General features: G+C 39.5%; 8 protein-coding genes and 1 pseudogene across 17 annotated transcripts; 3 read left to right on the top strand and 6 right to left on the bottom strand.

Annotated features, from left to right (window-relative positions):
- Positions 1-32,237: 32,237 nt before the first annotated feature.
- LOC122037958 (ribonuclease E/G-like protein, chloroplastic) lies at positions 32,238-56,263 on the top strand. 6 transcript variants are annotated; one of them, XM_042597456.1, is made up of 14 exons: positions 32,238-32,551; positions 33,301-33,434; positions 47,914-48,098; positions 48,931-49,195; positions 49,279-50,324; positions 51,373-51,690; positions 51,795-51,836; positions 52,097-52,221; positions 52,898-53,045; positions 53,281-53,353; positions 53,849-53,961; positions 54,411-54,530; positions 55,499-55,654; positions 55,955-56,263. In XM_042597456.1, the coding sequence occupies exons 1-14, from the start codon at positions 32,451-32,453 to the stop codon at positions 56,132-56,134; spliced, it is 3,006 nt and encodes a 1,001-aa protein (XP_042453390.1). In that variant the 5' UTR covers positions 32,238-32,450; the 3' UTR covers positions 56,135-56,263. The 6 variants fall into 6 exon arrangements, with proteins under 6 accessions (XP_042453390.1, XP_042453393.1, XP_042453392.1 ...); XM_042597459.1 differs by having other exon boundaries at positions 33,334-33,434; positions 46,846-48,098; XM_042597458.1 differs by having other exon boundaries at positions 33,334-33,434.
- Positions 56,264-57,013: 750 nt separating this feature from the next.
- LOC122037960 (transcription initiation factor IIA subunit 2) lies at positions 57,014-63,875 on the bottom strand. Of its 2 annotated transcripts, none has more exons than XM_042597464.1 (4): positions 63,658-63,875; positions 60,666-60,802; positions 60,533-60,583; positions 57,014-57,403 (listed from the first exon to the last, which is right to left on the bottom strand). In XM_042597464.1, exons 2-4 carry the CDS (start codon positions 60,792-60,794, stop codon positions 57,263-57,265), a joined length of 321 nt encoding a protein of 106 aa, XP_042453398.1. In that variant the 5' UTR covers positions 60,795-60,802; positions 63,658-63,875; the 3' UTR covers positions 57,014-57,262. The 2 variants fall into 2 exon arrangements, with proteins under 2 accessions (XP_042453398.1, XP_042453397.1); XM_042597463.1 differs by having other exon boundaries at positions 60,666-60,797; positions 63,658-63,870.
- Positions 63,876-67,370: 3,495 nt separating this feature from the next.
- Positions 67,371-68,612, bottom strand: LOC122037961 (probable E3 ubiquitin-protein ligase RHC2A). The gene has a single exon (XM_042597465.1). The coding sequence runs from the start codon at positions 68,532-68,534 to the stop codon at positions 67,776-67,778; it is 759 nt and encodes a 252-aa protein (XP_042453399.1). The 5' UTR covers positions 68,535-68,612; the 3' UTR covers positions 67,371-67,775.
- Positions 68,613-69,080: 468 nt separating this feature from the next.
- Positions 69,081-69,920, bottom strand: LOC122037964 (protein SUPPRESSOR OF PHYTOCHROME B 5-like). Its single transcript, XM_042597469.1, has one exon. The coding sequence runs from the start codon at positions 69,559-69,561 to the stop codon at positions 69,187-69,189; it is 375 nt and encodes a 124-aa protein (XP_042453403.1). The 5' UTR covers positions 69,562-69,920; the 3' UTR covers positions 69,081-69,186.
- Positions 69,921-70,168: 248 nt separating this feature from the next.
- On the bottom strand, positions 70,169-77,911 carry LOC122037962 (protein FLX-like 2). Of its 3 annotated transcripts, XM_042597466.1 has the most exons (7): positions 77,757-77,906; positions 77,166-77,263; positions 75,991-76,553; positions 74,288-74,864; positions 74,051-74,208; positions 73,864-73,961; positions 70,169-70,935 (listed from the first exon to the last, which is right to left on the bottom strand). In XM_042597466.1, the coding sequence occupies exons 3-7, from the start codon at positions 76,445-76,447 to the stop codon at positions 70,609-70,611; spliced, it is 1,617 nt and encodes a 538-aa protein (XP_042453400.1). In that variant the 5' UTR covers positions 76,448-76,553; positions 77,166-77,263; positions 77,757-77,906; the 3' UTR covers positions 70,169-70,608. The 3 variants fall into 3 exon arrangements, with proteins under 3 accessions (XP_042453400.1, XP_042453401.1, XP_042453402.1); XM_042597467.1 differs by lacking the exon at positions 77,166-77,263 and having other exon boundaries at positions 77,757-77,911; XM_042597468.1 differs by lacking the exons at positions 77,166-77,263; positions 77,757-77,906 and having other exon boundaries at positions 74,288-74,850.
- On the top strand, positions 73,325-73,432 carry LOC122039292 (annotated as a pseudogene).
- Positions 77,912-83,897: 5,986 nt separating the features above from the next.
- Positions 83,898-88,513, bottom strand: LOC122037965 (CBL-interacting protein kinase 1-like). The gene is made up of 14 exons (XM_042597470.1): positions 88,220-88,513; positions 88,057-88,119; positions 86,923-86,994; positions 86,675-86,782; positions 86,498-86,578; positions 86,326-86,379; positions 86,092-86,217; positions 85,802-86,011; positions 85,617-85,721; positions 85,375-85,491; positions 85,199-85,261; positions 84,884-84,958; positions 84,607-84,743; positions 83,898-84,155 (listed from the first exon to the last, which is right to left on the bottom strand). The coding sequence occupies exons 1-13, from the start codon at positions 88,388-88,390 to the stop codon at positions 84,627-84,629; spliced, it is 1,362 nt and encodes a 453-aa protein (XP_042453404.1). The 5' UTR covers positions 88,391-88,513; the 3' UTR covers positions 83,898-84,155; positions 84,607-84,626.
- Positions 88,514-100,703: 12,190 nt separating this feature from the next.
- Positions 100,704-102,165, bottom strand: LOC122011108 (NAC domain-containing protein 43-like). Its single transcript, XM_042567541.1, has 3 exons — positions 101,916-102,165; positions 101,542-101,819; positions 100,704-101,472 (listed from the first exon to the last, which is right to left on the bottom strand). The coding sequence occupies exons 1-3, from the start codon at positions 102,088-102,090 to the stop codon at positions 100,819-100,821; spliced, it is 1,107 nt and encodes a 368-aa protein (XP_042423475.1). The 5' UTR covers positions 102,091-102,165; the 3' UTR covers positions 100,704-100,818.
- Positions 102,166-102,906: 741 nt separating this feature from the next.
- Positions 102,907-105,436, top strand: LOC122037966 (protein IQ-DOMAIN 17-like). 2 transcript variants are annotated; one of them, XM_042597471.1, is made up of 5 exons: positions 102,907-103,262; positions 103,357-103,624; positions 103,708-103,944; positions 104,024-104,164; positions 104,246-105,436. In XM_042597471.1, the coding sequence occupies exons 1-5, from the start codon at positions 103,039-103,041 to the stop codon at positions 104,951-104,953; spliced, it is 1,578 nt and encodes a 525-aa protein (XP_042453405.1). In that variant the 5' UTR covers positions 102,907-103,038; the 3' UTR covers positions 104,954-105,436. The 2 variants fall into 2 exon arrangements, with proteins under 2 accessions (XP_042453405.1, XP_042453406.1); XM_042597472.1 differs by having other exon boundaries at positions 102,926-103,262; positions 103,352-103,624.
- The last annotated feature ends 38,743 nt before the right edge of the window (positions 105,437-144,179 follow it).

Below are 144,179 nucleotides of genomic sequence, written 5' to 3' on the forward strand. Positions count from 1 at the left end.
AAACAATTTTCATGAACGAGTTTGCAAAATTAAAGCAATTTTTAAAACAATTTTCAAGAATGAGTTTGCAAAATTAAAGTAATTTTTAAAATAATTTCCAAAAATAAGTTTTACAAAATTCAAGCAATTTTTAAAATAATTTTCAAAAATAAGTTTGCAAAATTAAAGCAAGTTTCAAAACAAAAAATAAGTTTTACAAAATTAAAGCAATTTTGCTAAAGTATTTTTAAGGGAATGAAAAATACTTTTCAAAAATAATTTTACAAAAATATTTTCAAAGAAGAGAAAATAATAAGTATGAAAATAATTTGAATTAATCCTCCCCGTGAACCTGACATTAAAAAAAATCTTCAATTGTCTAACCATTAGTTACTTACTAACTATCAGAATATAGTAGTTTTTATTTGGTTAGTTAAGTTAAGTTAATTGTATTCAGTTAGTGTTTGACTAAACTGAAATACTTAACCTGATTACTATTTATTTGGTATTTTAACACCCAAACTTATGTTGATGCACTGGTATAGACATCTTAAGTCTAGGCAATCTGTCTATGCATCTCACCCCTTTCTAAGTTTAGCAATATACAAACAAGGTAGTCCTAGTGTGTTGGTGAGATGTTCAAGTTCTAGACCTATAGGAGCATGCTTTCTAAGGGTTTGATCTAGACTAAGGCTGAAATTAATTTTTAAAAATCTAGAAATAGGGAAGTTTAAAAAATAAAATAAAATAAATTACCCTAGAATTTTAAAAAAAAAATTGAAAATAATTTTAAAAGTAAGAGTTCTAGTCTATTAAGTATAATATGACAAGTCAATATCTGAAGTGAAAATAAGTCAATATACAAGGACAACGATAAAGACAAAAATGCACGAAGATGAGGGTGGTCCGGAACCCAAAGATCGTAACATCTCTATCAACTCAGCATGACGAGTCTGGTCATCCTCTTGAGAGTTGGATATGTCCCGTCGAAGATTGGAGACATCCTGCCGTATATCTCGTCCAAGATCAGAAATCTCCTGCCGCATGTCCCACCAAAAAATAGAGACCTCCTGTCAGAGACCAGTCATAGCTGTCTCAAGGCCGGTAACTCGGTCGGCTAGGGTGCAAGGGGTGGGACGTGGTGCTCGAGTTGGAGGCTGTGCTGGAACAGGGTGATCACCAAAAAGCACATCCATGAACTCATCTACCCCTGCCTCCTCCCCCTCAGCATCTGGCTCGTCATCCAAGTTAGGTTGGGGTTGGACCCCCCCCCTCCGCCAGGACAAAATACCCTCATCATCTATATGAATGCCTCCTAAAGAAAAGTTCCTAGACCCTACCATGTCAAACTTAGTCAGGGATTTGACATCGCCTCTAGTGACATCAATCTCTAAAGATGCAAGGTATGCGGTCAAGATGTGGCAGTAGGGCATATGAACCCATCTGCTCGTGATGAGTCCAGCTGAGTAAATAATGACATAAAAAATATGTAGACTAATATCTATATCTAGTCTATGACATAGGACATATAGTAAGAATGAGTGAAAAGGACACATCATCGCGACGTCGCGAGTGGTCAGTGGCAAAATGCAAGAGACCAAGACCCTATAAAGGGCATAGTCTTGAACTCTAAGGGAGACTGACCTAAATAGGATAATTGTGGGTACTGGCTCTTCCAAAAAAAAAAAAACAAGTAAATCGTATCAAGTGTAATGTGTGAGTAGGGATCACTAAATGGTGGATCCCTAGGGGGATAGCACTGAAAAGTGCATGCAAAAGGACGTAAATCTAGAAAGGTATGAATGACAGCGGGGGATAGCATAATATCAATATCAGCTATCCTAGTTGTGTATACAAGGTCATCTACTCTAACTAGGTTGTTGTACAGTTCAGTACATAAACCTATGTTGACTGAACTAGTACAATAAACCAGATGATGCAATCTGTAGTAGTCAATGACCTCTATAGCAGGAATGCATGAACGTATAAAAAACTGTCTATCTAAACACCTAGTCCAGATAGGTATGTAGATAGTACTAGCAAACCTAATCCTAAGTTTCTAGGGTTCGTACTAGTAGTAGAGGACCCAACACCAAATCTAGAACATTTCCTAATTTATCAAAGAAAAACTACACTAAGCATAAAATATTAAAATAAAACAATTTAGAAACTTGGGAAAAGAAGGAATTTTATCGAGGCATCGTTAATGAAGATAATAGAAATGACGACCTCGGTTGTTTCGTAGTGGCGTAATAACTAAAGGAGAAAGTAAAATTTTAAATTTGATCCCTCTTGAGTTAAAGCCTGGTGAGAGCCTTTGCAAGAGTGGAAAGGAGAGGTACAAGGAATTGGGGGCGCCCTTGTCCCCTCTAATATAGGGTGGTCCAGGTGCCCGAATCACCTCCCGACACCTGGAGCAGGGTGCCGAGGCGGGGCGCCCGGAAGTGCAATACTAGGGGTGCCTGCCCCTAGTTTCTGACTTTTTTTAAAAATAAATTTTTAAGTAAATTTAAAATAATTTTTAAAGTTAAAATAATTTTAAGTATTTTTTAAGATAAAATATTTTTTTAAAGTTAAAATAATTTTTTAAGTTAAAATAATTTTTTAAGTTAAAACAATTTTTTAATTTAAAATAATTTTTAAAATGATTTTTAAGTTAAAACGATTTTTAAGTTAAAACGATTTTTAAGTTAAAATAATTTTTAAAATGATTTTTCGAGCTAAAATAAATTTTTAAGTTAAAATAATTTTTTAAGTCAAAATAATTTTTTAAGTTAAAATAATTTTTAAGTTAAAATAATTTTTTAAGTTAAAATATTTTTTTTAAGTTCAAATAATTTTTAAAATAATTTTTTAACTTAAAATAATTGTTAAAATAATTTTTTAAGTTAAAATAATTTTTAAAATAATTTTTTTAAGTTAAAATAATTTTTTAATTTAAATAAATTTTAAAATAATTTTTTAAGTTAAAATCATTTTTTTAAATTAAAATAATTTTTAAGTTAAAATAATTTTAAAAATATTTTTTATATTAAAATAATTGTTAAGTGAAAATAATTTTAAAAGTAATTTAAGATTGAATTTTAAGTTTATTATAATTTAATTTGGTTTAATTTAATTTAATTTAATTTAATTTAATTTTAGTTCTTAGTCATCTCACCCGATCTAAATTTTCAATTAGAGAATCCTATAATTTTTGTGAGATAAAGTTAAGTTCAATTTCAATGTTTGGTTTAATTTTGTGTTAGATTTAGGTTTACCTTTAGGCTTAACAAACAGTCATTCTTTGGATAAACTTCTGGGCTATGGTGAGTCACCTGGACATCATTAGAGTAACCATGCCTTTGAGGTTTTCCAAATAGTCCTATCCACTAAACTTAGTACAAAACCTTGGTCTAACTAGTTAGGATCCGTAAGGGGTAGCTTCAGTTAGTTCCACTCAGCCAAATGCACCAGGTCGAAGCCATATCTTCCTAGACATGCATAGACTGAGCTTCCCTAACCAACTATCATCCAAAACTTCACCAGTACCGTAGGTTAAATTAAACTTAGTTCCTTTTTAAACTAATCCTAATTACCCTGCCAGGTAGGTTATTTTTGGAGGTGCCAACTAACTTGAAGCCTCCCCCTGAATTATGGATCTTGATTTATGTTTTAGTTTTGGGTTTATGTCGATTACTTTTATAATTATAATATACTTGATTATAATCTCGATTTAAGTTAGTTTTATGGTTATTTCTATTATTTGATTTTGGTTTAGTTGATTTAATTTTATAGTTAGGATTCTGAATTGAGTTATTTGTTTTTACATAATATACTTTATTTTTAGGTATATAGTATTGATTAATTCCTACTTGCATGGTTAGATACGCTTTCGGAATCCAAGATTTGGTTTATTTTTTATTTTGAGATATAAGTGAAATAAACGTTTTATTTGTTGAGCTAGACTTGTATCCAAGTCTAGATTTGTTATATACTCCTTTTTGATTATTTAATATCAGGTCTAAATTTTTAGATCTAGTTGTGAACTTTTCTAATAACCCTTTAAGTTTGTTAATTTCAATTTTTAGTGTTGAATTTTCCTCCTCAAGCTTTACGACTTGATTTGGATTTGATTTTTCAATTTGTTCCTTGAGTTGTTAGTTTTCCTCAAGGAGAAATTTATGTTGATTTTCTTATTCAGTTAATTTTCTATTTAAACATGCAATTACTTTAAAAAAACATTTTGATTAAATTAAAATTTACCTCCTCAGAACCTTCGAAAATGAGTACAGACTCGTGGCTCGATTCAGGTTTGGACCCGTCTTTCGATTCGTCCTCCGATTTTGATTCGCGGGCCATCAACGCAAGATAGCTCCAGTGCTTCTGCTCTTCAGCTTCTAATTCCTCTGAAAATAACTCGTCCCACGTTGTTTTGAGTGTCTTCTTCTTAGTTGTCTTGGTTTTGTTGTTCTTCAGCTTCGGACACTCGTTCTTGTAGTGACCTTTCTTGTTGCATCCGAAGCAGGTCACATTCTTTGGTTCGGTAGTGGAGTTGATCTTCTATAGGTCTTTTCTGTTGAAGTTCTTCTTTCTCCTGGTGAACATTTTTCTTACCAAGTTCACCAGGTGTTCTTCGTCTTCTTAGTCTTGGTCTGACTCACCTTCATATTCAGGAATGATTCTTGACTTTTCCTTGGAGGGACTTGCAAAAAGGGTAACACCTTTCTCGGTTCTGGCGTTAGTTTACTCGTGTAGCTCAAGTTCACAGAACAGTTCATCTAATTTTAACTTTGAAAGATTCTTTGAAATCTTATAGGCATCCACGATGCATGCCCCACAATGCATTTCCAGGAAATGCATTTAGGGCATACCTTATTAAATCACGGTTCTCCATTTGATGGCCGATGGTATGAAACCCGTTGAAGATGTCTTTGATCCTCGCGTGGAGTTGACTCGCAGATTCACCTTCCTGCATCTTAATGTTGAATAATTTATTTAGAAGGAGATCTCGTTTGGTTACCTTAGCGTGGCTCGTTCCCTCGTGCAGTTCGATGAGCTTGTCCCACAGTTCTTTCGGATTTTCATGTGGGCCCACTCGATTCAGCTCCTCCTTTGTTAGCCCGCATTGTAGAGTGTTGAGCGCCTTGAAGTCGATTTGGGCTTTCTTCTTCATTTCTGGATTCCAATGTTCCGGGTCCATTGGGTTTCCGGAGTTGTTGACAGGCGCCTTGTAGCCTCTCGTAACGCTAAACCACTGGTCGAAGTCGGTCTTCAAGTATACTTCCATTTATTTCTTCCAGTATGGGAAGTCGTCGCCACTGAATAGGGGAGGTCAGACAATGTTGTAACCCTCGGTATAGGCCATGAATCCTACACACAAAGAGAGAAAAAGAGAGAGAGTCTCAAGACTTGGTCTTGGATTAGTAGTGTGGGAGAAAGAAAAATATTACGATTGAAATGATGTTGCACCGATTCAGTTTAATTTGTTACGAAGAAAATGTTTCCAAAAAGGTAATAATACCAGTTTGGATTATATCGAAAAACCTTAAACTAGTTTGGATTATATATAAAAACCTTAAAGCAAAAAAAAAAAAAACTTTCACCCCTTGCCTGATTGGTGGTTGCACAGAATCAGAGTGGTGTCTGCTCTGATATCACTTGTTAGATCATATAATTCACTTGAAGGAGGGGGGGGGGGGGGCGGGGGATAAATAGCGATCGAAAAATTCATAACAAAGTCAAGTTGAGTACGCAGCGGAAATACGAAAGACACAATGCTAACACAACCAATTTTATTGGGTTCGGAGCCTTTGTCGACTCCTACTCCAAGGCCCGCATGTGAGAGTGCTTTCGGTGGGCAATCACTAATAGTTTATAAAAATAATTACAGAATAAGTACAGGAACTATGAAAAGAATACTGACAACAATTGAAAAGAAAATTGAGCCGCGGGTTGTCGGAGTGACTTCGCAGCGTCGCAGGAATAGAGCGCAACAGAGCAGTCATAGAGGAAGTTGTTATTAGTAGCTCTAGAGGAAGGCTCCTTTTATAGGAGTGCTTCGGGTGCCCGGATCCCTTCCGGGTGTCTGGACCGTGACGTCGGCCCGACCAATCATGCGCTCCATATTTACGACGAGATAGACTTTTACCTTCCGGGCGTCTGGACCAATTCCGGGGGCCCGGACCACCATTTTCCAGAAACTCATTTTCCTGCAAGAAAATATTAGTCTGAGGCAAAATAAAAATTATACTACTCTGCAAAACAAAGTGTTAGCACAATTATAGTAAAAAGGGTAGTAATTAGATTCTCTCTCACCGAGACCAGAATCTAGTCACGATCTCAACTTAGATTCCCGAAATGGTTCTAAGTTGGATTGACGCCTACTGTTCCCTCGAACAGGGAACACATTCTCACCAAGTCACTCTTCTTCAGTGACTTACCTTAACTTACCTGCCAGACATCCGGTCAGCCCGTCGACCTGTCTGGACTTCGTGCCAACTATCCGATCTTCGTGCTAGATATCCGGTCAGCCCTTCACCTATTTGGACTTCGCACCAGCTATTTGGTCGACCCATTGACCTAGCTGGTTTCTTCTGCACACTCAGTCAAAGTGTTAGATCATAACAAACATAATTTAACATTCTTTGCCATTCATCAAAACTTGAGTTAGACCGTTAGTGCTAACCGCACCAACAGAATATAAATAAAACTAATCTAATAAATTTAACTAATAATATAAACAAAGAAAAATATAAGGGTAAAATCAAAATCAAATCAAAATCAAATTTAGCAAATTTAAAATTAATAATTAATAAAAAGTTAAACATTAAAGATAAAAACTTTTAAAGAAATATAATTCAAATAATTTAACCAATTCAAAATTAAAAATTAATAAAAACTTAAGCATTAAAAATAATCTCTTATAGAAAGATAATCCAATTAACTTAATAAAATTAAAAGAAAATTTAAATATTAAGTACACTCCTTTAAAGAAGGCCAATTTAACCAATTAGTAAATTCAACCTTAATTAAAACTTACTTAAATTAAACTTAACAGATTAAAAAATGGGTTTGTAAAGCTTGTCTAACCAAGCAAATAGAACCAAACCAAATCGATATAAATCTAAAACTTAAACATAAATTCAATAATTCAGGGGATGCTTCAAATTAGTTGACACATTCAAAATAATAGTTTACCCGGTAGGGTAATTAGGATTAGATTAAAAAGGGTCAAAAGTTTAACTTGACAAATAACACTGGAAAATTTGGATGATAGTAGGTTAGGAAAGTTCTGTTTATGCAGATCTAATAAGATATAGCTTCTACCTGGTGTATTTGGCTTAGTGGAACTAACTGAAGCTATCTCTTACCAATTCTAGCTGGTTAGACCAAAGTTTTGTTATTAAGTTCAGTGGATATGACTATTTAGAAAATTTTGAATGCGTAATTACTCTAATAATATCTAGGTGACTCACCATAACTTAAAAGTTTATTCAAAGAATGCTTGTTTATTGAACTCAAAATTAAAACCTAAATCTAACACATGTAAAATATCGAAAAGGATGAATAACCATAAGGGAATTTTCAAAAAATTTTAGGAATTTTTAGAAATTTTTCGGAGATCGTATGACGAGTTTTAGGGGGATGAATTTATAAGCTTGAGGAAAAGCCTGTTTAGGATACCCAAAAATGGGAGTTGATTGAGAAAATAACGTAATCTTTAATTGAAAAGACCTGAGTTTATAAAGTTGTCGTGCCCGTGCCCTAGCCATCCTCACCGCCCAATCCCCCTCCTCTCCCTTCTCCCCTCTCACGACGCCGAGCCACCACCGCCCTCTTCCCCGATCTCTTCGTCTCCCCCAACCCAACGTGCCGCCTCGCGACGCTTCTTCTCCCACGCATACAAAACTGGGCACACAAGTCCGAGCCCTCTCCTCTCCCGATCTATCACCTGTGTCGTAGCACCACCTTCTCCTCTTCTCACCACCATCCAATGACATCGAACCACCACCGCCCTTGCTGACGCTAGAAATTGAAGTTAGCCGGCCATCAGCTACCCGAGCCCTTGTCGCTTGTGCCCTAGCCACCCTCTGCCCTAGTTTGGATTCACCTTTCTCTCAATCGATCCACCGCCGACAATTGAATCTGTGTGCCTTCTCCACCTCCGGCCTCTCCCATAGTGCATCGACGGGTGTGCCACCACCAAATTTCGACGACATCGACATCATTCAACCATCGTAGGCTAAGCATCCACCATTTCTAGCGATCAACCGAGTCAATCGCGGCAGGTCTACTCCTTTAGGCACGTTTACCCCTCTAATTATGTTGTGTCAGCAGATCAAGCAAGCGTCGCCTTCTTGCCACTCCATTGTCGAAGAGGGGCTGGCTGCATAGGGTAAGCTTTGATTCCAAGCTCCAGGATTTATAAGGATCGGATGCTAAGGTTGGCTATGTTTTAGGGTTCTCGTGTGGAGATTAGCGACTCCACCTTGTTACAGCCACTGGATCCGGCAACAACCTCCTCTAGTAGTGGGTAAGTATAGATTTAGGTGAGTTTTGGGTTGCTTTATGCTTGTAGTAAATCCTAATCGGAAGGTGAAATAGTTAGGGTTGCTTAATTTATTGGATTATGGTTTATCGATTTATGTATGAGTTGGTTTCTCTAGTTGGATTAATTCATAAGGATAATTAAGGATTATTTTGATTAGGGTTTTTCCTAACTAGTTTTTGGGATTTTATTTAGCTATTTAATTCATAAAAAAACTTAGGTAAATAAAATACTTTGATGCGGAACTCTGTTGAGACGGTATCACGACATGGGATTTATCTGATACGATCTTCTTTTGAGACGGGTACATTTGACTTATCTCTTTTGATATTGTCATTCTGATATGTGTAATAGGTTATAGCTAGTAATAATGATTATGTTTATATTTGCTTGGTATGTCATTATCTGATACCCGTAGTATGTCCATATTGTTATCTGTTATGTATTTATGTTTATGTCTCTTGATTCTTACCATGTGTACTTATGTTCACAGAAGTAGTGACATACAATACATTACCGGGTATAGGCCTAGCTAATAGATATAAGCGGCATGTGTACCTAGATTTATTATCTGACATGTGTACCTAGACTTATGACCTAACATGTATACCTAGATCCTTGTTATGGACTCAGTTTTCCTTTTGGTACATATTATATGGAGATTGATATTTTCAGGAGTTATATGCTTTAGTGTCATGCACCATTTTGCATGTTTGCATGTTGAGTAATTGTCGACTCCTTTATAGTTAAGCACATCACGAGTTACATGATTTGTACACACAACCACTCATGTATTAGTGGTGCATCAGGCAGGGTGTATGCAGTTTACTCTGTCAGGGCTCTGCTAGTCCGCTCATGGGTAGTGTGACTGCAGCGTGGTAGTGGGCAGGGATCCCTCCTCTTGACTATGACGCAGGGAGATGAGAGCTTAGGCTCCCCCACTATGTTTGGGGTAGGAGGATAGGTGTACTTTGACAGCATCTTGTCCACTCGGTCACTCAAGAGTAGTGATGATAGAGTGCACAGTTGTCATAGCACTACCCACTCGACCTCACCATTGCGTGTGAGGTGGCTGACTGACGTTAGGGGTGACCATGTCATTTGCATCATATGCATGGATTGCATTTATTTCTTGTGATTGCTGCATTTTGGATGCTACATTTTGGTGGTTGCATATGATTGACATGCATATAGGAGACATGAGGTATTTGGTCTGACAACCCTTGTATCCGGATAGGAGGTGCTGGTGAGTACAACTTCTTCTATTGTTCAGTTTTGCATTTCCTGTTATTATTTAGAAAACTGTACTGCATGATTATTGCTGATAGCTATATCTTACTATGCATGTCTGCTCGATACCCGCTGAGTTCTTAAACTCACTCCGTTGATTATTTTCTATTTCAGGTTGAAGCTGTCAAGAGATTTCAGTTGCTAGTCCCCACTCTATGTCGATATGGTTTTCTATTTCCGGACTTTGGCTCCTTGTTATGTGAACTAGACTTGTGATGTGTGTTTCTTGCACTCGTGGATCTTATATCGAGATTTTGGTATGCTGCCCATGTTTTTCGATGCGATGGTTTTCTGTTGTGGGTTGTGTTTTTCTCGCTGTAGTGGAGTAGGTTTGATATATATATATATATATATATATATATATATATATATATATATATATATATATATATATATAATTGCGTGAAATGTTTATTTAAATTATTGCTTATGTTCCGGTCTTGTTGGCTGAGGATTGAGAGGCCTTGAGGGTTATGTATTTATAGATTCAGATTGTCACCAGTACAGGGGAGATGCTACCGGATTTTTCTCTGGTAGAGACTTCTCTGGGCGTGACAACACAAGTTAAACTAAACCCTAAATTTTAATATAACTCATCTCACAGAATCATAGGATTCCTTTATCTTAAAACTTAAACCGAGTGAGATGAATAAGAATTAAATAAAATAAAATAAATACCAATATTAATTCAATTAAATCCTAAAATTAAAATTGAATTAAACATATGTTAATTAACGTATTACATATAAATTATTTTAAAATTTTATTTAAAAATCTTTTAAAAAATTACTTTAAAAATCTTCTAAAAATTATCTTAAAAATCTTTTAAAAAATTATTTTAAAATCTTTTAAAAATTATTTAAAAAATCCTTTTAAATCTTAAAAAAACTTAGAAACTTAACTTTAAACTAACTTTAATTAAGAACTTAGATCGACATTATTTGATTTTAAACTTAGTTAATCCTAACTTAAGGTAAATCTAATCAAAACTTAAAGATGAAGCAAATAAAAAAATAAATTATAACTAATGCTTTCATTAATCAATTAGCTCAATTAATTAATACGAAATTTAAGTTGTTTTAATGTAACGACCACCCTTCTTACTACTACTACTACCACTCTCTAAGAGTGACCGTTACTTATCTACAAACTCTACTTAACCGGTTTATTAAAAATCTCTAGGAAAACCCCACCGAAAAATTTCGACAGAGTCTCCCCTGTACCGGTGACCATTTTCCATAATATAAGCATAATATACTCAGCCACAGGCGGCTGGAAATATATTTCAATCAACCACGCAGTTTAATAAAAGATGAAAACTAATCACAACCACACAGTTTAATAATTCAAATCATGCAGGTAATGAAAAACCGAAAACATAACTTCTTACTACATCCTTTTCTTATCAACTTAATAAGAAATCAAACTAATCACATTCTTAAACTAAATGAATTCCTTAGCTAAGTCCCAAGGACCTCCATAGTCCACATATCACACACTCCTCTTGCATCTCCTTGTCGCCTTCCTTCACTGTACCTTTTCTTTCCCTTTATCTGCAGTAGGAGGAAATGCAAACTATAAGCATAAAGCTTAGTGAGCGCTATCTACTCACAAAAACTCGATATGCATGTATATAAATAAAAACATGCTAAAACTGAATGCTAACATATAAAACTACTCATGCTCATATATAGCAAAGGAATCATACTAACTGAAATACTAAACATGTATAGCTAATCATGCTCATAAGAATAAAACTATAACTGCATGCTGAAAGCAAATAAAGCTAAACATGCTGAATAATCTAATAGCAAGAAACAAATAAAACTACTACTGAATGCTTCAAACAACAAGAAACTAAACTTGCTGACTCTAAGTATAAATGGAGCTTATTCAATTTGTTTCAAAACTTATACTTTAATACTTCAAAATAATAATAAACTTCTTCTTGGGCCCGACATTGTACCAATTTGCGCGCATCCTTAGTAAGAGTCGAGGTAGCTAATCCCGAAACTACTAAGGTTCTTCTAGGCGATCTTGTGCCTAGGGGCGATCTAGGAGCCCACCCAATGGACCTTGTGTCCTGGACCTTGTGTCCGGTACATGCCTTTAAAAGTAAAATACTTTCTTTTTAACTATAATTTCCTTATACTTGTTATTCCTTTAGCTCTTCTAATATAAAATGCCTTGGCATTTCTTCAAGCACCTTGCGTGCTGCAAATCCTCAATTGCTGGAATTTAGGATCAGGTTCAAGACTTTAGTCTTCTTTTACTCATAATTGCTCATAAACCAAAATAACTGCTAAAGATGCAGCTATATTACTAGAATTAATGCTAATCCTGCTCACCGTATCAACGAAAAAAGGGAAATAAATCATCTTAAACCTGCTGTGAAAGTAAAGCTAAGCATGCAATTTAAGAAATGCTTAGAAATGCTATAGAAGATCAAACTGTGAAATATCCCAACTAAGCAAGTAGTAATGAGGACTTAAGCATGCTGTGAAAGTAAAACAAATTCAACTACCAGCATGCAATGGAATCTAGAAAATATGCTCATGTATATCTAATAATAAAGCACTAAAATTTGCATACTATGAACATATCATCTGAATAATCTAGGGTATTTCCTGGAATACTAGTTTTCAATTAAGCACATGGTTATGATTAGAATCTGGAAACAATTCTGTTCTCTGCTTGACAAGCTAGTAAGGAAATCCAAGCAAACTGAAATGCTAAATATAAGGGCTGTTAATGTTCATTAAAACAACAAGAAAAAAATCAAAACTAAGATGTTGCCCAAGATCTAAACAGTAGGCTTAAGATGAGGGCTATTCATGCACGGCAGTAACTAAAAGGTACTGGAACTGCACACTTTGGCTTGAGGCAATTGGCTATAACTGTTATCAGCCCTATACAAAATTGTTCTTGCTTGCAAATATGAAGTTAAAGAAAAAGTTGTTCTAAACTCTAAACATGCTTCAACAGATTAGCAACAGAGCAAGCAAAATCTTAAATCTATTCCAAGATCTCTAACATCATGTTTCTCTACAACCAAAAATCCGAAAACCATGAAAACAAATCGAAGCTCGGAACCAACGAATCTAGGGCTGTTCCTGCTCAGCGAGAAAACAGAGAAGAAAAGCGAAATCGCGGAACAACTCCTACTGCAGGTGAGTAGCAACTCACCTCACTGTTCTTGGACTTACAACCGAAAGGAAGAAGAAAAGCTCTAGGGTTTCGGTCAACTCAAGTCTTCCGGCTCCTCTTCGTCCGCCTACGTGTGCTCCTCGTCGAGAGATGCTCGGATCCAAGAAGAGCTTGTGAAATCTCCCTCCGGCGGCCGCCAAAGAGCAGCCTTAGGTCTCCTGCCGTTTTTTCGCCCGAGAGCCGCCGCACGCAGAAAAGAGGAGAAGGGAAAAATATTTCGGGAGAAAAGAAATAACCTAATCCCTCTTATAACCTAATCTTTCTGTTTCAATTATAACTTAACTATATTTCTCTCCCTATAAGGTTAACAAAACCGTGTAGCTCAGCTGGTTGGGCCGGTTTTGCTTGGGTCAGTCCGACCCGTGGTCGTGGGTTCGAACCTCGCCTTCAACGTTTTTTTTTTTTCAAACTTCTTTCTTTTTGTAACCCTACTAAACGACCTCCGAAAATTATGTAAAAATACTCTAAAAATTTCTAAAAATCTCTAGAATATTTTAAAAGTATTTCCAAATATTTTTTTGGACTTTTAGAACTTGAAATAGGGTAGGGTAAATTGGGTCGTTACATTTAATTAAATAAATATTAAATTATTGAATTGAATTTAGTAAAAGTTAATCAATAAACTATTAATAAAGATTAACTATTATTGAGTTAGTAATAATTTAGTTCTTAAATTAATCCAAGGTTAAAAATTAATTATATATATATACAAGTTCTTGAAATAGTATGTTTTTTTAATATTCCCAACACTAATTCCCCTAAACACTTAGGTAGAACTTCTCATAGCTAACAAAGACAATCAGAAAGTGTTAGAATAAGGAAGGACCTTGACCATATGTTGCACATGTTAATATACTCAAATCCTAGTGCTAAATTAAGGGGGAGTGTTAACTTAAGAGGAGTTTTAACTTAAAGGGGAATGCTAAATTAAAGGGAGGATATTTGGAAACTCCTTTCAAAAGAGTTCTATTTCAAATTTTTTTTAAAAGTACTTTGAAAATTTGTCTTAAAAAGTTATTTCTTTAAAAGTACTTTGAAAATTTCTTAGAAAAGTACTTTAAAATTACTTTGAAATTTTTAGAATTTTTTTCTTTATTACTTTGCAAATATTTACTATTCTCAAAAGATTTCTTAGAAATTTTTATAAAAGTTTACTCAAAAATTTTTAAAAAATATTACTCAGACTATTTTTTTTTTAAATTACCTCGAAAAATGTTTTACAAAACTTACCTCATCTGAAAAGTTTGTTTTCAAAACTGTATTTGAAATTTATATTGAAAATTACTTTAAAAATTTCTTTGGAAGTTTCCTTGAAAATGTTCTGTAAAAATATTTTAGAAATTATTTAAAAAAATAGTTTTAAATTATTTTGAAAAGTTATTCTGTTTAAAAATTACTTTTGAAATGTTTGAAAAAAATACTTTTGAAATGTTTGAAAAAATACTTGTAAAATTCTTATAAAAATTATCCTTGCAAAATATTTTTTAAAAAAAGTTAAACATTTCAAAATATTTTTCCTTGTAATTTATTTCCCAATATTTGTTTTGCAAAATCAGTATTGTATAAATTGTGCTTGAAACATTTAATCCTCCCTCAAGTGAACCTGAGGTTTTACCTTTGTTAAGTTTTTGAAAACATTACTTGCAATTTTTTTAGTAGTTGGTTTTCAAAAACTTGTTTTCAAATATTATTTGAAATACTTGACATAATTATTTGAAAACTTGCAAAGTACTTTATGCTTAACCTTTATTATTTATGTTTCGTGTATTAATTTTTTTTATGTATGCCAAAGGGGAGGATAATGGGTTAGATTAGAAAAATCAATGTTAACTCACTTTATTCAAATATTCAAATAAATTTTAATGTTTGCTTAATTGCACTTATTTTTTCTAACTTTAACTCAGGTTGTCATTACATAAAAAATGAAGAAATTGTTGGTACAGGTTGCACTAATAATATGATTTTGATATATGACAAATAAGTTAAAATTAGATGTGGTATTTGTCTAATATTTTTACCAAGTGTGCAGGAGTCGATTGGTCTGAAGGACCTGACACCAACCTGAAATCTAGTTAAATCTATTGAACCTAATAGTTGGTGCAAAGTCCAGATAGGTCTACGAGACCCGATATCTGGAGGGAAATCTGATTGGGTCCACGGGACCTGACAACCGGGCAAATTCTGATTGGATTTGCGGACCTGACAACTGGCAGGAAGACCTGGTGGGTCAAAGGCAAGTCAAATGATTACAGTTGGTAAGTGGAGGTAAGCAACTGGAGAAGAGATCCAGTGAGGAGGCGTTCCCCATTGAGGGAACTGTAGGCGTCGATCCAGTTTCGGCCCATTTGGGAAACCTAAGTTGAGACCTTGACTAGATCTTGGTTTTGAGGAGATAGGATCTAATTACTATTACTATTTTATTATGTTGTGCTAACTCTATTTTACAGGGTAAATATATTTTCTATTACCTGGACTAACCTTTTTGCAAGGAAGAAGCTGCTAAAGAAACGGAGAGTCTGGGTGCCCAGAGTTCAGGCCCCTGGAGCTGATTCGAGCGCCCGGACCAATCTTGCTTGGGCGGATGCTGTGGACACCCGGGCGATCCAGGCGCCCGAACCCGAAATCTCATCCAGAAGCTGATGTGAAGCGCGTCGACTGACCGGGCCACGTGGTCCAAGTGCCCGGAGAGGTTCCAGGTGTCCGGAATGGACCTATATAAAGGCCTTCGACCAAGAGTGTAAAATATCGTAACCAAATAATAATAAAATAATAAAGTTTTATGGACGAATAACATTAAGGGAATTTTTAGAAATTTTTTGGGAATTTTTCGGAGTTCGTATGACGTATGTTAAGGGGGTGCATTTATAGGTTTGGGAAAAAGCCGGTTTGGGATACCAAATATGGGGGTTGATTGAGCAAATAAAACCTAAGTTCAATTAAAAACTTAGGTTTTTTTATTTTCATTTTTTTTTCTTCTCCTTTTTCCTCTTCCCTCACCAAACCCTAAGCCTCCTGATTCCTCTCCTCTTCTCCCCTCTCACTGCGACGTCGAGCTATCGTCGAACCCATTCTCTTCCTCTCATCCGCTCGAGCGTTGCCAACTCCTCCCTCGCGACACCGACCGACCGCCTCCTTTTCCTCCCCAACCGACGTGTCGTCGCCGTTGCCACTCATGAAGCCTCTCCTTCTCCCCTCATGTACAAAACTGTCGGCCAAGGGAAGCTTCGAGTCCTCCCTTTCCTCTTCCTCACGAGGTAGCCCTAATCTCCACCGAAGCATCGTGTTCCCTTTCCTTCCTCTGCTTGCACCCTACTTTGATCTAGCCGTCATCACCTCCTTCACATCTCTACCGAAGGATGCCGCTATCCCAGATCGACAATCAAGCGTGAGCGACTGCCCGCAACCATCAGCGCACCACCGTTCTGTTATTTCGGCCATCGCAGTGTGCGACCAGATGGGGGCAGATGTTTTGTGGCCACCACAGATGGCCTACAACCACAGTGGTAGGATTTGTTGCCAGCAGCTGGTATCCCTAGCTTCGACCATAATATCCAGCAGTAACTATCGTTGGTCGTCTGACCGTCGGGACTAAGTATCTACCAAGAGCAATCTGCCGACACACTTGGGGTAAGTCTGTTGAATTGAGTTTGAAGTGGATTAGTTGATTTGAATTAAGCTACAGATTAGGTTATGGATTGATAAGAGGTCATGGATTGAGTTAAACCTAACGGAATTAATGAAATTAATGTATGGATTCTTAATCAGATTGGGGTTAAGTTAGTTAATTGGTTCATGATGGATTTAGCTTACTAGTTCATATTTTGACCTAATTATATCATGCTCTATGTGATTTATAGGACGTTGATTTGAGACGAATGTCTTGTCGTGGGAGTTGTATTGGCATGATCTACATATCAAAGGCGGGTATTTCTTTACTTATCTTTTATGATATTGTCATTTTGATATGTATAGTAATTTATAGCTAGTGACAATGATCATGCTTAGATTTTCCCTTGGTATGTCACTATTTGATACCCATTGTATGTTTTGTTTGTTGCCTGTTATGTATCCCTGTTTATATTTTTTGATTATTACCATGTGTACCTTAGTTCTTAGAGGAAGTGACATACTAGGCTTCATTGAGTATAGGACTAATTCTTGGGTTTTATTATCCGGCATGTGTACTTAGATCTGTGATACCTAGATCATAGTATGATTTATTTTCCTATTTGGTACATATTATGTGGAGGTGATTATGGTTAGGATTTACATGCTTAGTGTCATGCACCATTTTGTATGATTGCATGTTGTGTGATTGTCAGCTCCATTATTGTTGAGCACATCATCAGTTACATGATCTACCCACACAACCACTCATGGGTTAGTGGTATATCAGGCAGGATATGTGGCAGTTTGCTCTGTCAGTGCTCCGTTGATCCACTCATGGGTAGCGTGACGTAGCGTGATAGCACGTCAGGAATCCCTCCTCTGAACTAACTCAGGGAGATGAGAGCATTGCGCTCCCCCACTATGTTTGAGGTAGGATGATAGGTGTACTCTGACAACATCCTATCCACTTGGTCACTCAGGAGCAGTGATGGCAGAGTGCACAGTTTGTCATAGCCCTACCCACTCGATCTCACCATTGCGTGTGAGATGGCTGACTGGCGTGACACATGTCATTTTGCATCATATTACATGATTGCATTTATTGCTTGTGATTATTGTATATTGGTTGTTGTATTTTGGTGTTTGCATATGATTGACATGTATACAGGATACATGATATATTTGGTCTGACGATTGTATGTTCTGGATAGGAGACCTTAGTGAGTACAGTTTCTTCAGCCTTTTCCGTCTGCATTTCCTACTTTGTTCAGGAAATTGTACTGCATGATTATTTCTGTTACTTATATCTCACTAGGCAAGTCAGCTTGATATCCGCTGAGTTCTTTGAACTCACACCGTTGAGCTATTTCCATTTCAGGTAGCAGGTAGATTTTTGGAGTCACTTGGAGTATCATGTCTGTCGGTTCCCACGTCACATCCAAACACCTGTTTCTGGTTTTCATTTGTACTTTAATTGGTCTATGTTTTTGGTTTACTTAGCAATGTAAATTTAGGTTTTGGTTCCGGAGTGTTTTGATGTGGTGTTTTGTATTGGTTGTGGTGTTGTGTAAGTCTAGCCGGCTAGTAGTCTTGTTTTGGTTTGTAATGATTTTCTATCATTTCCACTGTGTTTTTGGTATTTTGATCTAGCCGAGTGGGATGAATATAAACTGCGTGGTTGTGTATATATTCCAGCCATGTGTGGCTGATGTATATTTTTATATGTATAAATGTTTCAAATTGTCATGTGTACAAGGGAGATGTTGTCGGATTTTTCCTTTGGTTGGGACTCCCCCGGGACATGACAAAGAGCTTCAGAATATCAATGATTACGACTTTCATATTCAAGTGCTACTCTAAAAAGGCTCCGATAACACTGAAAGACTATTCCAAAGTTCGTGGAACGAGAGACTATATTTTGTTTCCTTTCTATTAGTCGATAACTTTATTATTTCTAGTTCTTGTACTCAACATTTGTAACACTTTTTGTGAACTAATAGTGATTGCCCAACAAAAGCACTCGACGAGTGCAGACCTTGAAATATGATTCGTCAAAAGCTCCGAACTAAGTAAAACTTGGCATTGTTAGAAAAGTATTTTAAAATTACTTTGAAAATTTTAGAATTTTTTTCTTTATTACTTTGTAAATATTTAATATTCTCAAAAGATTTCTTAGAAATTTTTATAAAAATTTATTCAAAATTTTTTTAAAAATTACTCAGAATATTTTTTTAAAAAAAAATTACCTTGAAAAATGTTTTACAAAACTTACATCATCTGGAAAGTTTGTTTTCAGAACTGTATTCGAAATTTATATTGAAAATTTACTTTTAAAACTTCTTTGAAAGTTTCCTTGAAAATATTCTATAAAAATATTTTAGAAATTATTTTAAAAAATAGTTTTAAAATATTTTGAAAAATTATTCTGTTTAAAAATTACTTTTGAAAAATTACTTGTAAAATTCTCGTAAAAATTATCCTTGCAAAATATATATATATATTTTAAAAAAGTTAAACATTTCATAATATTTTTCCTGGTAATTTATTTTCCAATATTTTTTTTTGCAAAATCAGTATTGTATAAATTGTGTTTGAAACATTTAATCCTCCCTCAAATGAACCTGAGGTTTTACCTTTGTTAAGTTTTTGAAAATATTACTTGCAATTTTTTTAGTAGTTGGTTTTCAAAAACTTGTTTTCAAATATTATTTGAAGTACTTGGCATAATTTTTTGAAAACTTGCAAAGTACTTTATGCTTAACCTTTATTATTTATGTTTCATGTATTTTTTTTTTTTTTATGTATGCCAGGAGGATAGTGGATTAGGTTAGAAAAATCAATGCTAACTCACTTTATTCAAATAAATTTTAATTTTTGCTTAATTGCACTTATTTTTTCTAACTTTAACCTAGGTTGTCATTACATAAAAAAGGAAGAGATTGTTGGTGCAGGTTGCACTAATAATATGATTTTGATATATGACAAATAGGTTAAAGTTAGATGTGGTATTTGTCTAATATTTTTTACCAAGTGTGCAGGAGTTGACTGGTCTGAAGGACCTAACACCAAGCTGAAATCTAGCTAGGTCTACTGAACCTAATAGCTGGTGCGAAGTCGAGATAGGTCTGCGGGACTCGATATCTGGCGAAAAGTCCGGTTGGGTCCACGGGACCTGACAACCGGCCAAATTTCGATTAGATTTGCGGACCTGACAATTGGCGGGAAGACCTAGTGGGTCAAAGTCAAGCGATTACAGTTGGTAAGTAAAGGTAAGCAACTAGAGGAGAGATCCAATGAGGAGACGTTCCTCGTTGAGGGAACTGTAGGCGTCAATCCATTTGGGAAACTTAAGTTGAGATCTTGACTAGATCCTGGTTTCGAGGAGATATGATCTAATTACTACTACTATTTTATTATGTTGTGCTAATTCTATTTTACAGGGTAAATATATTTTCTATTACATGTACTAACCATTTTGCAAGGAAGAAGCTACTAAAGAAATGGAGAGTCCGGGTGCCTAGAGTTCAAGCCCTTGGAGTTGATCCGAGCACCCGGACCAGACTTGCCTTGGCAAGTGCTGTGGGCACCTGTGCGATCTAGGTGCCCGGACCCAAAATCTCATCCAGAAGCTGATGTGGAGCATGTCGACTGGCTGAGCCACGTGGTCCAGGTACCCGGAGGAGTTCCAAGCGCCCAGAATGAGCCTATATAAAGGCCTTCGACCAAGAGCTTCAGAATATCAATGATTACGACTTTCATATTCAAGTGTTGCTCCGAAAAGACTTCGACAACACTGAAAGGCTATTTCGAAGTTCGCGGAATGAGAGACTGCATTTTGTTTCTTTTCTATTTGTCGGTAACTTTATTATTTCCAATTCTTGTACTCAACGCTTATAACACTTTTTGTGAACTAATAGTGATTGCCTACCGAAAACACTCGACAAGTGCGGACCTTGGAGTAGGAGTCATCGAAGGCTCCGAACCAAGTAAAACTTGGCCTTGTTAGCATTGTCTTTTATTCATCCGTTGCGTACCTATTTTTAGTCACAATTTTCACCAATTGCTATTCACCCCCCCCTCGTAGCGTCTTTTCGATTCTACAAGTAGCAATAGTCTAGTCCGAGAGTAGGTTTGCTTATAACCCAATTGAACTGCACGGGAGTCTGAAATATAAACGCGAGGGTAGAGTCACTTATAACCTGGCAGAACGACTCGAGAGCTTGGGACATGTTACGAGAGCATGCTCACTTATAACCTGCTCGAATGACTCAGAAGTTTGGAATATGAATGCGAGAACAAGTTCACTTAAAACTCGACTGAAAGGCTTGATAGTCTGGAATATGGCGCGAGAGCATGCTCCCTTATAACCTAGTTAAACGGTTTGGTAGTCTAGAATATGGCGCGAGAGCATGTCCGCTTATAATCTAGTCAAATGGCTCGGGAGTCTGGGACATGGCGTGAGAGCATGCTCGCTTATAACTCGGTTGAATAGTTCAGGAGTATGGAATATAAATGCGAGAGCATGCTCGCTTATAACCCAGCCAAATGACTCGAGAGTTTGGAATATGGCACGAGAGCATGCTCACTTATAATCCGGCCGAATGACTCTGGAGTCTGGGATATGGCGTGAGAGCATCCTCGCTTATAAACTGGTCAAACAACTCAGGAGTCCGAGACATGGCTTGAGAGCATGCTCGCTTATATGCGGCCGAATGACTCAGGAATCTAACCCGCTCGAATGGCTCAAGAGTCTAGAACATAGCGCGAGAGCTTGCTCTCTTATAACCCAGTCAAACGGCTCAGGAGTCTAGAATATGGCATGAGAACATGTTCGCTTATAACTCGGTCGAACATCTTAGGAGTTTGTAATATAAATGTGAGATCATGCTCACTTATAACCTATATGAATGGCTCGGGAGTTTGGGATATGGCACGAGAGCATACTCACTTATAACCCGATCGAACGACTTGGGAGCCTGGAATGTGTCGCCATAACATGCTTGCTTATAACCAGACCGAATGGCTCAGGAGTTTGGGATATGGTGCGAGGGCAAGCTCGCTTATAATCCGATAGAATGGGTCGGGAGTCTTGGACATGACATAAGAGTATACTCGCTTATAACCAAGTTGAACTGCTAGGGAGTTTGAAATATGGCATGAGAGTATGTTTACTTATAACTCAACCGAATAGCTTGGGAGTCTAGGACATGGCGCGAGGGCTGACTTGCTTATAACCCAGTTGAATTGCTCGAGAGTTTGGGACATGGCGCGAGAACATGATCACTTATAACCTGGCTGAATGGCTCAAGTGTTTGAAATATAAATGCAAGAGCATGCTCATTTATAATCCAGTCAAACGGCTCGGGAGTCAAAAATATGGCATGAGAGCATGCTCGTTTATAACCCGGTTGAATGGCTTGGGAGTCTAGAATATAAATGCGAGAGCAAACTGGCTTATAACCCGACTGAATGATTTGGAAGTCTGGAATATGACGCGCGAGCATGCTCACTTATAACTTGGTCGAACAGCTCAGGAGTCTGGAATATGGTGCGAGAGCATGCTCACTTATAATCCGGTCGAACGACTCAGGAGTCTGGGACATGGTGCAAGGGCAGACTCACTTATAACCTAATCAAACAGCTTGGGAGTCTGAGACATGTCGCGAGAGCATGCTCACTTATAATGACCTTAATACCTTAGATATACTCTAATCCGAGAACGATGATGATAGCTCGACCCCGAAGGAGCGAGGTGGAGTCTTGATGTCAGTGGAAGCAGAACCTATAGCAATATGAGAGAGCAGAGCCCATAGTACCCCTGATCGGGGAACTAATCCCCTAGTGTTTGATCGGTGAGCTGTAGTAGATCCTGCTGATCAGTTGAGGATATATAATATAAATACTAACCTACTGATCGACTAAGGATTCGACTTAATCCCTCGACTTTTGAATACCCATGAAGTGTGGATCAATATAATATAATAAGAATCCAACACTTGTGATGCCAAGTATTTGGAGAATATCTCATCCGGATGAAGACCCGTAAGCTTTGAGCGCCCCGATCAACCGAGAATGATGTCTAAGAAATTTCATTTTTCATTCTGTACTATGACACAATGCGTTCACCGAAATCCTCTGAGATCATAGCGATGACAAGGAATTTTTCGATGTCGTCCATCTTCACCTTCCAGATCAGGTGAACTTCTCACATATGGAGTCAAATTTGATCATGTCTGAAAACTGTGAAGACGGAACAGCTGGAATGATGTCGCTGGAATGTTGACCGAACCATTATGACCCGGAGGGAGAAAGGGGAGTCAGCTGCCATCTGGGTTGACTAAATCGTTATAAGTGTTGGAACCCCAAGGTTATTTGGGTATAATCAACAAGTTAAGTTAGGTTCTGTTTGTATTTAACCTTGTGTCTAAGTGTGCAGGAGCTTAGGAGCACAGGTACTCGAGCGGAAGACGCAGCTAGCGAGAAGGACGACACGCGGTGCGTCTGAGAGACGAGGCGCTGCGGAAGAGTACACCGACGGACGAGAAGGAAGCGCGCGGTGGTTCCGAGGGACGAAAGCCGGAGCGGAAGATTGCTCGGGGAGCAAGAGACGCAGCTAGCAAGAAGGTCAACGACCGAGGGACGAAGATTGCGGATGAGTATGCTGGCGGACGAGAAGGAAACACGCGGCGATTCCGAGGGACGAGAAGCTGGAGGGAAGCACGCTCGAGAAGACCGGAAGTTGGGTTCGGGTGAGCCCTTTTCCGGATGGCAGAGATCACCCAAGCGAGCGGATCCGGAGTTGAAGACCCGGACCGAGGTGAACCGAACCAGAGCAGTGGTCCCGAATGAAAAAGTCAACACGGGTTGACTTTACTGGTCCGGGGCGCCCGGAACAGTCTAGGGTGCCCGGACCAGCCCGAGGCGCCCAGGCCAGCATGTTTGACCAGAACACGTCTAATGCGTTCTGAATGTTGGAGGATAAAGTTTTATCCCTCCCAGGGCGCCCGGAACCCTTCCAGGCGCCCCGACCAAGGCTATAAATATAGCCTTGGTCCAGAAGTTTTTCAACGAACTCCAGTAATTCATTTCCAACTCTTGTGTGTTTTAGAGTTATAATTAAGCTTCTGTTTTCTGCACTTCAACGTTGTAAGAGGTTTCTCCGCCTGAAGGAGTATTCTAGTGCGCTTAACCTTCCTTGGATTAACAACCACATCGGTTGTAACCAAGTAAATCTTGTGCCTCGTCTTTTTAATGTATTATTTATCTGTTTTATTTATTTTACAAGTGTTAGCTTAAAGAGTTCAAGGAAGGGTTGTTCGTTTTTTATTTTGCAGGATATCCAACAACTCCCCTTCCATCCGGCCGCAACGGTCCTACAAGTGGTATTTGAGCCGAGGTGCTTCAGGAGGACTAACCGCCTATCGAAGCAACAAGGTGATGGCCGGAGCTAGCATCTACCCACCAACATTCGAGGGGGAGCTTGCTTCTTGGAAGCAACAAATGAAGGTATATCTTAACTCTGATGTTGGTATTTCTTTAATAATGAAATCTGGTTATGAAGCACCAAAGAAAGCAAACAGTGAAAAGCTCGAGATATACCTCTGGAACGAGAAGCAACACGACGAGTCTATGGCAAACGCTCGAGCAGAGTTTCACATTCTAAGCGCAATACCAAATGAAGATTTCGACAGAGTCGGCGAATACAAAAGCGTGAAAGAACTGTTTCAAAAGTTTTTGAAACTCTACGAAGAACAAGTCGAGGCTGAATCCAACGTCGATCCATCATCTGAAAAGTTCGAAATCGAGATAAGTGCCGCAACAGCCCCAACAAACTCAATGGTCGAATTCCATCCCGAAGCCACAAAAAGCCCATCCTAGATGAGCAACGATGAAGGGAGAGAGACTTCGAAAGAAAGCAACTCGACAGAGGGAGAATCAACTATCGAAAAGGTAAGTCAAGTATGGACTCGAACTTCTGATCAATTAGTTCAATCAATCGAAAAATTGCCTGAAGTTTTTTTCGAATCAGAAATTGAATCTTCGGAAAAAAATTTTAGATTAAGAAATTTATTATTAATAGACTCCTGCAAATTAGAATTTTTGTTGTTAAAAAATTTCTGCAAACTACAAAATATTTTTTCGAACAAATCTTGCACATTGCCAAAAGAATTTTTTATATTGTCGAAAAATTTTATCAAGTTAGAATTTATGCTATTGAAATATTTTTGTGAAGTTGAAATTCAAAAAATAATAGAAATTAACATGATACAAATTTTTGCATGCTTAATATTTGTGGCTTTAAATCTGAAAAAGTGTGATTTAAGAAGTTATGAAAAATTAAAATGGAAATTTAAAACTTTCTGATAAAAGCATTAGAACTAAAAAATAAATAAATAAAATGCATAGAAATTTTTTAAAAATTTTCTTGCATAAAGTTTTGGGCTTAGAAAGTTTTTTCTTGATGACGAAAACTTAGAAATTTTCCAAAAGTTATTTTTAAACTTAGAAATTTTCTCTGATATTTTGAGATTGCTTTTGTGAAAATTTTCTCAAAATTTTCAAAATTCTCAAAATTTTCTAAAAGTTCTTAATGACTTAAAAATTATTCTTGACTTGGAAAATTTTTTCAGAAAATCATTGAAATAAATTTTCATAATTTTTCTAAGTGTCTACCCTTAGATTTTTTTTCTTAGAACCCCATGTTTTTTATGTGATCAAAGGGGGAGAAGAAAAAGTATAAGTCTAGAGGAAGGTAGAGATTGAAATTTTAAATTTTTTTGTTAATTTTTTTTTTCTATCTTGTTGCACGTGATTTCAATATAAATTGTTTATTTTTATATCTATTTTAACCCTAACTTAACTTGGGTTGATCACATCAAAAAGGGAGAGATTGTTGGAATCCCAAGGTTGTTTTGGTGTAATCAACAAGTTAAGTTAGATCCTGTTGTATTTAACCTTGTGTCTAAGTGTGCAAGAGCTTAGGAGCACAGGTACTCAAGCGGAAGACGCAGCTAGCGAGAAGGACGGCACGCGGTGCGTCCGAGAGATAAGGCGCTGCGGAAGAGTACATCGGCGGACGAGAAGGAAGCGCGCGGTGGTTCCGAGGGACGAAAGCCGGAGCGGAAGATTGCTAGGGGAGCAAGAGACGCAGCTAGAGAGAATGTCGACGACCGAGGGATGAAGACTGCGGATGAGTACGCTGGCGGACGAGAAGGAAACACGAGGCGATTCCGAGGGACGAGAAGCCGGAGGGAAGCACGCTAGAGAATACCGGAAGTTGGGTTCAAGTGAGCCCTTTTCTGGATGACAGAGATCACCCAAGCGAGTGGATTCGGAGTTGAAGACCCGGACCGAGGTGAACCGAACCAGAGTAGTGGTCTCGGATGAAAAAGTCAACACGGGTTGACTTTACTGGTCCAAGGCGCCCGGAACAGCCCGGGGCGCCCGGAACCCCTCCGGACGCCCGGACCAGCATGTTTGACCAGAACGCATTTAATGCGTTCTGAACGTTGGGGGATAAAGTTTTATCTCCCCAGGGCGCCCGGAACCCTTCCAGGTACTCCGATCAAGGCTATAAATATAGTCTTGGTCCAGAAGCTTTTCAACGAACTCCAGTAATTCATTTCCAACGCTTGTGTGCTTTAGAGTTGTAATTGAGCTTCTGTTTTCTGCACTCTAACGTTGTAAGAGGCTTCTCCGCCTGAAGGAGTATTCTAGTGCGCTTAACTTTCCTTGGATTAACAACCACATCGGTTGTAACCAAGTAAATCTTGTGTCTCGTCTTTTTAATGTATTATTTATCTGCTTTGTTTATTTTACAAGTGCTAGCTTAAAGAGTTCGAGAAAGGGTTGTTTGTTTTTTATTGTGCAGGATATCCAACATCCCCCCTTCCAGCCGGCCGCAACGGTCCTACAATAAGGCCTCAGGTCAACACTATCTACAAACAACAACAGGATTGCCTCGGTCCCTAACACTTCGATGCTTAAGGCAGATCCTAAAAATATATAAAGAGCAAGATAAATAGTAGAGTAATAAAATGCATGAAAAATAAGCATGGGGAGCGTACCTTGGCCAGGGAGGTGCCCTCTGGCAGACCGATGAATTGGTCATAATATTGATCGAGTTGTCATGACTCAAAAGAGTAGATGAATATGAGTCGGATAATGAGCTGAATCTGGGGAGCCATGGGCCGAGGTATAACAATGGCTCATAGGTCGGATTATAATAGTGGCTCGTTGGCTAGCATGTGATAGCGGCATGTAGATCAGAATACAATATGGGCTCGAAAGCCGAAACTAATCTACGACAATGTGAAGGTCGAAAATAGCAACAACAGCTGCCAGATCGATGCCGAGAATAGCAGCAATGACCGTGAGGGCGAGGAGAGGCGCGGGGGTCATAGTGGCCAGTGACAAATATAGAAATAGAGGCGGCATCCGGTTGAGGCCGCAGTGCGGCGGCCGACTATGACGTGATGGCGACGGCTGACTATGGCGCGTATGGGTTGCCGGCGCGTGTGAGAGGAGGCAGCGCTGGAAAGGAGGAGAGCGATAGTATGAGTCGGGCGTGGTTGTTCATGGCCGGCGGCATTGGTCGGAGGCGACGAGGCTACTAGTGTGAGGGGAGCGGCTCGGATGAGAGGCAAGCAGTACGGTGTGTGTGGTTGCGGCCTAGCCCGTAGCGATGGTTGTGAGGCGGTTATGGCAGGAGGTTGTAGCGGCGTTGGCCGGAGGCGATAGCAGCGTTGGTTGGAGGTGGCTTCGAGCGGAGAGAGAGAGAGAGAGAGAGAGAGAGAGAGAGGAGAGGGGGAGACAGTGCGTGAGCTCGAAGAAAGAGAGCCCCTTGTGACGCCATGAGTGACCGGCGGTGAAGGCTAGAGAGCGGAGACGTGCCTGCAGAGCGAAGGGGCGGCATTGACGTCTGCTCCCGTAAGGCGGCGGACCATTACCCTCTCCTTGCTTCCTAATTTCCTTAGCCCCAAATGCATCTGCATCACCTGCCAATCGAGGGAGAGCACTATGGGGTAGTGGGTCAAAATGATGATGGTTGACTACACATTCCCCGTGGGTTCTCACCGAGAGAGTTTCCTTTCACCCAAATGTTTGGGCTTGCACATCAACACGTGTTGCTGGTTGATAGCATGGTCATAGTCAAGTAGTACTAGGCTAAGAAGAGATGAATTGGAGCCCTCTCTTGATTGTGATCTTTGCTCTCCTATTTATAAAGACATACTCTCAAATTTTGACAAATTATCGAATCTCGAATCTTATGGATAGGATCTACTGGGCTAAAAGGATAGCCTCGTACCATATTAGATACATTGTCAAATACATAGGAACACCTTTAAAAGTAAAAAAAAAAAAATAATCAGGCGGGTAACGTTGAGCCTGAGATGATCGATTTGGTCTCACAGAAGTTTTCCATCGACCACCAGGGTAAATCAGAAAGTGCTCACAGTGGACAGTTCAGGAGCTCAACATCCTTTAGTTGTGTGCTCCATTTGGAGAAAAAATTCCTATAAATTCGTCATAGTTGGAGCTCAAACCATGGATGTTTGGGTGACAACTTGGATGTACTGCCGTTGTACCATAGCCTCGGGGGCAGGAACATCTTTAAAAGTAGTGCGTAGTCATGATGTATCATTATTGATTCTATTTAAAAGCGATGAAGGTGATTAGCTGGTAACGTGATTATGAGTTGTTTGTCGAGCCAGAGAAGGGGTCTTGGTATTGACCATCCGATGCTCAAGTTAGTGATCGATTTTAGGATAGGAATAGTGAAAGAAACTATAGCAAAGAGTGTGTGAAATTATGTAGTGTCACGTACCTCCACCATCCTCTTTTATAATGTCATTGTTATGTCTATGAATGAATTACGAAGCCTTTTTAAAAAAGGACAATACCATAAAGTAACCCTAATACCTTTCATAAAATGAATCCACAAATCTCTGTGTTTTGATAGGCTAGAAGGTTCAAAAGTATGATTTATCTATAGAATATCCTCTGTTCTCCGTGGCAGAAAATACCAAAAGAGCATAGTAATTTGTTGGACTATGGGGTCCACGATAGACTACTTTGACCAACCAATCGAATTACTGATATAATCCGATCGACCCTTCTGAGAAATACTTGGTCAATGTTTATGAATACAGTAAGAGACTCGACTTTCACTCAGCTTCTTTATTTGAACTGCACGCAACCAGGTGCCTAGCATGTCCGATCGAACCATATGTCCGATCAATTGGAGCACTCGGTTGGGAATATTGGTACCTGGCTCCATGCTTCATCATTGATTATGAAATTAGGCGTTGAAGCCAGATGGTTAGTCGGAGGGTCCGATCGGGCGAGCCCTTGGCTTAATACTCTGTCCATGCACAAGGTTGGAACTCACGGTCCGGTCGGCCCAGAGGTCTAGTTGGGTATTCTTTTGTTCCAAATAATGTTGACCACTCTTTGACTTTGACTCTTACATCAATCGATCTCCTAGATTTTGACCCATCCAAAAGGGGCCTACCTTAGATACCGTATTAATTATCATGCAAATTAAACTGGCAAAAGTATTAGGGTAAAAATTAAAATAACACTCATTATTTGCGTTTTCATCGTAGGAACACTCTTCTCTTTAAAAAAAATAAAATAAATGGGTGTTCCTCTAAAAAGTGAGCATCCCTTGTCTCCAAAATACCTTTAGGGTACATTTGACTCAAATTATCATGTATAATCTTAGTTATGTGATTACCAAGTAATCACATGACCAAGGTTATGAGGAATAAAATATAACCAAATGTTGTTTGGTTCAACCTAGGTAGTAATGCAACAAAAACTTGTTTGTTTGAAGATTTTAATGAATAATATAGTTTAATATTTTATTATATTACCCTTTGATCTTGTTTGGAATCTGAGTCAGATGGACCACCGGGTGAGGTGGATGGAATGTTGACCGAGCCGGGTATGCTAAGATGGCTTCTGTGTTGACCAAGTCTTTAAAAGTCCTCTGGTCAATGTTACTTGCAGCTAGTGACTTGGGTTGCCCCGGTTTTTGGTACCCGATGCTCGAGACAGATCCAACGAATATACGAGTAACAGACTAATAATATAATCATGAGATAAATGAGGGGTGAGTACGGAAAACGTACCCTGGGTCAGGGGGCACCCTCGGATGGGACGTTGGTCGAGTTGTCATGACCCGGAAGAGGAGATGGATAAACCGGATGAAGAGCTGGATCTGATGAAGCGGAGCCGAATGCGTCATGGAGCTGGAAGTGGTGGCACGAAACTAGATGTGACCTCGACACGCAGGCTGGGCTAAAACATCGGCACGCATGCCAGAATAAGACATCGACACGTAGGTCGGGATAAAATATCAGCACGCAGACCGGGAAATAACAACCATAAGGAGGTTAGACACCAAGCACATAGTCCGAAATATAACCGTGTCTCAAAGAAAAGGTAGATCTGCTATCTTAGAGGCCCCCCTAGTGCCGGCCCCACGGATATGGAGGGAGATTCATGTAGGTACACAGGCCATAGGCGCATGGCGGGGTAAACCCCAGGTCGTCAGTTCCTGAGAATCAACCCCTGGCCATTACACCAGAGATACCATGCGCCCACCGTCTGCGCTACGTCCTGGGGGCATAACCGTGTCTCAAAGGCCAGAACACAACAATGACTCGATGGCCAGAACATAGCTACGATCCGAAGGCTAGATCAGTACCGAAAACACACGTCAACACAGATCAAACATCGGATCGATGTTAGACGTAAGGACAAGGGCACCTGATGGTTGGCTGGTGGCTATAAATCAAATGACGACGTGGAAAGGCCAAAGTGTGGCCGACTGCGCGTCTGACCGATGATGATGACCAGAGAAGGGCATCGCCGGAAGGTAACCACTGAAGTGTTGACCAACTCGGGAGGTAGCAACCACCAGAGAAACAAAGGAGGTGGCCCGTGCGATGGTGGTGTTCACCTGTGAGGCTAGTGAAGGCAACGAAAGAGGAGGTGAAGCAGCAGTGCCCACGTGGAGAAGGAGGCAGCTACTGCCTGCCTCGCTGGCAGTGTGATCGACGATCGATGGCCTTTCCGTAAACGGTGGCTGGCCGCGACGAAGTTATCAACACGGAGAGGGAGAGAGGACTGCCGGTGAGGGACTGCTTGCTGGGGTTGCCGTCGAGAGGAGGTGGAGGAGTTGGTGTGGTCGGTGGGAGAAGAACGAAGTGGAGGGCGCGGCTTCCTCGTGTGAGTCTGGGCAACAGCCGTAGCGTGAAAAGGAGAAGAGGCGGCTACCGGTGCCGGCTGGTGGGCTCAGGCAGCTAGGAGGGCGGCGCTAAGTCCGTCCAGTGGTGACGTCATGAGGAAGAAGAAAGTTCTCCCCTCCCCCTGCTCTTGGCGGATGCGGCGAGAGGAGGAGAAGGAGAGGAGCGGCGAGGGCGGCCCAGCGGTGGTTGTTTCGCGAGGAGGAGGAGAGGAGCGCCAACGACGGGGGAGAAGGAGAGGATTTGACGGCGGAAGCAAAAAACGAAGCTCTCCTGGTGAACAATATTTCTTCTCCCCTTAAAGCCTTAAACAGTGAAAGGATAAAATTATCCCTCCTTTTTCTCTCTAACTCCCTCTCTGCCCTTAACCTATATCCACATCACCCTTAGTTACAAACCAATATTTTTTCAATTTTTTTATCACTTTTTTATTTTAATTTTTTATTTTACGTTTTTTAAATTTTTTTATGTTTTTAAATTTTTTTATTTTTTAAAATTTTTATGTTTTAAAGTTTTTATGTATTTTTTCCTATTTTTATATATTTTTACGGGTTTTTTTTATGTTTTTCCCATTTTTTATTATTTTAAAATTTTTTTTAATGTTTTTTTTTAAATTTCGTTATGATTTTTTACATTTTTTTATTTTTAAAAATTTTTATTTTATTTTTTTTTATTTATTTTTTTCTCTACATTTTCTTTTTTATCATATTTTCTTCTTATTCAAGGATATTTTGAGTAAAAAAATTTTATTAACCCGAAATAAAAAAAAATCTCAATTTTTAGATATTTTCTGATTCCGGATTACATGTCTCTTTTGTTGACATGTCGAACATGGAATAATACTTGAGAATCATCGATTATCTAAATCAAATCAAATTTTCGTTGATAATCATAAATGAATGATTAAGATTATCAAAAATAACCCCTAATTAAATACATCCTTAGATTCAGTGAGCATCCCATAGGAGTATTTGTTTTTTTATAAGAAAAAGAGACGTATTATGCCTTTATAGTTACAAAATTAATACCTAGTTCTAAATGGTAGTACGTTTCAGTAGAATGGTGTTTAAATATAGGCAAGAAAAATTATTAATTTGTTTTTGAGCTATAAATTTAGGCACTAAAAAACTAGAAAATTAGGTCATCTAAACAAATTTATATCTCAGGCAAACACAGTTTGTATTATATTATTATAATTTTACGTATAGTCATAAAAAAAATAGGCAATATGGATAAAAATTACTAGTAAATATTATCGAACGGCCAGGATTTCTTAGAATGTAAAATATTTATGTTTTATTTTGGGTGTGTTTTTAATGTGAGAGATATTATTTATACGATTCCTTTTTATTTGTCAAAAACATGTCCCGTTAAATTTCTTATCCCCATCTCCTCCGCCTCCAGGCCTTCCCGAAGCCTCGAGCCAAGGCCTCTCCATTTCTCGCTTCTTCTAATCTCTCCCCCCAAAACTCCAGCTCCAGGAATGTTTCTCACTCTGCACCACTCGGATTACGGAGCTTCTGCTGTTGGCTTCTCTCGCTTCTCTTTCTCATCGTAACGGGTTTCCGAGGCGAGTCTCCATGGAGCTCTGCATAGCATGCCACCTATTACCTTCCGGAAGCCGCCGCGCAGTGGACTTCTTCTACCATTCGGGCTCTCCAAGAAATTTCCGGCCACCGCTGTTAGTTCTTTCATCCTTCGCTGTATTAAAAATACGTTTTTCTTGTGTGGTATTTTTGGGAGAGTTGCATTTGGATTGGGTCAGAATTGGACTTTTGTGATGTCTTATTACGCGTCTAACAGGTTATACTCGGACAACACATTCGTGCTCAATGTGCTTTCTTTCACATCTCGTGAATAATTTAGCAAACCACGTTTTTGTTGTTTAAAACAAAAGCTGCAACCTGCAAGGATGAGCATAACTCATGGTTCCCGTGAACTTCGATGCAAACCAAGTTTTAATAAGGACTTCTTGAATCTAAGTTAGCAATGGGATAAATGCGAAGATACATTCAACATTTTGATAATTGGAAAGTGTAGACTTCGATGTATTAATGAAAATATGGTTTGAGTCGTATTGCTAGTTTTTTCTATCCAAAGTTATTTGGTACTATGCTGCTGTGATTGCTAGATTGTTGCAGCCCGCGCTTAAATTAGTCCAGTATAAACGATCAGAATTTCCAGTTAACAATGTTAGGCAACCTGGTTGATGTGCACCAAGTTAGGGGGTTGAGATGAGGAGTGGATTACATGCCCCAATTGCACTTTTAATGTGAAATTTTATTACTAAGATAGTGATGTGCAAATCCAATGGTCTTTTCTTTCCACATAACGTTGTTATTTATCTATGATGAATTCTAGACATGTGAGGTTTTAGGTTAAAGTGGTCTATTTATGGATAGGTTCAGTATCTAACACAAATACTTATAGTGGCTGTGCATTTGAGACTTCCTATCTTCTCAGAATTACTTGGCGATGGATACAACAACAGAATGATCTGAAGGTCAATTTTCGTGCTTCCAATCTCTCTGCATCAACATTGATGCCCACAATAGATGATATAGGTAATAGTTTGCTGCGGAATTAAGTTATGACAAGCTTCATATTAAGATGTTTGTTTGGAACTGATTTGTATTTTTTTCTAGCTCCCTTCAAGTTCTCAGTTTTCTTAAGCTGACTGTATTTTTCTTTTTTTGTCTTTTTTGGGTCTATGATTGCCTAGGAAATTAGTTGAACAATAGTGATTTTATTATATTTCATAGTTCTGCTAAAATTTTTTATCATTGATGCTACTTTAGTTATTCCTGTTTTAAAGGTTCACTGGTGCTGCATTAATGTTGAACACATTACTTGTTGCTATTTTATATAAGGTAGTAGAACGATGCAGTGCTAGTTGCTGGATCAGAATGTTGATGTCCTTCTATTATGTTATTTGTAAAGTTTGATTTAGAAAACCATTTATCACAGTGTATTTCTTCAATACACTTGACAACAAACTGACACTATGAAAGGCTCATTTTCTCCCATGCGAGAATACTCATGCTTATCAATAGTGTCCTTATTCTTTTGCTAGCCATTTATCCATTTTCATGGCGCTAAGGTGGATGATATAAAGAATTGATTGTTGAAAAAGGAGCTTTTCTTTCCTTTGGCGCTTTTCCAAGAATTGCACAGGGATTGTAAATAATGCACCGAAATAAAATGAAGGAGAAAAATTGAAATCTACTTTTTATTACATAATAATTCAGATCTCAATACATCGTTAAATAGAAGAAAGCGTACAAGTCCAAATCTTACAAAATAAGGAAATATTCTAATCCTATAATTACCTTCCTAAATTTATTTCAATCAAATAAAATCATGACATGAAAGGGAGCCTTGGCGCAACGGTAAAGTTGTTGCTTTGTGACCAAAAGGTCACAGGTTCGAATCCTGGAAACAGCCTCTTGCAAAAAGCAGGGTAAGGCTACGTACAATGGATCCTTCCCCGGGACCCCGCATAGCGGGAGCTTCGTGCACCGGGCTGCCCAAATAAAATCATGACATATTTAATCTAATCAAATTATGTCTAATTTATCGATACTCCCCCCCAAGTTGGTGCAAAGGTGTTCATCATGCACAACTTGCTAACTTGTGTTTCAAAGAGTTGGTCAAAACATCCGCAACTTATAGCGTGGTTGGAACAAATGGAGTGTAAATTGTTTCGTCTTCCAACTTCTCTTTTATAAAGTGTTTATCAATTTCAATGTGTTCCGTTCTATCATGTCGAACAATACTGATGACTGCTTTATTATCACAGTATAGCTTCATAGGAAGGTTTATTGGTCTCTTTAGTTCATCCAAAACTCTCTTTAGCCAAAGAATCTCACATACTCCTTAAGCCATTGCTCTAAACTTAGCCTCTGCACTGTTTCTGGCTACAACACTTTGCTTCTTACTTCTCCAAGTTACCACGTTGCCCCACACAAATGTGCAAGTTGACCTTCGATTAGTAACAGAGCCTACCCAGTCTGTATCTGTACATACTTCAATGTCTCTTGTCTCATCATTTTCGAAGAAAAGTCTCTTTCCCGATGTTCCTTTTAAATACCTTAGAATTTAGTACACTGCATCTAAATGTTCTTCGTGGAGAATGCATGAATTGAACGACCATGCTCATTGTGAAAGCAATGTCTGGGTGAGAATGAGACAAGTAAATTAGTCTCCCAACAAGTCTTTGATATCTTATTGAGTTTACTGGAGTGCCATTTTTTTTATATCTCCTAGCTTTGTGTTCACTTCAATTGGAGTATTTGCTGTCCTACACCTACTCATCCCAATTTCCTTTAAGAGATCGAGAATATACTTTCTCAGAGACATCATAATATCTTTCCTTGATCTTGCTATCTCCATTCCAAGAAAGTTCCTTAGCTGACCCAAGTCTTTAATCTCAAATTCCTTGTCTAGGCTTGCTTTCAATATGCTCATCTCTTCTATATCATCTCCAGTCAAGATTATGTCATCAACATACACGATCAACACAGAGATCTTGTCTTTCTTAGATGTCTTTGTAAATAAAGTATGATCAAATTGTCCTTGGGTGTAGCCTTGACTTTTTACAAAATTTGTGAACCTCTTGAACCATGCTCCTCCATGTAGACCGCTGCTTCTAAATTACTATTTAGAAACACATTCTTTACAATCTAATTGATTTAGTGGCTAATCAAGATTTGCAGCAGCTGATAATAAGACTCGAACCGTGTTCAATTTAGCCACCGGAGAGAATGTTTCAGAACAATCTACTTCGTAGGTTTGCGTAAAGCCTTTAGCAACCAAACGAGCCTTATATCGTTCTAGAGAACCGTCTGAGTTGTACTTTGTGGTGAATTGCCACTTACATCCAACAATCGATTTACCGTGAGGTAGATCAAACTTCTCCCAAGTAGAATTCTTCTGTAGGGCTCTCATTTCCTCAAAAATTACTTCTTTCCACTCAGGTGTCTTTAGAACTTCCCGAATATTATTTGGAATACTAACACTGTGATGTTGTGAAACAAAAGCACAATAGAAAGGAGACAAATTTTTATAAGATAGAAAATTCTAAAGTGGGTGTTGTGTGCATGACCGAACTCCTTTCCTTAGGGCAATAGGAAGATCAACTTGACTTGAGGAATTTAACTCTGAAATTCCTTGGGTTCTATTGCCAGGGATCTTTGAGTAATCATTGCTAGTCATGATTTTGCCTCAGATCATATTCTTAGCTTTGTAGATGGACAATGTCTTCTTTTCTTTTAGCCCGACCTTTCCTTCTGTAAACAAGACCTTTGAACCGATTGTTACTCTTTTCTATCATGCCATTGTTTTGAAAAGGCACATGTTTAGGTTCTTCCTCGAAATAATAGGTTAAGTTCGACTCATTTAAACATTCATCTTTCCTATTATGCTCCCCTGAAGATGAGAATCGTAGTAAGATTGTCCTTTCAAAAATGTGACATCCACGGATACCAATTTTTTTTTTTTGAAATTGGATCAAAACATTTGTGTCGTCTTTGATTTGTAGGGTACCTAACAAAGATGCATTTATAAGATGTTGGATCAAGTTTAGAACGTCTTGGGTCATGATTGTGAACAAAGACAATGCTACCAAAATTTTTTAGGGAAATATATATGAAGAGCCGAGAGTTAGGGAAACAATTTTGAAAGGTTTTTATCGGAGTTTGAAAATTCAGTATCGTTATTGGTAATTTATTTATTAAATAAGTAGCTGTTAGAATCGCATCACCCTAAAGATACTTTGGAACTTTAGTATGAAAACTTAGAGCCCTTGTAACTTCGAGGATATGCTTATTTTTTCTTTCGGCCACTCCATTTTATCGAGTATGAATACAAGAACTTTGCTGAACAATTATCACTACGAAATATTTTAATCTATGTTTGAAATTGTGTTTGAGCCATCTTATAAAAATTTGTGAGCACATTTCCAACATCGGATTTATTTTTCAAAAGAAATGCCCAAGTCTTTCTAGTATGATCATTTATAAATGTGATAAACCACCGTTTTTCAGACAATGTTAGTATTCTAGAGGGACCCTAAACATCACTATGTATAAAAGACAATGGTGTTTGGCTAATTCACAAGATTCACATCTAAACAAGGACTTTTTTTTAAAAAAAATAACTTAGGTAACAATTATCTTAAATATTGAAAATTTGAATGTCCTAAACGATAATGTCATTGTTGGTGCGGGTAGCACTAACGGTCTAACCTTGGTTTTGATGAATGACAAATAGGTTAAGTTAGTTTTGTTGTTGTCTGACACTTTGATCGAGTGTGCAGGAGAAGTCCAGACAGGTCGACGGGCTGACCGGATGTCTGGCACGAACGGTCTAACCTAGGTCATTGTTGGTGCGGGTAGCACTAACGGTCTAACCTAGATTTTGATGAATGACAAATAGGTTAAGTTAGTTTTGTTGTTGTCTGACACTTTGATCGAGTGTGCAGGAGAAGTCCAGACAGGTCGACGGGCTGACCGGATGTATGGCACGAAGTCCAGCTAGGTCGACGGGCTGACCGGATAGCTGGCGAGAAGTCCAAGCGGGTCGACGGGCTGACCGGACGCTTGGCAAGAAGTCCAGCTAGGTCGATGGGCTGACTAGATAGCTGGCGAGAAGTCCAGACGGGTCGAAGGGCTGACCGGACGTCTGGCAGGTAAGTGAGGTAAGTCACTGGAGGGGAGTGACTGCGAGGACGCGTTCCCGGGAAGGGAACATTAGGCGTCGATCCGGCTTAGATCCATTTCGGATATCTAAGTCGAGATCGTGACTAGATTCCGGTCTCGGAAAGACGGAATCTAAGTCATACTATTTGTGCTAATTCATACTATTATAAAATGTGCTAACAATCTATTTTGCAGGATATATATTGCCTCGGACTAACTTTGTTTTGCAGGAAAAAGGAGTTTTCTGGAACAAGGTGGTCCGGGTGCCCGGCGGGGATCCGGGCGCCCGGAAGGGATCCGGTCGTCCGGAAAGCAAATTATATCCAGCCAAGTCGTCGCCACGTGGAGCATCTCGGTTTGAGCAGCTACGTCACATTTCAGGCGCCCGGAGCAACATATAAAAGAAGCCCCAGGAAGGAGCTTCAGAAATAGATCTGAGAACTCCTCTACTGCTGGTCCTGCTGCTCTACGTTCTTACGACGCCAACAAGCTCCGACAAAGTGCTCCTTCGGGTTTTAGTTAATTTCCTTGTCGGTATTTTTTCACTAGCATTTCCTGTACTTATTTTGTAACTATATTCGAATTGATAGTGATTGCCCAACGAAAGTGGTCAAGGACCACGGGCCTTCGAGTAGGAGTCGTCACAGGCTCCGAACGAAGTAAAAACAACTGTGTTCATTTACTTTTCCGCTGCGTATTTTAACTCAACTTTTCGAATCGATATTCACCCCCCCCCTCTATCGAACGATCACGGTCCTACAAGTGGTATCAGAGCAGGTACCACTCTGATTTGGTGCAACCACCAATCAGACTGGGGGTGAAACCTTTCCTTTGTTTTTTTTTCCTCTTAAAAATATTTTCTAATTCTAAACTGGTATATCATTTTTTTTGCAATTAAATCTAAATTGGTGCAACACCAATCTAGATTTGTCTACTATTTTTTCGTCCCGCACTACTAATCCAAGACCAAGTCTTGGGATTTTTTTTTGTCTCTTTTCTTTCGTCTGTGCGCAGGACTAAAATGTCTCAGACAGAAGGATTCAGCACAGTACGCCCTCCACTCTTCAACGGGGACGATTTTCCGTACTGGAAAAAGCGGATGGAGGTTTACCTCAAGATAGACTTCGACCAGTGGATGAGCATTACGAGACCCTACAAAATTCCAGTAGACAACTCCGGGAATTTACTGGATCCTGAAGACTGGACAGTAGACTTAAAGAAAAAGGCATCAACAGAAAATAAAGCGATCAACACTCTACATTGCGGATTAACAAGAGAAGAACTAAACAGAGTCGGTCCACACAAAAACGCTAAAGAACTGTGGGACAAATTGATCGAGCTGCACGAGGGAACGAGCGACGCCAAGGTAACAAAACGAGACCTGCTTTTAAATAAAATTTTTAATATAAAAATACAGGAAGGAGAAACGGCGAATCAGCTCCACGCGAGGATCAAGGACATCCTCAACGGGCTTCATGCGATAGGCCACCAGATGGAAAATAGAGACTTAATAAGGTACGCATTAAACGCCTTTCCACGTAATAGTTTGTGGGCATCAATAGTGGATACCTACAAAATTTCAAAAAATCTTTCTAAGTTAAAATTAGATGAGCTTTTCTGTGAATTAGAATTACATGAACAAACTAATGCTGGAGTCGAGAAAGGTATAGCTTTATTTGCAGGTTCCACCAAAGAAAAGAAAAGCAAGCCTGAATTTGAAGAAGATTCCGACCAAGACTCCGAAGACGAAGAACACCTGGTGAACTTGGTAAGAAAAATGTTCACCAGGAGAAAGAGGAGCTTCAGTATAAAGGACCTTCAAAAGATCAGCTATCCGACAGAACAAAGGAACGTCACTTGCTTCGGCTGCAATAAAAAGGGACACTACAAGAACGAATGCCCAAAACTGAAGTTCGACAAACCGAAGCCAACCAAAAAGAAGGCACTCAAAGCAACGTGGGACGACTCCTCGGACGAATCGGAGGAAGAAGAGAGCCATCTCGCACTGATGGCCCACGAAGCTGAAACAGAAGACGAGTCGGAAGATGAAGACGGGTCTGAACCCGAAACAAGCCACGAGTCCGTACTCATTTCCGAAGGCCTGAGTGAGGTATACTTTAATTTAAACAAAATTTTTTTTAGAATTATTTCCTGTTTAAACAATAAATTAATTAAAACAGAAAATGAAAACAAATCACTTCTTGAGGAAAATCAAAACCTCAAGGAACAAATCAAAAATTCAAATCCAACTCAAGATCTAACACTTGAGGAGGAGAATTTATCATTAAAAAATGAGATTAATAATTTAAAAGAAATGTTAGAAAAATTCAGAACAAGATCAAAAAATTTAGACTTAATCCTGAATAATCAAAAAGCATGTTATAATAAAACCGGACTAGGATATAAGTCGAATTCAAATAAAACCTTCAAATCATTAATAACCCAATACAAATCAACCAATCTAGCTTGGGTTCCGAAAGCGTGTCTGACCACGCAAGTAGGACTTAATCAATATTATATACCTAAAGAAAAAATACATTATATAAAATCGAATAAACCAAACCAAAATCCAAAATACAAACCTAAATCAAATTCAAAATCTAAACACTTTAAAAATCAACAAAATTATCACCAAGTTAACCATAACTATAAAAAGAATCGACACAAACCTAAAACCAAAATTTAAAATCAATGGCCAATAATTCAGGGGGAGGCTCCAGAATAGCTGGCACCTCCAAAACTAACTTACCCGACAGGGTAACCCAAAACAAATTAACCCGGCAGGGTAATTAGGATTAGAGACCAAGTTTAACTTGAATCATGGTACTGATGAAGTTAGGGAAACTTAGTCTATGCATGTCTAGAAAGATATGGCTTCGACCTGGCCAAGTGGAACTGACCGAAGCTACCCTTAAACGAATCCTAACCAGTTAGACCAAGATTTAGTACTAAGCTCCGTGGATAGGACTATTCGGAAAACCTTGAAAGGTTGGTTACTTCTAATGACGTCCATGTGACTCACCAAGCTTAGAAGTTTATCCGAAGAATGCCTGTTTGTAGAGACCAAAACTAAATCTGAATCTAATACTAGTTAAACCAAACTCTGTAATCAAACCAATTTCATCTCACAAAATCATAGGATTCCCTGATTGATAATATAGATCGAGTGAGATGAATAAGGCTTAAACATTAATTTCAAAATTTTAATTTTAAACTTAAAAATTAATTTCAAAATTTTAATTTAAAACTTAAAAATTAATTTCAAAATTTTAATTTAAAACTTAAAAATTAATTTCAAGATTTTAATTTTAAACTTAAAAATTAATTTCAAGATTTTAATTTTAAACTTAAAAATTAATTTCAAGATTTAAAATTAATTTCAAAATTTTAATTTTAAACTTAAAAATTAATTTCAAAATTTTAATTTTAAACTTAAAATTTTTTTTCAAAAAAATATTTAATTCAAAATTTTAACTTCAAAATTTTAATTTTAAAAACTTAACTTCAAACCTAATCTCCACAAAAAAAAAAAAAAAAAAAAAGGGTCAAAAACCAGGGGCGGGCGCCCCTGGTATTCCCCTCCGGGGCGCCTGGAAGGGGATTCGGGCGCCCCGCCCTAAATCAACCCCGGGCGCCCGGAAGGAATCCGGGCGCCCGGAGTCCCCTATAAATAAGGGGCAGCAGGCGCCCCCAACCCTTGCCCCACAAACTTTTGCCAAAGGTTTACTCCAAACCTTAGTGCGAGAGTATTTTAAATCAAATTTTCTTGCGGTGAAGACGCTGTTGCGATTCAACCGAGGTCGTCAGATCTATATTTGTCGATGGCTCCTCGGTAAAAATTCTTCCCCTCTCTAAAACTTTATTTTTTGTCCTCTCATTTTTTCTTAGAATATTTTCTTATATATACAGTAGGAAACGAACAAATACTGGTGCTGGACCCTCTAATGCTAGCTCTGACCCTAGGTTTCCCACAGATGAACTAAGGATTAAGTTTGAGTCAACCATTTATAAAGCCATTAGGACTACCTGCATAGATAGATCATTCTTTCTAGAGTCATGTCCCTCCGTTTTAGAGGTTATAGAACACTATAACTTAAGGAACCTTGTCGAATGTACCAGTCCAATAAACATAAGTCTGTGTGCCGAATTTTGCAATAACCTAGTGAAAGTAGACGATCTCACCTATACCACTAGGGCAGCAGGCACTGATATCACATTTTCCCCTACGACTATCCGAGAGTTTTTAGAGTTGCGTCCATCTACTTGTGCTATCCTCCCAGGGATCTACCATTCGGAGATCCCTACTCACATATTACTCTCGATACGATTTATTCGTATTTTTTTGGGGGAGAGCGAGATCCCACTGTGACACAGTTTAGGTCGGTAGAACTTCGGGTCCAGGACTACGCTCTTTATAGGGTTTTAGTCCTTTGCATTTTACCACTGACTACTCGGGACATCGCTGTGATGCGCCAATTCCATTCATTCTTACTCTATGCCCTGAGTCATAGATTAGATATTGACATCAGCCTACATATCTTCTCCACCATTATCTACTCGGCTGGATTCGTGACTGACAGACGAGTCCACATGCCATTTTGTCACATTCTGACAGCCTATATGTCCTCGTTGCACATTGATGTCACTAGAGGAGACATTGCCCATATGACCGAGTTCGATGTTATAGCAGCTCGGAACTTCTCCCTAGCTGGTGTCCAGATAGATAGGGATGACGGGACTATGTCTTGGCGGAGGGGGGCACAGCACCAGCTCGATCCAGACGCACAGGTGGACGAGTTCATGTTCGCACTATTTCCAGAGGAAGCCGCACAGGCTCCACCACCGCCCCCAGCTCGAGCACCACGTCACGCTCCCCGCACTCTAGCCGACCGTATGACCGACTAGAGAGAGCTATGGCGAGTCTCCAGCAGGAGAACTCAGATTTTCATCGGGACATTCGGCGAGAGGTTGCCGAGTTACGAGCTGCCGGGGATACCCGACACACTGAGCTGATGGCGCTTCTCCGATCCTTGGGATCTGGACCACCCCCTTCATCATCTCAGTAGATTTAGTTATGACTCACTTCTGTAGCTACACTACCTGTAAAATATTTTGGATCTATCTAGTGATATTTCAGACTTACATTGATTGTGTTCTATCTTGATAGACTAAGGATTTTTCAAAAATACTTTCAAAAATGGTTTTATCAAATTATAAGTTAAACTTGTTTGTTTTCAAAAATTTCCATTTTTAGATTTTCAAAACAGTTTTGGCCTTAGACTAGTTTTGAATCCTTAGAAAGCATGTACCCATAGGACTAGTTTTTGAGCATCTCACCAACACCTTAGGTTTACCTTGCTTGTGTTTGACAAACATAGAAAGGGGTGAGATGCATAGGCCAACTGTTTGGACTTAAGATGCTTATTTCGGTGCATCAGCATAAGTCTGGACGTTAAATACAACTCAGATATTAATCAGATTAAGTTCATCAGTCAAGTCAAAGACTGACTGCTTATAATCAACTTAATCTGACTAACCAAGTGAAAGCTACTATCTTCTGATAGTTAGTTAGTACCTAATTGATTAGACAGCTGTTTAAATTTAAGTATCAAGTTTAGGGGGAGAAATTAATTAAAATTTTGTGTGTTTGAAAAATGCCTTTGTACAGCTATTTTAAAACTGACTTATTTTTAAAACACCAGTTTACAAAAAGCTAAACTAAGTGTTTGAAAAACTTGGAAGTTGAATCCCACCTAATTTTTAAACCTGATTTAAAAAGTTGACTATTGCAAATTTAAACTTACTCAGTTTTTTAACATATGCTTGAAAATTAAACCTTCCAAATTTAGCTTTTATCAAATTAGCCTTAAAAATTCATTTTGGCAAATTTAATCTTACTTGTTTAATTTTTACTTTGTTTTGAAAAATTGAAGTTAAAAAATTTACCTTTTTGAAAAGTAAATGTTACTTAAACTTGAAAAGAAAATTTGAAAATCCTGATTTAAAAATTTTTTACACGCTTGAAAAGTTAAACTTGATTAACTTTAATTTTATACTTTTCAAAATTCAACTTGTCTCCCTCAAGTTAACTTGATTTTTTTCCTTGGATTTAAAAATTGTACTTTTATCTTTGAATTTTGAACCAAACTCAGATATTTTTTTTCAAGATTACCTGTGATTATTTTTTTTAAAAGTAACTTTACACTATGATTGTTTACCCTTGCTTATTTTTTTTGATGAATGCCAAAGGGGGAGGGTTAGGTGGTTAAGTTAGATAAACCAACTTGAAAACACTAAAACTAACTTTAAAACCGATGCACCTATTTTTTTGCGCTCTTTCTTTTTTGCGCTCTTTCACTAACTTAACCAGGTTGTCATTCCATCAAAAAGGGGGAGATTGTTGGTGCGGGTAGCACTAACGGTCTAACCTAGGTTTTGATGAATGACAAATAGGTTAAGTTAGTTTTGTTGTTGTCTGACACTTTGATCGAGTGTGCAGGAGAAGTCCAGACAGGTCGACGGGCTGACCGGATGTTTGGCACGAAGTCCAGCTAGGTCGACGGGCTGACCGGATAGCTGGCGAGAAGTCCAAGCGGGTCGACGGGCTGACCGGACGCTTGGCAAGAAGTCCAGCTAGGTCGACGGGCTGACTAGATAGCTGGCGAGAAGTCCAGACGGGTCGAAGGGCTGACCGGACGTCTGGCAGGTAAGTGAGGTAAGTCACTGGAGGGGAGTGACTGCGAGGACGCGTTCCCGGGAAGGGAACATTAGGCGTCGATCCGGCTTAGATCCATTTCGGATATCTAAGTCGAGATCGTGACTAGATTCTGGTCTCGGAAAGACGGAATCTAAGTCATACTATTTGTGCTAATTCATACTATTATAAAATGTGCTAACAATCTATTTTGCAGGATATATATTGCCTCAGACTAACTTTGTTTTGCAGGAAAAGGGAGTTTTCTGGAACAAGGTGGTCCGGGCGCCCGGATCCCTTCCGGGCGCCCGGAAAGCAAATTATATCCAGCCAAGTCGTCGCCACGTGGAGCATCTCGGTTTGAGCAGCTACGTCACATTTCAGGCGCCCGGAAGGAATCCAGGCGCCCGGAGCAACATATAAAAAAAGCCCCAGGCAGGAGCTTCAGACATCAATCATCGATCTGAGAACTCCTCTACTGCTGGTCCTGCTGCTCTACGTTCTTACGACGCCAACAAGCTCCGACAAAGTGCTCCTTCGGGTTTTAGTTAATTTCCTTGTCGGTATTTTTTCACTAGCATTTCCTGTACTTATTTTGTAACTATATTCGAATTGATAGTGATTGCCCAACGAAAGTGGTCAAGGACCACGGGCCTTCGAGTAGGAGTCGTCACAGGCTCCGAACGAAGTAAAAACAACTGTGTTCATTTACTTTTCCGCTGCATATTTCAACTCAACTTTTCGAATCGATATTCACCCCCCCTCTATCGAACGATCACGGTCCTACAGTCATAACATAATTTCACTGTCATAAGAAGCAGAAATCGAGTTGAAATAGGTCTTGAGGTCTTGTTTGATGAAGATTGATCCAGCATTGAAGATGTAGAGGTCATTGTCTTGTCATGCCAATCATCTTCTCCGAGTCTAAATCCAGGAATTCACAATGAGAGGAAAAAAAACAACACAGTTAAGATCAAAGGTAAGTTTGCTGATGGATAATAGATTATATGATAAATGAGGCACATGCAAAACATCTCTAAGGACAAGGAAAGGAGAAACAACAACAGTTCCTTTCCTTGCTATAGTAGCAAAGGATCTATCAGCAATTTTAACCTTTTTATTCCTTGCGCACCGTGTATATGTAGAGACAAATTGTGAAATATCTATCATATGGTCGGTGGCACCTGAATCTAATATCTAGGAACCATTTGAGTTTGTGCTGCCAATAGAAGCTATAGGGGATATACCTATTTGAGCAAAAGAGCAAGAAGAGTTAGAATTTCCAACAGAGTCAGATTGAAGCATTTTATACCGGTGCTCTATTTGATCCTTTGTGAAAGGGAGAGATTCAGAGGTTGATGATTGATGTCCATAATCAATACTAGTTTGAAGGGCCAAATACCAGCATTAGTAGCTTTAGAGTTGCTGCCTGACTTCTTTTTATAATTTTCTTATTTGCCATGGATTTTCCAGCATGTCTCAATAGTGTGCCACGGCTTGTGACACCTTTCACACTAGATTTTTGGCTTATCGCCTTCAAAACTAGTCCCTTTGGTGACAAGGGCAGATCTCTCACTATCTACTATCTTTGGTTCTTCAATTCCTTTCAACATCACTTGGGGTCGAGCCTCCTCTCGACGAACCTCTGAGAAAATTTCTCTAATGGCAGGCAGAGGTTTTCTCCCAAATATCTGTCCTTGAACTTCATCAAGCTCCTTATTTAAACTTGCCAAAAAGACAAATGCCTTGCTTCTCTCTACCTTCTTTTTATATCGAATACCATCATTGGTGCTTTCCCATTCCTCTTCTTCAAATAAATCTAGTTCCTGCTATACAATCATCATTTCATTGCAATAGGCAATAACATTTCGGTTTCTTTGCTGCATTCTCCACATTCGAATATTTAATTCGAGCAGTTGAGAATGATTCTCCATATCATAGTAGGTTTCACGTACAACTTCCCATACATCACGGGTTGTTGGTAAGAACATGAAAGGTTTGCCAATGATTTGGGTCCATTGGGTTAATAATCCATAGTCACCAAAGAATTTTTCGAGCGCCATTGTTTGTATTTCGGATCATTTGAAGCTGGTGGCTTTATTTCTCCATTTAAATGTTTGAGTTTCCTTTACCATCAATCACCAAGCGGATGGATTCAGCCCATCCAAGGTAATTTTTTCAATTGAATCTATGTATGGTGATTTGGAGGGAATCAGACAAGGAGATATTTGAATTTGGTCGGTTTCCTCCTTCCAAGGATGGTGCGCTATCGCCGATGGTTGATCCAGACGATTTTGAGTCTGTGCCGACCATAGCGGCTTTGAAATTTATGACCTAGAACTGGGCTCTGATACCATGTAAATAATGCACCAAAAGAAAATGAAGGAGAAAGACTAAAATCTACTTTTTATTACATAATAATTCAGATCTCAATACATCGTTAAATAGAAGAAAGCGTATAAGTTCAAATCTCACAAAATAAGGAAATATTCTAATCCTAATAATTACCTTCCTAAATTTATTTCAATCAAATAAAATCATGACATATTTAATCTAATCAAATCATGCCTAATTTATCGACAGGGATCAACTATCTAAAGAAAAAAAATTGCATCCTGCCTACACAGCATGGTGATACGAGTATTGTGGATTTGGCGGTTCGAAATGCTGCATGTCAGGGAAGTGGTGCTGGCAATAAGATGGAAGTCCTTGGACTTTTACTGTTGTGTATAAGTATCTTAGCTTGTTTTTCCTGGATAAATTGGTTTGACTCAACCAATTCAAGATACTTCTTATGTTGGCATGGTATTGGGTCTGCTCACGGCCTCTTCCCTGCCAATCTGGTTTACTAATTTCCTTCCCAATTTTTTTCTTCAGCATTTACAACATATAGTGCTTGCTTCACAGGTTGAGGCATTCATCTGTAATCCAGTGAACCATGGCCAATGGTCAACTACACTATTTCTTGATCTTGGAATTGACTCCAAGCCTTCCTGGGGTATGGTTATGATGAGTTCCATTGATTTGGAGGTGTGGGTCCCTCTAAAGATACTTCTGTCCTAGCTGCTCTATTTGAACCAGCTGCTAGCAAGAGGAAATTCGGTTTTATCGGGACTATCTTGACCAAAGCCTTGGATACTGTGTGGGAACACGGCTGAAGATTCAGAACATAGTTTCTGGTCATGCTCCAATATGCAGTTGGTGTGGCTGCAAGCTCCTGGGATGCACTTATCCTAATTTGTTCACCTTTTATTTACTGTTGGGGTGACTTTGAATTGGTGGAACCAAGTAGAAGATTGAAATTTTGAGGCTTTCTGATATTGCTACTAACTGCTTTTTATTTTTTAGTTATTCTGAGTTTTCTCCAACCGAATATACGCTCTTGTAGCTTCCTCCATGAGAAAGACTAGTTGCTTTCTTTCTCCCTGTGATGCTAGATATGTTTTTCCCTTTTCTGTACCATTTCAATATTTTTGGAATGATAATTTTGACTCAGTCATTGTTGTTCCTGAAAAATTTATTGTTTTACTTATCATTTCCCATGATACTTATATCAACTGCTTCCTTGTATGCTATTTACCGAGGGTGCATTATGACTTACGAGCGCACTGATTTCAAACTCAAGGCATTTTTATCCTATGCATGTTTCAGGTTACTCAGCCATTGCATGCAGAGGGGTGCGGAAGGTAGTATGGAATATCGAAGCTGATGTAACCAATGGATATTTGTTATTTATAACGGGCGATCCAATTTGTTTAGGCTCTTGGGAACTAGAGAGAGCTATTCACTTGTCTCGTTGCAAGGAGCATGCTAACTTATTCATCTCTGAAGTAAAGGTAACATAGTGTTTTGATAAGTGGGTTTTAATCCCCAGTTTCATTATCTTATAATATCATTCCTGAAAAATAAAATTTTCATGTATTTTATTAGGTTAATTATGATAAAACTTAATCTACGTTTTATTATCTTGTATTATTGTTCATTTTATGATTAGTAAAATTTTCATGTACTTTTTTAGGTTGATTACCACTAAACTTGATCACACGTGTGATACCTAATGATTGGATATTCATTTAGAATCTGCTAGGATTTTTGACTGTAAGGCTTGACTTCCCTCCAATGTGTTGCTTGACATCATCATTGAGATTGATTGCACTTTTACAGCGGTTATTCTAGTTATCTAATCTGTTGGTTGTTGATTAATGTATATTGAAAGATTGGAAATTTGGGTGGTATTAGTATTCTGTAATCTGCATTATTGCTTATTTGCTCCAGTCTTATTTTAACTGAATTAATGTTACCTCACATACTAACTGGTATTTTTTTATTTACTTTTATACGGTGATTCAGTTGAATTGCAGTTTTTTTTTAATTCAAGTTTATCTGTCAACAGTTCGTTGTCAAAGGCAGTGTCTTAGAAATCTTGCTTTGAAATTGTTTCGAATTTTCAGGCATCTGCATTAAAGTGTGAAACAAGTACCATAAACTGAGTATAATGCATTCACATTCCTTCATTTTCTTGTTATTCATATTTGAGTACCCCAAGCTATTATCAACACATACTTGAATTTGGTAATTGGTAATTTGGTTGTATGTATAATTTTTTTCAACAGTTGAATACAATTTAGGAACAGGTTTCTGTAAATTCTTAAGCTACTGCTGTTTCAGGTACCTTGCGGGATTCATTTCAAATACAATTATTTCATGAAAGATGAGAGAAATCCTTTGAGGGACATTATTTGGAGATCTGGGCCTGAATTCTCTTTATCCATACCTTCTCTTGGTAGTGAAAATGAAGTCATTGTGGTGAGAGATTGTTGGATGAGGAATAGAATACAGGGACTGCCAGTTCCCTCGTGGGGATCGTGGATGCTGGATTTAGAATTCCCCAACAATCAGATCAAGAATGGAAATTACAAAGTTTCATCTGCAGGTAACTTTACTTGGTTCAATAATCCATTGTTTTTGTTACCTTTCATGGCACTGAACACTTAGATACTTCCAGTGGATTCACAGGAGAGTTGGGCATAATGAGAAGTATTAATGGTGCTCGCTTGCTAGGAGAGAAATTGTCCGTTTATGATATTTCTAAAGAACAGTATAAATTTGTAGATAGGGATGCAGAAATACATGTGGTAGGTTCAGAGGAAAAGGATTCTGAAAAAGCACAACCTGTTGAGGAACCATGGCTACTTCGATCTACTTTTTTTTCTTTTACTGAGTCTGGTGAACTTGATGATACTATCAGTCTAGAAGAACAGCATAAACTAAATTTAGTGAACTTGCACGGGGCAGATAAAAGACCTGAAGATGAGTTCAATATAGTCCACATTGAAGAACCAGAATCAACTGTTATACTTATAAATTCATCTGTCTGTACCATGCAAAGAATTGCTGTCTTGGAAAATGATAAGCTCGTTGAGATATTGTTGGAACCAGTCAAGAATAATGTGCAGTGTGATAGTATATATTTAGGTGTGCTTACAAAGCTTGTTCCTCATATGGGTGGGGCATTTGTAGATATTGGTATTTCTCGGTCATCCTTTATGGATATTAAGCGGAATAGAGAACCGTTTGCTTTTCCGCCATTTTGTCGTGGTATTGAGAAAGAGCCTTATAACAAATCTAGTAAGCTTGAACTCAAAGGTAATTTTGACATCCATGGGCATGGCCAGCCTTCATATGATGAGGATGATATGACTGATTCACTATCAGAGATGAACCATCATAATGAACATGAAGTAGAAGATGAACTGGATGCATCTGATGCTATTAAGATGAACTTTGGCAACAATATAAATGAGTTAAACATTGTCGAAGCTGATTTTGATGATGAATATGCTGATGATTTCCTTCCGCTAGAAGCAGAAAGCTCAAACAACTCTAGTCTTCCACTTCTTATACAAGAAAGCTTGAAGGACGTTGATGGTGTTGATAGAGGTAACAACAAATGGGATCATGTTCGTGAAGGGACAGAAGTAATTGTCCAAGTGGTTAAAGAGGGGCTAGGCACAAAAGGTCCTGCTCTTACTGCATATCCTAGCCTAAGAAGCAGATTCTGGGTATGCATCTCAAAACAATTATGTTGCGACTAGTACTACTTTGATTTAATCAATTTTAAGAAATTATACTTTTCTAACTTGGACGTAAGGCACTCTGCTTTCTTTGGTTCTTTGCATGCTACTAAGTCAGTATGAAAATCCATTCCCCTTTCATCTTTGGCATCTCATAATTTCTGTTGCGATATTAGTAATTAATTTAAAGTTAAAACTAAAGAATATGAGTCCTGAAATCACAAATCAAGTACATGTGTTTTATAGGAGAGATTCCAACCAACTTATCAATTTTCTGCTATGGTGATTGAAGATTGATATTTAGTCCATTATAGATTTATTCAAATTATTATAGGTTCCCTAATGTTAAGTTAGATTCCTTGTGTCTAGGTGAAATTACATTTACTAAGTTCAGCAGAGAGATGGGTTTCTGCCAAAAAGTGATAAACAAATAACAATTGTATCTAGAGTTTATGAGAAACATATATATGCACAAATAAAAGAAATTTGTTGGAGTTTGTTTGCACATGTTTAAAACAATATTTAGTTACATGGGCCAGGTGAATTGAATTAGTTCACAAAATTGTGTCAGGGAAAAAACTCAGGATATGAGAGAAGATAGTTCAACAACTTCAAAATTGCCATTCAATAAAAATAAGTTCCCTAATTTCCTTGGATATTTTATTAGTTATCACTAAGATGGAAGGACAAAAACTAGACATCTCCATATATTGATCAAGATTTCTCCTTTAAAATTGAATCAAACGATGCCAGGACCAGATCAAGATTAAAGTTTGTTGTACATATTATTATTTTTTTTGTTGGCTATTTTAAGTAGGTAAGATTTCTCTGTAGGGTTCATGTATTGTAATATAATTTAATTGCTTTGGATGTTGAATGACAACTGCAGAGACTTCTTTAGGTCATTATATCTCCTTTATGCTGAATCAGTTTTCTGCAATTTCTTTTTAAATTTCATGTTATTCCAGTTGTGCATCAGTGTGCAAACCTATAGAATATTAGTATCAATATAAGAAGGATTCTGTTCCTTTTTCAGATATTAAGCACTCGGTGTGATAGAATAGGAATTTCAAAGAAGATAACTGGCGAGGAACGCAGCCGCTTAAAAGTTGTTGCAAAAACATTGCAGCCTCAAGGTTTTGGCTTGACTGTACGAACTGTTGCTGCTGGTCACTCTTTGGATGAACTGAAAAAGGACCTTGATGGATTAATTTCAACATGGAAAGGCATAGCTGAACATGCAAAATCTGCTGCATTAGCTGCTGAAGAGGGTGTAGAAGGAGCAGTTCCTGTAATGTTACACAGGGCAATGGGTCAGACTTTGTCCGTTGTGCAAGATTATTTTAATGAAAAGGTCAATCTAATTCTGTAGTTACAGTCTCTTTTGCAATTCTGTTTTTCTACTGTTGTAGTTTGTCGACTATTTAACAGTCTTGTCTACTTGGGTTTTTACTTCAGGTCAAGCGCATGGTTGTTGATTCTCCTCGAACTTATCATGAGGTAACATGTTTCTGGAAGGAAAAAAAAACTTTTGGTTTGTGAGAGTATATATTTAGACACTAGTAAATCATCTTATTTTTTCATTTGATATACATAGAACTTTATTTACTGCCCTGTTTGTAGGGATAGACTTTTATGTGGTTTAATATTCTTGCAGTTTGCAAAATTTACTGAAATTCAGAAAGTAATAGTTATGTATATGATTACAACTTTATTTTATCTTAATTTGAATTATTCTTACCAATTCTTTTGATGTTCAGGTTACTAGCTATCTCCAGGAAATCGCACCAGAACTATGTAACCGAGTTGAGTTGTATGATAAAAGAATACCCATTTTTCAAGAATACAAAATTGAAGAGGAAATCAATAGCATTCTAAGTAAAAGGTAAGTACACAATCTTTAGTATTATATATTCAAAGTTGCTTTCACTTTGCATTAGTTTCTTTGGCTCACAGATTTTCGATGAAATTAATTGAAGTTCTATTTGGCTTCCTTTGTTATCAAATCATCATGACTATGACTGGCACACATTTTGTCCTTTAATCATCTTAGGATTAGGGCATGTTTATGAAATATTCTTGCTTTACTAACAATTTCCTTTGTAATAATCGTGCAACGTCATTTGGCATAATGTGTAGCCTTACTCTTCTAGGAATATTTGCTTACTATCACTTTAAACAATAAACTCAGAAGGTACGTATGGTTTACAATTGTGTTTCTGGTTTTGTTGTTGACATTGTAGCTTTTGTGCTTTGGAACCTAGTTAAGCAAGGGCTGGAGCTTTATGTCCCTTTTATCCTGTTGCTAAGTGCTTATAGGGAGTAAATTATTTTTTCTTCATTCGCTTTGCTGTGAAATCAAAATGCCATGACATGCCAAAAGACAAAGTACTACTGGCATCTTGTTATGTTTGTATCTCAAGTGGACTTAACTCATTTTTTAGTTGAAATGTGTCTGACTTGATCTCTTTGTCATAATCTCATGCCATCTCTCTGAGCATTTCAAATTGTTTCTACAATATTTTCTGTATTCTGATGCTCATGATCTCGTTTCGTTGTAGGGTTCCCCTGTCCAATGGGGGTTACTTGGTGATTGAACAGACTGAAGCATTGGTCTCAATAGATGTTAATGGGGGGCAGTGTATGCTAGGAGAAGGAACATCTCAAGAGAAAGCTGTTCTAGATGTCAATCTTGCAGCTGTGAAACAAGTATGTTAAATTATCCAATGGACAAGTCTTCATAATGAGAATTTGTCTTTATCCCTTTAATATCCCTCCAAGGACAAAAAACAATCCTTTTATTTTTCTTATTTTGCAAATTGTAAAGTTGACATAAATATTTTGCAAAGTTGAAGTATGACAACAGATTTTAGTGGCGACCTAATTCAGGGACTTAAACAAACCATTTATGATTTGCTAAAATTAATCATTTTCTCTGTCTTAGATTGCAAGGGAGCTACGTCTGAGAGACATTGGTGGCATAATTGTGGTTGATTTTATTGATATGGTTGATGATTGTAAGTAAAATAACTTCATAGTTTCATTTTCTCCAATCTCTTATTTGTTATGAATAAATTCTCTTATCCACATAATCCAATGGAAATAAATCTCTTGGGACCATTATTTTGTCTAATCTGTATTGTTTTAATGCCTGAGAGTTGCATGTAGTAACTATCAAAGTTCAGCAAGCCAGAATCTCATCTCATTAGGTCAATGCTTGAACAGATTGGTCATATTGCTTAAAGAACACATAGGAAACAGAAATTGTATCACACAAACTATAGAAATGTTATATGACAATTTTTTGTGGTAGGGGCAGTATATAATCATCATTCTCCCATGGAAAACAGATTAAAGTTATCCTTCACTGTCGAATACCTCAAAATTTAATACCTTTTAGGTTCTTTTTTTGCTACTCAATGGCTTTCGAGATTTAGCAATGATTATTCCTATTTACTGATTTTATTAAAGAACTAATTCCATTGCCATTTTTTCCCCTTTTGCTGCTCCAGCAAATAGAAGGCTTATTTATGAAGAAATGAAGAAGGCAGTTGAAAGGGATCGATCAACGGTCAGAGTTTCTGAGCTATCTAAGCTTGGGTTGATGGAGATCACCAGGAAGAGGGTATGAATTGAGAACCAGACCTTGAAGTGTTTTTTTAGCTCTGCACTTTTTCAGTACGATTACTCCTTAAAAACATTTTGATATAATCCTTCGTTTCAGTTTACAACAAGATGGAGCCATAGAATTATAGAATGCTGAATTAAAGGGAATCATTTTGTAGTATTGAACATCACAATTAATGGGTCCGTTTATGCAAGCTAATTCTTTAGGTGCTTACTGAGTCATTGTCTATTCTGTTAAGACTCCAGATAATCATAGTGACGAATTGGACATATCAGTCTTGGATAATTAGTTTTTTTTTTTACATCCTCAGTGTCCAATCTGGATTTGCTAGCAAAAGTTAATTACATATCTTTCGTGCAACTGTAGGCTAAGTGGCTGGAATGTTTGTACTGGTGGTTCCTTGACAATATTTCCAAGGATGACAAATTTACTGACTATTTTTGCAGGTCCGTCCAAGTGTCACATTCATGATCAGTGAACCATGCATTTGCTGCCATGCCACTGGAAGAGTGGAAGCTTTGGAGACATCATTTTCAAAGATTGAACGGGAAATATGTCGCCTGCTTGTAAGTGAAACCTTCATTTGCACTTTCTTTGATACCATTATGATATTTTCTATATATATATATATATATATATATATATAGATAATTTTTTAATCTGTTATTCTGATGTTTTAGTTTTTGGTAATGTTTCCTTAGAGCTCTAATGTAATTAAAATATTCTCCATGTTTATATTTTACTCATTTTACATCTATAATTTGAATATTGTAAAAGATTTCTTAGAGTTAGTTGGTAAATCATGCTGATTTCATCTTATTAGAGCTTAAAGAATTTTAGGATGGGGAGTGAACTAAAAGATTTTTTTTTAAAATTGAGACATTAATTTAATAATATTAAATTTGGGAGCTAAGATAGTTGAGTTTAGAAATTTTAATGATGTTTCGGATAATATAATATTATTATAATTATGTAAGAGATTTTTAAATTGAAGTATAATGTTAAATAAATCTCCTATTTATATTTTACATCATGATCATCACTTGTCCATAAGAAAACTATGCACATTAAACTAGATATTAAAGTAAAATGTAGTGATGCAGCAAGATAAATATAGCAATTTGATACAGCGGAAATGTTTTTGGTCATCCAAGTCAATGAGCAAATTCATAAGTGCAACCCTAAAACTAATACACTTAGACTCCCAAGTTCCTTATACTAGAAGAATAACAACCCAGGATAGAAGAAACTTTCTTTTGATATTGCCGCTTTCCATCCTGTCTTGCATCTCTCACTTTACTGTATTTATATACTGTCCAATTGTTTATGGAGGAATCTACCATCAGATTTGTTGTTGCGATGCTTACTATTGATTTCTCTCCTGGAAAAGTAAACTATTTCTAGCTATTTATTTTGAACCTTCATCTAACTTTTAGATGTCGTTCCCCTTCTAAGAACACAACAATGGAATAGCCTGCATTTCTCAATCTCCATGTAATATGTTGATCTTTGTTCTTTATCTCCTATGTTTCAGGCTGTCTCTCATAACAAGCCAGATTCTGAAAACGTGAAGTCCTGGCCTAGATTTGTGCTAAAAGTGGATCGTCACATGTGCAACTACCTCACAACAGGAAAGCAAACAAAACTAGCAGTCTTAAGTAGTTCTCTCAAAGTTTGGATTTTGTTGAAGGTATAGTTATTATTGTTTCTGTGCTTATATTTCTAATCTGAGATCAAAACACTATTTTTCATTTTAGATTGTACTACTAAACAACTACTGAGTGCTTTTGTGATAATCCTGTCATTTAGGACCCGGTTGACACAATATTATGCAAGGAAATAAAACTTAGACATCATAAAAGATCAATGCATATGACATAAAATTATCTAGTTTGTCTTAAAAAAAAGTTAATTATATGATAAAGTTAGCTAAACTTTTCTTCTGCAAGACAAATATGTTTCTTGATTTTGTAGTATTTATTTGTTTTAGGTAGCCAGAGGATTCACCCGAGGATCATTTGAGGTGAAGCCATTTACTGATGCCATGGCAAATGAAGAGCAGCAAGTTGTTGCTCTTTCCAGATTGCGGCCTACAGAAGCTAGGGCGTATACTTCGACCACCAAGCTTACTTTGTTTCCTGTCAAGAAAGGGAAGAGTCGAGGTAAATGAAAGGGCATGTAATAAGGTTCATCTCCATCTTGTTTTTAACTATTTTTAAGTTTTGATTTATCAATCTTGTCTAGTTTTCGCGCATATGCTACCTCATTGTTCACATAATATCACAAAGAATTCTTTTGATGAGAGCTCTACAATAATTCCGCAAATGCGAATTCACTTAAAAATAGTAAGAAGAGTAAGTTTGCTCGCCAGCTTTCTATTTTTATACTTTCCCCCTCTCCCTCTTCCTCTTCTTGAAAGGAATCCTTGTGGCCGATTTTGTTTGAAAACCTTGGAGGGCATCTGCTTACATGAATAATACAACCTTTTTATAAACAGTCTATTTATGACATATCTCAATTATTTCAATTTCGATCTTGATTTTTTAAATTTTGAATTCAATTAAATAGATTAAATTGACTTAATGTTGTTGTGAGCAGTCAATTGTTACATACGACCACGTACCTCTCGATTAAGAGTAGTGTGACTGTCTAATAGCAATATGATGCATTATGACTAATAGCAATATGAAAAAGAAAATTTGATAAATTCAATAACTGATCAAATTAATAGATTTTATATTAAATCAATTTATTTGATTTTAATAATAAAATTCTATTGATTTGATTTTTTTTAATAGAAATCAATTAATTCAACTTAGATTTGTTAGGTTGGGCTTTTAACGATAGCTCATCTCTACGGGAGAAAATATGCCTTCGCTGAGGTTCGGTGACATTAGGAATATTAATACCTCACTAATAAGCCTCAGATTTCAATTAATGAAAGCTAACTGTAGAATAATTTACCAATTTGGTGCAAATTTTCTTGATTCTTCTGCCCCACAATGACAATTGGTTCGCATAGAACTATATTTTCTACCCTGGATTAAGATGCATGAAGTCTGACTTCATGTTCATTGTGACGTCCTCAAACTGAACTAAATACTAATGTTTGTTGACATTATTGTTTGAGCATAGATAATAATTCCACATAAGCATGCCATCTCATGTTGTCCAAGTTCAGATACACGAAATAAACTTTGCCAGAGACCAAGTTTGGCAGAGGGGTAGGTGTTGCAATTGACAAGCATGAGAACTTTTCCACCCAGGGAAGATCCTAGGACAAGAAAAATGTGAACTCTCACTGTGATAGCAACTTAGAGTCGCATGCTACGATCTTCACTCTCCTAGCTTGATCATTTAATTCATCACTTTTGAAAGTTGCATCTTGCAAGATGAACGTCCAAACATTATCACAGAACCTGTAGGTGTGTAGGTGACCCTGCAGAACAGACTCAAAAGAGTTCAGAGCTATCTCAATTAGCAGATTAACAATTAAAAAGGCAGGATTGAGAATCCAGATATGATAGATGCTTATTTTACTCTAAGTTTGCAGAGATTGGATGCTGAATAAAATGGAATGCATTGATAAATACCTATAAGATTACAAAATAATTTGAGGATTAAGTTCTGGGTTGGTCGCCCTAGTATAAAGTCAAGATAGCAACTTATAGAAATTGAAGCTGGAGGGAGAAATCATCAATGGTACATAAGATTAGCATACAGGTTGTATATGTAGAAAATGTGTGTGTGAGAGAGAGAGAGAGACCCATGACAGAGGTTATGGTGAACGAATCCTAGGAATTGACAAGAGCATGAAGAAACTGAAAATATTTATAGAAAGTAGGTAATCAAATCTCACAACAAAAAATGTTGCATGTAAGCACTTGCATGGCAATAATTTCAAACTATGATTGTTTAGTCTCATATGGTAAGTTGTAAGCTAATAGACGGTTTTATATACTTATCTAAGTTATCAAATATTAATTTAATGTAGCAAAAAGGTTATGCACTCATCCCAAGCACCATTACCGTTGGCCCCATGGCAAGATATATATGCAGGTAAATCAGGATACGTAGCGGTCTCCTAGGTGGATGAGACATTTTTTTCCTCACGGGGAATGAACCCCATGAGAATTGATCCCTCATCCTAATGTGACAAACTACCATCCGAGTACCAACTCCGCTATGTCTATGGGGGCATCAAATACTAACTTAAGCTTAAGCATTTGGGTGAGTGGTTGGGCTTGATAAGCAAATGGTCAATTCTCTCATCTAAGCGTGTCGTGGCAATTGGTATGAAAGCCAACCCAATCTAGACAAATAATGAGGTATTGGAAAGGTTTGTCTACATGATGGTGTGGCACCATTGGCTCACACATCCCGTCAATTAGGGAGCATTTTGGGTTGTGAGTTGTATTCTAAAACTCACATTTAGTATAAGATTGTAATCCCCAATTTATTCCCACATTCGATAAAGGAGTTTTACAAGCTTAAATGAGATTGAGATATGTACTATTAACTTGGTTTAAGCATTTTGAGCCTGTGATTGGGCTTGGTAATTAATGGGTCATTTCTCTCATTTAAGCAGAATGTGACGACGACAATGACAAAGAAAATAATTGCAAGAGAACATGTGTAACCAGTTCAGCATATAAACTAATAACGCTTTTATGAAAAATAGACAGCAAGTCAAATTTATCATGGTACCAGCACTGTAGACAACTTTGTGCTGGAATCTAGCCACTACTGGAATTCAAAAATGTCTCCGGAATTAGATTGAGTCAGTACATTGCCCACTCTAATTATGTAAAAAGCATAATCTCATCCCTTTGCCAACAGCCTGAGCTTTTAGGATAAGTTATTTGGCCAACAAAATTCGCCATAATCAGAAAACTATCTAGAAGTGATCAATAAGGGTCCATTTATTTATATTTTAGACATTAATGAACAAACTTGAACATTTTTCTTAGGCTCAGTTCATAAATAAATTAAACATGAATATTAACTAAGCTCAGCTCGCCAATTTTCAGTAGCAAAAGTGAAAATGTTTTCAATCTTGAGCAAAATTATAAAGTTCAATCGTAGCAAAAGATGATTACACTCATCCTAGGCACCCCTCAGAGTCCGTCCCAAGGTTATATGAATGGAGGAAAATCTTATCAAGTGGCTAGAGGGTGGGAGGAGTTTTTCCCCGAAGGCATGCGGCTGCTGGGATTTGATCCCTGCCCTATTGTAAAATTGTCCAGTTCAAGGTGGCAATTGATCATGACTTGCTTGATGATAAAACTAACTGGTTAACTTACATACTATTGTATCAATCAACTAGTGGTTGTCATGTAAGAATTGTATTTTTTTTTTTTTCCTTTTGTTCGTCTATTATTTTATGACACTCTAGAACTAAGTATCTTGCTTCACTAATTAAGCAAACACCTAACAAACCAGGCAATCTGGTATGCATCTTTGGCAACATGAAGTGCCAAGATTGACAATAAATCAGAATAGATATAAATGAGATTGTGATCAAAATGAAGGTTTGCCTTACGGGCCTATTGCTTAATCTGGAATGGCCAACAAAGTAGCATGCAAATAGTGAAATATATAAACAAGAATATATGCAGCAGAGAGAAGGATGAAAGAAAGTAATCTTTGCATAGCCACTACGCAGAAAATGATAAAGACGATGACAGAGTAGAGTTGGACTAGCAGACTTATGGGGGTCACAATAATACTTCTTGTTTCTTCTTCCCAATTGTGCATCAAACTTAAGAATGATACTCAACTGTCAGCTTCAGGAATTAAATTGTCAGAAAGAAAGGGATGGTTGAAACAGGATATTGATTAGGTACAGCATAGTTCATTGTAAACAAGCTAGTAAGTACATGCCAGATAGCAGTTGCCACACAAATGCACACATTAATCACAAGAACTTAAGAGCTACTTGGGCTTCTCCAGGTACATTGAAAGAGAATGTTACAATTACAGGAGCATATAACTGCATAAATTTCCAATGGACAAAGCAATAAAGAACTAGAGAACTTGCAACTTGATTTTGGACAATATTCTGTTAGAATAAAAACTATGAAAGACAGTTAAAGCTTGAGAAACAAAACGCAAGTAGCTTTTATAAGACCATCAGCTGCATCACCATCACCTATGAGGAAATATTTTTTCATAACTAACTAAACCAATTGACAAATTAGTTCATTCCATCTCTCATATTTTCAGGTTTGAAACCCAGTGGAGATGATAACCAATAACTCTGTATGGAATGTGCTGCAGTAACTAAAGCCTGTCCAAATTCCATTTCTTAATTTCTCAAAATCAGACACAAGATTTCACATATCATGCTTAAATGTGATTGATAAATCAAGCCATGCTCACATGGGAAGCTGATAATGATGGATCAAGGCACAAGTATCTTATGAAGCACCAATTTAGATCAATGTTATCTTAAAAGGTTAATTTTACAATAGCACAAAATATTAAACATATCAGAGGATTAGGGGGCTTGGCTGAAGTGAGTATTGCAAAAAATAATATGTCCAACATGTTAACAATGAGCCTTTACCTTAATAGTAACCTTGCTCTTCACTTGAGTCTCCAAAGCTTCCGTCATGGACTGGAAGGAGGTAATATCAGCACACTAGTATGATCACAGAAATTCCAGAAGTATTTTGACAACTGCTAAAAATTTAGCACACCTTATCAAACTGCATAAGAACTTGAATAGCAAGCTCTGGGCTCAAGGCTCCAGTTGAAACCATCTCATCTAGAGTTTCTGTCAAGCACATACCAATACTGGACCTTCGGTACAATTCAAATGTGGCCATAGACTATACTAAGATACCAAAATTGAGGGTTATCCAATGAAAAAAAAATCCAATGATTAATATAACAAACAACATGGTAGTGTTTGGTATTGTTTAATTATTTATAGTGGGAAGGGAGAAAACACTTTTTTTACACATTAGACAATTGCCAAAATCATTATTCCACTAAATTTGCCCCTGCTAGAAAGTTAACACCCTAAATAATCTTATTAGATGAACCAAGATAGTGACATTAAATATTGATTGGTGGCAGAAGTACTAAACACGAAAAGATGTGGTTATTAGGTATTGTATTGTTTACTTTGCCAATGTAAGGCATATACATAAGTCAATTAATCCAGCATATCAACTAGGATATATTTGTTCTATAATGATCTTCAATGCACCTTTAGCAATATGCAGACTTAGAAGTTCTTGATACAAAAGAGTGAACAATAAAAAAAAACATTGTGAATAACTATCTGATCATATCTTATATCCAATATTAACGACATATGCTTAATCTAATATGTGTAATTACAATACAGAAGCACTTCTTAGGAGATGACACTTGGAAATATTCTTGCAACAAAATGAAGAAAAAAAAATACAAGTGACGGTTTAAAAAAAAAAATTGAGCTATCAAGGCCATTTTTCATTTCTATGGGAAAAGCAATCGGCTTCACCACAAAATTGTGCAAACTCCAATGACAGATTATAAACCAAATGACAGTCAAAATTAAAACTAAATCATAAACAACAACAATCCCAACAATTTGGACAGCAGTCAACCTATCATCTTTTAATTAAATGAACTTCCAATTATAGAATATGCAAATCTATAAATTTAATCCACAAACTAAATGGTCTCTCTTAACTAACATTTACTATGAGGATAATCAAACTAAAGAAAGTACCAAAAGCATATAATGACCTGAAAGATTAAAAATTTAAAGAATCCCTCTTAACATGATTTCCTTCTAGGCCCAAGTATTTAACTATAAAGGGTACCCAATCATCGAGAACATGTTCATGTTAGATATGTTAAAAATCTAGAAATTAATGTGAAAACATACATAACATGTGATAGATAACAGTTTCCTAAATTTCCAACAGAAAGCAATGGTCCAAATAAAATAAAATAAAATAAAATAAAAAACAGTCCGGTTCACTAAGTTTCCGAAAATGCATGGTCCAAGGAAGGGTCTACAGAGCCTTACCAGTATAGCAAGAAATTGTTTCTGTAACTCAAACCCATGACCTTCAGGTTGCACGGCAACAACTTTATCGTTGCGCCAAGGCTCCCCTTCATAAAGCAATCGGTCCAAATAAACTTAATATATTTTAAACTTATATTTTCAAGCACAAACAAATCCAATTGACTCACAAGTACAATATCTTTGGGATGAAACAGATGTCCATTCCGTTTGCCATTTAAGCCACATGTTTTTAGTTTTCTCATTCTCACTGTCACTCCCTGATGGAATAATGAGTGACTAGCAAGTGCATTAGACCTTTAGTTTGCCTGACTTTCAGGAAGCTACCTATCAGAGCAATGACCTGTCTTTCTACTCCCACATGCCAAAAATGGAAAATCATGCCCAACTATTCCTCCTACTTACAGATCTGTAAAAGAAAATGACTCACACTGAACTACATGGAAATACATTCGATCAATACATGTGATTCATGGTGATTAAATATAATTGCAAGAAAAGAACCCCTAAATCCTAATTATCATGAAATAATTCAATAGATCACTTTGTTTCCTAGTTTCTTCAGCGCTTCCACCTTCAACAACTAGATGTTTCCTAGACCAAAGCTTCTGCAAATGTGGCATTTATGGACTCATAACATCACTCCCTCCTTAAAAAAGTACTTGTCCTCAAGTACAGAATAGGGGTTGGATTTTGGCTTGAGACTGGCCTAATGATGACGAGGGTGGTCTAGGCTTTTACAACATGCGCTTTCTCTCATTTGGTAGCTTTCCTCTTTTTAGTTTGGGTTAATGACCTGTGTTTTCTAGACGAAAAGGACGAGCGCATTATGATACAGCAAGATGCATTTTTGAGTATACAACTATAACTTACATTTAGTAACATCGTGTCATTAATGCAATAAAACTATTAAAGTGAAGAGTTGCCACATCTATAAACTATGAAGTTAAAGCAGAAAAACTACACCAAAATGGAAATTCACTATAAATCTAAAGCAATGAAAATACAGTTCTGCAAGCAGCATATTTATCATGGGAAGAAATGCAAGTAATATTTTTTTGTCCGTTTAAAAAATAAATTTCATTGCCTCAACAGGAGGATAACAAGTTAGGCTCGTGATAGATCAAGAAAACAATAACAGAGACCTGAAGAAAATAAGCAGCAGTCTTCCAATAGCTACTACCCGTGCTTTACAAATAAGTCAAAATGACACTTTTTAATTCTTAGGTTTACTATCTACCGACCTTCGAGATTCTAATTTAAATCACAGAAAATCTCCCGGAACGTTAAGCTATTAGGAAGAGAAAAAGAAAGCATTCAACATAAGTCTTTCCAATAGGAAAAGTGGGGGGGGGAGGGGGAGAGGAAACAAAAGACACCTCCTTTCAGGCTGAAAAGAAACCTTAATTACTATCTAACAAGTCGAATAACAAATAAAACCAATTAGCCACGATGCAGAGATAAAACAAAAAATGAAATCAAGACAGAATTATCTATTTTTCAAGTCGACAAAAAGCCGACCGATGCCTAAACCTAAATCCAAGACCAAAACAAGATAACGTAAGAGCCCAATAGGGGATTTCGGACCCAAACGAAATTCTACTCTAAACGGTGAGCGAAGGACATTTTTTTTACATATGTATATTTTTGAAACGGAAGAAAATGACCTCCAATCGCGAGATCCTGAGCTAAGTCTTGACCGTCGGAACCCTACTCGCTGCCGAGGAAGGGACTTGGACCCAGGAATTTATACCACGGGGATGATGTCGCCGGAGGCAGGAGAGCGAAGTGGGAGAGAAAGAGCGAGGGAGAGAGAGATCGGTCCCCAACGGGATTCAAATCAAGGGTTTTATAGGGAGATGGATCGGGAGGAAGACAATATATACGTCGAGATACAAGGAAGCCTCGAAGAAGTCGATTTTTCCAATTGATATGTCCGCATAGTAGTCTCGCCATGCGGAAAGTGGATCGGCCGTCCGTTGTCTAGATAAATGGATTCATCACCGTAAAATAGTGGCGATGGAATCTGCGGAACTTGGTCGAATCTCTGCGAGCCGAGCGGATTGGCCGAGTCAAATGAATGCGACTCCGTTGAGTCAAAATTAAGGGCATAAATTTTTTATTTTCATATAAAAATTATTAAATTTATTTATTAAAAGTTTAATCAAATTCGAATTAAGTTTAAACTTTTCATCAAATTTAATTAATAATATATTAATTTAATAGATATTGTTTTCTTTATTTTTAATTAATGATTATATTTATAATTAAAATTTAAACAATATTCGAATTTATTTATTTTATTTTTTTATTATTAATAAATATAAATAAATTCGTATTGAATTAAAAATCAAGTTTATTTTTGAAATACAATTATTATACATCAACTAAGTGTGATATTTGTAATACTTTAATGTTAAAATATTTATTTACTAAATTTCTCAAATGATGCAAAACTAGTTATTCATATGTCCAGTGCACAAATAATCTATAAATTGTATTTAGAATGTTAAATATATTTTAAATTTACAATAAATTTTAAAAAGTCTAACTTAGCATTCCTATAAAAATCCTAACTGCTTAAATTATTTAAATATGTGGATTAGCAATTTCGAAATAAAATCCATGAATTTGTGTGATATGACTTAAAAAAAAAATCCTTTATTGGTTGTTGTCTTTAAATTTCCTTTATCAAAAACATTTAATTTATATTCTATTAAGTTAAAGTATTTTACAAATTGCAAGTCGGAATCACCTATATTTTGCTTAGAAACATATTATTTTATATTTATAATTTCGAATTTATAAACATGCTACTGCAAACTTTTTTTTACATAAATATCATAGTTATTTATTTTCAAAATAATGATAAAAATAATTTAAATTGATAATATTGTTCTTAACTTTCAAACACATAATGCCTTTGAGTTTAATCATTTATTGATGATTATATTTATTGACAGTAAGATGAAATTATTACTTCGGCGGTCCCTTCATGATAACTCTCTACTAAAGAAAGATAAATCACGGTCCTTTATGATAACTCTCTAAGAAATATAAATCACGAGAGACTTCATCTAATACAACAGCACATGCCAGATGATTATATCTATTGATATTTTGAACATGCCAGATGATTATATTTATTGATATTTTGAATAGACAATTCATATATGTAATTAGAGTGACACGTAAATCCAGAAAATAATTAGAATTAACAAAATATAAATTTTGAGAGTAAGAATTTCTGATATAACAAGTGATACTTATGAGAAAGTTGGAAGCTAAAAAAATACATATATTGAATATTATAAATATTTTATTATATTATTTTGAAAGGGATGATATGTATTTATAGGAGAATAATATTTCTAAATTGAAAGTAAGCTGTATTTTTGAGTGTGTATGAATCGATAGATTCTTAAAATATAGCTTCAGAAAATTCACTACTTTATTCATATTTTTAACAAGAAGCTTAAGTTTTTCCTCACGACTATTAATTCATTATTAAATAGAATTGAAATTTAAATTGATTATTTGATATAATCAAATTGATTCGAATTTTATTTTGTCTTAATTTAATCATTTGTATTATTAATTTAATTTGGCCTTTTCTGGATTTGATATGAAGCACTATTCTATAGTAAGTATGAATGAAGCACTATTTTATTATTTTATAATAAAATTGTTCCTGGCTTTGACACTTAAACCTTATCAATTTTGTTGCAACACCCTTTGTTTTGTTTATTAATTCTAGAATAGCTACGGCCTTATTTTCTCCTTATCTTTCACCAATCACTAACTCGACTTGCCAAAAAAAAAAAGTCATATGAATCTAATATTTGTATTGCTGCATCACAATTACTGAAAACATGGACCAGAGCATCATAAGAGAGGTGTTCTTTGTACAGTTCGCTCTTTGCTGTAGAAGTATCAATTCATACGATTACAATTCAGGTACAACAAGGAAACTCTCTACTACCAGTTCTTGTTAGAGAAAACAAAGAATGATTCACAGAGAATTTCATAAAAATTTAAAGGAGGTCAATTATTCTGTCCTATTATTATATACTAGCACAAAGGTGCTACTTTAATTATATACATCACTCATGCCAATTGTGTTTGTTTTTCAGGATAAGGTATTGGATATTGACGTACAGTCCACTGATTAATTGTTAATGCTAAACTTATTTCAACAAATAGAAATGACAGAAATCCCACAAATATTCAAGTCATTCACATCTGAGAAGTATCAGAACTAAATAGAAGGATACTTGCATAACCAAATCAGCCAATTAGAAATTACATCTTATTTTAGTCAACCAAAGCCTCAAGACAAAGTATAAGTTAATACAAGTGGAAACAAAAAAAAAACTGTGTCTCAGTTTCAACTACCTATAACCAATATTTACAATGTCAAATTAACCAAACCTTTGCACTAATAAGAAATGGAAAAGTAACAGATCTTGAGAGAGCTGTAAGACAAAATCATTTTTAAGCCATTGTATAGTTTCTATTAGCAACCATAGTTTTTGCTAACTATTAATCAATGAGAGTACTAGTGCACCATAGCATCAATTAATAGTTCTCATGGGCTGATAGGCATCAAGTAATTAACTTAGAGAAAGTATGGTTACTGGTGAATGCACATTTCTTGAGGAATGAAATGCTCTAAAACTAGATAATTATCTAGAATAGAGGCTGATTCCAGGAAGTACTTGTGGTACTCTAACAATCTAATAGAAGAGAAGTTGACAGGAAATTCTCTGGGGTGGGACGGGAGAGGCAGAGGATGTGAAAAAGCTCAAAGGTTGAGTTTAATCAATGAAGTGTTTAAAATTCTTATATCTTTGCATCTCTGTGGCAAGTAGTGTTGACCACAATTATCTTGTGCACACTTTATAGTTTTTTTTTTATTATTATTCTGTCATGGTTTTTCTTCCCAACAATTAGCTAAATTCAGTAATGCTTGTCCACCCAATTGTGATTAAGGTAGTCTTACTACTGATTCTTAATATTTCCTACCTCCTAACGCTCTATGTTAAAGTAGAATAGAAGCTAAATAGCAATTTCCAAAATGTAATTAAATGGGTAAAAAACTTAACAGTTGGCAATTATAAGCTCATTTTGTTCTAATATGAACATGAAATAATATAACTGAATAATCTTACCAAGGCATTCATATGGTCTTCATGCTCCAAAGCTAGCATAAAAGATCTAGACAAGAAATGGTTCTAACTCTTAAATGCAGCATATAAGTTGCAAGTCAATGACGATAAGTCTCTCATTTTGTCAAAATCAAGTTGCAGGATAGTAATGAACAATACAAGTTAAACAACAGCAGCATCCATTTCCAGAGTCGTTTGGAATTCTTTTAACGTGAAAAAAGACCAAAGAATATGTAATTTCCTATTTTCAAAGTATATTTACACAAGTCTTTGATAGTTTCAGATTCAATTCCAGGACTATCACATTTAGAATCTACAATGCAAATATTTCATCAAGATTACATGTTCAACTAAACACACGACATAAAACTGATCAAATCTACTTGTTCACAGTAAAACTAACATAATCATAAAAACTAGTACTGGATCTGGAGGCAATGTTGAGCAATCTTGTCAAAGTTTATATGGCAAACTTGTTGAAATAACAAGGGTTACTACTGAAATATGATTCACATAGTTTTAGAGATCGATAGTCCTAATTGATCATTGCTTTGGAGGCTTACCGAGCAAGACTTTCACAACAGAAACTTGGAATCAGCACCATAGTTCAGCAGACTTTAGTTCTCGCACTCTGGATCCTTGGTCGGAAGCACATACCGGCAAACTGGGCACGTATTCCTCATGCCAAGCCATGGCAAAATGCAGTCTCCATGATAAATATGCAAGCACGGCAACCGCCTCACCGTATCCAACATCAAAATCTCATCTTTGCAAACCGCGCAAAATGTGTTTTTATCGGCCACATCCTCATCTGACATGAGGACCACGGGAAGCCCGTCGACCACTGATTTCGCCGTCGGAGTGTTTCTCGTCCTATCGTAGTCAGTGTACTCCTCAAGGTCATCGTAGAAGTAGGGATCAGCATCACTTTCGAAATCTTCCGAAACCCCTCTTCCTAATACGATTCGTATTAAGGTCACAAGCGCGTCGTCGTACTCCAAATCACTCCATTCATCTACTTCCTGAGAAGACCTCGATCCCGCCAGGGATCCATGATCATCGAAGGCATCGATCGCCACCTCCTCCTCCGCGCCACCGCTCGCTGTCTCCCTGGTGCGGACGCAATCACACTGAAGAGGCGGACCAAGATCATCTCCGCTCCGATTGGTATCCTCCGAAGCAACGTCATGGACAGGATCTTCGCCTTCAGAATCGGAGTCCGAATCGAGCCCGACGACTCGGAGTCCTTGGACAAAGGCATAGGGGCGGGGGTAGCCGCCGATTTCCGCAGAGGGGTCTTGGGCAAGGTTGTTCGGTGGGCTCTGGACGAGGAATTCACCTTCTCCGTGAAGTACGATGGAATCGATGGGATCCATAGCGATGGCGGTGGTGGAAGCAGCGGAGCAGGCTGGACGGCGGAGGCTCTCGACTACTATTCAGCCAAGAACAGGAGACTTTTAATCCTTCAGAAATTTTTTAATTCCATTAATTATCCATTTTCGTTTCTTGGATTCTCATTTGGAAATTTACTAAAAAACCCACCTTATTTCCGAAATTCACAACGGCGTGCTCATATAGTCATATTTCGCATAGAACACACTGTTCAATGCTCAATTTCCATCCTAGCAAAAAAAAAAAAAAAATCGTCCATCATTTACAAAATCATTATATGGGCGTCCCATTTCCAATTAAAATTAAATGGGCACCACATTTAACATAAATTAAAAGCTAACTATTAAATTCTAAATAATGATTTTATATATTTAAATTTTGGAAAAAAAATGAGAAGTGCTCTTTTTATTTTTGCCCAACTTTATTTAGCACATGGAGCTCATACATTAAGAAAATGTATAACAACAATAATAAAAATCATCATGAGCAATTAAAAATTCAATTGAAATTAACCCAAAAAGATCTGGTTTTGTAGCTTATGATTACACTCCAATCAAATGTTAATTAACTGCAAATGATTTATTGACATCATCAACATAAAAATGATGATGATCTAAATGCTGGGATACAGGTCCACTACAATCTTTTCTTCCTGTCTTTGGATTTGCCATATAAAGAGGTGGAGTTAAGTTCGGTTTGAGGCTCGCATTTCCTTCTATTACTCACTTCCAACTGGTAAAATTTATCAGACTGAGAAGAACACTGAGGACTCTCCTCACCGTCATTACCAAGCTTTTGCTTGCTGTTAACTAATCCAGTAGAGGCATCAGAAGCCATGGAGTCGTCATCGTCGTCAGTGTCTTTGTCACTGCCACCATTTCTATCTTCATCGCCACTATCCACAAGAACAAACTCTGCTTCACCATTGTCGTCGGAAACAAGATACTCGGTCCATCCGGATTCACAGCTGCTGCATTCTTCAGAGTATCCACTAAGTTTGGAGGTACTCATAAATTCAATGGAGAAAGCAACTTAAGAGACAATGACAGATGAGTGCTTTCATAAATACTCTTAATCATCGTGCTTTCAACCAATTCCACTTAAGTTTGCCTTTCAATACTCTTAATCATGTTTCATTTTTATAATGCATCTTTGTAGAATTTATGGAAAAGAAAATGCTACAATTGAGAGGCTAGCGAAGACAGTCTTTAACTCATCCAAACTGCTCTTGCTTGCTAGTGATGTTTATATAATTTAGCTCTCGGTGGTTTTCCATTTCGGCACGAACACTCTCAGTAGTTTATGGCTTTTGTCTCCAGTTGGAATAAATCAATAGATTTCCAATGAGTAGGTGCGGCATGGCTTGTCCAAGAAAGGAGAATCCTCTGGCCGAAAGCTCATGACTAATCTTATTACTTTATCATGCTCGGGTCCGACGCGAGTTGGGCAGTTCATGTAAGTAATGATGGAGTTGGAATGAGCAAAAATTGGGAACAACTTAATTAAAAATATCAAGGAACAGTTCAAACTACTCTGGTTTCCTAAGTCTTCCTGGTAAGGATACTGCTATAAATAAGATGGGAACTCTGTAAAACTGATATATTACCACACCGATATCTGCAAGGAGGGGATGAGTATAGATTTCTACTGACCGGGGAATGATTACATTTATTTTGCCACATGGAAATGAGGGAATGTCAAATAAAATGCAAAAACACGATATAAATTTTGTTCTGTTGAGTGAATGCCCAAGGAGAAGGGCCCAACGTGGGGTCCTTGTGAGGGTGACAAGAGCTCACAGAATGTGGTGTCAACACCAAACACAGCATTAACATAGATGAAGTTGACAGTGCACGCATGCTGAGGCAGCAAGCCGGCATGAAGAGCAAGAACCTCAAATACTGCTTCGTCATGAGGGCTAGCTACTACTGATGAGTAAGATGAGAGGCAAACTCCTAACAGCAGCGCATTCTGGTCTTTGTAAAGTTTCACAAATGCACAAAGCATTGGGTAACAGTCTAGCAGACACATTACGAAGAATATACATCACTTTAGACATCAAGGGTGCATCGGAGCATTGCTACCACCACAAAGTGCTTTGTAATCGCACCCAGTCACGTATGCTGCTTGCTGTGCTGCACCATAAGATGGAGGTGCCTGTGTAGAATCACGAGCAGCTGCAGTCATTCCTGTGGCTGACAGATCCACACCAACCCCTCTAGCAGCATATCCAGAGGCTAAAGATGCATGAATGCCTTGAGGTCCATCGTTGCCTGTAATTCCCAAAACGATATCCCTTGGGACAATGGAGGCATTGTATACGGCTTGAGCAGAGACCAAACCAGCTGCACTTTCGGGATGTGGAGCTGCGACACCAGCATGCTCCTGTAATTTAAATAGAAGTCAAGACAGCATCTCTGTTGACATATGAATTTTATCAATGATGCAGATTAACTAGTTTCTTGAATTTAAAAGAAGCGCCCCCAGGGCAAGGTTGAGTTGGCTAGTGCGGAGCAGAGTTACTACCATAAGGAATTTTTTAAAATCTGTTATATAAATTAATATTTAATAATATTTATTAAAAAAATTAAATCTATTATTATTGAATCCTATTAGGCTTTATGAACCGAACCCTACCCTATTATTGAAATTATCCCCGTTAGGAATTGTTTTAAATAAAATAAATACCAAACAGCGAAAAAAAATGCCGCGACATCACGACGCCACCGACCGCCACCGGCGCCTCACGGGAGGCCTCCGGCGCCGCCAGAAGCATCACCGGACACCTAGGGCGAAATTTTGAACATTGGGAAAGGGTTCGAATCTCAGCAAAATCGAGGAAGTCCTCCTCTGCACTGGCCAACTACAATTTCCCGATTTACCGTAAAGGAATTGTATTTTAAACAACTATGGCAAGTCATGTTGGTACCAATTATTTTAGGGTCGGCTGCAAGGTTCCTTTATTCATTAAACTCTGCAAAACTATCCGCTGGAATTGAAAAGGATGGAATTGTATTGTGACACTTAAGAAAAAGTATAATTACACTCGTATAGAATATGTATAACTGTGACATTATATCCAATGACTAAATACTTCCCTGTCACATCCCATGAATAAATATTGCATATGAGAGGATGAGTATACATATTTCGGCAATACTTAAATTGTTACTCAAAAATAGAAAAAGAAACCCACAATTTAGAATAGATGAATGAGAATACACTCAACAAAGATATAGAAAGACGCTCTGATTAAGAGGCATCTTCAAAGACTTCTTGAGTATAATCTTCATCCAAAACACCTGAATCATCAAGATACTGCAAAATATTGAAGTTTGCAAAGGTGAAGTGGAAAATTAGGAAGGATTGAAGAGGAAAAGAATGATGAAGATGAACAGCAAATTATGAAGGATTGAAGAGAAAAAGAGAAAAATGAAGATTTTGATATCTTCTCTAGAGACTACAAGTGAATGCTGAAAGAGAAACTAAGCAAAAGTTGATCATTACTCCTATAGACAGTAGATTCCAGAGGAGACTAATTGTTCTAAAATCTATTTTACTTGAGAGAGTAATAATAAGATTGACTAAAGTTGATGAGGAATAAAGAACCTACTGGTGCATCAACTTGATGAATAGAGGATGAAATGACGGGGAAAAGGGTATTAAGACAATTCAACTAATATGGCAAAGAGGAGAGTTAATGGTGTAGTGCTCTATCAAAATCCTGGCAGCAAAATATATATTTTTAAATCAGTACTGCCACCTCTTTTTCCAGATATGGTTCTTTTTTTTTACTGTGCCTTCTCTATTTTGATATTAAAACAAAATTGTTGCCCCTGTTTTTATGGAAAGATTATTTCCATTTCTTTAATTTTCAAAACAAAGTTGGTCTTGGACCTGTTCAAGATCTGGAAAATTGGGATGAGGGATTTCATCACCTATGTCACCACGAAGCAGCCAACTCAAGAGGCAGCAAAAGGAAGCCTGCATGCATCAAGGATGCCATGTAATTCACAGAAGGTAGCAATGTGTTGTGAACCACAAAGTCAAGCGAGTGACAATCTACACGTGAAGGAATTGAGCGTGGCACTTGTCACCTCTAGGATTCATAATACAAGTTTTCTAATAGCATAGAGGAAAGTCCAACAGAGATTGGCCGGTAAAGGGGAGCCACTTAAACCAAACTGAGATGAAGCATCTTGCCAAGGATGTCAATGCCAAGAGGCAAGGTAGCCGACCTACAGTTACAAGGGAAGACGCGAGGCTATGATATGAAAACCATGAAATGATATTATCGATATAGAAAGAAAGAAAGTTGGGAACAGGGGAGGCAGAGAAGAAAAAATAGCATCATGGAAGAGGGAAGATTGCACCATTACATTAAATCCATGGCTCTCTCTATGGAGCTGAAGGGAAAAAACCCAATGCAAAACTCTAATTTACCCATTCTGATAGCAAGTACAAAGGGATGAAAGTGCATTATACTATTATACCAATATATACATACAGGACTCTTACATAATAACCTACTATTAAATGTAAAATCCAAGACAACCTAGATTCTTACAATATAAAACAACTAATACGTTCTACATCTGTTAAAATCTTTAAAATTATGACAAGTAGAATTTTGTTTGGTCCTCATATCTTCAAGTCTAGCTCATTCAGTTTGTAAAACTATAAAAGATTTGGATCCTCTCTGAAAACCTTTATACTATTTTTTTTTTCTCCCATACTATCATCTTTAGCATTATCATCTATGTTACAATTTTTTATTCCTTTCTCGGCCTTTTGGCTAAGATCATGTGTAGTATCTGTTCTTATCAGTGTAATCTATGTTACAATTTTTTTGTATGTGTTGTTTCTTGATTGCTTAACACTCTTAACCATAATGTAAGTTGGAACTGTGGTTAGTATCGCAGAATCTTTCTTTTTGTGATCCACAATGATCACATAATACTTTTTGCATTTGAACCACTTAATAGTAATCCTAGCATCTACATCTCTTTCTTTTATAAATAATAGATTCAAGATACCTAAAAGTCTCGTAGAACTTTTCTTCCATCCATTTTAACTATTCACTTGTTTCTTTCCATGACATATTTCTGATAGTTTCTTTTAGCACAGCTTAACTTAAATCTTTAGTTTCTAAAATTCCACAATTCGAAACTACTGAGTCCATCATCCTATTTGTACTCAAACAAATCTTTTTCTGTAATCAATTGTCTTCTGAGTTGTGAAGCAAAAAGCAAGAATGCCTGGTAAAGTAAATCCATGATAATTAGAGTACTAGCTAAACAAAGCCGGGAATACCTTTCCATATCTATCTTCATAAGGAATTTGCCTGGTATGATATTTTCCAGATGCAACATTTTCCTTGTAGGCATCAGCATTTATCCCAAATTGTCCTCCTGGCATCCAAAGTTTGTCCAAAAACTAACCTCAATAAAGTTCACAAGAAATGCCCTCTTTTATGAAGCATGTGAAAAAAAAAATGAACCTAAAGTAGCGGTAGCACTTTTGTCTATGATGGCAGCATTTGACAATTCCGCATGCAGTTTTTCTAATTCCCTAATCATTGAATCAAAATTCTTCTCTGTTGCTTGAAGAGCCTCATAATGACCGATGCGCAATTTCCTCTCATTGTCATATGTTTCTCTGCAATATTTTTCAGAGGAGAAGCTTGGACATTTTTCATTATGAAAATTTCAATTGACAATGGAAGGAGAGCTCTGACCTGCAACACTGGTATTCTTGTCTGAGAACCTCAAGTTCAGACATCAATGCTAGAATTTGCTGGTCATCACCACGGCTCCTTTGCAAATCTTGATTCATCTGTTGAACTTGAGAGATTAATTCTTGTCTTGCCCCTGCCAAGCTTTGTGCTTCAGCGTGAGCCTGTTGCAACTCCACTTTCGCAGATTCAGAAGATTTCAAATCAGCTTCCATCTTTGCAACCTTATCCAAGAACAATTTTAATTGTTGATCTTTCCCAGTTTTTACGGCATCCATTTGGTTTTGCAGTCTTTGCAGCTCCTTTTGGGCATCTGTTAATTCTTGCTTCAAAGAAGAATGGACGGTAGCAAATCTTTGGTTCTCTGCTGTGAGTCGTTGCATTTCCCAGTGTTGTGAAGCAAGCTTCTGCTCCATAATTTCTAGAGGTGGCAGTGTATCAGAAGGAAATGGAACAGGTGTAGGATGGATGCCTGGGCCAAAAGGCTCCGTGTGGAGCAAGGCAGGACCAGGTAGAGGCCATAACACATGCAAAGGAGGTATAAAACCTTGGTATCCCAAAGGGGGCTGCAGTAAATACCCTTGAAACATTACAAATGTATAAGTGGAAGTACATTTTTCAATCAAAGAAGCATCAAACAAGATAAGATTGCCACACAATGAAACTGAACAGGCACAGCATGTCCCTTCCAGAAGCAAACCTTCTGATGCTACTAAGTTCTAACTGATTCAATATTTTAGAATCATAAATATTTCTAATGACCGATAGATCTAGAATGTAACAAGTCCCAACAGAAGTCATTCAGAAAGATCAGAGGATTGTCATCCATTGGGATGGAACTCATCAATAGGAAGCAACAAATGAGTATGTCAAAACATGTAAATCTAGAATCAATAGAAGATCAATTAATTAACATGTGATATAGCAAAAATTTTATAACAAGAAAAATTGGCAAACAAAATATCCCACCATGCTTAGCATGGGTGCATCAAATGAAAACACATGAGAGCACCAACTATGGCATGACTTACAGTGACAATGTCATTACAAAATCAACTAGATAACAACCTTCAAATATAAAAATATTGAAACTACAATGTTTGTAGATGGAGAACAAACCAATTAAATTACCAACAGAAGTGCACAAAAAATTGACTACAACATAAGAAGATTTTCAACAACCAACGCATTCTAAGAAACAAACATAGTAAAATCAGACTTCTAAAGTTTTAGGAAATAATTACACAAAGTCAGAAAATTATAGTAGGCCCATGTATAAGTCTGAATCAATAAACACTTCCGACAATGGTCATGTCAAGCTAAATCACCATACTTCAGGCAATAAAGTTACTAAGAGTCCGGCAACTCCCCACAATAAATTAACTACAAAAATTCACAGAAAATCATCATAGCTTCTGGAAGCTAGATATGAATTCATCAATTCAAACACGAGATGCTATAGCTCAATCACAGTAACCTCCAAATATCAAATAAAAGATCAGCATCAATGTCGTCTCATGTGTCAACAATCCACAAGTTCCAACATATAACATATTTGAACCAAAATAAAAATGTAACCAAAACATAAAACCTAACCACAACAATTTCTTAATCAATCACTAATAAATTGAATAATTAAAAAAGTTAAAAACAAGGATACAAAAACGTTCTTTCACTAATAAATTTAATCCTCAAAGTTCATGTACCTGAGTGGAAATTATGAGGATATTGGACTCTCATATCCTTCTCTTGAGCAAAGGCAAAACCCTGAGTTGTGGTGCTCTGCTGCCTTTGACTCTCCTCATGTTGTTTTGGCTCTCGTTGAGCACTATGCTGGTCATTGCGAGTCTTCAGCACACAATCCTTCTTCAAATGCCCTGTCTGCTTGCAAAAGTTGCAAATATCTTCAACCAAGGGGCATGCCTTAGACAAGTGTCCTCGTTCATGGCAGTTGAAGCATCGTATCTTCTCTTTAGATCTAGATCTATGACTCCGCAGCCGTGGCTTTTTTTTAGCATTCAGTTTAGTTTTCCTCGGACACTCATCCTGGACATGCCCTGATTCCTTGCAAAAGAAGCAAATATTCTTGTCCAAGCTACAATCATCAACAATGTGCCCACGTTCACCACATCTAAAGCATCGTGCTAACTTTGAAGAAGGCATCTAACTCTAGGTTAGATTCTGAAGAACCCTACCAAATATTTTTTATTTGCCTTCTTTGATGGTCAAGATAGCTCACTGGCAGTTCCAAAGAAAATGAAGTACAAACCTTTCCAAAGAAAGAACAAGTAAATGTTATCCTCTGTTCAACTTCAAATAATTGAGTTTTATCATCAGCAGTATAAAAAATATAGAAAAAAATGGAGAGCATATACAAGGTTTATGGGGATGATAGAGTTAACTTATGGCTCGATCAATTTGTGGTCTTCAGTGTAATCTACACACAGCATTCCCACATGCAGAATGGCAATTACAAGTATCTAATGTTAATCTAAAAAATGGTTCTCCATTTTGTTTTTCCAAGCCAATGTTAGTAAATGTTGCAATCGATCCCAACCAAGAGACGTAAGAATTTAAAGCAACTACGATAAGTAGACTTTTAGCTAGGAAAAAATGGTCGAAAAGCAGAAATAGTTAGAAAATTTTCACCCAATATGTTACTAGTTATCAGTTAAAGGGCTAGGGTTATTTCAATTTACACAGGATCCTGACACAACTGTATCTGCATGAGATTTCATATCGAAATTCATTTATTGAGACTTTATATCCACTATATAATGCCAGAGAATAACTCACATTTTAAACATATACAATATCAACTGCCAAAAAAAAATAAGTCAAGATATTCATAGTTTTCAATAGATTGTGATGTAAAAATAACCTGAGAGAGAGAGAGAGAGAGAGAGGAGATCCTACTTCGCCCATTCACAATGTTTTAAGGTGTAAATCTTTGCGGAAGGTTTGTCGTGACCTAGAAACCTGTCATAGGCTCATAGCATATATGATAATGAAATCGAAAAAATGGCCAAAAAGCAGAAATAGTTAGAAAATGTTCACGCAATATATTACTAGTTATCAGTTAAGGGCTAGGGTTATTTCAATTTACACAGGATCCTGACACAACTGTATCTGCATGAGATTTCATATCGAAATTCATTTATTGAGACTTCATATCCACTATATAATGCCAGAGAATAACTCAATTTTTTAACCATAAACAATATCGACTGCCAAAAAAAATAAGTCAAGATATTCATAGTTTTCAATAGATTCTGATGTAAAAATAACCTTTTAGAGAGAGAGAGGAGATCCTACTTCGCCCATTCACAATGTTTTAAGGTGTAAATCTTTGCGGAAGGTTTGTTGTGACCTAGAAACCTCTCATAGGCTCATAGCATATATTTATAATGAAATCGAAAAAAGGAGCAAGGAAGAAAGGTAGCGACTACAAGAAAAGAGGGAAGAATCTTACATTGTCTAAGAAGCGATGGGATCGGAGTCCGCCAGAAAAGACTGCCGGCATCGGAGAGGAAGCCGCAGCAGCACGAGAATGAAAAAGTAGGGTTTCGGAGCCGCCTCGATGACATCGGATGTTAATTCACCGCTAGTAGCGGACGCCAGACGAGTCCACCTGTTATACAGTCCAGTCGACGGTGGAGATGTGGTTTAGCAGAGATTAGGTATTGCTAATAAATTTGTCACATTTAAGTATTTTTTTAGGGGTATTTGTAAAATACCAACCCCTATTTTCTATCCATAATATTTTACCCTCTATATTGAAAAAAAACAATATTTAATCTTCCATTGACCAAAAGGTAATCTTATAAAAGCCAATTGTATTTTTTTTTTATCATTTCTTTTATAATAATCTCAAAAAGAAAAAATATCAAGATAGGAAAAGATTTTAATGATGAATTTTATTCTATCTTCATTTGATTTTAGTTCATCACTTTTAAGACTATGATATAGAGATAGAATATTCAAGTTGTCACCCACGTACTTGTAATTTAATCCTGTGAATTTGTAGAAATTTTTTCTCTAAATAAGACGTGTAACTAAAGGATGTTGGACTTTTAGGCTGCCCACTAAAAGTGATTCTCGATTTATTGGTAGGCGGTGGAAAATTTTCGTGGGATTGGACCGATCACCCCAGAGCTAGTTGGATTTATCAATTGATTTTGGTTCATAAATTTAGAATTCTGACTCTTTTTTGATTTGGTAAAAGTGATGGAATGAGTTTTGGCTAGTTATCCCTTTCAGAGTCATTATTTTTTTGTTGTTTATGCTGGTGTATGTATAAATTTTATGACGATTTTTATCGGAAGATATAATAGTCAATTCAATATGCTTTTTCCCTTTATTATTTAAAAATGATAAAAAAAAAAATACAAGGGCATAATTATCTTTTTATGGGGGTTAAATGTTATTTTTTAAAAATAGAATGGTAAAATGAGGAGGGTTTTGGATTTACACCCTCTGCGTATCCACACTAAGAGAACCTCTCCCTATATATTTATTTATAACCATAATATTTGTGAATCGATATAAAACAACTAATATGTTTTAAAACTCTCAATATAGTACTAAAGTCTCATTTATAATGGAGTTCCTTTTCTTTCCATCTCTTTCTCATTCACATATATCCAATAAGGAATTCCGCTCTTAGAACCGACTAATTCAGAGGTGACTAGCTCAACCTTATGGAAATTTTCTATTGACCACCAGAGTAAATCTAAAAAATGTAGATGGGTCATAGTAGATGATCTAATATCATGAGCAGTGTTCTAAAACGCGGGCTAGGCGGCCGCCTAGGCGCCGCCTAGTCATTGTGCGGCAGCAAGCCGCACCGGAAAACCCCCAGGCGGGTGACCTCGGCGGCCCAGCCGCCTAGGCGGCTCTCGGCGGCCCTCAGCGGGTCTCGTCGGGCCTCCGCGACATGTTATTTAGGTTTCATTGTTTTGGTATTTTGTTCGAAATTTCCTGTTTACGCCTTCGTCGTCTCTCAGCGCCACTTCGTCTTCTCATCGTTGCTGCGTAGCTGCATCGTTGCGTCGAAGGCTTCGTCGCTCCGGTAAGTTTTTACGTTTTTAAGTTTTTACATTTAGACTTGATACATCAACAAAAGAACAGTGTTGAGTCATCGTCGCGACATGTCTCCGGCGACGCCGGACGCGTCCGCAGCCGCCGAACGCGTCCGACAGCATCGCGTGATGCTTCCAGCGGCGCTGGAAGCTTCGGCGCCGGAGGCCTCCCGCGAGGCGCCGGTGGCGTCCGCGCTGTCGCGCGAGTCGCGAGTCTCGCGACAGTGTCGCGTCGCGAGACGGCGTTTTTTGTTTTTTTTTAAATTTAATAAATTCAAACAATTCCTTTAAATTTTAAATATATTTAAAATTTATTTTTTTAATAAATTTTATTAATTTATATAAAACAAATTTAAATATATAAAATTCCATTATTAATTTTATAATTTATTATTTATATAATCACTAATCAGATTTTAATATATAAATAATATATTTAACTTTTTTAATAAATAATATTAAATATTAATTTATATATTAACAGATTTAAAAATTATAATAAATATTATCATTTATCAGATATTCAGATTTAAAAAATAAAAAATATTTAAATTTTTAAAAAATATAATATATATTATTAATTTATATAAATCATATTTATAAATTTTATATATTATTAATTTATATTAATCAAATTTATAAATATTAAAATTATATTAAAATTGTAATAAATATTATTAATTTATATAAATCAGTTTTAAAAATATGAAAATTAAATTAAAATTTTAAAAATTCCAATAAATAATAAATATTATTAATTTATAATTATATAACAGTATAAAACAGATTTTAAAATATAAAAAAAATATATTTAAAATTTAATTTATTTAAACACATATCTAATAAATTTTATTAATTAGATTAAGATATATAAAAAAATATTCTCAGACTGGTTAATGACTTAATGTTATTAAAATATTTTGTATTGTATGTCTATATCTGTATAGTATAATTAAATATTTAAATTTTATTATCATGTTATGTCTTGTTAGTTATTAATATATATAATTTTTTCAGATTATATCTGTTATCAATGGCAAGTAATCCATCTTCGACAGCATCTGTCACTCAACCCGAATCCGGGATTCTTAGAAGAAAGTCAAATGACATCGGATGGGAGTTTGGGATATTGATTGATCCTAAGAACCTCGACAAAATTAAATGTAAGTTATGTGGAAAAGCAATATCAGGGGGAGTGTATAGGATAAAGGAGCACATTGGAAATATACCTGGAAATGTATCTGGTTGTCGAAAAGCATCTCAAGAAGACAAAAATAAGTACAAACAGGCTATTTTAGAAGGGAGGAATAGAAAGAAGAACAAAATAATGGAAGAACAAAGTTGTAGAGCAGAGGTGGCTATTTCCGTAGATGAAGAAGAAGGTCTTGAAATTGAAGGGATGGATGGAGTTAAAAAACCTCTTCCACTTGGCCCCATGGATAGATATGCATCGGCAATTGCTCTAGAAAATGCAGGCTCCAGTGGAAGTAAAGTACTTCGCCAAAAAAATATAAATGAGGCTCTTTTCAAAGAGAGAACTCAACAAGTTCAACAATATGTTGGGAGATAGGTTTATGAAAATGGAATCTCATTCAATGCTGTTGATAATGATAGCTTCAAGCAACTAATGGAGGCAGTGGGTCAATTTGGACCAGGATTCAAGCCTCCAACTCAATATCAACTTAGGGAGCCACTATTGAAAGCCGAAGTTGAAAGAATAAAACAATTGCTGAAGAAACATGAAGAAGAATGGGCAAAGAATGGGTGCTCAATTATGACAGATGCATGGAGTGATAGAAAAAGAAGAAGCATCTTAAATTTATGTGTTAATTGCAAGGAGGGTACTACATTTTTAGAGTCTAAGGAGTCTTGAGGAGGCGCATACAGCTGAACTTATTTTTGAGTATGTTGACAAGTGTGTTGAACAAGTAGGAGCTCAGAATATTGTTCAGATTGTAACAGACAATATGGCTGCAGCTAAATTGATGAGAGAAAAACGACCCGGGATCTTTTGGAGTTCATGTGTAACTCACACTATTAATCTCATGCTTGAAAGTATTGGCAAACTTCCACGATATAAAAAGGTGATTGAGCAATCCAAGGCTTTTACCATTTTCATCTATGCTCACCATAAGACTTTATCATTGATGAGAAGTTTCACGAAGAAGAGAGACATAGTCCGACCAGGAGTTACTAGGTTTGCATCAAATTTCCTCACATTGCAAAGTTTGATTGAAAAAAAAAACTAGTTTAAGAGCCATGTTTACAAGTGATATGTGGGAAAAATGTAAATGGTCAAAAACAAACAAAGGAAAATTGGCTTACTCTATAGTGATGAGCATGAGTTTTTGGAATGGTGTGACACTTTGTTTGAAAATATTTGCTCCTTTGGTAAGAGTTCTTCGATTGGTAGATGGAGTTAGAAAGCCATCGATGGGGTTTCTATATGGGGAGCTTCTTCAAGCTAAAGAAGATATCAAGGTGGCTCAGACTGAATCAACACCTATCATAGTCATTATTGAGTCAAAAATGAAGGATAGACTTGATACATCATTGCATACCACTGCTTTTTTGTTGAATCCTTATTTTTACTACAAAGATAGTTCTATTGCTCTTTATGAGGAGGTCGTAATGAGGATTTTTGAATGCATGGAAACTTTGCATGCCAATGAGTTAGATCTAAAAGATATAATTATTAACAAGGAATTTCCAAAATATAGAAATAAGACTGGGTTGTTTGGAAAAACATTGGCAGCAAAAGCATGTGAAAAAAATGATGATACATTTGATCCATGTGCATGGTGGAGTACATACGGTGCTCACACACCTAACTTGCTAAGGGTGGCATTGAGGATACTTTCATTAACTACAAGTTCATCTGGGTGTGAAAGAAATTGGAGTACATTTGAAGGAGTAAGTTTTAAACTTTCAGTCTACTCTTTAATTAAATTAGTTATAATTTTTAATGTCTACTCTATATTCAGGTACTAACTATAATATTTACTTTCTCTATTTTTTTTTAGATTCATACAAAGAAAAGAAATAGGTTGGATGCCAACAGGTTGAACAATCTAGTATTTGTCCAATTTAATGCTAGATTGTTGAACAAACAAAAAAAGAGAAAAAAAAAGAAATGTTGATGTCCTTCTTGCAAAAGATGCTTCAAATGCACAAGGTTGGATTGTGGATGGTGGGGATGATGAAGTTGAACTAGGTTCTGGGCTCACTTGGCAAATGGTTGATGAAGCAAGTGGAGCGGATGAAAATCTACAATCCCGAAGAAGCTCTAGAGTGAGAGAACTTCATGAAAATGATTTTGAATCTGAAGAAGAAGACGAGGATCACAATAATGATATTGAGTTTGTGTCCGATGAAGAACAAGTTATTGAAAATTATGGAGAAGAGGAAGCAGAATAAATACGAGTTTATGAGATATTATTAGTTGTGTAATTTTGAACTCATTTTGTTAAGACATGATTTACATTATTTAACAATTATATTTTGCTTAGTGGTTACTGGTTACTGATTCACAATGCATTGTAATCTTGAATTGAACTATTGCTACTATTTTTCAATGTTCTACTGTTTGCTATATGATTATGATAACTTACTGCATGTTCTATTGTTTAATTGTTTTTTTAACTTATATTTACTGAGTCTAGTATATTTCCTTTGCACAAAACTATTAATTTTCTTTTATAGTTTTTCATTTTTTGGTATTGGAAAGTATGTATTTATTTCAGCATACATAGTTAGATCTCCATTGCTATGAAATTGTTTAAGACAACATTTAAATTTGTATATGACATTATCCACAGTCCACATGAAACAAGGAATACCGAGGAATCCGCCTAGCGCCGCCTAGTCCCCAGGCGGCCTAGGCGCTAGGCGCTGGTCCGCCGCCCGACTAGCACCTAGCGAATTTTAGAACCTTGATCATGAGTGATTCTAGCACTTCGAACATACCTTGGGAGATAATCGAACCCTTGTTGTATGGGAATCCCTCTTGTCTCTTTTCATCATGTTATATGAGAATCCCTCCTATCTCTTTTTATTGCACGGTGCCTTCATGGAGTCATATTTTAGTACTTTATTTATTTATTTATTTTTTAACTATTATTAGGTACCCAACCCTTCAGTCTAACTAATTTTGGGAATAATCGACTCAGTCCTATGAAAATTTTTCATTAGTCATTGAGTAAATCCGAAAATGATTACAACAGACAGACTCAGTGTCTCAAATTTACAAAATATTCTATGATACACCGTAGCTAAAAATCAAATCGTGGACACTTGGAAAATTTTATAGACGCTGTACTGCAACAACATAGCAGGAGGCATCACATTTCAGTACTTTTTTAGAAGATTATATAGACACTCTACCACTACACCATCGCCCGAGCATCACATTTCAGTATTTTTTTTTTTACTTGAACCTATATTAGATTGATGATTTAGGATGGAAATTTAAAGATAATCGTCGATGATGTCCATTTAACCTCAAAATGTTGTTGACAAAGTGCACGAAATGGTAATAGAATAAAGTCGCTAGAGATGTCTTAAAGGTTTATCACTTTACGTGATGCTTACAAGTTTATTTGAACCTATATAGATGCAGTAAAATCTACAAATAAAATTATAAATCATGGATATTGTTACTGCATTAACGGATATAGATTTCAGATCTCTTCAATAACACACATCCATATTTTTTTGTCAGAACTTAGAAGCCCAGCGATTGCCCGACCGTTGGATCCAGCCGCCGTCTTGGCTAGAAGCTCAGCATTGGCCTGACACAAGAGGATAAATGTTTGCTATCAATCAATTTTGAAGTTTTTTGAAAGAAAAAAATCATAAACGAAAACAAAGCCTTAGTTTTTGCAAAAACAATAAAGGAAAAATAATTTTGTAGATCCCTGTTTGAGTACTGACAAACTAAATGTTCATGATGAAATTATTTTTCTGGTATTCCCTTTCTATTGGGTGCCTCGTGAAACCCCCACCGCTCGATGACCTCATTGTCTGACTGTTCCATCATTTTTTTCTTCCATGTATGAAAAAATTTTAGCTGCTCTGGTAGCTAATTCTGAACTTTAATTAATTTGGAACTAACTTAATAGTGATGCTCAAAGAGCAACCATTTACTGCATGCAACTGTAGTGTGCATGTGTTTTGCAAAGCTTTCATTGTAAGTTTAAAGGCATAATTAGCTTTCATATTCGTAGTCTATTCAACTCTTACTTGAGCCGGTACATATGTATTCAGGCAGCCACAGCACTCTCTCCTTCTAATCCTTTAAGCTCTGGCATCAATGACTGGTTTGCCAAAACCTCTTGGCTTTTGCTAACACCCAAGCTATCTGAAAGCTTTGCCCAAAGCTGCAAGGATGGACATTTTTTAACTCTTAAGATAATGACTGACTAGTTTCATTACTAAATTTAGCAGGGATAGTAGTCTAACATCTTGCATCATTTCAATTTCATCGGAAAAATTACTTGAAATTTGAAGAGGATAATACCTGCCGATACATGGAAGAATCTCCATGAGTTTTTCTTAGTTCAACAACGTATAGTGATGGACCAAGTTCAAACACCTATATATGTTTCAGGAATGAGGGTGAGAATTTTGTAATTGAAAGACGGACATGTAAAGTGTTTGTAAATTTGAAAAGATTTGTGGATCCTGAATTTCAATCATTGATCACTTTTAAGGGAATGAATTAACAAGAAAAGGTCTCGAATTGGATTTAGAGGCAGCTCATAATGTTCAACCCGGTTCTTCATGTATTCTCTTTACATCAAAAAAAAAGTTGGAAAATAGCTTCAAAAAATACCTCAGTAACAGCTGAAAGTGACTTGACACTCGTTTTAATCTCACAGTTTTGCATCACCTTCAACTGTAAAGACAATATCTAGGTTTTAATTGTCATTTGTTTACCATTCATTTTTTTAGACCAAAAAAAGGTTTCTTATCAGACATTCATTTATTTAGAAGAAAAGGGAGGCTAACCTTTCCATGTCCTCTCTGTACTTGAAGTCCCATTGACGTGACAATGTCCTCAATTTTATTTAGCAATTCTTCTGGTTGACAGTTTGAGGTGAATCTGATCTTTCTACTGGAGGCATCCTAAAGTCAATAAAATTAGGTTATCAGCTCATTCTAAATCATTAGTAGCCTCTCTAAAGCTTTATATATCAGAACTTGAGGGTTGAAACTCAAATTTTTAGAGAGTTGATAAACAGGGAGTTCACCTCTTCCTCAAAGAACCCAGAGAGGTCAAGGCAAGATGACATTCCAATTAGCTCAAAAGCATTGATATGATGGCATGCATCTCCAAGTTTGTCTGCTTCAGGAACCTTGACCAAACATTCAAATTGTTACCTTTCAACACAAAATAATGCGTGGTGATTAATTTAAGTTTCAGAAATTCATCTACCTCTCTGATTGAGAAAGATTCAACATCAGAGTCAATGTCTTCCTCATCCTCTTCAGGTTCAACGGGAGTATAGTCTTGCTTGAACCATTTATCTTCTTTGATTTGAGTCATATTTATCCTGGTTTGAGGATTTGGATCGAGAATTCTCCTTATCATATTGCGGGCTCCCGAAGATAGCCATTTAGGAATCTGGACATCACCCTTTGATATCTAGCCAATGTAAAAAAGGAATTAATTAGGCATATAATTTCTATATGCTGAGACTAGTTATGAAAAGATCAACTACTCACTTTTTGATAAAGAACAGCAAGGTTTGTATCATCAAACGGAAGGCATCCAGTAAGAATGACATACAATATTACACCACAAGACCAAATGTCTGCCGTTGCACCATCATATCCTTTGTTGGCAATAACCTTAAGCTCGTGGAAGGAACATAGTTACAATGAACTTTTCTTTTATAGACAAATATAAAACATACAAAACCTTAGTAGGATTTCAGATACAATTAGATCAATTTTTACCTCAGGGGCAACATAGTTTGGACTTCCACAGGTTGTGTGCAATAAGCCATCATGCTGGCCAAAGTAATTACAAAATGGAAAAGTAAGAAAGAGTAATGAACATTGCTACCAATAAACGTAAATAACATTATGAACAAGATGTCTATTTGGCAGTATTGTATGGAGCACTTACCCCAAATTGTTGAGGTAGAGCACTTAAGCCAAAGTCAGATATTTTAATGTTTCCTTGTGTGTCAAGAAGCACATTTTCTGGCTGTATGCAAAGCATGGAAGAGAATGGAGAAGTCCTATTTAATCAAATTCTATATCTTGTTCTAAAATATAAAAAATTCTGTATTTGTTTGATTACCTTTAAGTCTCTGTGGAATACACCTTTCTCATGGCAATAGCTGACAGCATCAATGAGTTGCTGAAAAAGTTTGCGCCCTTCAGGTTCTGGAAGCCTTCCTTTGGATTCCTTATACCGAAGAAATCAAGTGGTCAGTTAGTTATGCAGGAAACAACTTGATATGAATGACAAATTATTTACAGATGATTAGTACGTGAATTTCTTGCTAAATAGATTGCATTAATGGAGATCATAACAATCCTACTTACAATTCTATCAAAAAGCTCACCGCCAGTTTCATATTCAAGAACCATGTAAATCTTTGTCTTGCTTGCCAGGACCTGCAGACAATGCAAATCATAAATAAGGTAGACTAGTTAGTTCTTCAGATTATTATTAATTAAAATGGTGGGTCAAAAGGCCAGCACTTAGTGATTATACAGAAGAGATAGCAAAATAAAGACATGAGAACTTAAGGCTTGGTTTACTTGGATGGAAAACCAGGGTGGCAAAAGGCGATTCGCTCGTCCCAGCGCCTCCGTCAGCCCGTCCCCAAACCAACATAGTAGAGATAAATCATGGGTATCTACTTGCCAAGCACCTAGCTACTAGCCGAGATTTGACCACCTCATGGTGGAAGGGGGGAAGGAGAGACCATGCAAATATTCTATATCAAATTTTGTTATTCAGTATCAATATTTTTATTATTTTATTTATTTAATTTTTAAAATTGATGCAAGTAGATATAAAAGCACTCTCGTAGTTCCCAACTGCATTAAAAAAAGTAGACTTTGGCAATTTTCCTAATTATTCTTCTTGGGGTGGAAGGGGGGAGATCTTGATTTTTTAAAAAATAATAATATTGCCATCAGAGTGCAATAAAATTTCAACTCGACGAAGCTAAATGGATAATTGTTTCGTGGTGGACCAAGAGACGCAAGAAAGAGAAAGTGATAAGGTCTAAAGACCAAGGCAAGTCGTCCATTCCATCATGATTCCATCTCTCAAACAAACCTCCTTTCTCCTAGAGTGATCCACGTTGGTCCCGTTCTCAACATCCGTCATCAACGGAGAAGCAATACCACAAGATATTTCTCGTTCAAGGTAAACCACAAAATCATGAACTAACAGCAAAAACCACAAGTCAAGCCGTGCTCGATGTTGTCGCGGTCATCGGGTCATGTGGCTCGTGACTTAACTCGCAACGGAAGCTTGCCGTAACTGACTATTTCAAAATGGAAGACAGAAAGAAGGAAGAAGAAAAATGGGAAAATCCAGTAAATGTAGAAGAGAAAATTCGTGGTCTCATCTGACGCGGTCGGAAAAATTATCTAGAATATTCCAAAACACAAAACCATCGCAAAACATAACCAAGAAAACAGAGTGGAGGAGAAACGAAAAACCTCAAACAATCTGACAACATTTGGATGCCTGAGCAGCTTCAGCGTCGCAATCTCCCTCTTAATCTGCAGCCCTCGAAACATAAGCAACAACGTCCAAATCAAGCATCGCCCAGTTGCCCAAATCGGTAAGAACATTAAACGAATTACATATCGCGATTCTAACCTGGTCGTGGGTTCGGAGATCGAGGACGCGCTTGCGCTCGAGGATCTTGACGGCGAAGCAGCGGCCGGAATCGACGTGGCGGGCGAGCTTGACCTTGGCGAAGTTGCCCTCGCCGAGCATCCGCCCGATCTCATACTTCCCCACCCGCACCACCTCTGTATCCTTCTTCATATTCTAATTTCCTCCAGAGGGACGTGGCCGCAGTGGCCGGCGGGCGGCGGCGATCGATAACAATACGCTCAGTGACCGAGATTGAGGCGAATCACGGAGAGGGGCCGCGAGTAAGGGACGGGAGGGGCATTTAAGTCTCTGGATCATTGTGAAACATAGCTCGAAGTGGCCGGTTCGCTCGCCGGATCGGTTCGTTTTGGGAACTGGCGGGCCCACTGCATCAAGCCGCTACAATTATTTATCGCCACTATCTTTAACATACGCCATAATAGACCACTATACTAATTCATTAATTCATTAATTTATATATGTTAAATAGATAGGATCCATATAAATCAATAAATATATTTTCATGATCTATCTTTTAAATCATATTTTACTATCCAAAGGATCCTATCTCTTTGTTTGATTGTTTCTATAAATATTCAACGCGTCATTTGTTATTCCAATTCGCCAAATGTACTCCATCCCTCTTAAAAATATGATAATAAAGAAAAACTTATTTTGAGTAGAGAAATTTTATTTCATCTCTTATTTTTTTTTGTATTTTTTTTATGATTTTCATTATATGAGATCTCAATGATATTCCTCATATTCCAACTTAGATCTTCTGATTATTTTTATGGACTAGAGAATGATCCCTTTATCTATATTAGTGAAAATTAATGGCCCCTACTTATACAATCGATGAGGATTATTAATTTTACTAATACATATAAGCGCACCATCCTTGAGGATCCGGCCTCCTCTTATGCTACTTGAAGAAAGAGGCTCCAACTCTGTACAATTTATTTGGAGGCTCAGTTGGAAAAGCCAGGGCCCAACTTTGGAGGTTTGTAAACTATGCATTTAATGGAGTTTCTATTGCGAACAATTAACCATCATGAGATAAAAATAAATAAATTATACGATGTAAATTTTTAACTATTTGGATGAAACCACAATTAAGTGTCTTTCATCCAGTTAATGATCTGGTCCAATATTAAGGGAAGGGATGGAATGACTCGGTCAAAAATGACGACAGACAGATTAATTTTGGTCGTTCGAATACAAGTGAGAAGTGAGGTTGCCTCTTGTCAAGCATTCTTCAAGTTGGGCTTCAATAGATTTATTGGCGTTACTCGAAATTTTATTCTATTTTCTTTTACAAAAATTTATATAAGTACAGAATTTTTCCTACCAAGTCATATACTTTTCAGAAGTTAAAGTTTGATTGTAAACAAAACTTAATATTATTAATCCAAGTTAAACTCATGTGTTCATCAGAAGTTAAATCATATTACAGAAGTTGATTAAATATCTATTTTAAATATTGACTTCCAAGTTGTTGGCGAGACACTCGGCCTTCTTGGGTATGGAATCATCTACTACTTCTTAGTCAAAGCATTTCAAAAAAATTGAATATTTAAACTCCTTACAGTAAACCCTAGGTTAAACTACAGAGACTTCAATCAAAGCACAAAATCGTTAGCCTCTTGTGTTGGTATTTCATAATCCATATAAAGAAAAAATAAACTAGTATACAGCAGAAACAATTAATTAGTTATATCTTTCTTTGTACCTTAAAAACCTCTTGATCTTTTGTTGTATTTTTCTCCTCCTCTTGAACGTCGTGTGGGCGACGATCTACCAAGACGCAAAAAACACCCAAGTCCTTCTTTCTTCCAAGACTTTCGGTCACCAATAGATCAAAACTAGGAACACCACCTCTTGTTCTTCTTTCTTCCTTGCAACTCGCCGGCCATAAGATGGTTGAAGCCTCTTGATGTCGCCGACCTTAGGTGAGAAAGCAAGGGGAGAATAAGAATATGAGAGGGCCGACCACAAGAAGAATAGAAGAGGAATATAAATTGTGTAGATGATTATTATTTCTAAGGCACCATCTATCCTCTTTTATAATCCTTAGTAATAGTTAAAAAGGAAATATTTTAACAACAATTAAAATATCTCTTTTAAATTTCCTATTGTGGATGGCTACAAAAGAAAAGTTTTAAAATAAAAAATTCCTCTTTTAAACATTGTAGATGGCTAAAAAAGAAAAGATTTTTAAAATTAAAATCTCTCTTTTAAATCATGGTTACAAAAAAGGAAAATTTTAACAAAAATAAAATCTCTCTTTTAAACCATTGTAGATGGTTATAAAAGGAAAGATTTTTTAAATTTAAAACTGTCTTTTAAAACCATGCGAATGACTTCAAAAAAAGAAAAATTTTTAAAATTTAAATCTCTCCTTTAAAACATTGTAGATGACTACAAAAAGAAAGATTTAAAAAAAAATTAAAAAACCACTTTTAAACCCATCTTGACCGGCCCCTTACTTGGGCACCAAGCAAGGGGTGGCCAACCCCTTGCTTGGGCACCAAGCAAGGATGTGGCCGACCATAAGGATGACTTGGGTGGATGTGAGACTTTATGCATAGAGGCTACAACAGGGACCTAGAGGAGAAACCCCTGCATGTAGACGGTAATCTCTCCTCCATGTAGACGTCGAGTTTTCTGGAACCCTTGCAATGAATTGTAGACATGATCAGTGGCTCCCATATCTACACACCAGGTACTAGTAAATAACACCACTAAACATGTTTCAACCACTAGAGAATAAGATATACCTTTATTGTTCTCCTTTCTGCGAGGACAGTCCACTTTCCAATGTCCAGACTGCTTGCATGTGAAACACTTGCCCTTCGACTTCTTCACACCTACATGCGACTCAGTCCCTAGAGATTGATTCACTTTTTTTGCTGAACCAACTTGTTTCTTTTTCTTCTTTATGTCTTTCGGCTTAGAAGTAAAAACATTTTCAACAATGTGAATTTGAGAACTTTGACGAAATAGCCCTTCTGCTGCTTGAAGTTCTGTCAAAAGTTCCGCCAACGAATAAACCTTTTTGTTCATGTTGTAGTTCAGGCGGAACTACTCAAAACTTTTAGGCAGTGTTTGGAGAATGATATCGACTTGGGTTTCCCCATCGATTTCTGCTCCAAGAACTTCCATCTCATTCAAAAGAGCCATCATTTTGAGGATATGATCTCTTACGGGTGTCCCCTCAGTCATGGTGGTCGTCATCAAGTTTCTCATAGCCTCATGCCTAGCAGCCTGATTCTGGTGTCCGAAAAGTTTCTTGAGATTGCGCATCATGTCATAAGCAGTAGGCATGACCTGATGTTGATGTTGCAACACATTTGACATAGAAGCCAAAATGTAACACCGCGCCATCTCATCTGCCTTGGCCCGTTTCTTATGATACTCAATCTCCTCTTCATTAGAATCGCTATTAGGCAGGTTTGAACAAATCTTAAAAAGTACGAACTTGTAACCTTTAACAGTTTAGACAATATCCAAGTTTCGTTTCCAATTTTATGTAAACTAAAATTTAAAAATAATAATTCAAGGAAAATATGAATTTGAAAAGAAAATTAGCTAATGCAAGCACTAGCATTGTTTAATAAACTCAAAAATGAAAATAATAAATTAAAGGAATAAATATGATCCTTGAAAAATGACTATGCATATTTAACTTTGGAATCTATACAAAATTTAAATTTTAGAAATTACAAATAGTTAAACTGATATATCAGGAATCATAGGAGTCAAATTAGGAAAATTCTTAAAAATTATGTTCCACCAAAATTTCTGATTAATCCTGTAGGAAATAATTTATATTGGATTCCTAAATCATGGCAAGTATAATTTAAAGTTAATCTTAGGCATGTTTTGAATTTTAATGTGTTTTATCTTATACATTGTTTAAACAAATTATTTAAATGCCTACTGTTCATTTTTTCAAGTTGGAATTTTTTTTTCTATGCTATATGATGAATTAATCATAAAAAAATATATATATTTAAAATTTTTCTGTTAAAGTATTTTCTATGATTTTTTTAAACAAAAATGATATTTTGAAAATTAAAAATATTCTATAGACTTATTTTTCAAAAATTTTATTTTTCTATGATAAAACATAATATTTTTTTATCATCAAAAATTTTTTTGATATTTTTTGAATTTTATCTGAATTATTATGAATTATTTTCATAAAAGTTAATTTTTAATATTAAAAATTTAAGAAAATAGAAATTAAGAAACTTTAATTTTTCTAGTATTCAACCATCTATTTTTCATATCCATAAAATTTTAGAAGAATTTTCAGAGTTGAAAAATATTTTTAAGATTTATTTTTGAAATTTAGTTATTCTAATAAAATAAATCAATTCTGTTATTTAAACTAATTCTTTTTCTTGTGAAAATTTTTATACTCATATAAATTACTCTGTTTATGTTTGACAAAAACTTATAAATATTTTTTTGAAAAATAGTATCTTACTGATAATTTCTGTAATGTACCCCTAGAAAGAAATTTTAAATTTTTCTACCAATTTATTTTTCCTAAATTCTTTTTTGATGTGATCAAAGAGAGAGAAATATGTACAAATTAAGGGGGAGTATACAAATGTACCAACTAAGGGGGACTACAAATTTTACAATTTATTAACTTGCTTACCTTGAAATATTTATTTTATTCTAATTGCAACTTATTTTATTCTAATTGAAATTTTCTTACTTTTTTACATAATCATGTTATTATTTTATATTTAATCCTAACTTTAACTTAGGTTGATGCACATCAAAAAGAAAAAGATTGTAAGTACCCCGTGGTAATTTTGATGTGGTTAACTAAGTTAAGTTAGGTCTTGTGTATTTGATCCTTGTGTCTAAGTGTGTAGGAGCTTAAGAACACAAGAAGTTGGCGGAAGACGTAGCTAACGAGAAGGATAGCACGGAAAAAAGGAGCCGATGAGTTCGATGCATTCGAGGGACGAGATGCTGCGGAAGAGTACGAGGGACGAGATGCTACAGAAGAGTACACCGGTGGATGGAAAGGATGTACACGACGTCGGAGGGACGAGAAGCCGGGAAGGAAGTCTGCTCTAGGAGAAAGTCAGAGTTGGGTTCGAGTGAGCTTAACTCTGGGTAGCCGGAGCATCATCCACATAAGAAGAGATTAGCTTATGGGAGCTGATCTACCTTTTGCCTTGTGGAAGGCGCCTTCCATGTCTTGGAAGGCACCTTCGATGAACAGTATGAATGCGCCTTCCTTAGCCATTACCTGAGGATAAAATTTTATCTTTAGGAGATAGAATTTATCAAATGGAAGATGCCTTGGACCACCTTAAAGGCATATTCAAGCTATAGATAATATTTTCTAGGGGTTATAAAAAGACCTCTAGACTTAGAAAATATTCAACAACTCTTGTATTAATTTTCTAGTTTATTTCTGAGCGTCCAACGAGTGTAAGAGGCTTCTCCGCCTTCAAGAAGGAGATTTTCTATTGTTTTTTATTTGTCTTGGATTAACAATCACGTAGGTTATAATAAAGTAACTTTTTACCTCTTTTATTTTATTAGTTGTTCAACTGCTTTAATTTGATTGTGTTTCTAATCTGAGTTGAAAGATCGAGAAAGGATATTTTTATTTAACAGGCAATTTACCCCTCTTGCCGGCCATCCTCACTGCTCCAACATGCTGAGTTTCTTCCACATTAATGTATTTCTCAGCTCTCCTCAAGAGGTTATCATAGTTGCCCGGAGATTAAGGGATGGGATGACTTGGTCAAAGTAATCACTATAGGATCAAAATGAATGAGAGAGGGGGATGAATCTTATTTGTAAACTCTTCTTTTCACTTTTAAAAACTCTTTGGAAACTCGAGTACGCAGCGGAAAAACAAACTAACAATAACATAGTAGAAAGTAAAAGCCGCTTATGTTTTTACTTAGTTTGAAGTTTTTAACGACTCCTACTCCAAGATCCATGATCCCTTGGACAATATTGATTGAACAATCCACTAAAATCTCTTCCAAAAACCTTCAGATAGACATGTCAAATACACAAATGAGGAAAGTATAACAACCTACACTTTCCTATGCAGATACAATAATAATTGAAAATAAACTTTTATTGACACTTGTAGATGTAGTTCGTAGCTCGAAGTTGGTGTCGCTTTGACTGTAGCAATTGGATGTAGCAGAGTTACAACAAAGCGGTAGTAGACTGTAGAGAGACGGTGTAACAGAATGATCGAAGAAGCTTGTTCAAAAATGATATGAAAGAGTTGTTTGACCACCTTCTTTTATAATACATTAGAGATGCCTCAGTTCATCCAAGGCACCTCCATAAACTCTGATCTAATTCCCAGAGTTCAGCGTTAATCCTCTTGGAGGCGTCTTCAATCGTCTAAGGGTACCTCCAACCTGAGACACTTCCAGTAACCCGAGGTACTTCAAGCGCTAAACTTTTATCCTCGCAGCTTATTTACTCTAGGGTGGCTCTAGCCATCCGAGGTGCCTCTAATCCTTTACTCAAGGTGCCTCCAATCAGTTAAGTTGCCTCGAGTATTATTCATTCTAACTTCAATTTTGCTCTAAGCAACCTTCGACCAGGAGCTTCACAACAACATTACGAACTACTTGCGCTTCTTCGAGCTACTCAGAAAACGCCTCTAGGACACCCGAAAGTTCCAACGACGATTCTACTGAAGATTTCATCATACAAAGTTATTGATATTCTTTAGTTTTCAAATCACTTGTAATCATTTAAAACTGTATTTGTACTCTTTACGATTGATTAGTCTTTGCCCATCGAAAGCACTCTCACATGCGGGCCTTGGAGTATGAGTTATCATAGGCTCTGAACCAAGTAAAAGAAACGTGTTAGCATTGCTTGATTTTCTTTTTGTCTTTCTACTGCTTTTACTCCGATTGATTTTAATTGAGTAAATTAGCCACGAGCGCTATTCACCCCCTCCTAGCGTAACGATCCTACAGATTCGTCTTACCCTCAATCGATTGTCACATCAGATTCGAGCAAATATAGCCATCTAAACTTCACAATGACTCTTTTCTCCTTCTCTCAATCGATTAGTCAATTTATTACGTGGCTTCAATCGATCAGCTAATCGATTAAGAAGCTTACTGTCTGTTATAAGTTTCTCCTCCCAATTGATCACCTAATCGATTGAGAAACTCACTGTTCGTCATGAAGAAACGCTCTCAATCGATCGATTGATAGCTTCAATCAATCACTTAATCGATTCAAAAGCTCACTGTTCGCTTACAAACTCTTCCAATTGATTACCCAATCGATCAAGATACTTTTTGCACTATTCTTCGTTAATCAATCAATTACCTGATCGATTAATCCCTCTAATCGATTACCTAATCGATTGGTAAGTAGTAAAATGTGTAGATCTCTAAGCGAGCTTTGTTTCACATCCGAGATCACCTCAATTCAATATCCGAGTCAAAAGTTATGACATTCGAAAATTTGCTACGTCGGAACTTTCTCGTTTCATGTTAACTCTCTGTTAGACTTACGACTGCCAAGTGTTCAATCAACTTTTGACCTACTTGGACTTTCTCATATGTAGCCATAGTTAAGATTTTACCTTGCAAATTTGTGGTCCTCTAGGACCCACTTGGACTTCTAAACATCAGGTGTTCAGTCAACCTTTGACCCACCTAGATTTTTCAATGTCTGGTTTCACTCACTAGAATTTTCTCACTACCTAGTTTCACTCACTAAGACTTCCCAATTGTCTGGCTTCACCTACTAGGACTTTTCATTACCTGACTTCACTCATTAGGATTTCCCAATTGCCTAGCTTCACTCACCAGGACTTCTCCACTACACGAATTCACTCACCGGGACATTCCACACCAAGTATCCGGTCAATATTGACCCATTTAGTTTTTCTTCTTTTGCCAACCATCCCATTGGTCTTGCCCTTGCCTAATCTCTAGTGAGGACTTTTCTAGTCAAGTATTCAGTCAACCTTGACTTACTTGACTTCTAGTCAACCTTAGACCTTCAATCTCCCAGATGAAAAATTACACCAGCAATCTCCATATATTGTCAAACATCAAAACTCAAACATCAAGACTCAAGCTTGAGCCAACTCAAGTTTAGTCAACCTGGTCAACTTTGACCTAGGGAAAATTGTACCAACATTCCTGACCTAACTAAACTTCAACCTAATGTCTGATTCTCTAGACTCAGCAAGTTTTTCAGCCAGCACACTTGGTAAACATATTAGAACACACAAAATCCAACTATAATCTTTTTTCATGCATCAAAATCTGAGTTTGATTATAGTGCTAACTGCACCAACTACTACGACCGATTAATTTCTGTCGATTGGATACAAGTTAGGTTGCTTCTTGTCATGTTTGTCTTCGGCAGGCTGATCGACTTCCTTTAGATCAGATTTTCTTCAGGTCGGACTTCAATAGACTGACTTCCTTTAGGTTGGACTTTCTTAAAGTCGAGCTTTAGTAGACCGACTTCCTTCATGTTGAGCTTTCTTAAAGTCAAGCTTCAGTAGATCGACTTCCTTTAGGTCGAGTTTTCTTCAAGTCAAGCTTCAATAAACCAACTTCCTTTAGGTCGGCTTTCAAAACACCAAGTAACAAGGAGGTTCTTTGAACAAAGGTCTGAAAAGACTCAAGAAAGAGATTAGAAGGGGGGCTAAAGTGAACCTTAACAAGGCTCATCCTTTGGCACTTAAGTCAAACCTTAGAGAATAGGTTGAGAAAAGTATAGAGCCAAAGATGACTTTGATTCCCAAAGGCACGCCTCGTCCTTTCCTTATCGAGAGAACTCTTGGTGATCAACACCAATAATCATGTCTCTTGGCTCTTCAACAATTGTCAAGTCAAATCAGAGTTCATGGGTAACCCAAACTATTGGGATCTGGTGGTAGTACAATCTGAGCATGAACAGAATGACAGTATAACACTGTTTTGGCAAAGTCAAGACTAGAGCTAAACTCTATCTTTTTAAGACAAATTTGTCTTACACGCAATGCTCACAGAATACGATAATCATCTCCCAAGATATAACAATTTTATCTTACAATAGCAGCATTACAAATCGTAAGACCTCCGAACTGAAGAAGCTTCTCGAGTTCTTCAAATAAAAGTATGGAATGCAATGCTTACTTTGAATTGGAATGAATTGAGTGAGTGAAATGAGAAAGAAAGGGGTCTTATTGTTAGGATCAAAAGAATTAAGATATCTCCATAATGGTATGATATTGTTCACTTTGAGCCTAAGCCCTCATGATTTTATTTTTGAACTCTATCCAAAAGATCTCATACCAATGGAGATATCTTTCTTTTATAAGTTTATGATCTTTTCCATGTATTTTCAGTGTGGAACTATATTTATAACCTTACATCCCCAACACTTCCTCCCTTAAACGAAGGACCATAAGGTCCCCCTTAAGCAGAAAGCCTATCCATTTGATGTTCGATTCTCGACCCACCAGGTCTTCCTGCCCCTCGATCCAATCGACCTATTAGGACTTCCTTGTATAGTCGCAACTATGACTTTCTGCCTGACATCTGGTCCTCTTGATACAGATTTGGGAGCCCCCACTTCTTTTATTCGAGATCAATATTCTACTCACGTGACTCGATTATATCATAACTCTTGTGCACAGTTGGCGATTAGATTTCTAACAGTCCGAGCTTTGATATCAATTGTTAGGACCCAAAGAATTAAGATATCTCTATAATGATATGAAATTGTCCACTTTGGGTCTAAACCCTCATGGTTTTATTTTTACGCTCTACCCAAAAGACCTTATATCAATGGAGATATCTTTCTACCCATGATCTTTCCTATGTATTTTAAATGTGAGACTATATTTTCAATCTTACAACCCTAACACTTATTTATACTAAATGAAAGGGTATAAGAACCTCTTGGTACAATTAGATCTCAACCATCCAACTTGAATTGGATTGTTTAGATTGCATTCCTTCCCAAGAGATACAATGTCTCTTCATTTAGATGTCAATCAATGGTTGAGATTAAGCCATCCAAAGGGCACTTATGCATTTTCAAATCGACGATCCAGGTTTCTCAATCTTGATCCAATGATCTAGATTTAATTTCTCATTCACATTATAGTTTTGACGCTGAGCAGAATATGTATATTATTTTGAGGCGCGAAGTTGTAGAGGGATTAACAAGAAAACAAGAGAGAAGTAATGAAAAAAAAGGAATAGCCTAAACTAGGCTTAGACCTATTATGAAATCAAGAGCGGAAAAAAAAGATATGTAATCGTAATGTGGCTTAAGCAAAATAAATTGATTCATTATCAAACTAACTTGTCCTAAATATCATCCAAGTATAGGTTTATATATTTCTCAAAATACTCAAAATAATCTAAACGAAAAAATAACTAACTAGACTTATTCTTTAAGATTTAAGATAAATTAACTAACAAGAATTAGTTCCCTAAGATTTAAGATAAGATTAAATATAATTAAAAAAATAAATTAAACTTAATTAATGGATTACTAATTAAAAAAAATTCAAAAGATGCAAAATCTGAATACTTTGAATTCCCTCTTGCATTAGTTTCCCAACACAAACTTGGATACGACTCAAACGGAATTGACTTGAGATCTTCTATCAAGGTTCCGACTTAACTCGAACTCAATTTGATCAAACCCAGGTTTGACTTGATGTGATTTGAGCTCAATTGACTAGACCTAAGTTCAGATTGACTTTGACATCCAGCTCAATTTCATTTTTGACTTTGACAATGCACGTTGTGCATGACTTTCTCCACCATATATCATTCTATATTATACATTATCTTTTCATGATAAACATGTTGACAGAACCCTAAGTCTGATGATAGTGCTGGGTGATTACCTAATTGACCATGTATATCCCAACCTAAACCTTTTAAAAATTAAGATATTTAAATGAGTTTAATTCTGCTATCACGCTTAATCATGGAATTAAAGAGATTAGTGTTTTTTTTTCACTTTTGGTGAAGGTTCTCCCGTCTCTATAAGAAATGAAAGATGCACCAACTCCTTTTGACATCTAAAAAGTTCTCAAGGACTACTCATCTCCCTAAAGCTAGAGGATAACAACTCCATGATTACCAAAGAGATTTTGAAACTAATGAAGTGAAAATTATATATGATTTTAGTGTGCGCATTATCCTTTTGTAGCTAACTTCTGTAAATCTTTTTTGTTTTAACTGGAAGTTTTTGATCAGGATATTAGTTGCCACCAAAAACTTTACCCTTTTTTGTTTTTTTGATCCAATGACTACTTGATTAAAAGTTAGTCCCAACCCACGCAAGATCTCATTGTTTTTCCAACTGCGATATATTAATATATTTATAATATGTCACACTTCATAACCATCCCACCAATATTATTAAGTGTAAAATTACTACTTTAATTTGAGAGATATTGAAATGCTATCTAACGATATATAAGCAGCAGACAAAACGTTAAAACTTATTTGAGAGGGAGGCTCATATGAATCGTAGAACTTACGAATGTTGTAGTTGCACTAGCAATTAATGACCTCTTCTAATCCAAAGGCATGCATGAGGGATTTAAACCCTAATTTGTGATGTATGTTCGTAAGTCTTTTCCTTTGTTCTAACTTGTCTAATCATACAATGATATATATGAAAAAAGGCTAAACATAACGACCTAGCTACGTGATACTGAACAAACACAAGGTCAAGATAAATGATACTTTGGAGATTGGATGTCATATCGGAATTACATAGTCAAAAAGGAAGGGACGAGTAAAGCGTGGAATCTCTGTGCCGACGGTCCTTTAGCCCCAGTTTTAAAGCTTTGTTTTTAATTATCATTTTACGCCAGCCATGCATTAACAACAGCAGTACTATTAATTAATCCTTAATTCGTTTGATGAAATAAAATCAACTGCAGAAAATATAAAGCTGGTGAGTGAAACGAATACATGTTCTAAAAAATCAACTGCAAAAATAATAAATCTATTAACTTTTTAAAGACGTGTGGCCTACTGATCACTTTCTCGCAACAAACAGGCAAAACTTTTTCTCATTCTTGAACATGGAGATTTGCCTCGAAAAAGATCTGCAATATGTACCTTGATAGCTATTCATAAATAATGGCCTCCCTTTTTTTCTTTAGCTTTCACAGTCTGTGGAAGAGGAAGGAACCACTGTGCTAACTGCTAAAGCAGATTAATTTGATGAATATATGCATATATTTTAATTTGAGTTTATTTGTCAATCAAACACTTAACTAAATGGGTAGTATATTTATATAATTATATTATATTTATGCATTCCATTACCATCTTCTCCCAGAAAACTAGTAATTACACCATGCAGAAAGACAACAAAACTTTAAGGATGCACTCATATATGATTAAGAATAATAAATCATATCATATAATTAACAATACATATGTATATATAAATCATTAGAATAATTCCATGTATTTTCACTCAATACACACTCATCTATATATCCTCATGTAATTATATTTTAATTAATTTGCCACGCTCTGTGTTAAATTTTCAAAGTTATATAAGTTTCCGACCGGCCGTATCTTCTACAGGGAATCACGGCTTATGTTGTCCGACATCGACATCGTCGACGCTGTCCTCGTCATGCTCCATAGATCGCCATCCTCTCGTGGACGGTACGCACCTTCCTCATTCTCCTCCACACTTATTCTGCCAACCGGCGAGTGGATGTCAAAGGAGAAGCAAGCTTCCTCGCCGCCGTCGAGTTGCGAGGCAAGAAGCCGGTCGAACGAAGCCCAGTCGCCGGCGGCCGGCTCCGCTTCCGCCGTCCTCATGCTGCACGATCCATCTACTGCGACGCGGTACGGGTTACTGTCAATGATCGGGGTCTCCAGCGCCGGTAGCTTCATGAACATCTCCAGCAGCCCGCCACCGGCGATTTCACTCGGCCGCCGATCGTCGACGGCGCCTTTACTTTTGCAGCTCCCACCGCGTTCCCTCTTCATGCACGATCTACCCATGAACTCGAGAATCTGATCCAATGCGCCACCGCCGTCGCCGCCGGGGCTGCCAACACAGGAAGAGTTGTTGGCGCCGGCATCGACGCTGGGTACTCTGTGGTGGTGGTGGTGGAGGTTCTTCTTCTTGAACACCCGGCACACCACCCACCCTTCTTCTTGGTTATTATCATTAATACAGGCACTGATCGACGTCGTTTCTCCCAATTCCGCTCCACCGATCTAAATTGTTAATCAATTACTCACATATAAATCGTGAAATAAAATCACTAGATGAGAATTAATGATTACGTGGATGAGGTCTTGGGGGTGGTCCTCGAGCCTGTACTCGTGCATGATCCAGTCGGACTTCTGGCCGTGGGGGGCGCGGCCTGTGTAGAACACCAGCGTCTTGCGCATGCCGATCCGGCGCCGGGCACCGGAGTAGATGAGCTTGTCGCGCCCGGTGGCTTTCCAGAAGCCGGCGGCGGTTGCCCGGTTGGTCCGCGTGCCGGTGGGGTACTTCTTGTCCTTGTGGCTGAAGAAGTACCAGTCGCTCTGCGGCGTGGACGACCCGATCCTACACTTCTCTGCAGACATTTACATCATACATCATGATCGACGATCACACAAAAGTACTGCAACGCAACTGATCCGACTGCAATCGATCGACCAACGGAATTAACCTTGTATGTCCCATGGCTCGAGCTTGTTGAGGTCGACGTCGCGGATGACGTCGAGGTCGATCTCCTGGGAGGAGACCTTCTTGCGGAGGTAGTAGGAGAGGAGCTCCTCCTCGGTGGGGTGGAAGCGAAAGCCCGGCGGCACCACAGACTGCCCGTTCACTTGGATCATGCTCATGATCTCTAGCTAGCTAGCAAGCTACCTCTGGCCGGCTGATCAATGAATTAAGAAGCAAGAGCTGAAGAGCGAAGGACCGATCGATAATATTGGGGAAGACAGTGGGTGATCATCAAGCTTATTTATGTAGTGCAGAAATTATATAATTAACGATAATATGTTTAGTGTCAGATCAATTAACAAATTGAGACATGGACGTGCCACGATCTTGTTGTCTTTGTTCTCGTTGTTGTTGATGATGATGGTATGTATATATGGTCCCTAATTAGACAAGTAGACGGAAATTAACTTCACAAAAAGGGAATGGGCGGGGGGCAACAGGCAACGGCAACTACCCTCCATCGCTGTAAAGATTTCCGGGCGTGCCTCTGTTTGGGTGGGCGCAATGTTTGGTGAAAAAAAAAAAGGTTGAAAATAAATAGACAGAAAATCAAATAGAAATTAGTAAATTCATTCGCGCTCGTTTATTTTATTTGTAAGTTAATCTATCAAGTTTGTTCTTCGGTCTGTCTCTGTCCGGGCATCGAGACGGATAGGTGGGAGAGAGAGCACTTTCATGGGCTCCACAATAACTAAAGAGATGGCAAAAGTTACCCCAACCAATGAGCAAGTGAAGCAGGTGGAGAATTCTAATTAGCAAGTCGAGTTATGATTTCAAACAGTGTAGGATTCCAAATCCAGGTCTAAGGTCCGGTCCGGCCTCTTGGTATTTCAAATTGTGGGTCCAATCAAGGTACTCGAGCTCACTCGGTCTGACTCACTTCGTGAACCGAGTCCAATGTCGCTATCCTCCAAGCCAATAGGACTGTCACGCTAGCTGCTGCCCCTCTCTCTCTCTCTCTCTCTCTCCTTTTCTTTCTATTCCCTCCCTCCGACGATAAAGAACCACCCTGCAAAATTATGCTCGCGTGATACCAGTTGGTGATTTCTCCCCTGGCTTCACTGTTGATGCATGCTCCCTCTTTAGGTCTTGGGAATCTTTCGGTAACGGTTCGTGTCGATCGGCGTAGCTGCAGGTGCCGGAACTCATCTTCTTCATGGGCAAGAAGAGCAGCGGTGGCGGCTCTTGGCTCACGGCCGTCAAACGCGCATTTCGATCTCCGACTAAGGATTCCGATAAGAAGAGCTCCAGGCAACGTGAAGCCCCTAACCAAGACGACCACGAAGACAAGGTTAGATTTTGTGTGTGAGTCTGTGTGTGTGTCTTGTTTGTTCTCCGCGTTCAGCTCCCGCAAAGGTGACATCTTTTTGTATCCTGCAGCGAAGGAGGGAAAAGGGGCGATGGATCTTCGGCAAGCCGTACTCGACGCAAGAGCAGCAACAGCAGGTGAGTTCCGCGGTCGTGGTGCCGGCGGTCTCAACGGAGCAGAGGCACGCCATCGCGCTGGCCGTCGCTTCGGCGGCGACGGCGGAGGCGGCAGTGGCGACGGCGAAGGCAGCCGCGGAGGTGGTGCGGCTCACCAGGCCTTCCTCTAGCTTCGTGAAGGAGCATTGCGCGGCAGTCGTCATCCAAACCGCCTTTCGAGGATACTTGGTACTTGCATTCTTCGGTCTCTCCTCGCCATCACCCCCTTTCTCCTCTTGATTTCATCATTCAAACTTGGATTTTGGTGGAAGGCGAGGAGGGCGCTGCGGGCGTTGAAGGGGCTGGTGAAGCTGCAAGCGCTAGTGAGGGGCCACAACGTGCGCAAGCAAGCAAACATTACGCTGCGCTGCATGCAAGCACTGGTAAGGGTCCAGGCAAGGGTGCGCGATCAGCGGATGCGGCTGGCTCAGGAATTGTCCTCCTCCTTCAGCTGCGACACTTCTCTTTGCGACTCCAAGTATCTGCACCTAGCAGATAGGACGTCCATGGTAACCCAAGTTTTAACTACTAGTTTCCTCTTTCTCTTGAACTCTTCTTGCTCGTTATGTTGCTTCTTGACGGATTCAGAATTCGAGAGAGGGGAGTAGCTTCACTGAAGATTGGGACGATCGCCCGAGAACGATGGAAGAAATCCAAGCGATGCTTCGGTTCCAAAGGGATGCGGCGTTCAAGCGAGAAAGGGCGCTGTCATACGCCTTCTCGCATCAGGTAGGCAAATCCTCTCTTCTGCTTCCTCTGTTTTCCTCTGGTCCGTGTCTGACGTCGACGTGCCTTCGTGTTGTACCTAAGCTTCGGAGATCAGACCGGAACCTATACACCTCACTGGAGGATGACTTCGATGGCGAGGCGGCTTCGGCGGGAGAGTATGGGCCTGTCCGGTGGATGGACCGCTGGATGGCGTCAAGGTCCTCCTTTGACAACAGACCAAGTAGCAGGCGCCCTTCCGCAGAATACCGTGATCCAATCAAGACGTTGGAGATCGACACCGCTCGCCCTTTCTCCTACGCCGTCTCCCCTAGTCCTCGCCGTCAGACGCCGGCCTGGCACCCATCTCCCCCCCTCCACCGATCCCCCGCCACGCCATCACCCTCCAAAGTGCGCCCTTTGCAGGTCCGCTCGGAGAGTCCCCGCGCCGGTCGCGAGGAGCGGAGCTTCTCCACCGCTCATACCCCCCGGCGGCATCAGCATTCCGTGGCGGTGCCGAACTACATGGTGGCGACGGAGTCTGCCAAGGCGCGAGTGCGGTCGCTGAGCGCCCCAAGGCAGCGTCCAGGGACGCCGGAGAGGTGCGTCGGTGTCGCTGCCAAGAAGCGACTGTCCTTCCCGGCGCCGGACCCATACGGGTGCCCGCAGAGCCTGCGGAGCCCGAGCTTCGAGAGCGTTGCGGGTTGGTTCTCCGGGGAGCAGCGATCCAACGCGTCGCCCTCCTGCAACGACAGCGTCGGAGGCGAAGCGTCGCCGTCGTCGACTGCGGACCTCCGGCGGTGGTTCCGGTAAGCGGGGCACCGTGCTCTGCTTATGCGGTACCGTACTTCACTGTAGCTTTTTCTTGCTTTTTCGCTTTGGTGGGCTCAATCAACCTGTCGTGCACTGGCCAGTGGGGTGGGATTGAGGCGCGCGAAAGCTTTCATTTTGATAAGTTGGCGGTGGTGGTGATGATGCAGGCAAGGCCATGTGTGGGACTCTGCTCTAGTCTACTGCGGAGCTCAAAAAGAAGTGCAGGTTATTGGTTTGCCAGCCTTCGCCTTTGATGGGAAATCATGAGACGTGGCGTCACATCCAGCTCTGCGCTGGGGTTGCGCAGTTAACGGAGAAACGAAGAGAAGGGTTTAGTAAGGTTTAGGTTTAGGACCCTAAACCCTAGAACCCTAACGAGAAGGGCGAGGAGGTTTCTGATTAATCTTGTCTAAAAGTTCTTACTAGCGGTAATAATTAGGCATCGTTCGAAAACGTTCCCAATCTAAATTTCTTTTGAATAAATTTGATTCTATCTAAAAGTTAAAAAGACGGATGTTGGGACGTGATATTTTTATTAATTTTTGATGGATTTCGCTCCTATTTACAACACAAGTAATATCAGTGTTGAGTCAGAGAATGGATCCTTGATGATGATTCTCAGCCGCTCAAGTCAGTCTCCGATAAAATAAGAAGAAACAAGCAGCGAGAACTGTAGCGTAACAATAGAAATCGTGTAAAATATACTTCCGTCGATGTCTGGACCCCTTTTTATATAGGGCTTTTGTAGTGTGCGTGCACGCTTCTTAAAACGAGTACGTTTTCTTAAGTTTTTCCTGAAAAGATATGTCAGTAAAGTGTCTTTGACATAGTACCTTAACGGGTCGAGCATATCTCTTAAATGATAGTGAAAGCTTCTACTGTACGATCCTCTGTTTGACCATATCGTCTATCAGCAACGTTAGCTTCCAAAAGGATGTTGAAAGATATCCTGCTGTGTCTGTTGCTTGGTCGAGCGGAATGATCGCTCGGTTAGAATTATGATATCCTTGCGTTATCTGCTGCCACGTTGAGCGGGACAATCGCTCGACTGAAAGTCCACTGTCGCGCCGAGTGGGAGAGCTGCTCGGTTAAAAGTCCTTTGTCTGTGTCGTCCGTCGTCGGGCCGAGCAGGATAGACGCTTGGCTCGGCTTTTACATGTCCCTTGAGCGTCGGTTTGATTACTCCTTGTGCCCAAGATGATGGGTCCGTGCTCAACCCCTCGATTGGCGTATAACTCGTCCGAGCGGCCACCTGGTCGCCCATCCGTTGACCATTTTGACTTTGATCTCCACGCGGTAGTAGGGTGGGGCTCTGCCTAATCACCGCATCATAAGCCTTCCCTCCAAGTGTAGTCGAAGGAGGTTGTAGTCTGATTGATTGGATCATTGTGTGAGCAGATTCCCTTCCGATCGACATTTGTCGCTGTATGGAGTTCAAATGGGATGTGGCATTTCTTATTAATCGACCTGTTGAAGTTTGCTGAGCGGGCATAAGTGCGCTCCTTCTATCTGATCGACCTGACGGAGGTTTGCATTTGTTAAAATTTTTTCGTCGAATGCCTCGGGCGAGCGCGGGTTATGCTGATGTCATCCTGATTTCTTGGGAATTGTACAAATCCTCTCTCATTAAGGTAGAACAGGTTCCCACGACTGCATTAACTGTCGACTCGTGGTAGCATGCATGCCATGTGTCACAACCATCGCCGTCACACGTCTAACGTGATAGGCATTGATTGCGATGTTTGGCGGTTTGAATTCAACGATGAGATCTCATTCTAGGTTTTCGCGACCTAGATCGAATGGCTCCAGTCGGCCGAGCTCGATCCTTATAAGCTCATTACGCCACTTCCTTTGCACTTCGCGTGCGAGTTCCTGACGCTTAAGTCCTTGCTTCCTTCGCACACTCCGACAATCTTCGACGCTTCCTCTCTGGTGATCTCGGTTTTTCTGGTGACACTTCTCCTGTAAGCTCTCTCCTTATCCCGCCTATCTTTGATCTTTTTACGACCTTTCTCCTTGTTCCGACGACATTCTTGTGACCCTTTTGTATCTTTTTGATCGCCTTTCTTCCATTTTGTGTTTGTTTTTGCGATGACCAGCTCCTCACAGCCATCGACCTTCATCCTCGGGCTCTGGTATACCACCATGGAGTCCAGGTTCGATGAGGGTGACGCTGAGGGCCTTAGAACGTCTTTGAAATTCCACCTGACCATGAAATCATTCTGCCTTCCTTGTCCGATCGACCAAATATCCCGTCGACCGGATGCATTTGTCTGTTCAGGGATCATTTTACAGTCAATTTACGGTTCCCCATTCACCCCTTCATCCTCGCCGTCTGTAAATACTTCCGCATTTCCTTTCTCCAACTTGTGCCGAACTTTTTTCGTTTGCTGTGCGACGTAGTTATCTTGTTCCGGCTGCACGACATTCCTTTTATCCCTAGCTCGGGCCTTTCATTATTTTTATTATCCAAAGCAATCCGAACCGGGGACCTTCCTGTTCCAATCCCGAGTCGGCTTAGTGTTTTTTGACAAAATACCAACTTCCAACAAACATTGATGAGAGTACTTCTTTTTTATGCGTCTCCTCGAGTGGCCAGATTTTTCGACCCACTAGCAGCTCGAAGTGGCGTCTCAGCCCCCACTGAAGAGTTACAAGAGCCGATCAGACTACTTGAATACTGCGGCGATGTTGACTGATCCGAAGTATGACATTCACAAGTTAATGCTTGTGGGTGTCTTCTACACTTTGGTCTGAGTCTGATTTGCACTCGGTTGTCGACCAGCCTAGGTAAGAAACCTCTTTACCTCTTCCCTTGATGCTATCTGATTTTTTTTCTCCTACAGCCGAAGTCATATTCAAGCGTAGATGGCCGGCAAGGCGAAGCTCACGGATAGCGCGATCGAAGCGTCGGCTACTGAAGAGCTGGCGAGCCGAGGTCTGCAACCGGTTGGTTCCCACGAAGATCCGCTCGGCCTAAGCGAAGAGGTGCCCGTGGTGGTGGGCGAAGGCGAGACTAGCCATGCATCGAGCGGAGGATCCACTCTGGGATCACAACCTCCGGCAGGGCAGCGCCACATTATTCTCGTCGAGGAACCATCGGGCTTGGCCTCCTCTAACGTGCCATTGACTCGGCAGACGAAGGGCTGAGCCTTCTGCTACGTCAGCGGCGCAGTTGGTCGAGCGAGTCGGAACTTCAACTTCGGCTCCATTTCCGGAAACTATGGAGGCTTCATCGTCCGATCGGACACCCTCCTTGGCTGAGCTACCATAGGGGGGGGGTGTCACTCCATCGTCCTTGTCCTTCCTGTCGCCACCACTGAAACCCCTGAAGGTTAAGCGGTCCGACATCTTACCGACTTTTGGTCGGGAGGCCTCAGCTCACTCGGTCCCGAGCGGCCGACGGTCTGTCACGACAATCCTCCATTTGCCAACGGAAGACTATAACAAGCCGAGCGATCAATCTCGGACCTCTGAGCATCAGATCATCATCCGGGGGCCGCTCGTCGAAGTCTGGGAAGATGCCTAAGCGATACTACCTCCAGGCACTCTCGCCAATAGTCACACACAAATGGCCATCGATGTAAGTATTTTAATGTAAATTCATGGCTTACCTCCGTTTGGCGTTAACCTTTTCCCGTTTATCCGCAGTACTTGGTGGAGAGCCTGACCATGTGTCACAGGCTCGCATTCTTGGAGGATGAGTTCAAGATGCTTGAAGTCTCGAGTGGTTCCCAAGGGCCGCCGACCTCTGAGGTCGCGAAGCTGAAGGCCAACCTGGAGAAGGTAATAAATTTCTTGAGACCGAACAAGGCAAGAGCGTGGAGCAGGAGATGCAGGTGGCTCGGCTGAACAAGCAGGTCACCACTTTTGACAAGAAGATCGAATCGGCCAATGCTAGGAAACAACGAGCCATCGATGACCTTGAATTGAAGAACAAGGAAGCCCAGACTCTTGCCCGGAAGCTGAAGGAGCTTGAAGACTTCCTGGCTGTCGAGCGGAATAGTCACTCGGCTAAAGAAATGTCCCTCCGTGATCAAATCACCTCCAAGGATGTCGCGCTAGCCGCCGCCAAGGATGAATTGGAGGGATCCCATGCGGCGCTGAGGGTTTATCACAATGCTAAAGGGAGTAGGTTTGAAGCCATGAAGCAAGCCTACATCCGTTCGGACGCATTCTGCGACAAAGTCACCAATCGGGCCCTTCGACTATTTGACTTGGCGATCAAAGGGACGATTGATCAGATTCACGAGGGTGGCCACCTGCCGGTCGCTCTGACCATCAAGGTCATAAGTTGGGACAAGCTTACAGCTGTGCTGTCCGACGACGTACTAGATTACCTAGAGTGAGGCTGAGGGCTCTATCTTTGTAATCTCTCCCTTGTAAATTTTGAAGTATCAATGCATGCCTGGTCGTTCGGCGGGGCTTTTTCTTATTGTATTTGCTTTTTGGTTGTCCTTTGGTCATATTGTAGCCCCGTAACTCCTCTAATCAGCCATGGTTTGTATGAGCGTCTACTTGATTCGCTTTGCTTTCCAAGTTACGGAGCTCCAAGTATTTTGGTGTGTTCTCCTGAACGGGCCGTTCATCTGAAAATTTGGGGGCTTTTGGGCAACCTTTATTCGCAGTCAGCCATTCGACAACCCGCATAGAATCGGATCTATCATCGTCGCTTGACTATTTGATGAAGCCCCGGGTTTAACGTTGTCGCTCGATGATTCGAAGCAGGCCTGCGTTTAACGTCGTCGTTAGACGATTTGGTGAAGACTCGAGTTTAAGGTCGCCACTCGACCGTTGTTAGAGACACGCGTTTAACGTCGCCGCTCGACAGTTGATGGGGACGAGAGTTTAAGGTCGTCGTTCGACCATTGTAGGAGACACGCGTTTAACGTTGCCGCTCGATGGTTTGAGGTAGCCCCGCATTTAACGTCGCCGCTCGACGATTGATGGAGACGAGGGTTTAAGGTTGTCGTTTGACCGTTGTTGGAGACACGTGTTTAACGTTGCCGCTCGATGGTCTGAGGTAGACCCGCGTTTAACATTGCCGCTTGACTGTTGTTTGAGATGAGGGTTTAAGGTCGTTGCTTGACCGTTGTTGGAGACACGCGTTTAACGTCGTTGCTCAACGGTTTGAGGTAGACTCGCGTTTAACGTCGCAGTTCGACGGTTGATGGAGATGAGGGTTTAAGGTCGTCGCTCGACCGTTGTTGGAGACATGTGTTTAACGTCGCCGCTCGACGGTTTGAGGTAGACCCGCGTTTAATGTCACCGCTCGACGGTGTTAGAGTGTATACTAAAAGCCTAGCTCTTGTAAACATTTATTTTTGAAATAAAAGAATCACATTGGTCAAAATCTATATTTATTTGTTAAATATAATTGTTCAATTAATTTATATAGTAGACAACATGGTGTGTAATGTCACACACAGAAGATCATGTTGACGATTCTTTATAAATTATAAACAGTTGTTCACGACTAAGATGGAAAGAACAAACCATCGGAATAGTCGTAGTGTAATTAAATATTAGTTTATCTTGATTAATAAATTACACTGGTACACTCTAAGTGTATTATGTAGGACCATTTAGGTAAGTTATTTTTGTACTGACTTAATAAAAGAACTAAATCTTAGTTATTATAGAAGTGTGTGTTCTTTATCCTAATATAATAACAAGCATATATATTTAATATTTATTTCTTTGATTTATCAAAGGATGAGGTTTAGCTTGATAAATCAATAAGTCCGATAAGTTGGGAAATGATATTACTTATAGTGTGTGTTATTGATTATAGAAAGAATCTGTGTCCTAGTTATCTAGGTTGAGAATGTCCCCAAGAGGAGCTCATAAGGATTGCCATGTTAAACCCTGCAGGTGGACTTACTCCGACATGACAATGAAGTTGAGTGGTACTACTCTCGGAGATAGATATTAATTAAGTGAGTTGTCAGGAACTTACTTAATTAGTGGACATTTGTAATCTTAAACATAGGGAGATTAACACACTCATGATAAGAAAGAGCCCATAATGTAATTTAGGATTGGTGTGGTAGTGCGATAATAACTCTCTAGTGGAATGAGTTATTATTGATGAACTTGAGTTGTGTGTTCGGGGCGAACACGGGATACTCAAGCTCATCGGAAGGTCAAAACCAATTTCTCCTCTAGGTCTCTGTCGTAGCCTCATTAAAGCCTCAAGTCCATCCAAATATAAGCCCATCTTGGTGTCCAAGAAGGGGGCCGGTTAAATGCTTGGTGACCAAGCAAGGGTCGGCCACATCCTCATCTATAGAGGCCGACCCTATTGCTTGGTGTCCAAGCATGTAGGGGCCGACCATAATATTCAAACAATGAGGTTGTTTTTGAATTTTTAAAATCTTCTCTTTGTAGAAAACTATAAGTTTTAAAAGAGAGATTTTAATTTCAAAACTTTCCTTATTTGAATTAGGCCACATGTTTTAATAGAGAGTTTTAAAAATTTTAAAACTTTCCTTTTTTAACCATCCTCATTGTTTAGGAAAAAAAGGAAGATAAATTTTAAAATTTAAATTTTCTATCATCATGTTAAAAAAGAAAATTTTATAAGAGAAGTTTAAATTTTAAAACATGGTTTTAATTTTTAGAACTTTCCTTTTTTAACACCTACTTTAGGAAAGAGAGCTTGTAAATTTTATAAGAGGATTTCTTCTTGTAAAATTTTTTACAAAATATATTTCCTTATTCTTGATGTGGTGGCCGGCCACCTTGCTTGGAGCCCAAGCAAGGGGCCGGCTAATTATAAAAAATCATCACAAAATTAAGTTTGGTGATTGATTCAATCAAGAGGAAAGAAAAGGAAAATTAAAAGGGAAAAGGAAAAACTAGAGGAAGATTTTAATTTTTCTAAAAATTCTTCCCTTATTTTCCTTGGACAACTAATATAAAAGAAGGGGTGAGGAGGCTTTATGAGACACAATTCTTATTCTCTTGCTTGGAGAACCTCAAGTGGCCGACCCTCCCTCTCCCCTTCTCTTTTCCCTTTTGCTCTCTTCTCCTTGGTGGTGGTGGTGGCCGGATTTTAGAAGAAGAGGAAGAAACTTTTGGGTGATGTTCATCTTGGAGGATCGTCGCCCACATGACGTCCAAGGCGAGGCGAGGAATGCGGCAGAAGATCTCGAGGTCATTAGCTTATAAAGAGAAGGTATAACTAGTAATTTTCTTCCGCATTATACTAGTTATTTTCTTTGTAAGAATTCTAAATACAAGAGGTAATTAGATCTAGTTTTTTAAATTAGTTTTTCGAGTTTGTGTTTTCTTCTTTTTCGAATTTGTGATTCGATTGTTCTTTTTGGTTAACCTAGAGTTATTTAAGAAAATTAAATATTAGCTTTCCTTAAAAGGTTTGTCTAGGCGGTGGTGGTTGCTCCCATATCCAAGAAGGCCATGTGCCTCGCCATGTAGTCCTGGAAGCCAATTTTGAAAATTAATATTTAATGAAATTAATAACATAGTTAGATTTGAATCAATAGTGTTAAGTTCCGCTTACGATTCAAATCTAAACCATTATGAACAGATAAGTTAAATTTGGAATAAATGATGTTAAGTTCCGTCTGCGATTCCTAATTTAACTTCTAAAGAACACAATAGGTTATTTAAGGAAAGGTTCGACACTTGTACAAAAAAATTTTATACAGTGGAACCGGAACGTTTTCTTAGGACTAACCAACAATTGGTATCAGAGCTAGGATTTACCTCTGTGTGTTTAGAATTCAAATATGTTATGCACATGTCATACATAATTTAGGCAGGATAATAGTAGGATGTGCTAACTCTTTGGTTGCAGGCTCCAATTATTATGACTTATAGATGTTGTGTGTGATTGGACCCTTGGACATGTCAAGGGCAATATTTTGTGTGTGCATGATTGTATGTAACTAATACAGCAGAAGCTGTATTAGCCCTAGGATTTTAGAATTTTATTTTCAATCTAGATTACATGTATATTCCTTCGTGGAATATAGGATCAATATATGTAAAATTCTATTTTTGTCGTGCATCGGATTCTTACGAGGCGTGGTACTTTTGGAGCACCAGAGGCGCAGCGAAATAAGAAGCAAGATGGATGCGACGACTCGACTTGATGGCGGTGGCTAAAGATGACAGCAGCTAGGGTTGGAGCACATGGAGGACAGTAACAGAAAAAGGCCATAATAGTTGGAAAATAATTTTCATATTTATTGCTTTTATTTACTGTGATGTGTGTGTATGCATGTGATGTATGCAAGGATAGTTTAAAATTCCTCATTTTAAATAACTAAGTGGAAGAGGGATTTATTTTAATAAATTCCACGGTCTCCATTACTGGTTTGTAAGTGATGCAAACAAACTTGCGCGTTGGCTCTGAGTGTCTGCCTCCATATCGGATGAGTTTATTTGTGGATCACTAGATCATACTTCCATTTTGGATGACTATAGGAAATTAATTAAGAGCGTGAGATCTTCCCCATCGGAAGGGGCACAATCTTATTAATGGACTTAGTGTCAAGTAATGGTATACACTTAGACACGTCTAATAGTATCCTTCCTATCGGAGTCACTGCTATTATTTGTTTGACCAAAGGAAACCAATTATTAATTTTATTTGTCAAAAAATTAGGTTGACAAGATAATAAAATTAATGGGTTACACCCTCCTTTTACAAATGTTGAATTTGTATACGTCCAAGCTATCGTGGCATACAAAATTCACGGTGTTTTGAGGGGTTGGTTAATTTAAAATAGTATTGTTTGAGGAATCAATATTATTCTAAATTTAGAGTCCTGACCAAAGTTAATTTTGTGATTCTTAGGATGACTTTCAACCCACTGGCCATTATATTGAAAGAGAACAAACTTACTGGACCCAACTACATAGATTAGAAAAGAAACCTGGACATTGCCCTTACTGCTGAAAGCTATAAGTTTGTACTGACTGAGGCTTGCCCTGATGCACCTGACGGTGACTCTACGCCAGAGGAGATTATCATAAGAAATGAGTAAAAGCTTATGAGATGGCGCGGTGTTACATTTTGGCATCAATGTCAAATGTATTGCAACTGTTGGGTTTTTTGGGCCGCAAAAATCATTTTTTGCGTTGCGGAAACCTCGAAATCCCCACTCCGTGGATCCGTGCGAAGAAATAAAATTTTATAAAACTTTCGCGTATGAGTTTTCTAAGCCTAGATCTACTTTAGATCTACAAGATAAGAATTTACCCTTGATGCGAAACCCTTTGCTTAATCCCGCTCGTCCACGGTTCGTCGGATCTCGAGAGTATCAAAGTAGATACTCCTCTATATGTATCCACACAAGCAACAGATGGAGAAGAAATCTTGAGTGTGCTAGCACTCCAAGAAGTCTCGGCTAAAGAGGAGGAGAGGGAGAGAAGAAATCTAGAGAGGAAGAAGGAGTGAATGAGAATCAATTCTCACTAGTAACTCCCCAAAAGTGGCCGACCACCTTCAAGTGAGAGGTTATATACTCCATGGGATTTCAAGAGTCAAAAACTCTTGATCTCCCTCATGAGATGGCACACCATGAAGTGGTCTTGATGATGTGGCACATCATCATTAGCTCACTCAATGCCAACTCACCAATGAGGTGGCAAATGGTCAAGTCAAACTTGACCCTTCATCTTCCTCTCAAGTTAAGTCAAACTTGACCACTTCTCTCCCTTGGTTGATCTAATCTAACCATTGGTTCAAGTCAATTTTAATTTAATGAATCTCTATTCATTTAATTAAATTGGTTCAATGAGTCTAAGTCCAAATTAGACTCATCTAACACATGAACCAAATTGAGTCCAACTCAATTAGCCTAATTTGGATTACCCTTAATCCAATTGGGTTCATCACATGGACCTAATCCTTTAGGTTCATCAAATGAACCTAATCTCCATCTAATTACCCTTTGTGTGTGCCCCTATAGGTTCTTATAACGTTGGCAATGCTCCTAAACCCATTTAGAAGCATAAGTAATGAGCGGTATCTAGCAACACATCATTACTACCCAAGTTATAAGAATATTGAGATCCAACATCACCTTGTGATTACTAATTGTGACTCTTCACAATATATGACAAGTGTCCTTCTATCCTCGATATCTAGATTGATCAATGTGAGGCATAGACCGTGTCATCCTCTAATCAATCTAAATCTTGAATCCCAAGTAAACTCACTCAATCAAATGAGCTCAACATCTCATATTGACTCATTTGGGCATGGCCATGCACTTAGTGGTCTCACTCTATCAAGAATATCGATGTCACTCCCGTCATATAGGAGAGATAGATCCCATTTACATCACTCACATCCCTCTGCATAATTTGTTACATATCCAGTAATCACCTTTATAGTCCACCCAATTATGAGTGACGTTTGACGAAGCTAAAGTACGTAACTCCTTATGTAGGGAACCATGGTGACTTCAGGTCCAAGGACTAATAGTCATACTAATAGCCACATGAGAAAATATATGACATTCATATAACGATCCATGATATTTTCTCATGGCGGGTCATTCAGTATACATTCTCCAATGCATACCCATGTGTCAACTTGATATCTCCATATCCATGACTTGTGAGATCAAGTCATTGAGTTGACCTACATGCTAGTCTCGTCGCATTAACATTGTCCTTGAATGCTAATACTTGACTAGGAATGATTAAGAGTAGTGTTCCCTATATCATCTCACTATCGATTCAACTAACCAATTGATATAGGTAAGAACCTTCTACTCAAGGACGCTATTATACTTAGTTATTTGACACCAATACAAGTGATCCTGTCCGAATGCCGAATCAACGGACGCTGGGCACGTGGCGCTTCCGGCTGCTGGCGTGGATCTTCGACTGGCTGCACAAAGCTCGGGCGAACCTGCACAGAAGTCGGGCCGGGAAGGGATTCCCGGCGACGACCCTCCGATGCTCAAGTCAGGCGAAGCTCAAGAAAGAAACAGTGGCTTTTAAAACTCGTAGACTGCGTACCTCCGGCGAAGAATGAGGTCCTTTATATAGGGCAGCGAAGAAGTGAGTGTACACCTACCGAGGTGTACACGTGCCCATGGCCCATACTCCAGTAAGGACTTGTCAGTGAGCTTCCCTAACCCATACTGCTACAGTCTTAGCATGTCCTCGATGGGACAGCGGAATCCCCTGTCACAAGATTTGGAGCATGGTCCACACGTGAAACATACCTGCTGTCAGAAAAAGACGTTCCTTGTCCTTTTCCCCTTAGCTCCAAATCTGGCTTCCGGGCGGACAGCTCCCTTAACATCCGGCCGGACATATGCGGTGGTTTACTTGGGGAGATCCTCTATCACGTGCTTTATGGGGACTATTAGCAGTGTTACCTTATGGCTTTGGCTGAGCGTGAGGTCCGCTCGGCCCCACGACCTTTTCCACTGAGCGCCGGAACCCTGATTTCGACATGGCGCCTTTAACCATCAGCCGAATATCGTTCGGTCATTCCGCCCGATCGGACCCATCCCTCTCCGGGCGTTCGACTCCATCGGCCGGTCGGCCGTCCGGTCGGACCCGGCCCTCTCCGACCGTCCGGTCGGACCCGGCCCTCTCCGGCCGTCCGATCGGACCCGACCCTCTCCGGCCGGACAACTGCCACTGTGATTTCCACGTGGCATTGACTCCACAGGGCGGGGTCCCCTGTTCTTACTACCGGATCACTTGCCTCCCCTTCGAGTCTAGTCGAAGGAGGCGAATAGTCCGACTGACTGGACTAAGAATCTGGACGAGCGGCTCCTTCGTGTTGGTATCCTCCGCTCGGCCAACCATAGAGGTAGCCTTAAGTGAATCAACAATGGCATTGACTGGATCTCCTCGTGCTCTGCGCCAATCTTCGACATTAAGGTTGAGCATGCTTTCATTAAATGCTCCGAATGATTGAATGCCACGTGGAGCACTGCCATCGGCGTACGACGGCGGTGGCATGGTGTTTTGATGTGATCGAAGCGATTCGAAATGGACGGCTCGATGCATGCTTTGATTCCCGTGACCTGGATCCAACGGTGGAGGCCGCCCAGCCTTCACCCTATAAATTCTTTATTTCCTTCTCTTTCTCACCTGCCTCTGCGACTTCGACCATTGCCCCCTGCGCTTCGGAGCTCCAGCAATCCTGTTTCTGCTCTCCGACACTCTCCGACGCCTTTTCCTTGATCCCTCTCCCCGCAGCAAGGTTTTATATCTTTCCTTCCTCTTTTCCGGTGTTTCCTTCGCATTTCTTTCTCAGTTTCGATCCTTGAAACTTCTTCTCTTGCTTGTTTTCTTTTGCACCATGATTATTGAAGATGAAGACGGCCAGGTGATACATTGATACAATGATGAAGATGATGAATTTGCACAACCCATCCAAATTTGAAATCGAGGATTTCAAAATTAGCTATGGTCCTTTCGGCCTACGCGCTAGTCATGTGCTTCAGTTTTCCGCCGGTCTTCGTTTTCCTGTACACCCTTTCATCATAGATGTCTGTAATTTTTTCGGTGTGCCGCTCGGCAGTTTAGTACCCAATACCTTCCGTCTCCTCTGCGGTGTTGTCGTTTTGTTTAAGATTCACAACATCCCCCTCCGACCGGAGGTCTTCTTCTATTTCTATTACCCTAAGCAAGCCGAGCCGGGCACCTTTATGTTCCAAGCTCGGCCCGGCTTGGTCTTTTTCAACAAACTTCCTACTTCCAATAAACATTGGAAGGATTATTTTTTCTACATCCGTATGCCCAATCAAGCAAACTTCCCGACCCAGTGGCAGGTCAGTCTGCCTCCCACTCTCGAGTTGAAGAAATTCAAGACCCGACCAGACTACCTCCACGCTGCAAATATACTGGCCGGTCTGCGACTTGACATCAACAAACTTCTCCACGAGGAAGTGATGTACATCTTCGGGCTGAGTCCTATACGGACTCCTCTTTCGGCCGGCTTCGGTAAGAACTTTGGTTGGGCATTTGCTTTGATTGCTAACTGATTTCTTTTCCTTTCTTTGCAGCGGACATCGTTATGGATTCGGTTATGGCCGGTGTTTTGAAGAGGAAGGCGGCCGCTCTGGAAGCCGCGGCGGCTAGAGAAATGGAAGCTTTGGGTATCCAGCCGGTCGGATCCCACGAAGGAGAGAGCGGGACTCAGGCTGAGTCGACCGCTCCCGCTTCTCAGCAAAACGTGGCCGGCGGAGCCACTCCTCCTGGAGAACCAATTGCCCCTGAGGAAGGTTCCGCTTGGGAGGAGGAGCAGCCCTTACAAAAGAGGCGTCGAGTAGAGACTCCCCTGCGGTCGGCAACCTCCGCGGTCCAACCATTCGAGCGGGTCACTGCAACTGCTCGGGGCAAGGCGCGAGAGACCGAAACCATCTCGTCCGACCGGACGCCTTCGGATTGGGACGAGCCAGCTGCTCCAGTGGAGGCTATTCCAATCAGCACCCTTCCGCCCGCTCGCCATTCAGTCCAGCGCTCGACCATTCATTCCCAGTTTTCTACGCCGGCTTCTGATCCCCTTCCGACCGCCGGTCGGACGACCCCCGGTCATGGCCGCACGATTCGGGTCACTCTTCATCTTCCGACTGAAGAGCTGATTCCAGAAGCCGACCGTCCATCTGCGCCCGAGCACACCATCACCTTGAAAGGGCCCCTAGCTGAGATGTGGGCCGATGCTCGGGCCCGCACTGCGCTGATACCCCTCGGAAATTTGGCTAACAGCCATATGCAGCAGGCCACGGGGGTAAGTTTGTAATCTACCAACTTTGGTGTTCATTCTTTCCGATCGGCCGCTAATAACTATAATTTTCTTTTGCCAGAGATGGGTGGAGGAAATTGCGGTTTCCAACCGCTTGGCCTTGGTGGATGAAGAGCTACGGCAACTGAAGGCCGCAGTTGGTCCGTCCGGCCTTCAGGGCCCTTCCTATTCCGAGCTGCAAAAGGAGCTGAAGAAAGCTCAAACTCTGCTGACGGCCGAACAGAAGAAGACAGCCGACCAGGCCCATGCCTTGGCCGAGTCCGAGCGACAAGTCAAGTCGCTTGACACGAAAATAGCCCTGGCCACCACTCGGAAGAATATAGCTATCTCCGATCTGGAGAAGAAGAACGTTGAGGCTCGGGGCCTGGAGCTGAAGATAAAGGAGTTGACAGAGCAGCTCGACAGGGAGAAGGCGGACCGCTCGGCCGACGAGGAAAAGCTTAAGAATCTGAACGAGGCCCTCACTGGCTCCCAGGCGGCTTTCAAAGAATAACAGGATGCCGAGCCGAGCCGAGTCGCCACTCTACGATAGAGCTACATCCGATCGCCCGAATTCTCGGAGAAAATCTGCGAGCGGATGTACACAGCCTTCGACTTGGCCATGACTGCCACTATGACCTATCTGAAGTCGAAGGGTCTTCTTCCGGAGTCCACCAATATTCCGGCCGGCGATCAGGTGGCGCTCCTAGATAACATTCCCAAGACCCTCTACGATTATATCGAGTAATTTTTGTAATTTGGCCACTCGGCTAAATATGATCCCTTTTGTACTTAGGCCGCCCGACCTGAGATTTTATTTTTAATGCAATGCTTTCCTTTCGCACACTCTATCTTTTTGCACTTTGTCCTTTTGCTAATTAATATGTGTGTTGCCCGCTCGCCTATTATGGCATTCGAAAGGCATTTTTGCGGTACTTGGTGTTGCCCTTCCGCTCGGGCAAATATTCCGGACGCGTAACATTCCGCTTTGCTAGCAAGGATCGCTCGCTATAAGCCGACAAGAACCTTTGGGTCCTGCGCCGAGCGGAACGTAGAGTCGGTCGAACGATATTGGCGGCGAACTTCTCGGACACTTGCAGTCTTGTTTTTTTTTCCCGCTCGGAATATTTATAGACGCCGGCTCGTCTCTCGATATTTAACGTCGGAGCTCGACGGTCTTGCGCTCGGACGTTTATAGACGCCGGCTCGTCTCTCGATATTTAACGTCGGAGCTTGACGGCCTTCCGCTCGGACGTTTATAGACGCCGGCTCGTCTCTCGATATTTAACGTCGGAGCTCGACGGTCTTCCGCTAGGAGGGTTTATAGACGCCGGCTCGTCTCTCGATATTTAACGTCGGAGCTCGACGGTCTTCCGGCCGGACGTTTATAGACGCCGGCTCGTCTCTCGATATTTAACGTCGGAGCTCGACGGTCTTCCGCTCGGACGTTTATAGACGCCGGCTCGTCTCTCGATATTTAACGTCGGAGCTCGACGGTCTTCCGCTCGGACGTTTATAGACGCCGGCTCGTCTCTCGATATTTAACGTCGGAGCTCGACGGTCTTCCGCTCGGACGTTTATAGACGCCGGCTCGCCTCTCGATATTTAACGTCGGAGCTCGACGGTCTTCCGCTCGAAGGGTTTATAGACGCCGGCTCGTCTCTCGATATTTAACGTCGGAGCTCGACGGTCTTCCGCTCGGTGGGTTTATAGACGCCGGCTTGTCTCTCGATATTTAACGTCGGAGCTCGACGGTCTTCCGCTCGGAGGGTTTATAGACGCCGGCTCGTCTCTCGATATTTAACGTCGGAGCTCGACGGTCTTCCGCTCGGAGGTTTATAGACGCCGGCTCGTCTCTCGATATTTAACGTCGGAGCTCGACGGTCTTCCGCTCGGACGTTTATAGACGCCGGCTCGTCTCACGATATTTAACGTCGGAGCTCGATGGTCTTCCGCTCGGACGTTTATAGACGCCGGCTCGTCTCTTGATATTTAACGTCGGAGCTCGACGGCCTTCCGCTCGGACGTTTATAGACGCCGGCTCGTCTCTCGATATTTAACGTCGGAGCTCGACGGTCTTCCGCTCGGAGGTTTATAGACGCCGGCTAACTTCGATACTGCCGATCGGCAGAACCCTTGGCCATCCTTTGAATTAATTTTGCTTCCTGCATTACAAGGACATGGGCGACTAACATATACAAAAATTATTTACATTCGTGCACTTTTCACCCCGCTCGATAAGGCTGGAGATGATTTGCACTCCATGGTCGATCCAGCTGCTGCCCGTCTTCATCCTCCAAATAATAGGCTCCCGAGCGAAGCTTTTCAATAACCTTGAAGGGGCCTGCCCACGGTGCCTCCAGTTTGCCTACGTCGCCGACTGGCTTGACTTTCTTCCAGACAAGATCGCCGACCTGGAATGATCTGGGGATTACACGGCGGTTGTAATTTTGCTTCATCCGCTGCCGGTACGCCATCAGCCAAACGGACGCCTTGGCTCGCTCCTCGTCGACCAAATCCATCTCCATGTTCCTCCGTTCGGCGTTGTCATCATCATAGCTCTGGATTCGGACGGACTCGACGCCGACTTCAACCGGAATAACCGCCTCGCCGCCATACACCAAATGGAACGGTGTGACGCCCGTCCCTTCCTTCGGAGTCGTTCGGATGGCCCATAAGACGCCCGGCACCTCATCCGGCCAATTTCCTCCCAAATGGTCGAGCCGAGCGCGCAGAATACGAAGAATTTCCCGATTGGCTACTTCGGCTTGACCGTTGCTTTGGGGATAAGCCACGGACGTGAAGTGTTGCTCGATGCCGTAGCTTTTGCACCAATCCTCTAGCACCTTCCCTGTGAATTGACGCCCATTGTCGGAAACCAATCGGCGAGGGATGCCGAATCGACAGATGATGTGTTGCCAGATGAATTTTTTGACCATCTGTTCGGTGATCTTTGCCAGCGGCTCGGCCTCCACCCACTTGGAAAAATAATCGACCGCCACTAGCAAAAATTTCCTCTGCCCGGTCGCCATCGGAAATGGACCGACAATATCCATTCCCCATTGATCGAACGGACATGAAACGGTTGATGCCTTCATTTCCTCGGCCGGTCGGTGGGAGAAGTTATGGTACTTCTGGCACGAAAGGCACATAGATACTGTCCGAGCGGCGTCTGCTTGTAAGGTCGACCAAAAGTATCCGGTTAACAGGATCTTCTTAGCTAGTGATCGTCCGTCCGGATGTCCTCTGCACGATCCTTGATGTACCTCTTGGAGGGTGTAAGCCGAGTCTTCCGAGCTCACGCATTTCAACAGCGGGCGAGAGAAAGCCTTCTTATAAAGCTGATCGCCGATGAGTGTGAACCGACCAGCCCTCTTTCTTAACAGCTGGGCTTTGTTCCGGTCGGACGGTGTGGCTCCCGAGCGGAGGAACTCTATGATGGGTGTCCGCCAGTCGCTTGGAAATGTGAGGCCTTCCATCCGGTCGACGTGCGCCACCAACAGTACCTTTTCAATTGATTGCTGAATGGCGACCGGCGTTATTGAGCTCGCGAGTTTGGCTAACTCATCGGCTGCTTGATTTTCTGCTCTGGGTATCTTCTGGACAATAACTTCTCTAAAATCAGCTTTGAGCTTCTCGAAGGCTTCAGCGTAGAGCTTGAGCCGAGCACTATTGATTTCGAAGGTACCAGAGAGCTGCTGAGCGGCCAACTGCGAATCCGAGTGAAGCGTTACCCGACCGGCTCCCACATGCCGAGCTGCCTGCAAGCCGGCTATGAGGGCCTCATACTCTGCTTCATTGTTGGTAGCTTTATAATCCAGCCGGACGGATAAGTGCATCTTCTCTTCTTGAGGGGAGAGTAACAATATTCCAATCCCGCTTCCGAGCCGAGTGGACGACCCATCCACATATATTCTCCACATAGCTTCCGGCTCCGGCCTTTGCACCTCAGTCACAAAATCGGCCAAGGATTGCGCTTTGATCGCCGAGCGGGGCTGGTATTGGATATCAAATTCACTTAACTCCGTCGTCCATTTGATGAGTCGTTCAGATGCCTCTGGATTTAGTAGAACACGTCCGAGCGGGCTATTGGTTTTGACAATGATCGTATGCGCCAGGAAGTATGGACGAAGGCGCCGAGCGGCGAGGACCAGAGCGAAAGCTAGCTTTTCGAGCCCAGTGTAGCGAGATTCAGCATCTTTTAAAATGTGACTAAGGAAATATACAGGCTCCTCTCCGCTCGCCCTCACCAGTGCTGAGCCGATTGCCTGCTCGGTCGAGGATAGATAAATACAGAGCGGCTCACCAATAGTCGGCTTGGCTAATACCGGGAGCGAATTCAGATATGCCTTTAAATCTTCGAACGCCCGGTCGCATTCTTCGTCCCAGTGTAATTTTGTAGCCTTGCGCAAGATCTTGAAAAACGGAAGGCTCCGGTCGGCGATTTTGGAGATGAACCAGGACAGAGCGGTTATCCGACCGGTCAAATGCTGCACTTCCCTTGTATTTCTTGGAGGCGACATATCTTGTAGAGCTTTCACCTTGTTGGGATTTGCTTCGATTCCCCGCTCGGTCACTATGTACCCCAGAAAGTGCCCTCCTTTTGCTCCGAACAGGCACTTCTGGGGATTTAGCTTGACTCCATATTTGCGCAGCGTTCGGAAGGTTTCCTCCATGTCTTTGAAGAGATCGGCCGCTCGGACGGACTTAATGAGAATGTCGTCCACATAAACTTCTAGATTCCGCCCGATCTGCTCTCTGAATACTTTATTCATCAAGCGCTGATATGTGGCCCCCACATTCTTCAATCCGAACGGCATCACATTATAGCAATAAGTGTCGTCGGCCGTCACGAAGCTGACATTTTCTTGATCTTCACGGGCGAGCGGCACTTGGTGATAGCCCTGGTAGGCGTCGAGCATACAGATTAATTCACAGCCGACCGTAGAGTCCACCAGCTGATCTATCCGGGGCAGAGGATAAAAATCTTTCGGGCAAGCTTTGTTGAGATCCCGAAAATCTATGCACACTCTCCACTTGTTGCCTGGTTTGGAGACTAATACTACGTTAGCCAACCAGCTCGGGAACTGCACCTCGCGTATATGGCCGGCCTCCAGAAGTTTTTCCACCTTCGCTCGGATGATGGAATTCTGCTCGGCGCTGAAGTCCCTTTTTCTTTGCTTTACTGGCCGTGCGTCCGGTCAGAGATGTAGCTCGTGCTGCGCTATGCTCGGCAAAATTCCGGGCAGCTCATGTGTCGATCAGACGAAGACATCATGATTTCTTCGGAGGCATTGGATCAGTTCTTCTTTCTACTTCTCCTCCAGATCGGACGCTATAAACGTTGTGGCCTCCGATCGGGTTGGGTGAATCTGCACTTCCTCTTTTTCTTCATAAATTAAAGAGGGTGGCTTTTCGGTGATGGCGTTTACCTCGATCCGGGGCGCCTTCCGAGCGGAATTGGCCTCTGCTCAGACCATCTCGATGTAGCATCGCCGAGCTGCTAGTTGATCTCCCCATACTTCTCCCACTTTGTCCTCCACGGGGAACTTGATCTTCTGATGGAAGGTTGAGACGACCGCTCGGAATTCGCTGAGAGCCAGTCGTACCAAAATGACGTTGTAGGACGAGGGAGAGTCGACCACTACGAAGTTTGTTGTCCTTGTCCTCCTGAGCGGCTCTTCTCCCAGCGAAGTAGCCAGCCGGATCTGTCCGACCGGTTGAACTTCGTTACCCGTAAACCCATAGAGCGGAGTTGTCATGGGCAACAGCTCGGCCCGATCAATTTGCAGCTGATCGAACGCCTTCTTGAATATGATGTTGACTGAGCTCCCTGTGTCAACAAATACGCGGTGAATAGTGTAATTGGCTATTACCGCTTTGATGAGCAGAGCATCGTTGTGGGGTACTTCAACTCCTTCCAAGTCCCTGGGCCCGTAACTAATTTCGGGTCCTTCTGCTCGTTCTCGGCTATAGCCGACCGCATGAATCTGGAGCTGCCGGACGCTCGCCTTTCTGGCTCGATTGGAGTCTCCTCCGGTCGGCCCGCCAGCAATAACGTTGATCTCGCCTCGGGAAGAATTGCTTCTATTTTCCTCTTCCCGAGCGGCCGGTCGAGACCGTTCTCTGGACGCCCGGGGATTCCCCTGCCTTGGAGAACGATGCCGATCGGGAGTTTGTGGCTGTCGCCTATCAGCTCGCGTCCGATCGGCTTCATTAGTTCTCTGTCGCCTGTCGACTGAGGGAGACCGTCGTCCGGCATTCCGGGGCACGGGATGAGTCACGAAGGGAAGACTTCGGCAATCCCTTGTGTTGTGCGTATCCGTCCGGTGGAAGGAGCAGAACATCGGGGTCCATTTCTTCTTTGGCTTGGGCCGGGCGGTGGCTACCTCTTGCACGTGGGGCCTGGCATGGGGGGATCGGATTGCTTCGGCCCTTGGTCCTCTGGGCGGCTGATGTGTGGCGTGTGGTTTCCGCTCGGCCGGAGGAGCCCTCTCGGTTGGAGTTTCTTTTTTCCTAGCCGCTTGTGCCTTTTCCACGTTGATGTATTCGTTCGCCCGGTGTAGCATGTGATCATAGTCTCGGGGCGGCTTTCGGATGAGCGATCGGAAGAAATCCCCATCCACTAGGCCTTGTGTGAAGGCATTCATCATGGTTTCCGAGGTGGCCGTTGGAATGTCCATCGCCACTTGGTTGAACCGCTGGATGTAAGCTCGAAGAGATTCACGGGCTTCTTGCTTGATGGCGAACAGGCTCACGCTCGTTTTTTGATAGCGCCGACTGCTTGCAAAATGATGGAGGAAGGCCGTTCGGAAGTCCTTGAAGCTTGTGATGGATCCGTCCGGCAGCCTCCGGAACCACCGTTGAGCTGATCCCGAGAGAGTGGTAAGAAAAATTCGGCACTTTACTCCATCTGTGTATTGATGGAGAGTGGCTGTGTTATCGAACTTATCCAGATGATCATCCGGGTCGGTTGTCCCATTGTACTCGCCGATCGTCGGAGGCACGTAGTGCTTGGGCAGAGGGTCTTGTAGAATAGCCTCCGAAAATTGGTGATTGATCCGCTCGGGAGATGCGTCCGCTCGGGGGGCTTTCCCTTTTCTGTTGTCTCGTCTTGGTATTTCATCCGAAGATGATCCCCGCTCTCGATTAGTTGCTAAGGCTTCAGGAGGAGTGCGGAAGAGAGCCCGATGGAATGACACTGTCGCTGGTGGTGCTTCCGCTCGGCCACCCGATGCTGACGTGGCTTGCTGCTCTGGCCGCTCGGCTGTTGCCTTCTGTTTTTGCTCCACAAGCTTGGCGGCCCTTATCTCGATCAGAGCGTCGAGTTCCTCGTTCGAAAGCATTACCATGTGTTGTCGTCCAGCCTCGTCCATTGTTCCCGTTCGGATGCAGGAGCGTTCCCACAGACGGCGCCAAATTGATCCTGTCCGAATGCCAAATCAACGGACGCTGGGCACGTGGCGCTTCCGGCTGCTGGCGTGGATCTTCGACTGGCGGCACAAAGCTCCAGCGAACCTACACAGAAGTCGGGCCGGGAAGGGATTCCCGGCGGCGACCCTCCGACGCTCAAGTCAGGCGAAGCTCAAGAAAGAAACAGTGGCTTTTAAAACTCGTAGACTGCGTACCTCCGGCGAAGAATGAGGTCCTTTATATAGGGCAGCGAAGAAGTGAGTGTACACCTACCGAGGTGTACACGTGCCCATGGCCCATACTCCAGTAAGGACTTGTCAGTGAGCTTCCCTAACCCATACTGCTACAGTCTTAGCATGTCCTCGATGGGACAGCGGAATCCCCTGTCACAAGATTTGGAGCATGGTCCACACGTGAAACATACCTGCTGTCAGAAAAAGACGTTCCTTGTCCTTTTCCCCTTAGCTCCAAATCTGGCTTCCGGGCGGACAGCTCCCTCAACATCCAGCCGGACATATGCGGTGGTTTATTTGGGGAGATCCTCCATCACGTGCTTTATGGGGACTATTATCAGTGTTACCTTATGACTTTGGCCGAGCGTGAGGTCCGCTAAGCCCCACGACCTTTTCCACTGAGCGCCGGAACCCTGATTTCGACAGGGCGCCTTTAACCATCAGCCGAATATCGTCCGGTCATTCCGCCCGATCGGACCCATCCCTCTCCGGGCGTTCGACTCCATTGGCCGATCGGCCGTCCGGTCGGACCCGACCCTCTCCGGCCGGACAACTGCCACTGTGACTTCCACGTGGCGTTGACTCCACAGGGCGGGGTCCCCTGTTCTTACTACCGGATCAACAAGTAAGCATAATAACCATAAACAAATGCCTTTATATATATAAGAATATGATACAACGAGTCCATACAACAATCATAAAATGATTGGCTCTAGGGCTCTAACTAACAATCTCCCACTAGCACTAGTGCCAATCAGTATAGGCTCTAAGGCCTAATGACCTAGTGTGACCATCATGCTTTCTCTGTGCCAAAGCCTTGGTCAAGGGATCTGCGATGTTAGCCTCAGTGGGTACTATGCATATCTTCACATCTCCTCTATCGATGATCTCTCGAATGAGATGGAAGCGCCGTAGTATGTGTTTGGTCCACTGGTGTGAGCGAGGTTCCTTGGCCTGTGCTATTGCTCCATTGTTGTCACAATAGAGCTCTATGAGATCAGCTATGCTAGGAACCACCCCAAGCTCAGTAATGAACTTGCGGATCAAAACTGCCTCCTTTGCTGCTTTTGATGCAGCAATATACTCGGCCTCTGTTGTAGAATCAGCGACTGTGTCCTGCTTCGAACTCTTCCAGCTCACAGCACCACCATTTATGCAAAACATGAACCCAGACTGCGATCGATAATCATCCTGGTCAGTTTGGAAGCTAGCATTACTGTAACCCTTTACAGCTAGCTCGTCATCGCCTCCATATATCAAGAAATATTCTTTAGTCCTTCTCAAGTACTTAAGAATATTTTTGACCGCTATCCAGTGACTTTCACCTGGATCTGACTGGTATATGCTTGTTATGCTCAAAGCATACGAGACATCAGGACGAGTACATAGCATGACGTACATGATAGATCCTATGGCTGAGGCATAAGGGATCTGATCCATGCGGTCTCTCTCCTCTCTAGAAGAGGGACCTTGAGTCTTCGAAAAACTCATGCCATGTGACATCGGGAGAAATCCCTTCTTGGAGTTCTGCATGGCAAACCGTAGGAGTACCTTGTCAATATATATACTCTGACTTAGGCCAAGCAATCTCTTAGATCTATCTCTATAGATCTGTATGCCTAGAATGTGGGATGCTTCACCTAAGTCCTTCAGTGAGAAACAAGTCCCTAGCCAAGCCTTAACAGACTGCAGTAAAGGGATGTCTTTCCCAATGAGTAGTATGTCATCCACATACAATATAAGGAAGACAACTGTGTTTCCTACAACCTTCTTGTAGATACAAGGCTCATCTTCATTCTTGATGAAACCAAACTGTTTGATTGCATCATCAAATCGAAGATTCCAGCTCCGAGAAGATTGCTTTAGTCCATAAATGGACCTATGCAACTTGCATACTCTGCCAGTATGCTGTGGATCTACAAAACCCTCAGGTTGTGTCATATAAACATCCTCGAGTAGATTTCCATTCAGAAACGCGGTTTTGACATCCATATGCCAGATCTCATAATCGTGGTACGCTGCAATAGCAAGCATGATCCGAATAGATTTAAACATCGCACTGGAGAAAAGATTTCATCATAGTCAATACCATGAATTTGCTTGAAACCATTAGCTACCAAGCGATCCTTATAAATAAGTCCATCCATGTCAGTCTTTCTCTTAAAGATCCACTTACACCTAATGAGTTTTACGCCCTCAGGTGGGGATTCCATCTCGGATCTCATGGCTTCTAGCCATTTCTCAGAATCTGGGCTCATCACAGCTTCCTGATAGGAGGTGGGCTCATCGTCTATAAGCACAACGTCATCATGATCAGACAAGAGAAATGAGTATCTCTCAGGCTGACGACGTACCCTATCAGATCTGCGAAGAGGTAGGTCTACTTGAACTGGTTGTGGTTCCTCAACTCCTTGTGGAACAACATCATCCACAACACTTTGTGGTTCCAGTTCAACTTCCATCGAGGCTTCAGTGCTATGGTCCATATCTTAAACTTCTTCAAGATCGAACGTACTCCCACCAGTCTTTCTAGAAACAAAGTCCCTTTCTAGAAATACCCCAGTCTTAGCCACAACTACCTTGTGTTGACTGGGAATGTAGAAGTAATATCCCTTCGTTTCCTTGGGATATCCAATGAAATAGCACTTGTTGGATTTGGGTCCAAGTTTATCCGAGACTTGACGTCGAACGTAAGCCTCACAACCCCAAATCCTCATAAAAGACACCTGACATCTCTCCCAGTCCATATCCTATATGGTGTCTTTATTACAACCTTATATGAAACTTGGTTGAGAATGAAGGTTGCTGTGTCTAGAGCATAGCCCAAAAGATACATGGGAAGATCTGTGTGACCCATCATAGACCGTACCATATCTAATAAGGTACAATTCCTTCTTTTGGATACACCATTCCACTGTGGTGTTCCAGGAGGAGTGAGCTGGGATAGAATCCTACACTCAGCTAGATAGTCACGAAACTCATGGCTAAGGTATTCACCACCTCGATCTGATCGAAGTATCTTAATACTCTTGCCAAGCTGGTTTTGTACTTCATTCTTGAATTCTTTAAACTTTTCAAAGGATTCTGACTTATGTGTCATCATATACACATAACCATATCTACTGAAATCATCAGTAAATGTAATGAAGTACCTATAACCACCTCTAGTAGTGACATTGAAAGGGCCACATACATCACTATGTATAAAACCTAACAAGTCAGTCGCTCTCTTACTGTGTCCACTAAAGGGAGTCTTGGTCATCTTGCCTAGAAGGCATGCATCGCATGTCTCATATGATTCAAAATCAAATGAGTCCAGCAAACCATCTTTATGGAGCTGGGATAAGCGTTTGTCATTTATATGACCTAAGCGACAGTGTCAGAGATAGGTTTGGTTCATGTCATTTGACTTGAACCTCTTGGTACTTATGTTGTAGATAGGGTTCTCAAGGTCTAGAATATAGAGTCCATTCATCAGAGGTGCACTACAATAGAACATATCATTTAAATAAACTGAACAACATTTGTTCTTTATTATAAATGAAAAACCTTTCTTGTCCAAACAAGAAACTGAAATTATGTTCTTAGTTAAAGCAGGCATATAACAACATTTATTTAATTCTAATACAAGCATAGAGGGCAGAGATAGATGATAAGTTCCTACAGCAACAACAACAACCCGTGCTCCATTGCCTACGCGTAGGTCCACCTCGCCCTTCGTCAATGTCCTGCTATTTTTCAGCGCTTGCACATTAGTACAAATGTGAGAAGCACATCCGGTATCTAATATCCATGATGAAGAAATAGATAGATTGATTTCTATAACATATATACCTGAAGTGGAAGTCTCACTTCTCTTCTTCTTAAGATCTTCCAGGTACACCTTGCAGTTCCTCTTCCAATGCCCGGTCTGACCGCAGTGGAAGCAGGTAGCATCCTTGGCGGCCCCTCCTTTGGGTTTCAATGCCTTGCCTTTGCCCTTGGCTTGGGACTTTCCCTTACCTTTGTGCTTGCCCTTGCCCTTGTGTTTTTGAAACATCAGAATAGAGTTGGGCTTAACCTTCTTAAGGTTGAGCTTAACAGTTCTTAACATGCTAAGCAGCTCGGGCAGTAGCTTGTCAATTTCATTCATGTTGTAGTTCATGGCAAACTGACTGTAGCTCTCTGGCAAGGACTGTAAGATCAAGTCAGTGGCTAGCTCTTGGCCAAGGGGAAATCCCAACCTCTGTAGGTTTTCTATGTACCCAATCATCTTGAGTACATATGGGCTTACGGGAATCCCATCTTGTATCTTGCACTGAAACAGTGCCTTAGAGATCTCGAATCTCTCGTGCCTTGCTTGTCCTTGATATAGTTGACGCAGATGTTCACCCCATATCATAAGCACCCATCAACTCATGTTGCTTCTGAAGCTCAGAGTTCATGGTCGCGAGCATAAGACATGACACATCTAATGTGTCATCTTGATGCTTCTTGTAAGCATCTCAGTTAGCTCGCGTGGCAGTGATAGGAGGTGCCTCCGGAATGGGTTGCTCCAGAACGTACAATTTACGTTCCTGTGTGAGAACGATTCTCAGGTTCCTATACCAGTCCAGGAAATTAGCTCCGTTGAGCTTGTTCTTCTAAAGGATGGAACGCAGGGAGAAAGAGTTCGTATTTGACGTCATGGTTATCTACAACAGAAAAATGCAGAAAAATAAATAAACATCATATTCTAGTAATCATTTAATTAGGCCTTAAATTAAATGATGCTCCCACTGAATTTATAGAATTCATGTGGGACAATATCCACATCATACTATGCCCTGAGTTAGCTTTGGCTAAATTACCCAAGACTTAGTATGATTGGTAGGTAAATAATTACCAATTACATCTCTATGCAACTCTTGTTTATAGGATCAAGATCCGCATTTATATTAAAACTCGAGTTAGCTTTGGCTAATACGCCCAAGAGTTAATATAAACATGATTTTGTCCTATCTTCCAACCATTGGAAAATGCCTATAGTTAAACTCGATTTAACTAGTTGTACTCAATCTAATTGAGTTTATACTCACCCATACGTTGATAGGCGGGACCAAGATTGTCCCTCTGTACCCTACCAAGATAATATGTGTTGCTCTGCTTTGACAGATTCAACAACAACATGTTATCGAGGTAGTGATAGGTATCACGACATGGTAGGCATTTTTGAGTTGAATCGATTGAGATCTAATCTAATCGACGAGGTGTATCATATACGCAATTTAGATCTAATCTAATCGTTAGGGCGCATCATGTATGTGATTTAGATCTAATCTAATCGTCGAGGTGTATCATATATGCGATTTAGATCTAATCTAATCGTTAAGGCGCTAATTAATTACTATTCTAGCATGCATCACATATACACTCACAAGCAATTAATTAAATATGTTGTGATTAGTCATGACCCTACTACGATCTTCTCAAGCTAATGAGAAGATCGGATGGTGACCCTAAGGTCAACAGCTTCTCAAGCTTCTTCCTTTGACTACCTTGTGTTGCTCGCGCCCTCCTCGTAACTCCATCTCGAGTGGATCTTCCACCACTCCATTTTGTACATTACAAAAGTGAAACTCGAGTTACATTCGAGTCTAAATTATTTACAATAGGAATAAATAAATAAATAGAAAGGCATGACGCGCAGGTCGCGTATCAAATATACAACACGCACAATCACATGACGGCACGCAGGCCGTATTATGAATTACAACACACAATATCCAATCAAATTGTGTCTTTTGGGCCATGACCATCACAAAATAATACATAATTCTAAATTATGTAATTTCTATAAATTTCTGTAATTTTTCTTACAATTTTTATAATTTTTATGAGTAAAAAATTCCCGACGGTCCCAGGCGTGATTTTCGGGCCCTTGGACATGTCAAGGGCATTTTATTATGTGTGCATGATTATCTTTAACTAATACAACAAGAGCTGTATTAGCTCTAGGATTTTACATTTATGTTCGATCTAGACTTGATGTACATTCCCTTGTGGAATATAGGATCGATGTATGTAAAATTTTATTTTTTCTGTCGCAGATTGTATCCTTGCGAGGCGTGGTGCTATTGGAGGACCAGAGGCGCAGCGGAAAAGGAAGCTTGATGGACTCGACGACATGAACCCTAGGGTTGGCAGCACGTGAAGGACAGTGATGGAAAAGGCCATAATAGTTGGAAAATTAATTTTCATATTTATTGCTTTTATTTACTGTGATGTGTGCTTACTAGGTTAAAATTCCTCACCTTAAATAACTAAGTGGGAGAGAGATTTTTGAATAAATTCCACGGTCTCCATTATTGGTTTGTAAATAATGCAAACAAACTTGCGCGTTGACTCTAAGTACCTTCCTCCATATCGGATGAGTTTGTTTGTAGATCACTAGATCAAACTTCCATTTTGGATGACTATAGAAAATTAATTAGGAGCGTGTGATCTTCCCCATAAGAAGGGGCACAATCTTAATTAATGGACTAAGTATCAAGTAATGATATACATTTAGGTACATCTAATAGTATCCTCCCCATTGGAGTCACTGCTATTATTTGTGTGACCGAAGGAAAATCAACTATTAATTTGTCATAAAGATAGGTTGACAAGATAATAAAATTAAAATCCCCTCTTACAAATGTTGAGATTTTGTATACGTCCACACTATCGTGGCATACAAAATTCACGGTGTTTGAGGTAATTTTATTTATCATAAAGATAGGTTGACAAAGTTATTAATGGGTAAAACCCTCCTCTTACAAATGTTTGATTTTGTATACGTCCACACTATCGTGGCATGCAAAATTTACGGTGTTTGAGGTGTTGGTGAATTTAAATGATATTATTTTGAGGAATCAATGTTATTTTAAATTCAAAGTTTTGACTAAATATTTGATCAGAGATAGACCAACTATTAATTTTATTTGTCATAAAGTTAGATTAACAAGATAATAAAATTAATGAATAAAATCTCTTCTTTGATTTTGTATACGTCCATACTATCGTGACATACAAAATTTATGGGGATTTTAAGGTGTTGGTCTTGACCAAATATTTTTGTGATTCTTAGGATTTCAAATGTTTGTCAATCCCCTAATTGTTATACTATAGAATAGACTTAGTAGTCCCAATTAAGATTATAAATAAGACTTGGACATTAAGATGGACTGTCCTTTCAGAACTAAGAACAATATAGGTGTATTTTATTCATTAGTTGTTGAAACATGTTTACTGGTGTTATCTATCGGTACCTGGTGTGTAGATACGGGAGCCACTAATCATGTCTGTAATTCATTGTAGTTTTCCAGGAAACCCGACAACTATATGTAAGGGAAAACATCATCTACATGAGCATTACTGCAAAAGTAGCAGCTGTTGCAGTGGGAGATGTTTATCTTCTGATAGCAATAAAATATGGATTTTAAGAAATTACCTTTACGTACCAAGTTTAGAAAGAACTAATTTTCAGTTTCCAAACTATTCAAAGAACTTGATATTCTGCCTCTTTTAATAACAAAGTTGTTATAAAAAAAAGAGGGAAGTTATCTGTTCTGGTACGTTGGTTGACAATTTATAAATCAAATAACTCCCACGATGCAACAAATGGAAATTAATAACATATCTTCTAACTCTAATAAGAGAAAGCAACCTTCGAAAATGAACCAATTATATCTTTGACATCTAAGGCTAGGTTATATTAAGTTGAGTAGGATTCAAAGGATAATAGCCGATGAACTTTTGGGTTCATTGGTAGTGGAAATCTTTCCAACCTGCGAGTCTTACTTGGAAGGAAAAATAACCAAGAAGCTTTTTAAGTCTAAGGGGTATAGAGCCAAAGACGTGTTGGAATTGGTTCATTCTGATTTGTGAGGACCTATGACTATCCAGGCAAGAGGTGGTTTCGAATATTTCATCTCTTTTATAAATGACTATTTGAGATACAGGTATATTTACTTGATGCGCCGCAAGTCTAAATATTTTGATAAGTTCAAAGAGTACATGGCTGATGCGGAGAAACGTCAAGGTAAAAGTATCAAGACATTGCGGTGAGATCGTAGTGGCAAGTACCTCTTAGGAGAGTTTAGGAGACATTTATCAGAAGTCGGGATTAAATCCCAACTGACTGCACTTGGTACACCCCAACAGAATGGTGTGGCAGAAAGAAGGTATAGAACTCTTATAGAAATAATTAGATCGATGATAAGTTATTACCAAATTCGTTTTGAGGATATACTCTGGAAACGGAAGTGAACATAGTACCTTCTAAATCAGAACCCTCTACTCCCATAGAATTGTAGAATGGACGTAAGCCTAGTCTAAAGCATATTCGGATTTGGAGTAGTCCAGCACATGTGCTGAAGGGAGACACTAATAAGTTGGAATTAAGAACAAGAGTTCACTTGTTTAAGGGTTATCTTAGAAAAATAAAAGGATGTTTATAGTCCTAAAAATCAGAAGGTCATTGTTAGCACCAATGCCCGATTTTTAGAAAAATACTATGTAATGAACCACATGTCCATAAGTAAATTTGTTCTTAAGGAAATAATAAAGGACACGTCTAATCTAGTACCAACTGTACAAGATGAGATATTACAAAAAATTGCAACACGTATCACAAATGATACACAATTGGATAAAGTGTCTCGTCGTAGTGGGAGGGTTGTTAGGCAACCTAAAAGATTTATGTTTTGGGAGAGTTTTTGGACTTGATCCCTGGTGAACATGAACCTAATTCTCGGACATATGATGAAGCACTCCAAGATAAATATGCAGTATCATGGTAAAGAGCAATGAATATTAAGCTTATAAAACCACTAAATGGTGTAAAAGCCATTGGGTGAAAATAAGTCTACAATAGAAAAAGAGGGACAGTCGGGAAGGTGAAAACTTTCAAAGCAAGGCTTGTTGGAAAAGGGAAACCTTTTACCAGTAGCCATGCTTAAGTCTATCCGGATTCTTGTATCTATTGTTGCTCATATTGATTATGAGATTTGACAAGTGGATGTCAAGACAACTTTCCTTAATGGAAGTCTTGAAAAAACATCCATATAAAGCAATTAGAGGGGTTTATTGCAAAGGGCAAAGAGCATCTAGTATGTAAGCTCAATCGATCTATTTATGGACTGAAGCAAAGCTTCAAGGTCTTGGAACATCCGGTTTAATGAAGTAATCCATACCTATGGATTTATTTAGTATCCGGATGAGTTTTGTGTATACAAGAAGTGTGATGGAAACGTGGTGGTATTTCTTGTACTATACGTAGATGACATTTTTTGAAGTTGGAAACAATATCAAAGTGTTGTCGGAAGTAAGGGTATGGTTGTCCAAACAATTCGATATGAAGGACTTGGGAGAGTGCGCACATATTCTCGAGATCAAAGGGATCACAAGAAAAGAATGTTGTGCTTATCCCGATCTTCATACTATCCTAGCTCGTTTAAGCATGCAAGACTCCATGAAAGGTTTTTCTACCTTTTGTGCATGGAGAATCTTTATCTAAAGAGATGTCTCCGAAGACATCAAAATAGATAGAGGATATGAAGGCAGTTCTTTATGCTTCGGCTATCAGAAGCCTAATGTATGTAATGCTATGTACGAGACTGGATATCTGTTTTGACCAGGGCATAGTTAGCAGATATCAAAGTAATCCAGGACCGAGACACTAGACTGCCGTAAAGCATATAAAGTACCTTAGAGGGACTAGAGATTATATGCTAGTTTACAAGGAAGATAATTTGATCCCTATGGGTTACACGGATTTTGACTTCAAATCAGAAGGGACAATAGTAAGTTGATCTTGGGGTTTTATGTTTACTTTAGGAGGTGAAGTCATAACTATGGAGGAGTGTTAAGCATAGGTGTTTTTCAGACTCCACCATAGAAGCTGAGTATGTGGCAGCCTCTGAGGCAGCCATAGAAGCTGAATGTCTCAGAAACTTCATGATGGACTCAGACATGATTTATGGTTTGCCCAAAAATTATTACAATTTATTGTAATAATAGTGGTGCAGTAGTAAACTTGAAGAAACCATAAGTCCATAAGGCAAGTAACACAATAGAGCGTAAGTACCACCCAATACGAGACATCGTATAACGAGGAGAAGTTGTTGTTGGAGCAATCTAGTGACCGTAGGTTTTGATGTTTGGGCAAAGGTTTAAGCTAGGATTATTGTTGTAATTTGATATGCATTGTGAGTGTGCAGGATACAGGTACAACAAGGAAAGTCCAAGTGTGATCTTTGCAAAGGAGGAAAGTCCAAGGATGAATCTTGGCGGTGTAAGTCCAAGCATGTAGTCTTGGTAACGTAAGTCCAAGTGTGACTTGGCAATGGATGAAGTCCCAGAGGCGCGACCTCTTGACAAAGGAAGACCCGACAATAATGACAAGGCTGATGGAAGCTCCAGAAGGCAAGACGTGAAGGATGGGGAGACATCCGAGGGACGCAAGACTGATGGAGGAGGCTAGAAGGTTAGGTCTAGGTTGGTCGGGTGAGGATGAGTGCTGAGCGAATGTACTTGGGGGTCAAATCCTAGACTCTAGGGTTTTATTGTAGCAGTATTGTAGCATTAATGTAGTAGTACTATAACATTACTATAGCAGTACTGTAACAGTCGACTGTATGTTTTAGCAATCGATTGGTACAGTCGACCGTGCAGTCGACTGAGTGCGAACAGAATGGTTCTGTTTGTTCGGTCAGTGTGGAGCAGTCGACTGCATGTTTTGGCAGTCGACTGGTATCGAGCCATTGGGATGTAATGGTCGAATTTCCACAGAGGGCAGTCGACTGTTAGTTTTGGCAGTCGACTGGTAGGCGGGGTTTTCTAACTTGTGGCCTATATAACCAAGCATTGGAAGCTTAGTTAAGGTTGACGAAATTAGTGGTGGTTAACCCTAATTAGAGTCTCCTAGTGCCCAAGTGATCTAGCGTGTTTGTACAAGGTTGTGGCAAGGTTTCTCCACCCACAAGGAGCTACACGAGCTAGTCAGAGGTTTTTCGGGGAGTCATTCACCAACGGATCGGGATCGTCCACCTTACGGACAGCCGTGGAGTAGAAGCATCATCTCCGAACCACGTTACACAACGTGTCATTGGGTTTGCTTCTTGTTTATTGTTTTATAGGGTTAGCTTTACTTTTGTTTGTTAGTATTTTTGTTTCCGCTGTGCACTAACAAGCGTAGGAAGTGACAATTTGGGTGAGACGCTATTCAACCCCCTCTAGCAGATGTCAAGGTCCCAACAATTATTGCCGCCTAGATTGCATCAGATGATAACCTGAGAGATCCTTTCACTAAGGCCCTTCCGACGAAAGCTTTTGATCGACATGTGGAGGGGATGTGAATTAGATGTATGTCAGTAGATATGACAGCTTAGTCTTTTAGTATAAGTGGGAGATTGTTAGAGTGTATACTAAAAGCCTAGCTTTTGTAAATATTTATTTTGAAATAAAGAATCACACTGGTAAAAAATGTCTACATTTATGCTAAGTGTAGTTGTTCAATTAATTTATATTATAGATAACATGGAGTGTGGTGTCACACACAAAAGATCATGTTATCGGTTCTTTATAAATTATAAACAGTAGCTCGCGACTAAGATGGAAAGGAACAAACCATTGGAATAGTTGTAGTGTAATTAGGTGTTAGTTTATCTTGACTGATAAATTACACTAGTACACTTTGAGTGTACTGAGCAGGACCATTTAAGGTAAGTTCTTTTTATACTGACTTGATAAAAGAACAACACCTTAGTTATTATGGAAGTGTGTGCTCTTAATCCTAATATAATAACAAGCACATATATTTAGTATTTATTTCTTTAACTTATCAAAGGGTGAGATTTAGCTCGATAAATCAATATACCAAATAAGTTGGGAAATGATATTACTTATAGTGTGTGTTGTTGATTATAGAAGGAAACTGTGTCCTAGTAATCTAGGTTGATAATGTCCCAAAGGGGAGCTCATAAGGATTGTCATGTTAAACCCTGTAGGTGGACTTAGTCCGACATGACGATAAGGTTGAGTGGTACTACTTTTGGATTGAGATATTAATTAAGTGAGTTGTCAGTGACTCATTTAATTAGTGGACGTTCGATATCTTAAACATAGGGAGACTAACACATTCATAATAAGAAGGAGCCCAAAATGTAATTTGGGATTGATGCGGTAGTTCAATAATAATTCTTTAGTGGAATGAATTATTATTAATAAAATTATGCTGGGTGTTCGGACCGAACACAGGAAGCTTAATTTCATCGGAAGACCAGAACCAATTCCTCCACTCGATCCCTATCGTAGCCTCTTATTTATAAAGTATTATACCCACCTATATCCACCTTTATACCCATCCTAAGGTGGCCGGCCAAGCCTTGCTTGGAGCCCAAGCAAGGGGCCGACCAAGTTAATCCTCGGATGAACCAAGTGGTGGCCGGCCCTAGCTTGAGTCCAAGCTTTGGTGGTCGGCCCTAGCTTGAGTCCAAGCTTAGGTGACCGGCCACATCATATTAAAAGGATTTTATTTTTAAAAATTTTCTTATGTGAATTCCATGGTTTTAAAAGATAGTTTAAAATTTAAATCCTTCCTTTTTATAGCTTTCTACAAAAGATTAATAAAAGATATAATATTTTTCCTTATTTGTAGATTGAAAGGAAGAATTTAATTTTAAGAAAACTTTCCTTTTTTGTAACCATGTTCATGATTTAAAAGAGAGATTTAAAATTATAAATTTTTCCTTTTATAAGTTTCTACAAAGGATTAAGAAAAAATTTGATATCTTTTCTTATTTGTAAATTGAAAGGAGATTGTAATTTTAAAGATAATTTTCCTTTTTGGAAATCATCCACATGTTTAAAAGAAAGATTTTAATTTATAAAATTTCCTTTTATAACCAACCATGAAGGGAAAAATTATTAGAAAATTTTTTATTAAAATCTCCGGAAATAAATTAGGAAGTTTTAATTCTTGTGTTGTTAAAACTTTCTTTGTATGGAGCTTTAAGGTGGCCGGCCATATGATTTAAGAAAAGGAATTTGATTTTAATTAATTAAATTTTCCTTTTCATGGCAAAGAAATTAAGGAAGGTTTTATTTAAATTTTCCTTATTTGCCAAGACCAAGGATTATAAAAGAGAGAGTAGGGGTGCCTTCATGGCTAACAACTCTATTCTATTTTCCTCCCTCTCTTCCTTGGTGGTGGCCGACCCTTGCTTCTTGCTCTTCTCCTTTTCTCTTCCTCCTTTGTGGTCAGCGGCATCAACACAAGAGGAGCCCTTAGTGGTCGATTCTAGCTAGGAGAAGAAGGAGAGAAAGGAGGCTTTGTTTCTAGCATCCCTTGGAGCTTGGTGGTGGTGGCCGAACCTCACATCTCTTGGAGTTTTTATGGTGGCCGAAACTAGCTTGGAGAAGAAGGAGCTTGGGTGGTTCTCATCTTGGTAGATCGTTGCCCACATAACGTTCGAGATAAGAAGAGGAATACGGTAGAAGATCAAGAGGTCGTTGCGTACAAAGAAAGGTATAACTAGTATTTATTTTTCACATCATACTAGTTTTTCTTTGTATGAATTCCAAACACAAGAGGCAATTCAATAGGTAGTTTTTCTAGATTTTCGGATTAGATATTCGAAGTTGTGTTTTTTATATTTTTTTGATCTTGTGATTCAATTGTTCTTTTTGGTTAAACCTAATGTTATTTTAGGAAATTAAATATTGAATTTCGTTAAGAGGCTTTGTTGAGGTAGTGGTGGATGCTCCCATACCCAAGAAGGCCATGTGCCTCGCCATGTTTGACCTGGGAGTCAATTTTCAAAATAAATATTTAATTGAATTTGTAACATAGGTAGATTTGGATCAATAGTATTAAGTTCCGTTTGCGATCTAAGTCTAAACCATTAAGAATAGATAAGTTAAATTTGGAATCAATAATGTTAAGTTCCGTATGCGATTCCGAATTTAATTTCTAAAGAACACAATAGGTTGTTAGGAAAGGTTCGACACTTGCACAAAATTTTTGTACAGTGGAACCGGTACGATCTTCCTAGGACCAACCAGCAGAAGGATCTCGGAATCACTCACCAATTGTGATTCTGCTTCATTCGCTGTTGATATGCCATTAGCTGAACGACATAGTACTCCAGCCGATCGGATTCTACCTCGACCTCCACGGGGACAACTGCTTCGCCACCGTATACCAACTAGAATGGGTTACGCCGGTCGCCTCTTTCGAAGTCTTGTGGAGAGCCCACAACACACTGGGGAGCTCGTCGACCCAGTTGCCTCCCATGTGGTCTAGCCGAGCGCGTAAGACTCTGAGGATCTCTCGATTGGCGACTTCCGCTTGCCCATTGCCTTGAGAGTAAGCCACTGAGGTGAAAGATTGTTGGATGCCTAGCCTTATTTGAGCTCCCGACCAACGAACTGCCTCCTATTGTCGGACACGACTCGACGAGGAATTCTGAACCGACAGATAATGTTCTTCCAAATAAATTTGGTGACTATTCGCTCGGTGATTTTTGCAAGCGGCTCGACCTCTATCCACTTTGAGAAGTAGTCCACCGCCATCAGTAGAAACTTTCACTAACTGGTTGCCATAGGGAAAGACCCCACGATGTCCATGCCCCATTGGTCGAACGAGCACGATACCGTTGACACTTTCATCTCCTCAATCGGTTGGTGTGACATGTTGTGATACTTCTGGCAAGACAGGCGAGTCACCACCGTCTGAGTGGCATCCTCTTGGAGGGTCGGCCAGAAGTATCCAATCAGAAGTATTTTTGGGGCCAATGTGCGGCCGCTTGGATGACCTCCGCAAGAGCCTTGGTGCAGCTCATTCAGGATGTAATCGACGTCTTCTGGTCCAACGCATTTGAGTAGGGGTCGGGAGAAGGCTTTCTTATAGAGCTAGTCGCCGATCAACGTGAACCGACCGCCCCTTTTCTTTATCAAGCGAGCTTCTTCCGAATCGGCAGATGTAATTCCTGAACGTAAGAACTCCGTCAGGGCCATCCTCCAGTCGTTTGGGAAGGTGACTCCCTCTATACGGTCGATGTGGGCCACCAGTGAGACTTGCTCGATTGGCTGACCTATGACAATCGGAGTTAACGAACTGGCTAGCTTCGCCAGCTCATCCGCCGCTTGGTTCTACGATCGGGGGATCTTTTGTATAATCACTTCTTGGAAGTTGGCCTTCAGCTTTTCAAAAGCCTTTGCATAGAGCCTTAGCCGTGTGCTGCTTATCTCAAAGGCCTCGGATAGTTGTTGGGCGGCGAGCTGGGAATTCGAGTGAAGGAGGACTTTATCTGCTCCCACGTGCCGAGCTGCTTGCAGGCCAGCTATCAATGTCTCATACTCTGCTTCGTTATTAGTAGCTCGGTAGTCCAACCAGACGAACAGCTGTATCCGGTCTTCTCGAGGTGAGATGAGGATTAAGCCGATCCCGCTGCCCTACCGAGTGGACGAGCCATCCACATATATCTTCCATGTTGCCATCGGCTCGTCACTCTGGACTTCTACGACAAAATCCGCTAGGGCTTGAGCCTTGATCGCCGCTCGGGGTTGATACTGGATGTTGAACTCGCTAAGTTCAGTCGTCCACTTGATTAGCCGTCCGGACGTCTCTGGATTGAGGTGAACTCTTTTCAGACCGTTGTTAGTCATTACGATGATCGTGTGTGCCAAAAAGTACGATTGAAGCCTCTGCACGGATAGTACCAATGCATAGGCCAACTTTTCGAGACCGGTGGAGCAAGATTCAACATCCTTCAATATATGGATCAGAAAATATACAGGTTGCTGATCTTGACCGTTCTGCCTGACCAGAGCCAATCCAATGGCATGTTCGTTGGATTACAAATATATCCAGAGAGGCTCACCCGCGACTGGCTTGGCTAACACAGGTAGTGAGCTTAGAAACTCCTTCAGCTCCTCCAGTGCCCGGCCACACTCGACGTCCCATTGGAATTTGGTGGCTCGGTGTAGTATCTTGAAAAATGGCAGGCTTCGATCGGATAACTTGGATATGAACTTGGACAACGCCGTGATATGACCGGTTAGCCTATGAGCTTCCTTCAAATTCCGAGACGGAGGCATGTTCTGCAAAGCTTGGACCTTGCTGGGATTGCCTTCGATGCCCCACTCGGTGACGATGTAGACCAGGAAGCGACCACTCTTTGCATCGAACAAACACTTGCTTGGGTTCAACTTTATTTCGTATGCCCTTAATGTCCAACAGGTTTCGTTGATATCTGCGCATATGTCAGGAGCTTGGAGGGATTTGATGAGTATGTCATCGACGTATACCTCCATATTATGGCCGATCTGCCATCGGAACACTTTATTCATTAGCCTCTGGTAGGTGGCTTTGGCGTTCTTTAGTCCGAATGACATGACGTTCTAGCAGTATGTTCCGTCAGCCGTGATGAAGCTGACATTCTCTTGATCCTCGCGGGCGAGTGACACTTGATGGTATCCTTGATATGCGTTGAGCATGCAGATCAGCTCGCAGCCCGCCGTCGAGTCCACCAATTGATCTATCATGGGCAGTGGATAGAAGTCTTTCGGGCAAGTCTTGTTGAGTTTGCGGAAGTCGATACAGACTTGCCACTTGTTGCCCCTCTTGGAGACTAGCACAACATTGGCTAGCCAGCTCGGGAATTAGACTTCCCTGATATGACCGACCTCTAATAGCTTCTCTATCTTTGCCCGGATGATCACATTCTGCTCTATGCTAAAATCCCTTTTTCTTTGTTTGATCGATCGAGCATCTGGTCGGAAGTGAAGCTCGTGCCAGGCCACACTTGTGAAGTTCATGTGTTGACCAAGTGAACACATTATGATTCTTCTTGAGGCAGGCGATCAGTTCTGCCTTCTTCTTCTCCTCCAAGTTGGCAACCACGAAGGTCGTGGCTTCCGACCGGCTTGGGTGGATCTGCACTTCCTCCTTTTCTTCATATACAAAGGTGGGAGGTTTCTCAGTAATAACACTTACCTCTAGCCGTGGAGTTTTCCGAGCTGCTTTGGCCTTGGCTTTGACCATCTCCACGTAGCAGCACCGAGCGGCTAGTTGGTCACCCTTGACCTTGCCCACTTGATCGTCTACTGGGAACTTTATCTTCTGGCAGTAAGTGGATACTGTCGTCCGGAATTTGTTGAGGATCGATCGACCCAAAATAACATTGTAGGCCGATGGTGCATCCACGACTTTAAAGTTGGTAGTCCGGGTCCTCCTCAATGGCTCCTCGCCCAGCGAGATAGCTAATCTTGCCTAGCCAATCGACAATACTTCATTACCTGTGAACTCATAGAGCAGGGTCACCATGGGCAGCAGTTCGCAGCGATCGATCTACAGCTGATAGAATGCCTTCTTAAAAATGATGTTCACCAAGCTCCCTGTGTCGACGAAGGTATGGTGAATGGTGTAGTTGGCGATCACCGCTTGGATGATCAACGCATCATCATGAGGGATTTCGACCCTATTCAGATCGTTGGGGCTGAAGCTGATCTAAGGCCCTTCGACCTTCTCCTTGCTGCACCCAACGGTATGAATCTCCAACCGACGAGCGTATGATTTCCTAGCACAGTTGGAGTCTCCGCCAGTTGGCCCTCCGACGATCATGCCTATCTCTCCCCAGGAAGCATTGTTCTTGTTTTCCTCTTCCCGGGCAGACGGCCTATTTCGCTCAGCCGGGATTTTGGAGGGATCAGTTTTCTCCGTCCGATGATGGTGATGGCGCTCGGGCTCCCTTCTCTCTTCTCGTAGCTCAGTTGAGTGGCGACGATCCAATCAAACAAGAGATGGGGAGTGACGGCGATATCCCCTAGGGGCCGGTCGACTGAC

This window comes from Zingiber officinale, chromosome 1A (assembly GCF_018446385.1).
Source record: "Zingiber officinale cultivar Zhangliang chromosome 1A, Zo_v1.1, whole genome shotgun sequence".
In the NCBI taxonomy this organism is placed as follows: domain Eukaryota; kingdom Viridiplantae; phylum Streptophyta; class Magnoliopsida; order Zingiberales; family Zingiberaceae; genus Zingiber; species Zingiber officinale.

Coding starts and splice junctions, on each gene's coding strand:
- LOC122037958 (XM_042597456.1), top strand. CDS start 32,451: ATGGAGCTCTGCATAGCATGCCACCTATTACCTTCCGGAAGCCGCCGC. Junction 51,837..52,096: donor CTCCTCGAACTTATCATGAG/GTAACATGTTTC, acceptor TTTGATGTTCAG/GTTACTAGCTATCTCCAGGA. Junction 55,655..55,954: donor AAGTTTGGATTTTGTTGAAG/GTATAGTTATTA, acceptor TATTTGTTTTAG/GTAGCCAGAGGATTCACCCG.
- LOC122037960 (XM_042597464.1), bottom strand. CDS start 60,794: ATGGCCACATTTGAATTGTACCGAAGGTCCAGTATTGGTATGTGCTTG. Junction 60,584..60,665: donor TTCTTATGCAGTTTGATAAG/GTGTGCTAAATT, acceptor ACCTCCTTCCAG/TCCATGACGGAAGCTTTGGA. Junction 57,404..60,532: donor AGAGCAAGGTTACTATTAAG/GTAAAGGCTCAT, acceptor TCTGTTCTGCAG/GGTCACCTACACACCTACAG.
- LOC122037961 (XM_042597465.1), bottom strand. CDS start 68,534: ATGGATCCCATCGATTCCATCGTACTTCACGGAGAAGGTGAATTCCTC.
- LOC122037964 (XM_042597469.1), bottom strand. CDS start 69,561: ATGAGTACCTCCAAACTTAGTGGATACTCTGAAGAATGCAGCAGCTGT.
- LOC122037962 (XM_042597467.1), bottom strand. CDS start 76,447: ATGCCTTCTTCAAAGTTAGCACGATGCTTTAGATGTGGTGAACGTGGG. Junction 73,962..74,050: donor AAGTGCTACCGCTACTTTAG/GTTCATTTTTTT, acceptor TTTGGATGCCAG/GAGGACAATTTGGGATAAAT. Junction 70,936..73,863: donor ATGAAGATAGATATGGAAAG/GTATTCCCGGCT, acceptor TTTAAATTACAG/GAGCATGCTGGTGTCGCAGC.
- LOC122037965 (XM_042597470.1), bottom strand. CDS start 88,390: ATGAAGAAGGATACAGAGGTGGTGCGGGTGGGGAAGTATGAGATCGGG. Junction 86,012..86,091: donor TTGCTGTTCTTTATCAAAAA/GTGAGTAGTTGA, acceptor TACATTGGCTAG/ATATCAAAGGGTGATGTCCA. Junction 85,492..85,616: donor CTGGGTTCTTTGAGGAAGAG/GTGAACTCCCTG, acceptor TATTGACTTTAG/GATGCCTCCAGTAGAAAGAT.
- LOC122011108 (XM_042567541.1), bottom strand. CDS start 102,090: ATGAGCATGATCCAAGTGAACGGGCAGTCTGTGGTGCCGCCGGGCTTT. Junction 101,820..101,915: donor CGAGCCATGGGACATACAAG/GTTAATTCCGTT, acceptor AAATGTCTGCAG/AGAAGTGTAGGATCGGGTCG. Junction 101,473..101,541: donor ACCCCCAAGACCTCATCCAC/GTAATCATTAAT, acceptor TTAACAATTTAG/ATCGGTGGAGCGGAATTGGG.
- LOC122037966 (XM_042597471.1), top strand. CDS start 103,039: ATGCATGCTCCCTCTTTAGGTCTTGGGAATCTTTCGGTAACGGTTCGT. Junction 103,945..104,023: donor TAGCAGATAGGACGTCCATG/GTAACCCAAGTT, acceptor TGACGGATTCAG/AATTCGAGAGAGGGGAGTAG. Junction 104,165..104,245: donor CATACGCCTTCTCGCATCAG/GTAGGCAAATCC, acceptor GTTGTACCTAAG/CTTCGGAGATCAGACCGGAA.